This window comes from Corvus hawaiiensis, chromosome 3, assembly GCF_020740725.1.
Source record: "Corvus hawaiiensis isolate bCorHaw1 chromosome 3, bCorHaw1.pri.cur, whole genome shotgun sequence".
Classification (NCBI taxonomy): domain Eukaryota; kingdom Metazoa; phylum Chordata; class Aves; order Passeriformes; family Corvidae; genus Corvus; species Corvus hawaiiensis.
In genome coordinates this window covers 104,789,916-104,922,413 of record NC_063215.1, presented here as the reverse complement: position 1 = coordinate 104,922,413, position 132,498 = coordinate 104,789,916, and the positions used below count along the sequence as shown (strand labels likewise).

The 132,498-nt window shown below is 43.6% G+C and overlaps 3 protein-coding genes across 3 annotated transcripts; 1 reads left to right on the top strand and 2 right to left on the bottom strand.

The window, feature by feature from the left end:
* The first annotated feature begins 15,798 nt into the window (after positions 1-15,798).
* MIXL1 (Mix paired-like homeobox) lies at positions 15,799-16,986 on the top strand. Its single transcript, XM_048298709.1, has 2 exons — positions 15,799-16,086; positions 16,163-16,986. Exons 1-2 carry the CDS (start codon positions 15,799-15,801, stop codon positions 16,574-16,576), a joined length of 702 nt encoding a protein of 233 aa, XP_048154666.1. The 3' UTR covers positions 16,577-16,986.
* A 2,156-nt stretch (positions 16,987-19,142) lies between these two features.
* On the bottom strand, positions 19,143-58,187 carry LIN9 (lin-9 DREAM MuvB core complex component). The gene is made up of 15 exons (XM_048299299.1): positions 58,109-58,187; positions 48,384-48,416; positions 47,271-47,365; positions 44,462-44,566; positions 42,494-42,627; positions 38,361-38,486; positions 33,374-33,531; positions 32,136-32,269; positions 31,049-31,168; positions 30,773-30,874; positions 25,912-25,992; positions 22,492-22,617; positions 21,992-22,174; positions 21,775-21,872; positions 19,143-20,497 (listed from the first exon to the last, which is right to left on the bottom strand). The coding sequence occupies exons 1-15, from the start codon at positions 58,185-58,187 to the stop codon at positions 20,392-20,394; spliced, it is 1,680 nt and encodes a 559-aa protein (XP_048155256.1). The 3' UTR covers positions 19,143-20,391.
* Positions 58,188-64,024: 5,837 nt separating this feature from the next.
* PARP1 (poly(ADP-ribose) polymerase 1) lies at positions 64,025-96,806 on the bottom strand. The gene is made up of 23 exons (XM_048297868.1): positions 96,653-96,806; positions 92,679-92,841; positions 92,048-92,166; positions 91,118-91,332; positions 85,768-85,864; positions 84,225-84,341; positions 82,578-82,754; positions 82,012-82,153; positions 80,318-80,458; positions 79,356-79,598; positions 78,362-78,430; positions 77,490-77,622; positions 76,144-76,339; positions 74,725-74,853; positions 71,384-71,467; positions 70,447-70,569; positions 69,808-69,936; positions 69,032-69,130; positions 68,318-68,470; positions 67,901-68,028; positions 67,468-67,529; positions 66,295-66,409; positions 64,025-64,865 (listed from the first exon to the last, which is right to left on the bottom strand). The coding sequence occupies exons 1-23, from the start codon at positions 96,770-96,772 to the stop codon at positions 64,784-64,786; spliced, it is 3,036 nt and encodes a 1,011-aa protein (XP_048153825.1). The 5' UTR covers positions 96,773-96,806; the 3' UTR covers positions 64,025-64,783.
* Positions 96,807-132,498: the final 35,692 nt, after the last annotated feature.

Sequence of the window (132,498 nt, the reverse complement as noted above, 5' to 3'; positions counted from 1 at the left end):
TGCCTCTCTCTCTCTCCTGGCTTTATTTCCAGATCTGCTTCACAGCCCAGCCCCGTAAACTGAGTCAGTACAATTGTCAGAGTGAAAGGCGGCAAGGAGAGGAGCGGGAATGGGGGAGATGGCAAAAGGAATGGCAGGCAGGTTCTGCTTAAGCTGCCAAACCCTTACTTTTCACCAACCCAGACTTCAACACTGTCATGTTTAGTATATCCATAGTCTGGCCCAGCCCCTTCAGCTAAATTTGTCTGTAGTTTATTTACACACCTTCTGGTCCCTATCTTGCTGATGACTGGGAGGAATTGCTGCTGAAGAGGTCCCACGTTTTTCTCTTAAATACAGAGAGACATGAATAGTTTTCCTTTCACATGCTTTGCTGCGAGATAATGAAACCTTTGAATGAGGAGGGGAACAACATATTAACATATAATTTAAAGTAATCATGAAGTCATCCACTGGGGACCTCATCATGTCCCTTGTTAAGTGGGGTCTGGGATGGCTGGCATGTGTGGGAAAAACAGGGCAAGAGTTCTCAAAGGAAAAGCTTAACCAAGGTCAGTACATTTCACCAGCTAGATTCCTGAACAATATTCCCAGGAGAGAAGTATCTGAATGCCTGATTCAGTGCTGATGGGCTCCTCCACACCAGTCCTAAAGCAGCAGAGGTTAACAACACTCAGAATGTCAGCACTGGCCCCCGAGATAAAACGTTATCATGATGAAAGGAGCAATTCTCTGGCGTCCTTCCGCCTGCAGAATCTCTATAAGCCGAGCTGCACTCAAGGAGCCTTAGCAGCGCAATTATGTGAGCTAAGAAGCAGGTCTTTTGCTGATAAAAGCCCTCATTTAGGTGTAGCTATACACACATAGGCAGGAGCAGGGTATCTTTAACCTCACTGAGCTACAGCAAAAAACCATATCTCTAGTAAAGACATGCCCTTAGGATCAAAAGTACGTGACTATCTCATGGTGTTGATTTTGTTACAGATCTCCACAGAGTGCCCATCATTGTAATTCTTGAGTAGCCTTTATACAACAACAAAACAATGGTATTTTCCAGCTAGAGAGCAGGCTCTAATATTTGCAACATCAACTGACATTTCTTTCCAGGTCAAAACCTGGGGAATGAAATTCCTTGCTGGATGGAGTCCCAGGCACCACTGGTAGTGTGCCCATAACCTGTTAGCCATGACAGATAGCTGGTTCTTGCTAAGCCTCTCTATCCAAAAAGAGGGCAGTAGCAATCTTTGAGGGTTGAACCTTATCACTGTAGTGTGAAATGCCACTTGCAGGTCAGTGGCTACTTGTTCCAACCCCCCTCACTACATTTTGGGTACAAAAATGTAATTATCTCACTGTTGATCACTTTAAGAGAACAGTCCAATCCCCTGGCTTAAGTGTTTATGTCAGGAAGGGGCTGGTCCTGATTAGGACTCCCAAATACCACAGAAATAAGTAAGACTATCCAATATGATCCAGCTTGATAAGAATAACACTTACTTAGAGGCAAAATATCTAACAAATATCTAACAAATTTGATCTGTCGTCTAAGAGACAGGAGAAAAATCCTTCAGAAGGGCTGGAAAGTCATGAAGATCCGAAGAAGAAAATTGTTACAACCACATGTGAAAGAAGCAAGATGGTAGCTTTGGGACCACATTCTTTGCAAAGGGGTCCAAATTTTCAGTTAATTACATTTTTTGAAAGAGCTTGTTTTCCTCAACTTGTAAAATATATTAGAGGAAAAAACGTGTTTTGAAAGTCCTTTTTCTTTTCCCCAGTGACACAGCACAAGATGTTCCCTTCTAATGTGTTGCAGGAGTTGGTTTGATGATTCCTCCTGACACCTCAAAGATCTGAGACTACAAAGAAGTAGTGAAAGGATTAAATAAATCACTTGGTCACCGTGGAAAATCATAGCCAGGGAGTCAGAACACTGGGAGCCTAAGGTTTCCATGCTGTTGTACGAGACAAACAGCTTCATCTTGTCACCTGTCTAGGACTGCAGGACTGTTTTTTCTCTTCTTTAATCAAATGGGCCCATGGCCAACAATTTACCAGTCTCCCTTCTAGAAGTGTGGAAGCCACTTGGTTGTCACAAATCCTCAGAGAAAGGTAGAGAAAAGCTTTGCAAAAAGTTTCAGCTGTCCCTACTTAGAATGGAGGCTGCTCAATGTATAAAGAACTGAGCTCTTAGTTGTCAAGGGATATAGTAAAATCTTAAATAATCTGCAGACTGTTAGAGGCACTGTCTGGGAAGTTATTGAATGCACAAGGATTTCCAGTATCCTGTTTCCTAGGTGCCATTAAAAAAACCACAACCTTTAATTCCACAGCAACTTGTCTCCCTCTGTGATACCATTACTTGTACATGGCTGGACATGAAAAATGTGCCAGCTCTTACCTGACAGCATATTGCTACACACTGTAGCATGTAAATTAGTCTCTGTGTGTTGATACAAGTCACCTTTCTTCAGCATCACTTTATTTAAACAAGCATACAGCGTGTGTTTGCATGTGTATCTGTAGGCAGAAGAAACCACCTCCCCAGCCAGCTCCTTTTCCTGCTCACACTGTGACCCCACAGAACAGCAAACAGCCAGGAGCCCTGGCAAGGTGGGGGAGCCTGAGGGGGTTTCCAGAGAGCCGTCAGGGCGTCCGGAAAGGATGGGCACCAGGGCTGCTCCCTGGCTCCCTCCCAAGCTTTCTGTCTGACTGGAGACTGCTTGCTTTTATTTCTGGGTGCCTCTGATTTCCTCATGGATCAAACATCCCAGCACTAGCTGGGTGCAGCCAGTGCTCAGAGACATGCCAAGCCCATCCCATGGTGTGCGTGTTTCCATCCCAGTGGCTTTGGCTGATGCCAAAACATTGCTCACATTGCCTGACTGTCCTGCCACCTCTGGTAACAGCCGTGTTTGGCAGCCAACCACTTCCTGGCAGACTGGTGAGCGCACGGCTGCTCCAAACCCGTGTCACAGAAGTTTGCACATCCCTTGGAACAGGCTGCTGCCCACCCACACTACAAAGGCCTATCTGCACTACAAACCAAACCACCCTGCCTACAACATTGCAGCCACTTTGCACTGTTTAGTCCTGTCAAGGATGCAGAAAGCAGCTGGAGGCTCTGTGAGGCTGGAGGGGACTGTCCCTCAGCCTGGCTGGTCCCCCCTACAGGCCCTGCCAAGCCACGGCTCAGGCCAGCAGGACTTCAAGCAACCACTACAGCAAACTGGGCACTCATGAGATTTTGTCTGAAATTGTCCTTCTTTTTTATGTAGCTGTTGCTTCCTGGACTCATATTATTTGAGCTGTCTCAGTTGGTTTCAGAAAATGGAATTGGATGTGCCACTGGTAATGTCAGCTCACCAGACACAGGCCAGCAACTACAGGGAAGGGGGAAAGCACAGCCAGGCTCACCTTTTTGCTCTGCCACTCACTGACTTTCACATCACTGTGGGCAGGTTGCTCAACCTTCCCATTTTCTAGAAAAGCAGACAAATGCCTGGAAGATGTCTCAAAGTCCTCAACAGAAGCAAGTCCACAGAGTGAAATGTGGGGATCACTCCTGAATGTTTATTGTTCAGATTTTGGAAAAAAAACTGGCTTTACTACGACACCCACCATTTCAGGGCTGTCCTTAACAGAGACCCAGCCAAAACCACCTCTCCAGTACTATGAGGTTGTGCAGTGCTAGCACAATTCCACAGTCATTCACTTCTATCTGTTCACTCTAGATTAATAAATCCCATTTCCTTCAACAGTTTCCTTTCCTGCTTTGATGGGAAATTTTAGCCTGGTCAGTGTTTTTTGAAATATATGGCCAAATCCAGTTAAGGATGAAAATAGGTTTCATATGTTGGGTAACATATTGATGGCCTTACCCCATGCAAAAGTTCAGTTTGTAAGTGTATGTGAACAACACCCAGCAAAGCTGCCCAAAGGAAGGTTTGCTGCTCTGTTATCTCTGTGTAGGGATCGCTGATAGCATATAGTCAGTATGAGGTAAAATTACCTTTCTGTTAACAAACCATGCAAAATTACTCCGTTTGTCTAACCTTGAATTCCTCCTGGTTTCTGGGGAGATTATGTCCCAAATTCCTTGAACTATATAATGATTGCTATTGTATTTTATTTTGGTTGTGTGAACATGAAGTAGGGCGGACTTGTAATACACCAGGGACTGCGCAGAGCAGCAGCTGTTACACTTTCAAAGAGCATTACTGAGCTTTTTATAGTTGGCTGCAGTTGACATCACGGCTAAATAGAGTCTTGCTCTAAAATATATTCCACCCAGCCTATGCAACCTGAAATCTATGCATTGCTGGGAGGAGAGAGGGTCACAGGAAACAATGCAATATCAGCACAGAAGAAAAAGCCAGGGGATGTGTTTGCTTCTTTTTCCTGCATCCTTTAGAAATGCCCTTGAATATTTTTTTTCCAGGAAGAGCAGAAATCTCTGGAGGAGAATGACAGAGTGAAACCTCTCATCTCAGGATCAGCAATCAAATCTGGCCCAGGTCAGCAGTGACCAACAGCTGTAGTACCCCGCTGTAGTGGGTGCACTTAGTGCCTCATGGATGACTGTCCAAACTGAAAGAGGCCAAGTGCTTTTACACTGTTATCACTGGTGCCACCAGGTTGCTGCTGGCACCTGGGAAAAAGCTACTGTGCAATAAAAATCATTGGAGAGGAGCATCACACGCCCAGCCCCCTTTCTGGACTAGACCAGCAGCTTCCAGAGCTTTTGGGAGAGAGCTCTGCACTGTATTCACTATTAAGAAAATAACAAAGCTGAGTTAGTTGAAACAAAACTGAAGCGTATCCAGGACTCAAGTCTAGCCCCCAAAATGTCTAAATCCACTCTGTGCTTGTGTGTGCCTGAGTATCTCTACTACTCTGCAGCTGGCCATACTCCATGGCCTGGGTTTCCTGGGGTACTTTCACAGCTTTACATGCACTGCACCTCCTCTCTGAGTCTGTGACTGAGGACTGTTTGGTTTTTAGATACAGTTTCTTCTGGGATCCTAAATGACCTCATGGGGAAATGTCAATATCTTACTCTTTGCCTGACTTCTGTTTCATCTTACAGGGACCCACTATCCTGGCAAGAAGTCCCTTCAAGGGGCCAAACCAGAGATGCCTAGCCTACCTTCACCAGGAAAGACTGCAAAATGAGAGGAGACGGTACATCACCAGTCTGTGAGCTTTCCCTGGGTGTTGGTTAGATGGCCTGCCAAAAACATCACAGGTGAAACTGACTGGCACAAGCCCTTTCACAATCTGACACTGTTTGCTGTTTGTAGGGTGTGATGGCACAATTCCTCCTTAAAACTGCCCAGACAAAAGCCTCCTCTCAACTGCAAAATACATTATCCTATTAGCCAAGTGAATCAGCACGTACCCAGCGCAGCAGCCAGGACTGACCACCACTGCCTTCCCCTTCCAAAAAGTCAAATGAATTTCTGCTTAAGCATATGACACCAGCAGCCACACAAGTCTCCCAGCCTCAGGGTTGTTGCTGTCCTCTTTATGCTATGCTCCCCTTCCTATTCATATCAACGTTCACTGGTCAGCTCCAAAATGGTTCAAACTTCACCCAGAGGAAAAAAAATGCCATTGTCTAAACCATGGCTATTCTGCAAGTGCTCCAAAGAGCACTTCATCACCCTTTTTTTCACAATTCATGATTTTTACGTGCCTACATGGAGAAAACCAGCAACCTGGACCCACAGATCTGGAGAGGATTTCACAGGAGTGGCTCTCCTTTTGTTGTGAAAAAAAGGTAAGTCTTTACTTTTGTGTGATGTGGTCCATGGTTTCTCCAGCTGCTGGAAACACTGGCCAGAGTTTGAGAAGTGACCCTGGGCAGTGTGGACAGAGAAAGAATTCACTCAGATGTGGAATGAATGACCTGGTCTTTTGCAGCTATTTGTGCCTACACATTTTACATAGTCTCTAAGGAAATTTTCCATCTGAAACCAGCTTTTGCACTTTGGTTAGCCAAAGGAGTCTGGTTGAAGCTGCACTGCTTCAAGATTAGATAAAGAATGGAAAGCAGGAAGCAGGCACCAATCCAACTCTGGAACAGACATCTTCTAGGAACAACCCCGTGTGTCTCTGCCAGCATGCCATACACCTCTCTTCAGCAATGGAGCCACAAGCAAGTTACAGTGGCATTTGACAGGTGTTTTTGGACAGCCCAGACTTGGGTATATGCTGTTAACTTGCTGCTGTGGAAAGCTGAAATGCAAAGACTTGTTTGGAGTAAAGGAGGTCAGGTCAAGTAGGTGAGGACAGAGTGCAACTTGGTTGGGCACCTGTATGGCTCTTAGAAATTATCCTGGTCCCTCAAGCAGGAGACTGCTCCATGCAGCCAGAGGAAAGATCACCACTTGGCTGAAGAGATGCAAAATTGAGCTCTGTGGGCAGGTAGCATCAGTCTGTCAGGATTTTTAGTGGCAGCAGGTTCCCTATTTCTCCTGGACTGCTTTGTACATGCCAGGACTCTTGCTGCCTTGTAGTTGATAAAAATACCAAACACAGAGGAAGGAGAGCTCAACCAAGAGAGATTAATCAAAGGAAACTCCTTATCTTCTCACTTCTGCCCTTATCCTGGCAAAATTTGAGAGAAATACAGCCTTTTTGAAATGCTAGAAAACCATGAACACTGCTATGCTGGCACTGACCAAGACACACACGATGTAAAACACCCAGGTCATGCTGTGATCAATGTGATATCCTGCCCAGCTGTGCAATTTCCAGCCACTGTCATAAAGATTTTGTCTACAGCCATATTTCAGGCATTGACAGTGAGTGACAAAAGAGGCCAGCAGCAGTGGAACTGCAAATAGAAACCTACCCTATGACACTGCTGCACCCTTTTTTGATCACTCACACCTGCAGCAAACTCTCAGCTTTCCTTTAAACCTTCTCTTACCTCAAGTACCTTAGGACAGTCTCCCAGCTGCAAAGATATGACTGCAAAAGAGGAAAAACATGGTCTTGTAAAGATGTGGGGGATGGCTAAGATGGCAGTAGAGAGCTGCTGAGATCACTGCCGCCCAGAGTCACCCTCCATCTTGGATTGCAGTTGTCTCATCTGGAGTAATAAATGTATTTGCTCTTTGGCACGTGTCCACCAGCACAGAGAACCTTCCAGGGGCAGGGAAGAAAAGCTGTCAAGGAGAAAATCTTAGATACCCCAAGTAATGTGTAAAATAAACTTGGTCGTATGCAAAAGAGAGGGGTAAGAATCAAGGAGACTAAAAGATAATGGAGAAAGAGATAAAAGTACCAATAAAAGGAAAGAGAGGAAGACCCTTAGTCAACAAACGAGAGGATTAGAATAAGGAGGTGACAAGGGTGTGCCCTTGGCAAACAGAGCCAAAGTCAAATAGAAAAATAACCCTGCCAGAAATAAAAGCAGAGGAGTTGAGCTTGAATAAAAGGGGAAGAAAAACAGCTGTCATTTAAAATGGGAGTGAGAGAATGAGGCATTTTGAAGGTCTGGGGCAGGAGCTGCCTGAGCAGGGCAGCTCGGGGGGCAGGCTGGAGGCAGGGACATGCCTCAGAGAGTGCCTTTGCCAGAGGAGTGGGCCAACACGCAGGGTGCTATCGGACAACTTATCTGGGATGGCTGAGGCAGGGGGATGGATAGTGGGGGAGGAGAATGGAGATGCTGCTCTATGCAAATGTATGGAGCTTCTGTGTGAGTCAAATACCCAAAAACTGTGCTGTGGGCTTACAAAAGTCAGGATAAGCCACAGAAATAATGCCTACCGAGCGTGCTGTGTGGCAGTTTACTTTAATGTGATTTTAAATAGCAAAGAAATATGAGTCAATTCATGCACAGAAGAGAATGACTTCATCAAATGGCATAGTAACCACTGCACACCCCAGCTATGATCATGTGGAACTGCTGATTTAATGATCAACTGCAAAACCCCAGCTCAGGTGAAACTTCCCACGTTCCATCCACATGTTAAACCTGAAAATCTTCCAAACTGTACAGAAGCTTGAAAACCTGTGAAATTGAAGAGCCCAGAAAAAAATGCAAGAGCAAAACCAAAATGGTTTTGTTGTAAGTGTCATGATACATGAGACTAAAAGTCCCTCATTTCCAAAACTAATTAGAAAAGAGGGTGGGAAATATTTAGAATGAATTATTAGACTGAAGCCAGAGCACTGGCCTTGGCACATGCCTGAGAAGCAGCAGGGATGCACAGGGAAGCCAGATGAAGGATTCTCCAGTCAGTACCACTCAGAGAGGGAAGACTTGGTGGATTTTAATAGCACCAGGGCAGCCAAGGGCAGAGAAAGATAGTGGGTTTGTGTTCATATCCTAACAGGCATCCAAGCATACCAGGAAAGTTCTGGTTTTATGTATTGTCTTCTGATTTTGAACCACTGGAGCAAACCTTGCTTCACATTTGGATCCTTTTCTCAATAACCATGAGACACAAGCTGTAACAAACCAAACAACCAACAAACAAACATTTACATAAAAATTCATTAATTTCAGCAGCTCTCAGATACCAAACACTGCAAGACAGAAACAGAGAATCTTGTGACTCATTTGTTAAGTTGGAGTAGAAGGAAGAGCTTACCACATGCAGAGGATGATGAAAAGGGTTTAAGAGCCTGCCAAGAAAAGGTACAAAACAGTGCCTTAACACTGCTTGCTAAGGCCAAGGAGCCTGAAAAGGGAAGAGAGGGGACTGTGTGGAGTTTTTTTTGCTGTTATCCAGTGCTGTTAGAGGAGGATGTGGCCTCTCTGCTATCCATCACTCTGCTTTCCCCTGCCCTGTGTGTATATTCTGGCTGCACCCTGGCAGGCTGCCTCTCGTAAGTAGGTGCTGAATGAAAAGGAGGAAAACATGGTCCTGTCTTTTCCCTTAGCTCTTCTCTTATCTTTGTCCTTCTTTTTTTTTTTTTTGTTCATCTGCAGATATATTCCCTTGCTTTCACAGTTACTTAATTAAACATTCTTGGGAGTTGGGATAATGCAGTTATTTTGTATACACAACCACCTGCACCAACAGTTCTCAGCAAATCTTCATTAAGGAAAATATCTCTGAGAGTCAGGTATGACCTTGTTCAGAGAGCATGTGAGTAAGCAAAGCAATACAGTGAACTCTATCAAATAGAAACTTTAGGTTCTCTCACAATAACACATGCTGTAAAATCAGAGAGGGAACAGAGAGAAATTGCAACGAGGATTTGTTTAAGCCTAGGGTTTGCTGCCACAGCAAACTTGGTGGGATTGCCCTCTCACTGCAGACGCACCAGGTACATGCACCCTGCCATTCTCAGGGTATTGCAAAACCCAAAGGTAAGCTGAGGTTTAAGTGTATCTAAATTCAACACTAAATATCCCCTGCTCTTTCAACCAGCCCCTCCTGTCTCCAGGTACCTTCCTCCTTATTGCCCTTTCCCTTTTCCCCCACCATTTGCTCTTATCTCCCCCCCAGTCCCAAATCCTTAATCTTCCTCTCCCTCCGATGGTACGGAGCCAGCTGCCAGCCATCAGACATATTCTGCTCTTGCCCTGTTGCTGTGTCTGGGTCCTCTCTGAACTTGGGCATCTTGCTCCAAATCTGTTCCTGTTGGGATTTAGCAAATACAGCCCCTTGATCTTTTCATATGCATTTGCTGGGTTTTTACGCCTCCCCGCCTCCCCCACCGCTTCCTTCAAGGCTCTCTGTGTGTCTGAAGCTCTTATCAACTCCTCGGAGCAGAATACACGAATGGCACCAGCGGGTCTTGAAGTCACGTCTCACACCTCTCAGGAAATGGCTCACCCCACCAAGTCACATCCCCCTCCTAAGCACAGGGCTAAAGTCACAAGATACTATTAGTTCCTCATGGCCAAAAACAAGGAGACACGGCAGCTGAATTTTCAAAGGAGCATAGACCATGCATATATAGAGGTAATCAGGTCTGAGCCAAGCAAGACAGGCGTCTTTCAGAGAGAACATCACCTCTTGTCACATTGCATTTATTTTAACCCTCTGTCTGTGCACAGAGCTGCTGGGCAAGCCTGGCCCTGTACTTGGTGATCTGAAATAACCTGTGCTGGGGATTGATGTCACCAGGCTCTGACATTGCTCTGGTTCTCCAATGCCATGGGCTCCATCACACTGGAGATGTGCCCCATGTACCTTCTGCACCCCTGTCAGGACAAAAGCACTGAAAGGGGTTCAGCCCAGCCCCTTGGTCACAGCTCACACTCAGGACACCGTGACAGCCCCATCTCCCTTTCACTCCCCAGTGCCCAGGCACCCACTGGGACAGCCTGGAGCATGGCCAAGTCACATTTCTGACCTTGAAGACACTGGCTGTATCCACCCCACTGTGTCCCAGGCGGAGGTGAACACGCTCCCTGGGCTGACCAGAAAGGCGAGCCCTCTCTTCTCTGTAGAGGACTCTGGCAAGGAGCAGCTCTCAGGGACACAGTTGAATATCCATAATGGACAGGCAGCTCAGGCCTTTCAAGAATATATTTCAAGGCATCTGCAAACCGAGCCAGAGTGAGGAGTACACACAGCCCACCCTGCTCAAGCTCTTCCTTGTTAAAGCTGTGAGGACTAGAAAAATGACAACTCTAAATTAAAAACATGACATCACTGTAAGATCTCAGAACTCTACCTAAAAGCCTGGATGGGCCTCAATATATAGATCTTGTGTCTGTACATTGGGAAGACCTGATAAACCTCTAAAAGCATTTGGAGGCTGTAAAGAGCTTTGTCACAATGACTAGAAGCAGTCAAAGGGAGATTAAGTATTCATATAAAGATTTCCTCTTAGGCAGAATGAAAAAACCTCAAAACCTAAGCCTAGCATGCATTAACAATTTTTGTTATCATGGCCCTACTAGAGAAGCTGGAAATTATATGGTGTTTTCCTGCCAGCAGAAGCTCTGGAGCAGATGTAGTTATATATGCAACCACAAAAATGTGTCTGGACTACAATTAATTTAATTTGTGAGATAATTATCCAGGGATTGCTTCCTCAGGGACAAGCTATCCAGGGATAGCTTAAACTTAAGCCTTAATAGCAAGAACGTGTTTTTTTTCTTAAACTTCCTCTAAATTAATGAAATCAGGTTTGTGTGACCACTGTCCCTTTTTTTGGTCAGTCTCCTAATATATGGAGAGGGACTTTTTGCAAGGGCATGTAGTGACAGGACAAGGCTAAATGGCTTCAAACTGAGAGTAGGTTTAGATCAGATATTAGGAAGAAATTCTTCACTGTGAGGGTGGTGAGGCACTGGCACAAGTTGCCCAGGGAAGTTGTGGATGCCCATCCCTGGAAGTGTTCAAGGCCAGGCTGGATGGGGCTTTGAGCAACCTGGTCTAGTGGAAGGTATCCTTGCCCATGGCAGGGGGGCTGGAACTAGGTGATCTGTAAGGTCCCTTCCAACCCAAACCTTTCTATGATTCTGTGATAAGATTTGAACTTTTTGGCCAATTTCAATTTAAACTGATGTAGAAATTGAGATCTCCAAGGTACCAAATCTTTGCAAATTTAGTCAGGTTGACAAAAGGCTGCTAAATCTCCACTACTAAAAACCTCAGTCTCGGGTTTAGTGACCAGAGAATTCATGTTGAAGACATGAAAAATAGAAAAAGAAAAATAAAATAAGCCTTGCTGGAATGACAAAATACCGTGTGAGAGCTGTGTCCCTGCAGAGTCCTAGAAGGAACAAGGTGATGTGACATCTGACAAGCCAGAGGAGTTTGAACACAGCCAAGGCTGCACTGCTGGTTACAAATCACTGCATGGCAAAACCCCTGGTGTCCCATTCCCCCCATGGCTGAGCAGCAGAACTGCTCACATGTTAGTTATTTAAAGGGGTGTGTTGGCTGTGTCAGCAAAGTCAGGACTGGGAGTCACACTGTTGCTTCCTCTTGCCATGCATTCTGGGATGCTTCCATAAGGCAGGATCTTAAACTGCACATTAAAAGATGACTTTGTAGCCCCAAGACCCTGAGAGAACCTCACCAGCTTGACATGCAAAAGGTTGAACAGCCAGCTAGCTGGAAAACTTGCCACAGGGCCTATCTCCCCCTGCTCCTCCTCAATCTCTGTGTTTCATAGACTGTCTTACCCTTGCTGGGTGCTCAGAGCTGGCAGCAGTGATGTGAGAGCATGTTCTCCAGCTGAAGCTTAAAACCATTTTACTGCAGAACAGGCACATTTTGTATTGTGAGCCCTCCTGGCACAGGTTCCTCAGTGCTGAGGCACTCCCAGCACTGACAAAAGCACAAGAAGTTTCTCTCTTGACAAATAGAGTCAAGATCAGTGTAAATAAACAGTGTCTGAAGCAGCCTTTAATTTTTGGTATCAACACAAGGCAGTCTGCTTTTCCCTTAGAGATAGCTCTCAGTTTTAGCCATCTTAATTTCAAAAAACAAGCCACTTCTGGATTTTTGTTGTAGCTTTTGCTTCTTGAGGGAAGACACAAACTCCCCCTTTGTGCCTTGGTGGGACACAAATAAAAGCAAGTCTGCAGAACAGGAAGGGACAAAACTGAATGTCTTCTGAATGCTTCCAGCCCTTACCTGGGTATGACTCCATGCAGATGCTGGCACCTACAAGGCATCAGAAACTTCCTTGTCAGACTACGAGGGGCACAGAAGGATGGAAAACTACTTGTCAGGGAAAGGAAGCTCCACTGAATCCAGACACAGCACTTTGTCCTTGCTGCAGGAGGCACACTGCACTACCCCACAGGCACGGCTTTTAGAACATCAGAGGGACGATACTCTGTGGGAGCTGTGGAGAAGTGTGCCAGCATTGGAAGAGGAGAGAGCTGCCAGAAGGAAGCAAGGACTGTCTTTCATGGCATCCTGCTTGCCTGGGAGGAGGCAAAAGCCTCCTATTGTGATCTCCACCTAACAGCACACTCCTTTACAATCAGAGCACTGTCCCCCTTGCTTTTATTCAGCCTTAGATCTGTTTCAAACCAAGCCAATACAGAAGAGTGGCCACGAGGATCCCATGGACAAAATTAGTGTGTGATGTTCTGAGCAACAGGAAAGGGAAAATATGATTCCTGGGCTCTGGTTTTGCTCCAGAATTGCTTTGCTTTTGCAAAAGCACATACCACTGCTAAGCAGAAAAGGACTCATCACCAAGATAGATGAACATGCTGGTAACAGCCAGCCAGCCCAGACAGGGAAACTGAGGCAGACTAGAAGTACACAGAATTCAGCACCTGCAGACAGGCAGCACAGCCTGACCTGCTCACAGCAGCCTCATCCACTCACAGGCATGTCTGCTAGAAAATGCAATTGTCTGCAGCCAGGTAATGAAGAGACTGAGCGTGAATCCTGCACCCTGGGGCCCGTGTGTGTAATCCCGGGCTGCACGAAGGGCACCAAATGTTTTGCTCACAGTTCAGTCACCCGAGCTTCCTACTCCACATGGCAGAGCCACCGGTCACGCTGCACTCATGGGCAGCATCGATTGCAACAAAATGTAGTGTCTGGAAGTTATTTTTCTGCCATTGTAACAATGTAGACTTTTAAAAAGTCTATAATTGTTACACCTGTGTCTCCCAATGAAAGCTTCCAGAAGCTTCGTGGTGGGAAGCCTCACCATTCTTTCCTTCACCAAGGGAAGCATGTCAGCTGCTGTCACAAGACAGCTATTGAAACACCTCAGGAACCATAAAGGGCAAGGGAACCGAGGAGGCTTTTGGCCTGAAGGATGTCACAGCAGCCAGAGATCAAAGAGTCAGCCCATTTCCAGATCTATGAGTTGGGAACAGGTCTATTAGCTCCCAGTACTCACTTTTTCCTGAGTATCTATTCAATATACATTGACAGTTGTCTTAATGGGAAGTCTGACACTGAAAACCATCGTGCTCCTGGGCAGTCTGTCTCAGTTTTGGTCTCTGCTAGCTCAGCATCAGATCCAGGTGGCGGCAGTCCTAGAAGGCAGTCCCTGATGGGATCCCCTCATTTCCCTTCTGCTCCATCTGGCAGCATCCTCTCGCTTGTACAGCCATCCCAGGGCCTGCTGGTAACCAACAGGTAGGAATCCCAGATCTGGATTAAAAAAACCCAACCAACAAACAACAACTGTTGTTACTGTGCAGTTAATTTAACTGGGGTTAATTCCCTCATCACACTGTGTGGACTGACACATGCTCGGCTAAAGGGAAGGCATCAGGACAGAGGTGAACAGTGGGGGGCCTGTGGTGCCAGCAGCTCCTTAAGCCTGGGCTGCTGCTGAAAGAAAAACACATGAATGTGTGTGAAAAAACACATTTCCTCAAAAACCTGCTCTCTCTGTCCGATGGACTTATTCAACCTTAACCAAATCCTAGAAACTGAAGTCAATATTCCTATAATGGCATAATTCCAAGCAGGATTAAATCCTTCAGAAACCTAAAGGATGCCACATCTCTATTCTTCACTGCACAGGAAAGAAACCTCTGCTATGTTTTTCAGGAATTTTATTTGATATAAAATACAATAAAACATTCATCACGTAAATATAATCTGGAATAATTCTCCTTTGCTGCCACCTGTGGCATCTTCTAAATCTGCACAGAATCTGCAGAGTAATTCAACCCTCCACAAGTCTTCCACAGAAAACTTTAAATAATGCTGTCTGTGCTTTCTGGATCACCACTCACCTGTGCCCTTTCTCACCATCGTGCCCTCTTGTTACACTGCTAATTGAGAACACTGTACAAGTTTCATGTTTCTGACTGCTGGCTGCAGACTACAGCCCATGATTTTGGGAACAACCTAGAAACTTCAGTGATGAAAGCATCTGGACTGCTGCACATGTAAAAGGACAAAGGTACAAATGTTTTAGGAACAAAACTTCCAAAACAAGCTTTTAACAATTTTAACACGATTTTCTGTACAAAGTCACTTTTCTTGGGAGACAGTTGTAAAAAGTAAAATGAGGACAAACCATTTTAAGCGCCTTGGTGGTGGTGGGGTGTGCAGGCAATATTTCAGCGCGAGGCCTCTCTGTCTGGAAAACAGTTATGGCAGAAGCACACGGGATGTGCAAATGTGATGTGTAAAGGCATTAGCAAGTTGTGGAAAAGGTGATGACACCAACGTCTGCCTCTGCCCTGTCTGAGCTGCTGTGACTCTCCAGGTGCATTTAACTTGCATCTTAAAAAGAAAGAGATGTTTTTGCAGCAGCAGGCACAGCAGGAAGCCGTACACCGCCCTCACAGCTGGCAGTTGAAGCACTGCAAGTGGAGCAGTTGCGGCCACGGGAAGAGATATAACTTCTGTTTGCTTTATGTCTCACACCATGCACGATCCATTACTTGCCAAAGCAGACAGCTGCTTGAGGACATCTACCTCCACACGAGTAGCTGAAGGGAGTAAACTCCATAACCCTATCGGCCTAGATGTTGTACCAGAAATAACCCAGCCGCCGCACTGGGTCCTTGCTGGGGTGCCAAACTCCCAACACTCAGTTGTTTTGCCCACGGCGAGCGGATGCAAAGCCCGCTCCCCTCTCCCTCCTGCTGTCCATGTTTCGTGCGGGGAGTCGAGGGCTGCCAGCCATCACCCATCCCCGTCGGGCACGCGTAGGGCTGCGGTGCCCGGCCGCCGCTGAGTCCTCTGGGCTGAGCAAGGCAGGGGCCGCCCCAGCCGGGCACCCCACCGGCAGCCTGGGGCGCGGGGCCCGGCGGGGTGCCCGGAGCTCACCTTCCCCGCGGGGCCGCGCCGCCCCCTCGAGCCCCCGCCCCTGCCGAGCCCCCCTCCCCGGCTATAAAGGGCGGTGGGCCGTCCGGGCCCCCTCCTCGCCGCTGCCATGGCCGCGCTGCGCTTCGGGGAGCCCCCGGCGGAGCCGCCCGCCTTCCCCGCAGGCAGGTGGGCGGGGGGCGGCGGGCCCGGCGCGGCCTCGCCCGCCCTCAGGGCGCTTCCCCCGGCGGAGCCGTCGGAGGGGGCGCCGGCGGCCTCGCAGCGTCGGAAGCGGACCAGCTTCACGGCGGCGCAGCTGGAGACGCTGGAGCTGGTTTTCCAGGACACCATGTACCCCGACATCTACCTGCGGGAGAAACTGGCCGACGCCACGCAGATCCCCGAGTCCCGCATCCAGGTGAGGGGCGCCAGCTGTGCCGCGCCCGCCGCGCCGGGGCCGCCCCGCCGCGCTCACCGCCGCCCTCTCTCCCCAGGTCTGGTTCCAGAACCGCCGCGCCAAGTCCCGCCGCCAGCGGGGCCCGCCCCGCCCCGGCCCCGCCGCGCCGCCGGGCTGCCCGCGGCCGCCCCGCTTCGCCGCCCTGCGCGCTCCGGAGCGGCCCCGCTGCGCCCTCTCCGGGGGGGCCCGGACGGAGGACGGCTCGGCTCCCTACCCGTGGCCGCCGGCCGCCGGTTTCCCCCCCGGCCCCGGCTTCGAGGGCTTCCCGCCCGGCCAGCCCGGCGGGGCTGAACCCGCCCCGTTCGCGGGGAGCGCCGCCGGCCCCTTCCCGCCGGCCCGCGCCTTCTGCGAGCAGTATTCGCCCGTGTCGGACGCCGAGGACACCAGCGGCTACTCGGAGTCGGGCTCGGAGTGGGAGGAGAACGCGCTCGGCGCATTCCGCGCCCTCTGAGCGCCGCCGCGGCGGGACGCGGCCGGGCGGGGGACAGGTTAGGGGCGCATTCCCGGCCGCGCTGCGAAGCCCTCCCGCCGGACCCCGTCCCGCTGCTCGGGCGGGGAGCAGTCACACACCGCGCTACCTCACCACTGCTGCTCTGCCACTGTTGCACTTTATCCGGTAGTAACTGATTTTACCTATTTATTTAAGAAAGATACGGGTCGGCTCCATCAGCTGAGGGCATCTTTTTACACTGTATTTAAAGGTTTCTTTTACCATGTTTTGTATATCTATTTAACCTTCTTCAGCCAAAAAGCTAACCCAATCCACTGTGTTTTGGGGGCGGGGGCTAGTCTTAGAAAAGAGTGTGATGGTCTGTTGTGATTTTTTGACCAAGGAAAATAAAAGTTTACATTTTTGCTCTGCTTGTGTGTGTACCTGGTGCAGGGGGCAAGGTTTCTTACCTTGGCTGACAGTGGGGTAGAGAAGTGTTAGATATCCCAGGTGCAGGCTCTCTTCTCAGGTCCTGGAGAGCCACGGCTGCAGTGTAGATGTCAATAAGAGACCTAAGGGGCCTGAAGGACAGGTTACAGAAGCTGCCTTAAACCTCCTCTGTCAGTATTTGTCTTAAATATACCCTAAACAAACACCCCCATCCCTAAATGAAAATGGAAAATTATGGCCTAAGGAATATAAACCCCCAAATCTCAAGTGCTTGGACAAAAGCCTCCAGTCTGCCACTTCAGCCAAGGTTAATGTTAAACTAAGAGAAATGGCAATATTTTGTGGACACTCTAAGGGGTGCTTCAGCTTTAGGTAGGGACTACACAGAAGCTGTTCACATGATTGGTCGTGGGCTGAATGGCTCTGCACTGCAAAATTAGTAATAACAGAAGTCTCTCCTGTAATTCAATTTATTGAGGAAGGATATATTACTCTGTATGTATTTTGAGGATAACGCAAATTCTTCCTGCTTACAAAATAGTACTTTAGAGCCCAGCAGAGCAAGCTGTAAGACATCAGTTATGGAAGAGCACCTGAATGCCACAAGCACAGGAAAAATGACCCATGTACTGGTGGCAGGAATATTCTGTAACAGGAATCACGGCCCACAGAATAAGGTTACCAATGCACAAAATCCCTCAGTGCCACCCCATAACATACCTGTGCTTGTGAGATCTGGGACAGCTGAATGCTGGTTGGACTGCAAGCTTGTAAGGTGAGGTGGCATAGTGGCTGCTGCTTATTCTCCATTAAAAAAACCCCAGAGCTACCCTTGAAAAAAACATGAACCAAAACCCAAGCAATTACCTCAAACACCATCTGTCCCAAGTGGACTTGGGTGCTATGGTGGGGGTCGGGAAAACCGCAAGCACTTGCAGGGAGAGACAGAAAATGAGACCATGGTTTCTTGGGGGCTCAGGGTAAATTCAAGTTTACTGATTATAATCAATCAAAGTAACTTGCTCTGCTCCTGCAGACTTCAGGTACGGTAGTTGCAGTGTGCTCTTGAGACTCCAGCTACGCTTAGGGCACATTCAGCAAAAGCAGTTATATTTGTTACTGTCACCAAAATTCAACATTAGCTCTGACCCAACACATCAGTACCCAAGGAGAAATGCAGCCTCTCAAAGAAAAGAGAAGATGTGTATATTCACATTGCCTACGTGAGTGGGACAAGTGACATGTGAAAGTACATGGTGTGTACCTTCACACACATTGTGAAAGACACTTACCACAAATGACAGATCTTTCTATGATCTATTACCCTGCAGAAATTAAAAAAAACCTACATCAACAGAAAACATGTTGGAGAGCACATTTAAGTATCCACACGTAAAAACCATCACACCTAAGGAATCAGAGTTGAGATTGGAGTGTGGTGGTTATTGCAATGTGTTCTGTGTCCAGTAAGAAATAAGGCAGGCTCCCAAACCCTCTGGTATCTACTAGCATCTACAACTTCTCTCCCCCCTCAGTTTGGGATGTTTGCTATCTACAGGGCCAAACTACCCTCCTGGTGTTTAGTACTGGGAAGTCCTGCCCCTCAAAAGCATTCAGTGCATATGCTGAGCTTGAGTCCCATCAGAGCAGGATGGGATCACAGCAGAGGTGTGCAGAGGGAGCAGCAGCCACATGAGTATAGGGGTGCAAGGAGATGGCTCCTTCTTCTTGAGTTACCTGTAGATCAGATTAGTTCCTGTCTGACTAAACCTATGTACCTTAAATAAGGCTTTGGCACCTTTCTCTGTTTACATGAAAAGGGTGGTGAGAGAGGACTCCTTTCTGTCTTCTGTATCAAACAGATGGTAACACCACAAAATAATGAGTGACACAATTACAAAAGCAATTGCAGGGACCATTATGATGTTCTATTGCATTCTGAGAGGTAAATTTTCCTGGGTAACTCAGCTAAATTACTGTTTATCATTATTTTATAGTATCTCTTGTAAAATTTTTAATACCTTTTGAAACAGCTACTTACCTTGTCCTCATAACATTTCATTTTCAGCAATTAGCTTCTCTTAAAAAAAATGACCTGAGACCATCTGCAAAAAAGTTTGCATTTTTGTGAAATATATCAACTCTCATAGGTCAATTTATTCAGTTACAAATTTCATTGAGAATAAAAGATTTATGCATTTCTCTTAATTAACAGAACAAATTTAGCTAAATATAAACTCTGCACTAAAGTTTTGCAGTGGCACAATACCAACACAGAATACAGAAGCATCTTTAAACTATACAAAATTTTAAAATTGAAAATAATCCTGTTTACATATTCTTTATACATTAACATATAAAAGACCTTATTTAATGAGGCATCTAAAAGAATCAAAAACATCTCTACAGCTATCTCTGAAAATTGATATCTGGAAACAATTCATTACACAGAAGCTTTACAAGACTATTTAAACAAACCAATACACACTTTTTACAAGATTAACATTCCAAAAGGTATAGGCAGGTTATCACTTCTTATTTTTGCAGTTTACCTCACTGGTTATCTTTAATTATAAAAATCTTCATATTTATATATGCTGAGTACTGTTGAATAACCAGTAATCTAATTTAAAACTTGTGCAAAACAAACAAACAAGAATTTGGAAATAAGTTGAACCAGTCACTTATATAAAATACCACCTAAAGCACTTCTTTTGCCCTGTGTGAAAGGAAAAAGCCATAACCAATCTCTTTCTGGAAAGTTACATTTTATATTCCTTCATTAGACTCCTTCTATAAGTTATGATAAATTAAGAGTTCCAACAAGACATTGACTGATTGATAGACCTGCCCAATATCCTCCAGTTTACAGCTTATGTTTGCTGGCTGTACCCTGCTGCTGCTTCCTTAGATCAGGAACACTCGGCTTCCCAAGGGCTGACCTGGCAGCTCTCAAGACCTACACAGAGGTGTAGCTTTACACAACAAAGACCTGCCATGTGGCTACTAACTCGAGCCATTTCCTCTCTGCCACTTCTAACATACCAGGAGATCCAACAGCAAGAGGTGTGCAGAACTAATCTGAACTTTTAAAAATGAAGTTCAAATTATACCAAAGTATGCTTTCAAGTTTACTATAATCAATGCAATTACTAAGAGATTACCAGTCAGCAAAACTACTGCATGTGAATAACAAATGGAGAAATCTAACGTAACGCTGGCCAGTAGTGCTGGTTTCCTTAAGAAGCAGATACAATATATTTAAAAGGGTCCTTTATGAGAGGTTTTCTCTTCCCTTATCTTCTGGCAGTTAGGGTATTTGGTGAAGCCTATAGAAAGGAAGATGATTTTCCAGAACTACTTGCTGTACACTTGAAAGGAAGTTTTCAGTCTCTGTTGGTGTTATTAGCTGCAAAAGCATGTAAATTTCCCATCTGGCTCAGACCACTCTGAATATGTGCAACATGGATCTCAACATTATTCTGAAAACAACTATGGGAAGAAAAGAAGGAAAGAAAGAAGTGTTAAACCCCATATGTAAGAGTTGTGTCTGAATATCTCTACAGTAAAAAAATCAAGAGGTGAACACAGCCAGTACAAAAATTCAGATGAATCTGAGAGCAGAACACACAAATGCAACTTGACAGAGAAATATGGGAAAACAGAACTTGCACAAACAGCTGCATGAAATCAAGAGTTACTGACTTGGGCACTTAAAGTAAGGTTTTAACATGACCAGAGTTAGTGAAATTAAAGTATTATGAAGAGATGCTAAAATGGCCAAAATAAGTACCATGAAATGGAAACATCATCACTTTCTTTGCTGGGTACATCAACCTTGACTTGAATCAATTCCAATATGCAATTTGCAGGGTTGATTATAAAGTAGTTTCACTAACGTTTGAGGTTTGGTTTTGTTTTTCCTAATGAAAAATGCTATAAAACAGCATTTCTCAGTAACTATTTTAAAATCAAAAGGCCATCCTACTACCTTTGGAAAAAAATTTTAAAAATTCATGTGTACAGCCTCCCATTATTATGTAGCAATACAAGTAGTAAGGATATAAAAAAATACTTTGCATTTAGGTTTATTTTCTAAACGACTTAATTTAGCAGCATAAAATGCTGGTCACAAATTGCTGGAGGCTGGAGGGTACTCCAGACAAGTATCACTATGCTCTTGCTACCACATTCTTGCTATTTTTATGATGCCTCCTCAGGCACCTGCTTGTGACAACTGTTGAAAAATGGCCCATCTAGACTAGCTTGGCCTTTGATCCAGCACAACATGGCCACTTTTCTGTTTCTTGGCTTAAAATCTTGCCAATGAAAGCTGCTCAGAACCTCTAATTGTCTCATATGCCACCTTTTGACATTTATAGACAAGAGGTTGAGTATGCCAAAAGAATACTGAAATGGTGCTGTTCTCTGGTGTAAAATACTTGTATTACTAGTGGGATTTCAAAATCTGACAGTGTTCTAAAGTAAGTTTTTAGCTGTCATAAATTACTAAAGAACAAGAAAGTCTACTTATTGCTGCATCAATTTATCACTTTTTAACATGTTATTTCACTGATAGGTTCAAACAGAAAACTGCTCATTTCACATTCCCTATAAGAAGCCCCCCTTTTAGATGGGACCCTTCCTATAAGTAGAAGTTACCAGATTAAACACCTTAATTATAATCAATGTTCACCTCTAAAATACAATAAGAACTGCCTACTATCACAAAGTGTTTAATTAAGAATTAAATATTCAAAAAGTAATACCTGATATTTGAGGAGTCTATTGAATTCTTAATGTCGTTTAATGAATCTGTTAGTGATTTAAATTCAAAAGAATTCAGATCACCTCCTTCTGCTAGACACTGTAGAAGAAGAAAACAAAAATCTCACAGTTGGTATTTCTCACAGTTGAGCACAAAAACTGGCAAAGATTTAATACTGTGTATTGTATGGGAGAAGCTGTTTTGTGCAAACTTTTTACCTTAATTTGCAGTAATATTGCTGTAAGTCTAGAGATAAGATCAGTTAAATTTTCACTCTCAACACAGAGTTGTCCCGTTGATGAGGTATTTGCCTGTCTGACAACCTCCTGAGCTTCCTCTTCACATCTGCGCCTCAGATCCGTGGGCTGGTCAGCAGGCTGGAGGCCCTGGTCAGGAGCAAGCTGCAGAGATATGGTGTGGAGAAATTAAGAGTGAAGAAGTCCTTTGCATCTGGTGGATGTGTGAAATGAGATGATTTCAAAGACAGTTCATGTGTATATAGTACACAGTGTTTGTTCTTTAGATATGTCTACTTAAGAACAGGTATCAGGAAAAGTATCTGTTGCTCAAAGGCAGACACAGAGAAGGAATCCAGTACAGCTACCAACAGCTTCATTTCAGTGTGACCCCCACCTAATGCCCTACTCCCAGGAAATTCTATTTTCTACTTAGGTTGAGCAAAACCTCCAAGTACACAGAGATTCCAGCAAAATCTTACCTCATAGCAATACTGTTGAACTTTATGCAAAACTTTATTCAAGTCTTTGTTTAGTTGTTCTAGATCTAGCACAATAGTTGCATATCTCCTCTGAAACTCAATGCCTATTGGCATGGAATAGGATTTCTGTGGAAAACGCAAAACATATTAAAGTTAATGCAATACTACACAGTTACAGATTTTGAACTCATCAAAAGGAGTTTTTACTTGAAAATTATATTGAGATATTTGAAATCCCAGCGTCAAATAGAAAAACATTAACATACAAAATATTAAAACACAATATTACTACTTATAACTCCAAGGGAAAATGTGTAGGTAACAACCATACTTTTATTCCCTTCTTGAAGTGCTACAATAATCTATGGTGGTAAATGCTACAGAAGATGACTGTGGTCTGACCTGCTTATTTCTCCAGTAGCTGGGCATGGCTTCTCTCTACTGGTTGAGCAGAAAACTATCCTGCCAGCAGAGGAACAGTACAGGACAATATGGCCTCGACCACCTCTGCTGCAGGATGGGAGGCACATTTGGTTAGTAAGTTATTGGTCACCTGAGGATGACTAAGTGCTACATACCTTCTGTTACAGCTAAAAGTTCTGCCAAAAAAGAAAGTTACTAGAGTTTATATTTGGTAACAGTATTTTGTAAGCACAATTTTCCACAAAAAGAATAAATACCAAAATACAGTATCATTTTTCTTACACTCTTTTCAGAATATAGCTTGATGTTGTTTGGGTGATATTTTTGAAATTGAAACAAAACATGTAATATATTACAAAATTTCCTCTACAAGTTGCCTCTTGCAAGAGAAGCTCAATGTAGTCCCAGCCACAAGACTGAGATACAGGTACCTCCTACAATCAAAACTTGTAGCTGTAGTTTTCACACCACAAGATAAAGCAATTGCAAGTCAAGAGAGCCTTCATCAGGAGGATTCCGGTCAAAAACTCAAAAGGTTTCAGTTAGGAGTTCAGTTTAAAGCTCCCCATTAAACTTAATCACTGAAATGATCTCCAGGGACTTACAAATCTGAATACCAACTTAACAGGGCTTTAAACTAACACCATAATTTCAGAATGCACTGGAAAGTAGTATAAATTTGGCATACTTTCTGCAGCTCTGGAACATCCAAAATCGAATCTTTCAGACCTCCTCCAGTGACCAGTTCCCCTAGAGCAGACTGAATTACTCCAGGTTAGCTGTGAAAGCTGCAGACAATTGTGAATTCTGTATTGGAGAGGAAAGGCTAAGGGCATTCCATGCTAGTGATGACAAAAGAAGTATTTCTCAGCACCAGGACTATTTCTGACCTGGGCACAACCCAAGACCTGGAAACACCAATGAACAGCTAAACTGGCAGACAAAAGATGGACAGCTTTCAGTAGATGGAAGCAGGTCACCAAGGATCTAAATGCTTCTCTGAGACAACCAGCATTACCCTTACCTTGTTTTTATTGCAGGTCCTTTTAATTCATATTTGTTTATCCAAATGTTTACTGTTATATGTACACAGTAATTTGTTTATAGCCTGCAACTCAGACTAATATAGAGATGCCAAGAAAAATGAGACAGAAAAAGTGCAGTTGCATATATTAATATCTCCTCTGAAGGCATCTCCTGACTTGTGTAAATTTAAATTTATTATTATTGCCAGATAATAATGGCCTACATTCAGTACCATTTCTGATTGTTGTCAGTTCCATTTATTTCTATATTGAATCAGTCATTAAACAGAAGTCTTCATAAAAGGATTACTTTAAACCAAACAGCAGTGTTACTCTAACAATTATCAAATGACAATTGTATGAATTATTACCAAAGTCTGGCAATTAAAGTACACCTGAGTAAGCTCAAAGGATTCAATTTTATTCATGTTCCGGTATGTTATTGATGTTGAAGTGAACTGGGGCCAGAAAAAGATTCTCATTCAAAGAAAATATATTTTAAAGGAGAAGCATCACATACTCAGTGGCACAAACACAGATGGGATTGCCAAGGGACAAAGAGGATTAGAAGACAGGCTAAGAATATGGCCCAATAGGAAGGTATCACATCCTCTATTTTTATCAGGACAGCCTTCAATAGTAATGGTGCTTTATGATTGCTGGTTTACAAAGGAAATAGAGCAGGGAAGAATTTCAAAGTATCTCAAAGTCCTTATCCAGGTTACAATTGAGCTAACATGTATCAAATTTAGCATCTATTTCTAGATTCCCTTCCCACTGCTTTTTTGCTCTTTCAATTTTCTGGAATAAGAAGAGCAAGAAAAGTAACAATACAGTTTATTTAGGACTTGGGAGCTGAGATAACATCTGGGTTCTTGCTAGAGGAAGGCTACTGTCATTCCTTTGGATCTCCTCATCAATGCAAAAGTACTAATATCTCCAAAAAAATTGTTTAAGAAGAGTTGGTAATTTTTCATTATCAGAGTTACAAGTTGCAATGACATGTTTTAAAGTTACTTCTCTTTGCATCTAGTTTATTACTAACACACAAAATTAAAAGACAAAACATTTGATGTGCAGGAAAAATAATGCAGTAACTGAAATGATCACAAGGTTTGAAGAACAACATCATGGCATAGAAGAAAATTACAGAGAGACAGGGATGGGGCAGTAGGAAGCGGAGTAACAGAATGCACACATGCACACGATCTTTGAAGGCACAGAGAGAAATCTTACCACAATAAATCACATCTTTCAACACTCAACTATTTCACATGGAAAAAAAAAATCAACTGTTTTGTTTCAAGAAATAAAAGAGACCCCTCTTCCTCTCCACAAACCTTCTGGATGCTGCAGAGACAACAGCCTGGATGGATGCTGGCAGAAAGTTGAGACTGAGAGCTTTCTGCTCTCAATTTATAGCCATGGGTGGTAGAAGAGCCACTCTTATAATTTTGATTTACTGACTGCTGATTAGATAAAGTTAGCAAGAAAAACTATTCTGCTGCTGCTGCTAACTATGCAGTAGCTGCTGTGGTACTGTAACTTTAAATGCCAGTCAAGGGCACACAGAGCTTCACACAGAAAATCTCTGAAGTGAGTAACTGCTTTAACCAGAAAGCTGAGATAATAAGCACCTACCATCTGCAAAACAGTATTATCATAAATGTTTTACCATATAAGCTTGTACTCCAAATTCTCAAAGTACATAGTATTTCCTTACTTTATGTGTTAACTGACATGTGCTGTCCCAATGTTAACATTAATCAGTTTCCAAAGCACAATGCTTTCAAAGGAGAATCATATTTGAAGCAACTGACCTCTCTGACTTGTCTTTAAAAACAGTAAGACATTTCATGTCATAGAAAGTATTAAATACAGGTTTTATTTAGACTACACTCCTAATTGTATTTATTTGCATTAGCTGCTAAAGCATATCCTGTTTTAAGAACCAAAAAGAGAACATTCTCACCAGCTTTTCTGCTTCCGTATTCATCTCTCTCAATTGTTTGATGTGTTCCTTCTTGATCATAAGGATTTTCGATAACCTGGTCTAAAACAAAGGAACTATTTTTAGAAAGAATAGGTCCTTAAGCAGTTTTGAAATGCCATAGAACTTCAAGATAAAAAACCATACCTGTTTCTTTCATAATTTAAAAACTTATTTCTCAGCTGTTGATCAAGTTAAGATGCAGAAATAAAAATTAATTAAAATTAAATGATAGACTTTCCAGAGATTTTTAAAGCATTTTCAAGTGCCCTAAATTGATGAGAGCTAAAATCCATCAGCTGAAATTCCCTATAGGAAGACCAGTATAATTTATGGCCAGCTAGAGGCTGAAGAACCTTTTTTTTTTTACAGGCTGAAGGAGAGCAAAGGCTGTTACGGTCATGATACTACAATTAGTATCACTCACCTTACTACATCTTTTTTTCCACACAGTTCTCACCTGTGCCCTCGACTGAGCACCAGCCCTTTGTGTAAACTCCTGCAGTAAAACCCGGTATAGAGATTGGATCTGTTATACAGAACAACTCCAGGCTTTCCATTTCCCTCTTTTGTAATGGGAATACCCTGTGTCTCCTGCCCTGGGGACCTAGCAGGCTGAAGTGGAAATCACTGGGAGCATTCTCAACACACACATCACTCCTAAAACTATTCATACTCTAGGGCCCTGAGAGAAATCCTAGCTTCACTTCAACCAGCAACACTTTTATTACTGGAGTAAACAGAGCAAAATTTTCAGGTCTTATGAATTCCAGAGGGGTTAACTCCATCCTAGTAGTGAAATATGTGACTGGGAGAAATAGGAACTCCTAGTTCAACATACATCTGATTTATATATAATCCCTTTTGTGATTTTTAAGTTCAGTCTTAATTCAGCCAGGTTGCTTGCTCTCAGAAATTCTAATCAGAAAATTGTTCCAGGATCTCTTTCAGCTAATGAGGAATATTCTGGGAATTTCCATGCTAAATGCATTCTTTTTCACTTCATAGCAATTTGTTCCATATTGCCAAACAGCCAAACCTGTTTCTCAGCTAAATATAGTGTTCTCTCCTTGTATTTATCCCTGTTTATTCAGAGACAATAGAAGCATCTCGTCCCCACTGTTTTTCCACTGGACTAACTGCAACTTGAGCCTTTCCAGACTATTTCCATAAAGGGATCTTCATCTCTTAAACTTTTGTGACCCTTTTTGTATCTTTTTTCCATTCACTGGCATCTTTCCTGTGTTTGAGCACAGGAAGCCTGTAACAGTATTCTGAATGACACATCTGTAAACTAAACCTGTAAAATGGCATCAATACTTCTCTCTTTCTACTCCAAATATTCTGCCAGATGCATCTTATGAGCTGATGGTGAGCCATGGTCAGAGGCATGTTGCAGAGGCAACACTGCATGGGTTATCAGCCTCCCAGTTCCAGCTGCTCATTTCTGTCCTTGTGCTGTCCCCCAGTGCCTGTGCTGAGCCAGCACTTGCATTTTTGCCCTTTGCATTTTGCATGAAGAACCCAATCACAGAAGAGATAACGATAAAGAAATAAATTTAGAAGGGACAAGAATGAAAAGGTTTAAAATTGTTACTTGTGAGCTGGATTCTCTCTCTGATCTAGTTTCTAACACACCACACAAGTGTTCATGTTGCCAATAAAACACCTGGGAGGAAGAAAAGCACTGTACACCATCTGCCACTGCTGCCAAAAAGTTACCTGTCAAGCTCTGCTGTCATCACTATCCAGCAGTGGCCTAACACATTCTTCTCCTTCATGAAGTTGATGAGTCCCCAAATCAATGCAGAATATATAATTCGTTCCCTGAATTTTCAAGGCATTTGATTCTTAACTTCTACTTTGGCATGCAGACATATGTGAGGATGCACAGTGCTAGCTCTCCATTTGATGAGCTTGGGTTTTCTATTATATTCTTCCTATTCCAAGATACATTCCAGGGATCAGGATAATCTGATTCTAACAAAACTGTGACTTTCATGGAATCTGTCATGCCCACCAACTTTCTCTCAAGGGTACACTTTTTTACATAGACCTCCATTTTCATTTGCCAGTATCATCAGTGAATGCTGTAATTCAGTCTGGCCCTATTTGTCTCGAGAAATTCTTGCCTAACAGCTCTATTTTCAGCATAACTCATCCTGTTTACTGTTGTAATTTATATTTCTCAATAAACTGGAAACAAGTTTTTAGTACAATGCTTTTTCACATTAAAAGAAATGAAGGAAAAACTCAATGAGAATGTCTAGATTTTCACTTCTGATTTCATTTGTTAGACATAAAATGAGCCTTTCAAAATGAAATGTAGGATAACTTACTATGGAATATTTTCAAAATTTTCATAAGGAGAAAACAGTCAAAAATCGAGTACCCATTTTCAGATTGTTCCTCCTGCATTTAAGTCGGGAAGATGCCTGCTTTCCTCACATGCAGACACCAGGTCAGTGCTGTGCCCGTGCTGCATCACCACACTCCCTCTACCGGGCATGCAGCGACCCTGCCAACATCTGCTTTGTCCTACAGTGCTGCCTTCTAATCGAATTTTTTACCCCAAAACACAGAAGGAAGCAGGGAGGAAGGAAAATAAAAAAGCTGTAGCTCAGTGCTTGAAAAAACACCCTCTAAATTTTAATACCGACTAGAATGTAAGAATGCAATCTATCGATTTTGACCTGCCACATAGCATATGAAATATTTAAGGCTGCATTACATAATGAATTAAGCATGAAAGGTTTTTTTAAATTTATGACTCATTTATTGCTGGCTTTATTCTTAATATCATGTTAATTTTTGAGCCAGTCTTTTTCTAATACCTGTTAGTCCACAGTCTCAGATGTCAAAATGTAACAAGTAGTAATTAATAAAAAGATTTAAAAAAACTAAGTGTAGAACAATGATTAAAATACTTATTACAAGTCCTGATGTTTGCAACTGAAAGTTATAGGTAAAGAGAATAACCCCTAACATTTCCTTGTCATTCTCTGCATGTGGTTTTGGATACACTTCCTCTTCTTCCAAATTAATTTCAGAAAAGGGAAATAAGGGGCTGGGTTGAAACCTTATTCAAGGTGTGTTCTGTATTTTCTGTTTTGTCCAAAATTCTTCCCATAAAATTTTTTCTTTGTGGTCTTATAAATAACTGCCTGGCAATAGTTTTCCAGAAAGTTTTCTTGGAATCAATTGTTTTTTGACCATTTACTTCCTGAATAACCATTAAATCAAAAAAGGGCTTTGATTTTTTTAAGTACCAGTGTATCAGAAAAGCTAGAACATCCTGAGCAGTGACCTTTAACATAGAAATACATCTGTACTGGTGAATACAGCACAATCAATAATCAGCATTCACCACTCTCATGTATTTCACAGCACCAAATTCCAGTACCTCCTCAAACTTCTAATTAAAAAACTGATTCTTAAAAATAATGCTTCAACTCCTTCCATAAATGCTTAAGCCCTGTGATTCTTTGTTGTTGCTCAATAGACAAATGCCAAAAATCTGTGGATTGATTTTGTTCAAAGTATTTTGAAAATCTTCAAGCAAAAATACATATTTATGTGGTATCTTTGTAAAATGCCACCATTTGTAATACAAGCAAGAGGCCTATACTTGCAAAACTTAGATTTCCTTATACTGAGCAGTAATATACAATCAAACATGACTGACAATCACGTTTTCATATTTAAAATACAGAAACAGTATCATAAACAGGTCACTAAGTAGTTGTAAAGCTCAATACACCTTAGTTACCTAGTTTCACTGATCATACTCTGTGACTCATATAGGAGAACAGCAGCAGATACTATTTAGCTGCATGAAGACTGTATCTTTTGTGTATTCAATTTTACCATAATTCATGTTATAGCAACTATGTCTATTTTAAATTTTCTTAGTAAGCTAGATGCCAAGCTACCATTTTCAAAATGAGCTTCATACAAGTTTCCTCTAAAAAAAGCTGAATAGATGATTCTGTCAAATAAAATGCATTATGTTGAATGGCCCAAATGTGAGCGTCATGTGAGCTACAGACACAAATTTATTCTTTTGACCAATTACACAGACTTTAAAATCTGAGCATTCAGTAATATTATTTCTCAGTTCCTAATATTTTAAACATGAATCATTCCAATCTCCTTTGGCATGTTCAAAACTGCTTTCCTTGTTAAAGGCTTCAATCACTGATCTTAAGCTAAGCCAACATGAGCAATTACACTCTTCCATCATTCTGGAAAACGCTTCAGTGTGTTTTAATATTCAGTGAAGCTCAGCTTCCTAACATTACTTGTCTGTGCTCTTCTGAACTGGTGTACAAAAAACACTGAGGAATTATTTCATAAAGGTGAAGACAAAAAAGTGTTTTCTATGTAGTTATGCTATCTATAACATGAAGGTTTGCTTGCATGGAAATGAGAGCTGCTTTTCTTCTCCAAGAGGGTAGGACATTATATAACATAGAAGATGTATAATAATGCATATAGGCAAATGTTCTTTGGACAATGAAAGTATATTTTAAATAAATAAAAAAGTCTTAAGGTTTGCATGTAGAAATAATACTTTTTTAAGACAAAATGGTAGAGCTGGGAAAATAAGACACTTTCGAAGACCTCTGTGGTCTGAAAAGCACAATATTTCAAAGGTTATAAACAAGTGTGAAAATTAAGAAGGGGAGAATAAAAACAAATATTAACATCTCTTCAAAAGTTAATTTGGATATTACCATATCTGTCATAAACTAACAAAAGGCCATTCAACTGCAGAAGAATTGGCAGAATAAACACAAAAGGACAATAAAGAACAAAACTAAGAGCTGCAGTCAACACTTACCACTTGAATGAGGAATTCTACTGGAAAGCCTCCTAGTGTTTCACTATCTGTGCCTGAAATTTTGTTTTTCCATGAAGATTGTCCTAATAAAGGATCACTGTCCTATAAAGGATAAAACATTTCAATTAATAGCTTCTTTTTAGAGGGCTTTGCTAAAATCTTGATCTTGCTAAGTAACCTCGGAAAATTAACCTCAAAAACTGTTTAAGGTAACAGCTTCAACATGTATTAAAAATACTTCAGTGATTAATACCACATGAAAAAACGTAAACTTACTGTGATTGGAGACTGGAGTGAAGGTGTGTATGGCAATCGGGGAGGAGTCATGAAGAAGCGCGAAGGCCGCTGTTTCTGTCCGAAGGCAGCAATTGGCATGGTTTCATGAGGCTCATTACTCTGCCAGACAGGGAAAGGAAGGCTATACTTCAGTGTCTGATGAATTTTTACCCTTTTGGAACACATAATTTATTTCTGGAATCTGGACTAGCCGTGCCCATCCACACCCCAACCCAACAGCATGAAAAGATTAACATTTTGCTTTTGGTTTAGGCAGGAGCTTCAAAATCCTAATGTATTGCTGGAGTTTTCAAAGTGTTCCGGCATTCCAGCAAATAAAACCTGCATGAAGATTTCCAAAAATACTTTTGGCAGACAAACTACTGTACAGGAGTTCAGCAGAGGCTCCAAACTCAGACCATGGCAGAGACTAGAGGAATTACGTAGATCCAACACCACATAAGATACAAAAGAAAGTGAGGTCCTCCAGAAATCTTGCAGTCTAGGCTGGACTGTGTGGCAGGAACAAAGCCTAGGAGCTGGGAAATAATCTCCAGTTGTTTGACCAAAAAAAATATCCTCCCAGGTAGGTTCATTAGCACAAGAAATTTCAAAATCAAGTTCAATCAACTCATAATACTTGTTTGCAACTTCCATAGGCCTTTCCTGGCTTTACCACATTACAAAGGGCCAAGGTCTCTTAAACAATTTCTGCAAATCCTGGCAGAATCCCATTGCAGATTTTTCTTTGGGATCTTATACTACTCATTGTATTTCTTCATATTGAACTCAGGCTATTATAACAGCCTATAATAGTTGGTCTATTATAGGTTGGTCTAAATTATTCCACCCTGAACCATTATGCTTTAATCATAGAGGGTTATCCTGTTCTGTAAAACCATAAGCAGTAAAAGTTCATTATCCTGGAACTTCCCATGCATCAGTTACGCTTGTTTCCACTTTATGACAATACCACCTGGGTGTAATATGTTCTATTTTCTTATTTTTAATTAAAGCATATCATTGTGGAATTTTTTATTTAATTTTCTTATTACAGCTACTTTTAGAATGTGTCATTAATACTTACAAGAACTTCATAATCTGGGACTGTGTGTGTTCCAAGACCTGCCCTGTCAAAAGTCACTCTGTAGGTAGCATTAAGAGTGTCTACAGCATCTATCTGTCCAGTGAACAGACCATCATGGACACCTCGCAAACGTGCTTAAAAAAACAACAAAAGAACCAAGAAACCAAATATTGCAATGCTATGATACAAATAACAAAAACAGATTTATTACATCTTTTGCACGCAATTCTGTATATGTATACTTAAAGCCCACAGATTAAATGGAAAAAAAAAAAAAAGCAAACTCAGAAAAAAAAAGTATGTAATAGAAATATTTCCGAATTTTTACAAAATTTAAGTTTGCAGGTCAAATATTTCCCAAATCTAATCCTTAGCACTACACTTTTGTCTATGTAACTCCCTTTATTTCATACCCAATACCTTCTGACAGACAGATTTTGCAGGCAAAAATCAATTTCCAGATGATTTTGCACAGCATTTCTCTCTGAACACCTCCTCTGATGACTGTGTATTTAGCAAAAGACAGTGTGAAAGGCAGCTCAAGGATACAGGTTTAGAAGAGTGAGGAGAGGCAGTGTGCTGCACACCTGCTCCTCAGCAAGAACTAAGGGCAGTGCTGTTGAACACAAAAAATGCAACAAACAGTAGTGGCCTGAATAGGACATGCTGAAGTGAAAAGCACCTGGACCAAAATCAGACAGTAGGGAGGAATTAAAAATTTCAAAAAACTAGACAAAACCTGTGGAATGTTTTCAACAACATTCCCTCCTCAGTTATGGTTAAGCTTTTTTAGTAAGGCAATGTCATGTTTAGCATACATGTCTAACTACAATGCAATATCAATTGTATATCTGTTTCAAAACAGACAGTTTTATATTTATGGAAGAAGTTCAAGTTTTATATTAGGTCAGATTTTAAACTCAGACAACACTCAATGTTTTGAAAATAAGCATCTCTCTCTCTCTCCAAAATTTGTTAGATATACTAGACGTGTAAAAAACCCTACAATTTGAACAGCAGAAATAATAAGCCATACTAAGTTTGCACCTCAAAACCTTATCACTGTTTTAAAAATACTACCTAACCTTCACAAGCACCTTCTCAATGAACTAACAAAAAACCATACAATTTTTGATGTTTTACATTTATAATAATTATGTGCTTTAAGTGTATTATGACTTACTAAAATCTTTGCAAAACACACTTGGCTGCTTTTTTGTTTATTTTTAAGAAATTACCTGTGACTTTTGTTCCTATTACAAGCGGTAATGGAATATCTTCTGGAAGATCTTTGAACTGTGAAAGATCCGCAACTTTCCGCTGCTGCAAGAGTCTGATTTTCTGCCGTTTCTGTTTTAATGCTGACCTCTCTTCCTCAAAGAATGCAGAGGAACACCTACAATATAATTAGATAAAATTATACTTAAATTCATCACTGAAAACATATATACGTGAAGGCACATCAAATAAATTGGCACAGTTTGAAAAATCAGTGAGAGAAAATGAAAAGGTTTGGGGTGATGTGCTCAAGAGAAAAAAATTCCGTTTAACGCATTTAGACAATCTTACTCCTCAAAATTCCCACTCTTAAGATAAGAGTCTATTTTAAAATAATACTCAGGAACACTAGCTGTTGCATTAGTATATCCAAAGAGTACAACTTTTGAGGACTTTTCTTATGAGGATCCACCTGGTGCCAGAACAAAGCTAAAGCTGGCCCCAGCCTACTCAGGATGCCAGTTCAACGCACGTGAGAGAGAGTCCTGTGAGAGCCCTGGCTGCCAGCACTTACTGATACACAGGAGATCCCTTTCACGTGTGCTTATGAGCTCAATTAAACTAACTTAGTGTGAAAGGGCACCAGACTCAGCACATAAAAGGGCACTTCTCTCTCTAATCTCCTTGCACCTGTGCAGAGCACAGCTCAGCCCCAAAAATCTCCATTATGCAGATGAACTGTTCCGAGAAGTACAGATTTGTTTGATCTTGGGCTACTGTGTAAAATCAGATCATCTGTAGTAGTCCCCCTCCCCATTTTGGGGGGTAGGTCACTCTTAAAATGCAATCTAAAAGATAGAAGGCTCATTCCCAAAGTGCTTACTTTTTATTAATTTTCACTTCTAACCTACTGAATAGGCAAGATTCATGAGGGAGATACTGAAAGCAAAAAGGCTGTAAGGACTCAATCCTCTCTCTCATTCCTTACTAAAAAAAGTTTCTTCATTCTTGTATCAATGAAAGAAGTAATTAAAAAAGGTGCACAAATGCTATTTTAAGTCTGTCTGATTGCAGAAAGTTATTTATCAAATAATTTGCCACCTTTGTTAATTGCTTTACTGCAGTCAAATGCAGATTAAACATTTTCTGTGGAACTCATTCTGTTATATATTGATTACTGATCAATAAGAAGTTCTATTTTATGAAGTTATTTTAGAAGACACTGTCAACTCTGCTGCTGGTTCCCTCTTCTACGCTACAAATTATTTTCTGATTTAAATTCCTTCAAGATGTTCCTCAGTCATCTCTCACTCAGTACTAAGCAGTCAGCTCCTTTTTCCAAGTCTGCGTCTACTACTCTCTTATTATATGCAGAAACAAACATTCTTATGCTTTCTTCTGTATACCCCTCACTGGGAGAGTTCCACCAAGCCCTTTCACTTTTCTCCACAATTTCTCTTCCTGGCATTATGTACAAGAAGGCTGTAAGCACTAAGCTGCCAGGATGCCGAGACCATTTTCTTTCACACTGACCAGCAGTTTCACACTCTATATGCACAGATCATTTGCCTTTTATCTGTGTTTTCTAAGTTTTATGGGGCATAGGCCACCTGTTTTGTCCCGGTGTTAACATAATGAGATCCTCGTCCTAAGCAAGACACGGGAAAAAAACAGAAGCAAGAATGAACTGAAGCTGTGAGGTACTTTTGTCACGTAATGCAGTAATGCACTGCACTGAAGGTTCCCATATGAGGCTTCCAATCACTATCACCACAAAAATCACCACTAGTCTTTGTATAGCCTAGCAATTCTGTTGTAGATTGAGGCTGCAGGTGTGTGTCCCACTCACCAGTTCACCACCGAAGAGCAGAATGTGTTTACCCACAATTATGTATTATTCCAGTGGTCCTCATTAGGAATTTAAAGCATCTGGAAAGGGATATGGCAGAGATAGAGAGGGATGGTGGTTGGGACACTTATGCAGAGCTTCCTTGGATATTGTCATTTATTGATGCTATTGACTTCATATGTACTACTGGGAGGAACAGGTGTGAAATAATGTTTGCAGTGGGCTGTGAATATCAAGTTGCAAAATGCAGGTCAGACCTTTTCAACTCCATTGAGGAGAAGGGTGGCTAACCACAGCAAGACAACAAAATAGGGAAAAAAGAAAAAAGAAACAAAGCAATATAGACTTCATATTAGTCCTTCTAATCCTGTCCAGGGTCTTGCATCAGGAATGGCAAATATCACCTGATGTTTTTTGACTCATGCTCTTAGAAATGCCAATTCAAATGCTGACATACTAATCACTGACCTTCGAAGGTCCCTACAACAGCAACTACTGTTTTACTGACAGCTCGGATGGTCTTAAAAAGTCTCTGTCCCAAATGCTGTAACTATGGATGCAGAAGGTATTTGAAATGTATTTCTGGCTTCTGTTAAAGGAAACCTCCAACCCAACGTTCCCCAAATGCATTTAAAAAGATTATCCCATCTTCATGCCTCCTATGAAAAAATGAAGATTAAAACTATGGTACAGATCAAAATTGCAATCTCATTAGTTTTCTGTAGAGACTTCTTAAGATGCTGAACATTCTTCTCAGTTTCTACGTTGCTCATGAGAATTTGAATCACAGAGGAATCACCACCATCATGTAGTGGCAGGACAAGCATATCTAAGCTTAATTCATATCCACTGCTATTCCACAAGCCCAATTAAGTTCACACAGAGTACACAAACTATTACCTCTTCCTTTTCTTGGAGCATATCTTTCCCCACAGTCTACTGGAATCTTACAAGCTTTGCAGGCTCTCATGAAGAATACTGCTGTGCCAATCAAACACACTGTTGATGTGTGATAGGACATTTAAGGTAGCAGCAGACATAAGAGAATACTACAATATATTTAAACAAAAAAAAAGATGACAACCACGTGCAGAACTATCGCTCAGAGACATTATTATCCTCTGTCATCAACACTGCGGGTGCAAAATGTCTTAATTATTTTTTTTAATCTCTCATGGGGAGATATCAGTGTTGATATGGTATTATAGCTTATCTCCATACGATGAGGACAGACAGAAGAAATTTCCAACACAATGGCAAAATAAAAATAATCTTTGCTCTAGAAGTAGATTAAAATTGTCTTGAAAAAGCATTTAAATTATTTAGAATACTTCAAAGTCTTTTAAAACTAAAGCCAAAGACCACTTCTGACATCTTGAAGAAGACTACCAGCGATTTTAAAAAAAAATTAATTAAGAAATAAAAAGCAAACAGGAATGCTTATTTTATTTTGCTATAAAGCAGTAACTCAAAGTTTTCGTTAACAAACAATCAGACTCTTTATGAAGTCAAACGTTTCTACTTCAAAATTCAGATAAAACAATTTCCTGCCCATTTAGACCTTTGGCTCCTTTGGCATGAATGTCTTTTTTAAAAAAAGAACTCTATGATAGCTGAACAAAAACCCCCAAATCAAACCCCAAACCACTCTCCCCATGGCAAAAAAAAAAAAAAAAAAAGCAAAAAACCAACCCAAAGAATCCCTGAAAACTGAAAGGAAGTTTGCAACCCACCAGGTTGGATGGGGTTTTGCAATCTGATCTAGACAAGGTTCCCTGCCCAGTGCATCCCCTGACCCCAACTCCCATTGGAACCAGACAATCCTTAAGGTCTCTTCCAACCCAAACCATTCTAAGACTCTGAAGTTTTATCAATGGTCCACCAGACTGCTGAATGAGGCAAGCTGATCTTTTAGAGAGGTAACCACTTTTGGCAAAAGTCAAACGAGAAACTGATGACTTAACCTCCAAATACACCATTTCTCTCTCAGTGGGAAGCATGACAACAAAGGAATGAAAAGCTATCTAAGTTAAGCTCAAATTACATGAACATCTTCCTAAGAGGAGCTGTTTTCAAGCTGGCTCTGCTGCCTTCCCTTGACTGACGGTTTTTACTTATGTTGTTTGCAGGTACAGAAGGTGAAATGGTCTCCATCATGCAAAATATAATCTGACTCAGCAATCTATGAAGAAATGGATTCAGTGCTTTAGTATTTGCATTTACAGAAATAAAAGGCTGATTTATTTATGAAACACTACTTACACAATGACAGGGTGGTTGAGTTTGGAAGGACCTCTGAAGGTTATCTCCTCCAACCCCTCCAGCAGAATCACCTCCAGGAGGCTTCCCAGGACCATGTCCAGAGAACCTTTGAATACATCTAAGGATGGAGATTCTACCACCTCACTTGTGCCCATTCCCTCTTTTCCTGTCTCCAGATAATGCTGGAAAAAAACCTGGCCCTATCTTCTCTCTGTCTTCCCTTCAAATAGTTATGCAAAAAAATGAGATCCTCCCTTAGCCTTCTCTAGGCTGAATTGTGTAGGTTTTGTGAAAAGGCTGAGCTGAATCAGAGGGTTTAAGACTTAAAAATTCTAAATTAGAAAAAAACCCTATGTCCTTCATTAAATTCTGGCTACTTCTCTAAGATGGACAATATTTTATGGGTGACTCTATCTTTTCTCTGTTTTGATAGCTAATCTAGGAAAAACTGAAGATCTAGAAAATGATTTAAAAACAATAATAAAATAAATGAGGTGAAAATGTGCACTTGTTTTCCCCATGAAGAGCTAGTTATAGACTTAAAAAAAACCCCCATAGTGAAAAATTGGCCAGTTCTCCCAGGCCAGGAAGCACTGCAGTATAGAAGATACAATAACACCTTCAACACATCCTAGCTTGGACACCCAGTTATCAGGAGTGGGAAGAGAACATTTCAAGCATAGACTCATGAGAACTACATGGACACATGCATTTAAGGAATAGGGAGTGTGGGGGAAGAGAGGTGCTCAGAGAACACCTAATAAAATGAGTTTTACTACTCTTAAGATATTGTTTTGTTCTACTATTTGAATGCAAAATTATTTTAAAATAAACAATTCCAGTAACATCAAAATTACATGTAGGTATTAGCTGAAAGAAAAGAAAGATAAAATTACCTCCGTGGTTTTCCCATTAATCGCCTGATTTTCCCCCATTCTACTCTTGTCAACTTTCTGGTTTTCAAAGTTGGAAAAGATTCTTTCAGGCATATACAGAAGTCATTATCTCCTTCAAATAGTGGCCTGTTGAAACATAATTAGTCCTATGTTAACCACACTTGGTAAACTTTTGTCACGAGATTTCAAAAAACATCCGTCATAAGAAGTACACTGAAAAAATAGTATAAATTAGTCACATAAATGAGACACTCCTATTCAAAGAACAATTTTAACCTGAAATAAATTCAGGCAAAAACAAAATCAGGAAGTTTCCAGGACTATTGTTCTTTGAACCTTACTATCACTGACATTTAAAAATGTTCCTCTCTCTAGTCACTACAGAGAAACACATGTAATTCATCCTGCTCTGTAATGTATATAAAGGCACCAAATGGAACTTCAGCAGAGCCAGCTCAGTGTCAGGGGGATACTGCAACACACTGAAGGAAACCAGAGAGTGAAATACTGAGAATAAAGGGAAGGACAATGTGGTACTGAGAAACAGACAGACAGTACCTTTTTTCATCAATTCATTCAATTGTAACTCAGATTCTCAACAGAGGGTTCCAAAATACAGGAAATTGAACCAACTCATCATTCTCTACAGCTGTACAGGTGAGACTTCTATTGTATGACCCCATGGTGAAGCAGAGGATCAGTATGAGAGAAGTGACAGTTCAGAGAACAGACCTACACAACTCAGGAATTTCTCTCTGATGCTGTGACCCATCTCTATCTCTGTTCTATGACTGCCTTTTTCTTTGTAGTACCACATCCTTCTTAGGCTCAGGAGACAAGGGAGCAGCAACAGATATGCCATCTAACAGAAGGTTAATCATTAAAGACTACGTGCAACTGAAAAGATCCCTCCTGGCGAGAACAAAAGGATAACTGCATCCTGGATAAAGCTGCTTCTTTCCACCCTCTGCAGGGCACTGGGGTTTGGAGAAGAATATACCCAAGCACAGAACAAAGAGGGTCTTGGAAGCAACACTGCTTTCAACTGAGTGTCTGGGGTGGCAGGAGAGGGGAAAGGTGCACAGATATGAGGAGACTCGGGCAAGAATGGAAGAGAACAGTTTTGCAGCCGGAGGATCTGCAACTGTGGCATGAAGTGAAAGGAAAACACAAAGAATGATCAATGAGGCTCAGGAAACAGACAAGGAAGAGCATACGAGAGGTTCATTTTATCCATATTTACTATTGCTAACATAAGATATCTGTATAAAGAACAACTATTTTGCTTGGGTTTTTTGGGGTTTTTTTTGAGAAAGATAACCTGTATTGGATTGTTCTTACTAACACCTGTCCTTAAGGAGGCAAACTCTAAACCCACAGCATCCACAAGCTTAGAAGCTCTGGAAAATGATGTAAGCAAGTTACAGCTGCACCTGCTCAGGACCTGTGATCACTGTAGTAGTAAGTAGCACTTCAGAAGTCTCTGCATGTCCAAAATCAATGGGACTTCACAAAAAACAGTCTTCTGCAGCAGTGTACAGAGAATCCAAATGAAACAGCTTCAGTAATCTAATAACTGCAGATGACAGTTGTAGAAATAAAAATATTTCAAAAACTTACAGCAGACACGGCATTTTATTTGACTATTTCAATTTTGGATGCAATAACTTAACTAAAATATTCAGAGACTTGTACAGTGAGCCATATTTTGTTGACAACTCTACAATTTAAACTTTTTTAAGCTTCTCATTAAGTCTGAATTGTATCACTCCAAACAAGAGAGATCAAAGTTTTTCTTCCAAAGATATACAGTCTCTTAGTAAACCATATTATAATATCTTAACGTGGTCATATCTTATGAGCATTACAAGCTGTTTTTAATTTGCAAGGCAAGGTTTTGGCAGAGGAGGGCTGCAGGGGTGGCTTCTTCGAGAAGCTGCTGGAAGCAGCTGGAAGCTTCTCCTATATCCAGCAGAACCAACTGTGGACCCACCCTTGGCCAAGGCTGAACCACTCGGCGATGGTGGTCGAGCCTCTGCAATAACATAGTTAGGAAGGGGAAAAAAGCCCTGTGCAATTGCAGCAGGACAGAGAAGTAAGAGCAGCTGAGAGAAACAGCTCTGCAGACACCAAACCAAGGTCGGGGAAGGAGTGCTCCAGGCACCAGAGCAGAGACTCCTCATGGAGCCATGGTGAAGCAGCTGTGCCCCTGCAGCCCATGGAGGGCCCCATGCTGGAGCAGGTGGGTGCCCAAAGGAGGCTGTGAACCCATGGGAAGCCCACACTGGGGCAGGCTCCTGGCAGGACCTGTGGACCCATGGAGAAGAGCCCATACTGGAGCAGGTTTTCTGGCAGGACTTGTAACTCCGTGGGGGACCCACACTGAAGCAGTCTATTCCTGAAGGTGTTCATCTCCTGGAAGGGCCCCACACTGGAGCAGTTTCTGAAGAACTGCAGCCCATGGGAAGGACTCACGTTGGAGAAATTTGTAAAGGACTGGCTCCCATGGGAGTGTGAGGATTCCTCCCCCAGAGGAGGAGGGAGCAGCAGAGACTGTGTGTGATGAATTTACCAGAACCCCCATTCCCTGTCTCCCTGTGCTTATGGGGTGTAGGATGTAGAGAACAGAGAACTGGGAATAAAGCTTGAGAAGAAGGGAGGTGTGGAGGGAAGGTGTTTTTAAGATTTGGTTTTATTTCTCATTACCCTACTCTGATTTCATTGGTAATAAATTAAACTAATTTCCCAAAATCAAGTCTGTGTTGCCCATGAGAGTAACTGGTGTGGTCTCTCCCTGTGCTTATCTCAGCCTTTGACCCTCTTGTTATGTTTCCTGTCCCATGTCCAGATGAGAGTGGCTTTGATGAGCACCTGGTGTCTGGCCAAGGTCAACCCACCACAACTGCATACACTGATAACTATCAAAGAGGTTTTCAGAATTACCTGCTAAACTCAAATTCTAGTCTACTGACAGACCTAAAGTTTCACAGACAATTCTTTAAGAATAAACTAAACATTCTTGGACTGTTGTAAAAATCATCATTAAAAATGTACCACAATAAAATTACTCCTAGAAATAAGTAGGGTTTGGGCTTTTTGTTTTGTTCATTTTTTCTTTCAAGTAAGGGGGGGGAAAAGGCATGAAAAGACTACTTCTTTCAAAGGAATTAAATCCTAGAGATGATGAATTGAAAACTAACTAAAATGGACATCTAATTTTTCCACTTCTGATGAATATATGCCAAAATGTTTTTCTATTGCTATGACTGCCTTCCTAGTTAAGGAAAAAAGCTACAGCAATTGTGATTAAAATAGGAAGGAAAAACAGTAATTATTTTGTTTGTGCATTCTGCAAAATAATGCTTGTTAATTCTGAAGCCATTCTTTAGAATATTAAATAGTCGTGTTTCATCTGTTAGTCAACCAGAGTAGATTTTAAGACTCCATTCATCAATAATGTTTTTTACATTTAAGAAATTAAATTGGTTCTTTTAAACAATTCACACCACTGTGCTAGTGGCATTAAGAGAACAAGTGCCAAAAACTCCAAGGCACAAACTGCAGAAACAGTCTAGGAAATACATTAGGAGATCCAAGAAAGATGCTGATATCTGGACAACAGCAGAACAGACACAGCCTGAAGCCCTGCTAGTGATCACAATAAAAACAGGATGATGGGGAAAAAATATTTCATACCAACATTTACACTTTTTAGAAAAGCAGCACTTTATGAAGAAGCAGTGTCCTTCCTATCTCCTCTGTATAACACTGATCCAAGGGTTCAGAAAAGTCTAAGTGTTCTGATTACTTCCTGCTTCAGATGCTAAGAGCATTATGAATAAAATCTGGTATCTGGTAGAGGCAGAGGTGATAAAAAGAAAATTATATACATGAAGGAAAGCTTTCCATAGAAGACTTTCTAAAGTTGCTATTTGCAAACAACAAAGAGCACATATGTTGCTCAGTGGAAAGAAGAAAAAAACCTACCACCAATAAATAAAATAGTTTTCAGTTACTAATAATTTAAGAATGAACTTTGGAGTACCTAACTAATGTATGGAACTACACAGCTCAATTTCAGAAAATTACTTGTTTCTATACTAATAAGAGGCAATTGTACAAAGCAAACATACTTATCTATATTTGAATAGAACCATTCGTATATGCACCACTTGTGAGCTTTGGGCAGTTTGAGCAGGTTACGAAGCCGTAAACCAATCTTCTGTGATACTTTCTTTTCTGGTGTGGACATTGTTGTACTAAACTTCTATGTAGTAAAAAAAAGAAACAGTTAAACACAGTCTAGTATTTGTCAGTATTCAAATAAAATAGATTTTTCTGATTAAATTCTGCACATATTGTTTCATGACAATTTTTTTCTTACAGATCTATAACAGCCCTTACTGCATTATATCAGCAACGCAATCAAACAGAACAGACCGCAAATTTCAACAGGATCAATACAATTATCTCCATACAAAGCTCTTTTAACAGAAATATTTTCCAGCACTGAAAATCACATTATTGGTAACAACAGCATGGCACTAAAATACATACACACTTCAAAACTCTGAGGCCCCACTGACTGTCTCAGGTGAGCATAATTTGTGCTGCAGCTCAGATGCCAGCAACAGCACCTGCCTCATTTGCACTAGAGCTTCTACTCTTGCTTACTCTTCTTAAGCTGAGGATGAAGCCAGCAGAGGAATGTAACAACCGAAGCTTTGAGCAGTGTCTCTGCTTAGAAAACTGCAAGAGAAACTAGCATGGACAGAAGCAATTAAGTTTTAACTACATTTGACAGCTATTTGATAAATCAGAGAAAAGACACTGTCTTAAACTGCTTGCATAATACAGAGACCCATGTTTAAACAAGACTATAAATAAAAAAATAATTCTGTAATTTTGTTCCAAGGATGGCTGTCTTAATAGACAGAAAGAAAAACGTTTCTACAAAAAATAACAGCTTTTTCAGACTATTAAACTGGGTCCCCATACCATCATCAACGGTTATCCTTCCCCAACCATTCAAAGTATTTTGGACTTTAGTAGCAGCAATAACAGGATAAAGCATAAGGTAGGCACCTTGCTGGCTCCTGCTGCGCTAGATACAAGTCCCCTTTCTGCCACGGGAACTCCAGGAAACAAAGCCTAGCGGGACAGCAAGATCTGTGAACTGCAACAGCTGCAGTCCCTCACAAATATTTATCTATCAATCATTGGACCTCCTGAATCAGACATTTAAGCACAAAACAACTGGGCTTAGAACATTACCAAGTGTTTGTACTCTTAAGAAATCATGGTAATGAAGAGAAATGTCATGGTTCTCAGCTCTGGCAAAACGGACCCAGCTAAATGGTGAGTGCCAAGCTTTTCACATCAGACACTGCACAGCACAGCTCAAGAAGGCAAATCAGACCAGTATTCAAATAGTACTTTTTCAATGAAGTAAATTCAGGCTCATATGGTGATGGCACAGAGAAGTGATGCGGATGACAAAGGTACTACAGAGCCAATTCACTAAGAGATGTTGCCCTTTCTATCATAGCAAATAAAGGCTGACAAATTACAGCTGCTCTTTCGTGCTGTATCAAGGAGTTGACAATCAAGGGGAGGATACAAACAAACTCTTTGAACTGAGGACTTCAGCATTACAGAATCAAGAAGGTAAAGCTGGCCATGAACACAGGCTACAAATCTAGAGCAAGTGCCTAACTTGTTGGGATACATTAAATTCTATAGCAGCCTTCTCCATTATGTAATCAGTGCAGGAAACTTAGGCAATTTTAAACTGAAGCTGAATAAATTTATGCTGTCTACAGGAGATGATTGTTTGCAGGAGCATGATGGGAAATTAGCCTGGAATTCTTTCTAGCTCTGGGTGTTCATGACCAGGATCACAAAGGACAGGTACTCCCACAAACAAACTGAGGAAACCAGCTGTAAGGATTGAATTGTGGCTTACTTCTAGCAACAGTTTTCCTCAGAAGATTCAAACCAAAAATGCAACTTGGAAAGCAAATATATTCCAATTTTCAACTAAAACAGATAGGCTTGTTCCCCTTTTTGGTAAAAATATCTCCATACATGTATGTAGGTACCTGTGGAACAATTGCAACCTTCTGATTTCTTTTGGGTGACCTTGTGTTTATTTGTCTGTCATCTTCTTCACTGAAGAGTCGACTTCGCTTTGAATTTCTGAAGGGCTGTAAGAAACAAAATTAGGAATGAATTACAAGAAAAAAACCCCGATTTCTCTGATCATGCAGAGAATACACAGTGAGAGGAATGAAATGCCTCTTCTCTTGCCACCTGTTGGTTTTCAGGCACACAGTCCACAATCAGCAGTGCCTCCTAGCACTTAGAGATCTAAGGACAGAGAAGAAGGAGTTCAAGATTCCAGGCTTTTCCAATTCTAACTATAACCATTACTATAGTGCTGGCCCAGTTTTACAGAAGTATTTAGAGCCTAACTCCCACTTGTTTCCATTAGAGTTAGGTGTCTAAACATTCGTGTATCCTAGCTTGCCTTGTTATAAGTAGTACATCTGTTAAACAATTTGTTTTGAATTTTGGATCAAAAAAAGGTTTATTCAAACACTGTATTTGTTTTGTATGTTCTCAGCTGCACAGAATTTTAGCAAGAATTTTCTAATAAAGTGATGTGTGTTGGTTTTTTAACTCACTGGAAGTATCTACATAGCAAAATGCTAAGCTTGAGTCTGAAGAAACTAAATCTTGAATAAGTTATGTGACAATCTCAAAAAAAAGAATTTAGAATTTATGCTAAGTGAAATTTACTTGTGTACTGCTATAGCTCAGAAAGAATTAGAAGGATGACTAAAACCAAGAAATGATATTGCAAATGTGTCATGAAAAAAATTCATTTAGTTATTCCTCAACATCTGACCTTATGACAAAAGACTCCTGCTTTCAGTGAGGACGAAAGAGCAACCTGTGACTGGCTGCCAGTGCTGAGGGGAAGCAGCTTTTCCTTTTCCTTCCATGAAGGTTCTGTGGCCCAGCACAGGAGCCAGCCATGACTGAAATGGGGCTCTTTTACAGAACCCCAAGACCACACCCCTCATACTTCTTACAAAGGTGATGAGCAAAGGCAGAATAAATGCAGATTTGACTTCTTTCAGTGCAATGATGAAAATGCTACGAATTGATACAGGTATGAGATCTGTAACACTCACAACATGAAGAATACCAATGACAAATATGAGCCCTTCATAGGAGTCAGAGACAAAATAAACCAACACTGTTAAATAAAATTAACAAGCATTTACACTTAAGAAAGATATTTAATACATTTGTGACTGGTTAACTGCTTGAAAAGAGATTTTCTATTAAATTAATCAGTGGTAGCTAAAGATCTGTCTGCCTCATGCCATCTGAACACGGGGCTTTCCCAGGAAATGTGCCCCTCTTACTCCAAAGTATATCTATTTTATAAAAAGAACTACACAAGTGTATTTAAGTAACAGAAGTGCTCTGTATGTGATAGACATCTAAGCATATGCAGCACACAGAAGAAAACACTCATTCCTGGTAGATGTTACAAACTGGGAAAGACACACACTGGACAGAGGAACTGTATATTGACAAGGTAACCAAATCATCATGATCCAGACCAAGCAAACTGTTTTACAACCCTCAACAGAAACTGCCAAATTCTGCTCCAAAAAACTATCCAAAATGAGGCTATGCCTCACACCAGAGCAAAATAACAAGTGTTGCAAAGAGGCATCATCCACGGTAGCTAAACAGGTCAGGCATTTTTGGAAAGGTTTTTTCAACCATGTGTACAACATGTCATCAAAACTTTCAGCATTCAGTAAACTCAAACTACTCCATCACATCTCAGCAACATGGGTCACTGCCAAGATGTCAGACTATGCTCTGATCTTTCCCCCAGCTTTCTACAGAATACTGAGCTACATTCGGAGTTTGACAGTGTATTTTTACATCCTACAGCCACCATACCTAAAGATTGACTAAGCTTTTATAGAGATGTTACAGCCAGTCACTTTGGGTCTTTAGCACATGTGATCTTCTAAGTTAGCAGTAAAGCTTGCTTCTGTGAGATGATGGGCATTCCTGGGGATCAGCTGTAAACTGTGACATGAACTGCAGGAACTAAGGTCTTCACAAAGTTCTGGTCTCTGTCTAGAACTGCATTTAGTAGACCTTATGTTCTCCAGCATAAACACACAGCAACATGTGTGTATATGTGCATCTGTATGAATCCTACCATAATAAATACCAAGGAGAAGATCACAGAACAAGAAACAAACAGTTAAGCAAAACCAAACGACAAGAGTGAAATGGTCAACCCCAACACCAGACATCCCATTGGAAGCTGCAGGCTCATTTCATCTCCCCATCCCAAGGTTGTTCTTTAATGCAAGGCCTCCTATGAAAGTTCTCAGAATACACAAATTTCACTGAGAGTCCCTTACTTTTATTAAAATCTGCCCCCCAGAAGGCACAATGATGGAAGTGCATTATGGCATTTTCCCTTCCTTTCCTCTGTGCATCAGTTCTCAGCCATAATTAGAAGTGAGATATTTCATGACATACAAAAATAGTTGACCAAAACTGGTGATTCCTAAGCTCAAGGTGGCAGATACAGTACAAATACTTCACACAGCACTTACTTTACAAAAAAACAGAGAGGAAATTATTCTGACCTATCTTGAACGAGGTCAGCAATTTAATTTGTTTGATTATTCATTTATAAAATGTGTTTTCATCTCATATGCAAACTGTGCAAAGTGCCTGTGAAGGACATAGTTTCACATTTGGACATTACAAAACTATAAATCTCAGCCTTTTTTTCTGATCCTTGCATTTGTTTCACTGTATGATACTTTACTAATCCTGAAGCTTTTTATTGCTTCTTACCATTTCCACTGCAGAACCAGCATTCTTGCTTTTCCAAATGTGTGTTTTCTGCAGAGAATTATATTTTTCATTCCACGAACTGGATAAACTTCCCTCTGTTGTGAAGAAAATACATCATTAATATACATATATGTATGCATATGTTTTAACATAACTACTGTCTAAAAGCAAATATAACATCATTGACTACTAAAATATTTTTTACTTGCAACATCTTTGAATTCAGTAACAAAGAGATTTTAGATTTCAGTATTTTTATTAAATTGTTCTTAACACTAATTAAAAAAAAACTGAAGGAGGTTTTCAGTACAAGGAGAAACATAAACATATTTTTCACTTGTGACAATGTCTATGTTTCTTGAAACCTCCTTTGCTGGAATCAGTTACCTCCACTGTCAGACTGACACACATCAACAGTGGTACTACGGCTGTAACTGAAACCTGAACAAAACAAAGCCCTACAGGACACAGACACCTTCTAGTTCTAGACAATTATTAAGTGGGTGTACACTAAGTAAATAAAACTTTATGGCAACAAATCTGCATTAGTTACAACATATTCAACAGACCATGCCTTCTTCCTTGTGTAACAAAAGCCTTGTAATACATAAAGAAGCTTTAATTACTGGGCAAATTAGAAGTATTGAAAATTTGTATGAATGTTCATGAAGACAATTTCAAAGAAAAAACATTAGCAGCAGGTTTTTTATTTAGCCCACAACTTGCTGACAGAGAATACAATGAAATTGTGAAATGCCTTCCTAATGTAAATTTTGTCATGTACAGTTCTCACTAAGAATCTCTCCCGTATCTCATCCCCAAGAGATGAAAGATTACCCCCTATCTTCTCATCAAACTTGATGCCTAGGCAGTACTTTTGAAGAAAAAACACATTTCAGGAATTTCACCCAGAAGAGCAATGTCTAAATACACCACAATATATGTAGTTTCAACTGCCAAGGATTATTATTCTACAGAATTACAAACACCTACAATAAACCCAATCATATTTCAACAAAAAACCCTGTGATTTTCTTGAACTTTCTGAAGCCAGAAACTAAGTACACCTGAAAGTCAGATGGAGTACAAGTAAATAACATATTAATTTCTTACCTTTTAAGCTCACAAGTGCTTTTGCTGAAGAACCTGCAATAGATCAAAAAGTCCACATAAATCACAAGCTATTTCAAACCATACAACCTATGCAGAGTCTACTCATTCTTAATTAATTCTCAGGCAGAAAGTGGAATTTACTATTAAAATCTTTCACAGCTGAATGAGTGAACCCAGCACACCCTTCATAGCACTAAGCATAGCATTATATGCTTATTACCAATAAATCTTGAAAGCATATTCACATTTTGTTTTTTTCCTTTAGGTTCACACCTACAAAACAACTTCAGATGTTAAATGTTTATGTTTAACACCGCAAATTCTGAACAAGCTTTATGTCCAAACTACATTCTCCCATGTGGCTGCTTGTTTGATGCAGTTGCAAATGTATTTTACAACTGACAAGAAAACTAATGAACACCTTTTTTTTCTTTTTTTTAATGACTTCTACCAGTCAAAATCCTTCATTGCCCAGGATTTCCAGGAAAGGAGTAGCTTATGCTCAAAAGGAAGACGATGGATAGCCAGTTGCCCCCTGGTGGTACCTCTTTATTCAGAAAGGCAGCAGATTCAGATCTCATAAATGCAGACAGGATTGTTACTTGGCTCAAACTGTTCAAACAGCGTAATCAACACATGAAAATTTCACTGCTCCCCTGCCACTGCATCTGTAGAACCTCTGCAATGCTCCTGGGCCAGGAAAAACAAAACTGGGCCTGACTACACTGGGCCTTCATCTTCGGGAATTTTCAAATGTGTTTCTAAGAATGAGCTGTTTGAAGCAACTGTATTAGCATAGAGGAAGATATTTCTGCATGACAGTGCCTCCCCAGATTCATGACTTTCTCTCAAATCAACTTTATCTTTCCAGTTATGTTCCTGGGTGACAACCACTTTTCCCTCTCACTTTCTCCGCTCTCAGCTTCATCTTCTCTTTGAAACTGCTGCTCCAAGAACTTTCTGACTCCAGAGGTCCTGAAACTCATTGAGGCTGCCTTTTACCTAGCTCCTTATCCCACTAACTTCACATTGCCAGAGGTACTTGCCTCTAAGAGAATACATTCCAGAGAGTATCACAGAGTCAAAAGAATTACTGTCCCTTTCTGGGGTACTGAGCATTTTGGATCAGGCTGGGCCACTGAAGAGAATACAGGTGCAGCAACAGCAATAAAACCCCTAATCTCTTACGTTTTCACCATAGTATTTTGTTTGCTGCCATCTGTTAAAAAACCAAATTTCAATTAAAATAAAAAAGGAAAAGGCAACAAAGTTTCTTTTTCCCTAAAAGATTAAAAAAAGAGTTTAAGATATGAAACAGAACTAGCTTTGACTCACTGGGGTTTAGAGAGCCTCCACCGCAGTATCTCCCAAGATGTTCAAACCTACAACAGCTACTACATTTGGGATTACATGTCAAAACCACGGTGACACACCTGGGCTATACTGTCACCCCTCCTGAACGTTTCTTTTCTGATGTATCACCTTTGTTGGGTTGGAGACCTGTCAGTGACTGGTACAGGAACACGATTCTACGATGATCTGTTTCACAGGGAACTCAGCTCCTGAAACTAAGCTGTATACTAAAGGTACCACAATTTTTTTTAACATTTTATACTAAAAATCCAATACCATATACTGCTTGCATAAATACATGGGTAGCCTGCTATCAGCCAAGAATGAACAGCTCTGAATGATAACATTAAGAACAGTGAAGAACTACTGTGTCCCTCAAAGTTACATAAGGGATGGTGGGAAATGTGTGCAGGGGTAAGTACACGCAGTTTAAGAACACGTCACTGGGGATGGAGAGGCAGGAGCAGGGCCATCAGGACTGTCAAATGGAGGAGACGCTGCCTTTCCAGAAGGGATCACTATTCTGAAAGATCTCAGGAACTTCATCTGAACATACAATAATTTTCCTCTTTTTCCCACTATCTTTGATGAGAACCAAGTTCAATCAACCCAGTCCAGGGTGAGCATTAACACTGTTAACAACAACAGAAGAGAAACATTCAGGAAGGGGCAGCAAAGCTTTATCTGGGTGGTGTCAATCTCACAGCTGAAGGGCCTGAGATGCTTTGCTAATCTCTAAGGGTTTTGCTTCACCCCTGAGGGTGATGATGGGCCAGCAGAAGGTTACTGAGCTACTTCCTAGCTTTACAAGATTAGCACTCCAAAACAGAATTAGTTGCCAAGGAGTTTTCCACATGGGATAGTTAATCTTCCATAAATGCACGTTAGAATAGGGCTGCTCATTTGTTTTCACTTGACCTGTAATTAATATATCCAGGGCATCCTTATTTAGGAATGCAAGTGTCCAAATAAAATATTCCTGATCTATGGAAGTTCAAAAGTTAAACAAAGTGCAGAAAATTGACACCAACACTTCTGTAGCTTAAAGCTTTAGAATACATGTAGGATACCAAAATGACAATGGACATGTCCATAAGCTTCATTTTACCTCAGAGGTAAACAATATGACACAATATGGCTTTTCTTATCAAGTTCTTCTATATTGATTTTAGGGGCTACCTGCAACAACACCAAACTCCAAGGAATATGGTAAATTTCCCTACTTTTTTCCATTTAGTTGGGCAATACTACCAGGGCCACAAAACCAGAAACTAGGATGATGATCTAAGCAAAAATGTGTTACAATAAAAAACAACCAACATTTAATACAGATAGAAGCATTTCAAAAACTACAAAAACTGCAAAGTGATGCAGGCTAGGTTAAGTTTATTAAAACCATACAAAACTTTACTTAAAATAATGATTAGACTTATACCATCCTCACACTAAATGCCAGTAATCTTGTATACTCCCGTTCTGAGTAACAAATATATAATCACAGACAGTCTTTTTAACCTGTGTTTTAATTATAAACAGAGATTAAAGTAGAATACACACACACACATGAATGTAAATACCTATTAAGACGATGACACAGATTCCATTTCCAGAAACACTTAAAAAACAAACAAGCAGAAAGGAAGAAATAAGGCCTATGAATCATACAGGTTATTACAACCAAAATCTACTTCCAGCTCCTCCAGGTTCAGAGGATTTTGGAGGTGACTTTCTTCATACTGAGAGTAAAAAAACCCTTAACCTAGGGAGGAAGCACAGGCAGCTCAGCACAGCAGTGGCTCAGGAATTAGGAGGCCTGCTTTCAGGAGGCTACACTGGCACACTGTTCCAGTGCAAACTGTAAACTACCTCAGCCATGTCCTAGTATCCTACTGAGTACTGATCTGCATATGTTGTTAGTAAATTAATTACCTGAACACAGTGTTCACACTTGACTAAGTCTGTGAAATTAGGAAAAGATTCAGCAGAGATCTAGGAGATAAATTTCAAGATCTAAAGATGTGCCTTACTGTGAGAAAGTTAAGACACTCCAAACTTGTTCTTCCCAAAGAAGGTCAAGATCTGCACTGATCAAAGTATCTACAAAGGAAGATAATTCAGATGGGTAAATAGCTCTGCAGCCCTTTTTTTTTTTTTTTTTTTTTTTTCAGGAAAGGCATAACTAGACTTATTTTGTGAAAGATTACATTGGATAATTCAGGTTAGCAATGAATGCACAGTTTAACAGATTTTATGTAACTATACCAAGAAAAGGCATGTTGAGCTCCCTGTAACTCAAAATCTTAAACCAAGTTCAATATATTTTTAAAGAGAAAACTGTAGCTAAAAAGGAACCTTGAAACTGATGCACAGAAATTCCAAACACAAGTATACCAGCATGCTTAATGAAGAATCTAAGATGATTATAATGGCCTTTCCTGGCTCTGAAAAAAACCAAACCCCAATGAGTCTGTAAAATACGTGCACCACAGATGTGCAATAAAAATAAACGCGTTCTAGATTATGAGGTATTAAATAGTATCGTAACAGGAAGCTCATCAGTAACTAAGAGTCAGCAATAAGTGTATCTATGTGTTTTGTAACACTTGCAAGAAATGATTTTCAGGAAGGCCAGATAAAACCAAATTGATAAAAAGCCACCAAGGTTAAAATCACCCCAGGTCTGCCAAGCCTGGCATGACAATGGCCCTGATGTTTTCACACCTGGCTGGCTGCAGCAGCGGCCGGCATGGGTCCCTGTGCATGGACAGCTCTGCCAGTCCTGAACTGCTGCTCCCTCTGAGCACACAGTCACCCCGAATCCTTCCTGTAGCCCCAGCCTCCTGCTCCCACCTCATGGGAGGACATACAGAGCACTGCAATAAAGAGAACTTTTAAAACTTCCTCCATCTGCTCTAGAAGCCATATGAACCCTCCAAAAAGTATTGAAGTATTTCTGATGTGGAGATAGGCTTTGAGGCGTGGGAGAAAAGCGCAAAAGCTTTTACCCTTTTCGAAAACAAAAGACAGGTTTAAGTTTAAAACCAAGCACCTACTGCCTCTCCTCATTTGGAAACACTGTAACTGAACAAAAGAAGAGTTTGACCACAATTCAATATGGGCAGCTGTGAATGACCTGAAGAACATTCTCAGTATTAAGATGAAGTAAAGCAGTTTAAATGCAGCTTCTCAACTGCTGATTTGAAAATCTAAACAGGAATGCACACAAGTATATTATGTTTGTGAAAGTGTCTTCAGTTTTTTTAACAATGAATTTATAACAGCTGATAATCTTGAAAATAAATGTTACAAGGAACCACAGGGATGTTCTATAGCTACTGATTTCACTATTGTGTGGGCATAAAGGGGCATATCTAAACCAATATAGAAAATTCTAGGATCCAGATCAGCAATTACATGATGTAAAGCCTTTCCTCTCCAGATCGTTATGCTATTTTGTCTAAATTTGCACAGGTGAGCAGTTATTTTAACATTGGTTGCATGACTACCTCAAAAACCTATGTAATTAATCTACATTGCTGGCACTAAAAATGATGTCACAGAAGAAACTCATGGAGAAGAAGGGAGAAACATGAGCCTTTATTATAGACTGAGTGATTAATCCTCCAAGAGATCATTCATCTAAACAAGCACAACACAAGTTGTTTCAGCAGAGGAAGCATCTCAAACAATTGGCCACTGCAAGGAAACCTTATTCAGGAAAATTCTGAAAGTAAAAAACACACATCAGAAGGAAAAGTGGCTTTGGGGAGTTTTTAAAGCTTCCCCCAAATTTTGGGCTCATTGAAGAGGCAAGCAAACAAATAAATAAACACTAACTTTTCACTTCAAGCATGAGTCAGTATTTCCCTCATGTTAAGAGCCCACTAATAACCTGGCATACGTGTATTTCCAAATCCTAATTTAACTACTGAATGGAAGTAGGTTTTCCAGCCATGTGAACCCTTCTACAGGACTTTTGTAGACAATAACCACAATAACAAAGCCCTCTTTTTGAAACTGTGCTCTCATAATGGACAATACGCTGATATCATGGTAACATAAAATTTGAAAGGTAGGCAGTACAAATAATCCCAAAAATTATTAGTTGTCAGTACTGCATAGCAGCCACAAAACTAACCCTGAGCCTTCTCCCAAATACTGCAATCTCACACAGTTCTGCTGGGGTGTTTTGCCTCAAACATCCAGGCCACAGCAGTACTGGGCTCACGGCCCCTTGGGGCTGGAAAATGGAGGTGCCAGAGGTGTGCCACGTCCCCCTGCAGCTGTCTAGGAAAGTAGCAGAGGACCCACGAACCACAGCAAAAGGTTGTGCTGAGTGACACTTTCTGCTTGAAGTGCTGCCCTTATGCTGCAGCCTCCCCCCATGTGATAAAAACCCTGCAGAAAGATCCTTATCCACTTTCCCTTCTGCCTGCCCTAAAACAAAAGCCCCTATGAACAGTACCAACCATGTCTACCAATACATGGTATTTGGCAAAACACTGATTTCAGAATTTGTATTGTAAAAGTTGAACGCTGACACCCATCACCCCTACAGTCCGCCTTCCTTCTCGATTCACCTGCCACTTGTTGGAGTTTGCCTACACAGAGCAACACCGCACTCCAGCGCTTGGCTGCTGGCAGCGGCCCTGTGCCCATGATCCCTGAGTTACCAAAGCACCCGCCTGTCAGAAATGGCATCTCCATGGCAGGTTCCAGCATCCTCCTCCCTCAGACCGGCTTGTGCCAAAGGATGCACCAAGATGTGGCTTTGCCGGTGCTGTTCTCTGCAGAGCTCTGCCTCCAGCAGGACCAGGACAATCTTTAGTCACACCTGCATGTGCTGCCTGTTTTAGCAGAGCCTCAGCAGAAAGTTCATTTCACATCAGAGCCTCCCCTCAGCTTCACTGCACAAGCTTTAGAACCACACAGCCCACAAATCACATTGCTATTACCAGTAGCAGGAGACAGGGCAGCATTATGTATGCTCCAATACAATCCACTGTTTCCCTCTTCTGAGACAGAGAGAAAAAGCCATCTGGTCTGCAGCAGTAAGGCTGCCCACCACTTACCTCCACTGCAAAGTTACCAGGAGATAAGAAGAGGGAAAAAAAGGCACTGACTAAAATTAGTCACTCATTGGGCACCAAACCAACAGTCTGCAGAAACAAATTTTTTGTCTTCAAAATACAAATCAAACTATTAGTATTTGAAGCACTTCTGCAATTGGGACCTTTAATATTCTGGACTTTTTCAGCAAAAGGATTTGCCATAGATTTGTTCTTTTTTTCACCTGCATCCCAAATTAATATATGTCTCTTCCTGGCAGCACAGGAAAGGCCTCAAACTACAAGAAATGCACATAAACGTATGCACCATTTCAGGCTGTCAGTGTGAACCCTCTTACTGTTTTATATGGATGGAATTCCAGCTTTAGAGAGGAACAGCATAGTAACTTTATCAGATAAAACAAGCACATATCACAAGAGAGAACCATGTGCATTACATTCACCTCACTCCTGGGTTAAGGAACAGTCACTGCCCAGCTGCATTACAGAACCTGCCAGAGGGCAAGTAGGTGCTATTAGAATACTCTGGGACAAATTCCACTTCATCAGACATCCAATCTGAAAGTAAAACTGTGTAGTTCTTACCATACAGCAAAATGTCAGTTTTCTTGTCACCCAGCTATGGTGTGTTTACCTATAATTCTTTTTATGTGAAAACTCAGTTATGGTCTACTACTTTACTATAAACTAAGTTGGAGAAAATTCACAGGGGTGATACATAAATCACGAAGTCTCTTAATCATGAACTATTGCAACTTTTTTAGGAACTTATTTTTATACCATAAGGAATATTCCAAAACCAATTTTGCAATGCTTACTGTTATTATCCTTTATATATTAAGCTGCAGACTGAGAGCTGCATGAAGTCAGTGTTAAATTAGTCAGGACTAAGTTTACATCTTCATTTTAAGTATAGGACTGGAAATGAAAGAACTATGTGTGGCAGTAATTAGCATAATTTGAAAACATCCAGATCACCAAAACTGGATAGGAGAGGAATGGAACCACAAGGCAAACACTCATTGAAACATTCACAGTTCTAGCAGCTCAGCAATGCTACAGAAAACATGAAGCTCCCTATCTGATGGAAAACACCCCCAACCTGCACCAAACTTAGGTAAATACAAACCTTAAGGTCAAGATCAGCACAGCAGAAGCTTACTACCTTCACAACCAACCACACTGTCTGCTTCACATGCCAAACAGAGACTGTAACACTGGCACTGCTGGCAAGGGTCTCCACCATAGCCCAATCCTAAGGGAAACTGAGTCACACACTCTACTATGGTATCTGCTACCATGAAGTGCCAGACCTGTCAAACCTTCCTGATGTCACCGCAGGCAATATAAAGGAGACAGAGAAGAAAAAGTTATTTTTCATACTTCACATTAACTTCTTGAAACACACAGTACTTTCTCTGGAAAATGGGCAAGGCGAATGGAGGAACAGTAACTTAAACATCATCCATTCTAGTGAACAGGGAAAGTTCCATTTAATAAGCAATAAACCGCTGCTAATTATTAATTACAGTCGTGTCAATTGGTCCATGACTTGTATTAATCAGTCTCTAAATGCAGCACAGCGTCCACTGTGCGACTGAGCTGCACCAAGTCGGGAGAGTCAGTTTTATCCATAATTTATGACGATCCTCCATAAATCTGTTCAGTTAACACAATGACACTGGCCATGTGGGCACATTAACCAATTTTTCTCCTGACAGTTGTTGGAGCTGTAACAAAGAGCCACACTGAGTAGCCAGAGAGTCTTTGGATACAGAAAGAGTTGGTATCTTGATGAACTTGCCCGGTGCTGGACAAAACAGTGTCACCAAAAGATGTCTACCCCATGCTGTGCACATCTATTGAAACTAGTAAATGCCCTAGTTTTAGCTTGGCAGGAGTTGACAGTTTGTAAGAGGACATATCAAGATGGAATCTAGACACATTTTACATTGAATAATGTAAATGTTACAATGAATGTAACATTCAAGTACTTTGTGCATGAATCCACATATACAGCAACACATGTTTGGTTTTTATCTACACTAAGTTTTTATCTAATCCTTGTGCTCATTGAAAACAACACCCACACAAGCCCTATGGAGATCACAGAATCACCGAGGTTAAAAAAGACCCGAGACCATCGAGTCCAACCTTTAACAAAACACCATCACATCAACTAGACCATGGCACTGAGTGCCACATCCAGTCTTTCCTTAAACACCTCCATGGACAGTGACTCCACCACCTCCCTGGGCAGTCCATTCCAATGCCCAATCACCCCTCCAGTGAAGAAATTCCTCCTAACATTCAATCTAAACTTCCCCTGATGAATCTTGAGATTATGCCCTCTCATTTGTTGCCTGGGAGAAGAGGCCAATCCCGACCTGGCTACACTCTCCTTTCAGGAAGCTGTAGAGTGTGATAAGGTCACTCCTGAGCCTCCCCTTCTCCAGGCTAACCACCTGCAGCCCCCTGAGCTGCTCTTCAAAAGACTCATGCTCCAGTCCCTTCCCCAGCTCTATTGCCTTTTTCTGGACATGCTCCAGCACCTCCATGTCCTCCTAGCAGTGAGGGGCCCAGAACTGGACACAGCACTCGAGGTGCAGATATACAGATCTGTATGCATGAGAACACATGTTTACATACTGTCTTCCTGTACAGCCAGGTTTCTGCTGCCGACACACAACACAGGGTCTCTGAGCTCTTCCCTGCGCATTTATCAGTGCCCCCTAGGTACCGTGTGTGCACGCCCTGACCCCCAGCCCTGCGGAGCTGCTCACACCGTGCACAGTACGGGATACGAATACACGAGCCCTCCTTGCCCCCACGGGCGACAGCCGGGTCCGGAGCGCCGGGCAGCTCACCCCTTCCCCAGGACAGGACGCTCCTACCCCCGCACTGCCCCGACCTCCGCGGGCAAGGGCGGGCTGTCACTGCGCCCCGCCCGGCTCCCGCTTCCCGCCCCGCCCGCCCGGCAGGTGCCGCCCGGGCGGGGCGGGGGGCCCAGCCCCGGCACCCCCGAGGGCAGCGGGGGTCGCACCCTCGGGCCGGAGCTCCCCGCCCGCCGCTCGGGCCGGGGCCTCGCCGGGGAGGGGCGGCGGCAGCGGCGGCGGCGGCGGGGGGGTGGGGGGGGCCGGGCCGGCCCGGTTGCCAGGGAAGAGGCGCGGGCTCCGGCCCCGCACAGCGCCCGCGGCGGGAGGGAGGGAGCGAATAAGGGAGGCGGGCGGACGGCGGGGCGCGGCGCGGGTGTCACGACGGGACGACGGGGCGGCGGGAGCGGGGGCACCGGTCCCTACTCACTCTCGTCAGGCAGCTGATCCAGCTCCGCCATCTTGAACGAGCCGCGCCGCTTTTTCAAAGGCTGCCTGGCGCGGGGCATTCTGGGGGAGGAGACGGGCGCGGGCGCGCGCGCGGGGCGGGGTCTCCTCCCGCGCGCCGTGAGGGGCCGGGCGGCGGGGCTGGCGCGGCGCTGCCGGGGGCAGGAGCGGGAACAGCGCCGTCACGGGAACCGAGCGGGACCGCACAGCCACAGTTAAAGAGCTGGAGTGGACATTATACTCGTTCCAGTCTCGTTCCAATCCCCTGCCACTGGCCGGGCACCTTCCACTAGCCCGGGTTGCTCAGAGCCCCCCTCCAAACTGGCTTTGAACACCTCCAGGGCTGGGCTAGCCACAGCTGCTCTGGGCAACCCGTCCCAGTGTCTCACCACCCTCCCAGTAAAGACTTTGTTCCTAATATCTAATCTATTTCCCCCTCTTTCAGTTTGTACCCATTACTCCTTGTCCTATCACTACTACAGTTCCTGACCGAGTCCCTCTCCAGCTTCCTTAGAGCTCCCCTTCAGGTACTGGAAGGTTGCTATGAGGTCTCCAGGCCTGAAGAGCCCCAACCTTCTCAGCCTGTCATCGTAGGGTAGGTGCTCCAGTCCTCTTATCACTGCCATGGTCCTCCTCTGGACTTGCTCCAACAGCTCCCTGTCCTTATGATGTGGGATGAGGGGGAATGGGTGACTGGCAATTCAGGGTGGGGGGGAAGGGGTGGAAGTGCTGGCTGTTACAAAGGGTCACCCCAAAGTAGCTGTGCTAGCTTTAAGTCTTTAAACAATCCCATTATATTATATCCATCCTCCTTCATTAAATAACAGCCTTTTGCTAAACTGTGCCTATTTTCCCTGTCGTCGCTTTTGATAAACAACTGCAAAGGTGAGGCTTCAGGAGGAGTAAGGGATCACAACAATCCCACCACAGCCAGTCCTGGCCCCGCTGTTACCGTCCATGGCACTCCTCCCAGGAGGCAGCTGAAATGCTCACCGAGCCCAAGGCCTGAAGGTCAAGGTCTCGCTTGTTCTCACCCAGTGCCAGGGAAAGCCAACAAACCCCTGACAGTGGGTGGTTGTTCCCTAACAAACTCCTTGTCTTGTCCTACCCTCCACCATCTGACCCCTGAAAGCTTTCTTCAAGCAGCAGCAGTGGGTTTTTTGGTGTAGTCTTCTTAGATCTCTGGACCACAGTGAATTTTAAAGCTTCTGCATCAAGAAATGTAAGTAAGCATGGAGATACTATCATGAACCACAAGCACATTAATTGCTCATGGACCAGACTCTTTACATAGGTTTGGCTTTGATAACGGTATCTACTACTACTTATACCAAACAAAATTCCCTTTTTATATATATAAATAAATATGAAATTGCACATTGAGCTTCAAAATAAATAAACAGTGTATCTTAGTCAAGGCTAAGTTTGTGTCACATCTTAAACATATTGCCAAGAGCACAGTGCACAGTAATGCAAAATGCTATGCCTGGTTGTATGCAACTCTTTGAAAGCACCTAGGTGAAACCAAAGATTCTACAAAATACAGAATATGCATATCTTGGGACATGGAATAGAGTTTAATTTGTGTTTTTAATTTGCTAATGAACTCAGATGACTAGGCACTCTAGCAGGTTGAGAGGGGCAGGATATAGGTCATGTTATTAAACAATTTTAAATACACAAATAAATAAAATCAATGCTGCCCTTGTGCTCAAGGGGAAAAAAGCCAGTTTCTAAGTGAAGAAACAAACTGAGTGAAATGCTTTAGAAATTCTCCTCAGGGCTTTCTATGTATTGTAGCAGAGCTAAAAAAAGAGAAAAAAATAAAAAAAAAAAAAAGAAAAAAGAAAATACAAAGCCTAGCTTGCACTTCCAGCCCCCTTTTCAGGTCATTTTGAAAGGCTGTTTAAACAGCCTTCCCTCCCCATAGCCCCCAAAGGGCCTAAGACACTTCAGTCAGAGCTTTCCATACTGCACAGCTCCAAAGAAAGCTGCTACGGTAGACAGATATAAAGCACTGTAGGCACAACTAAAGAAACTAATAACAAAACACAACTAAGCAGTAATCTGTGCTATTTCAAACACCAACTTCTCCCCCCCCCAAAACATTAAACCCTGCACAGTTTTCCCCTTTTATTAAAACATCTCCACCACGCAAAAGGCCTGACATGGACCAGGCCTTCCAGGCCCAGTTAAACAACGTGTTAATGACACTAATATTTCTCTGTATTTCAGCTACACTGCCCTTGTTCCAAGGGCTGTATGTTAATGCTCAGCTAAGACTGGCGACACTGAGACTTCCACAGTTGACAGAAGACACTGATCACCAGCGAGGTTTTTGCTGCTGTGCTTTGTAAACCTTGTCATCAGCTCTGGCTGCACTGAAAGCAGTGCTGCCCAGAGCCACTCTGATGCTACAGCTTTCCCTGAGCAAGGGCTTTGCAGGGGAGGGATGAGAAGTTTTCTACAACACGATCACATTTTGCAACAGTCCTCAAGAGTGCATTTCTACAAGGGAAAGAGGAAAAAGGAATCAAAGAAACTCAATGCCTTTCAGGGAGTCTTTGTAAACTGTGATAAAACTGGATAAAACTAGATGAAAAAGGTAAGAGAGATTTGCCCCCTCCCAAATGTCTGTTGCCAATCATCTCACAAATTAACAGGTGTAAAGGAAGAATTCAGCTCCCAACAGCATGATGATGATTATTCCTTCATTTCATTCCAACAGCTGCATTTGAAAAATATTTAACAGAAGCCAGTAGCACTCACCATGTTGAAAGGGTAACAATCAACACTTATTACGATTCCTGGATAAAGGACCTTTTACATCTTGGCCTTCAATGAATGCTGCAGTATCTCTGTGTTCTGGTTTTTCGTTTGTCCTGTGCTCGCTGTTTCCAAGTCACACAAACATGACCCCATTGGACAAACCCCAGCCAGGGCCATTTGTCAGTGTGCACACAAATACACAACATTTTCAGTGCATCCCTTTACCATTCTGGCAAATTTGCATTTTGCACTTGGGCAACATGGAAATGACACAACTCTTCTGACAGACAGGCAGGGTGACTAAAAACATCCGTGCTCGCTGCCAACAACGTGCCCTAGATGCTGCTGACTCACCTGCCTGACACGGCGGGAGGGAGGTCTCTAAACTGGCTGCACTGCTGCCATTTGCTCTCACCAGGGTCACGTTAGGCAACTGCTCCTAATGGTGTGTGCCAAAATGCTGCAGAGAGCACTTCACACTCCCATTGCTGCTCAGTTGCTGCAGATGATATTAAGAAATGGGCTACACCACCTACTGACCAATGCATTCAGAGTCCTGTCAGCATGGAGCAGGTAGTGCTGCGTCCAGGGGGCGGGAGACAGCTACGCTGTCATTTTCTCTTCTCCCCTAACCAGGCCCTGGCAGTAGGAAGAAAAGCACAGACAGCTGGCAGAAGAGTGTGCTCTTTAGCCACTGAAGCACCCTCTTGTGAAGTCTGAGTCCTGCTGCATTAATCACATTATGAAATTAGACTTTGTAACGAGGGGGCAAGGGAAGCAGTAGTTTCCCCTTTGAGCTGTTGGGAAGTCATTCTTTCTTCTCACCCTGCCTGTCCCTGTGTATCTCACTTCTGTGGAAGTGACCTGCAAGGCCCACAGGCCCACATGCTACCTTCACACCAGAGCAAATGAAAATCATCACAGCAACGTGGCTGGGACCTACATCTGCATTTCTTCTCACAGGTGCCACTTCATCTCCAAAATGACAATTTCTGGAGAAGGAGCCTGGCATTAACTTGAAAGTCAAAGCACACACAAGCACACATCTTGTTCAGATACATGTACTCCACAACAGCGGAAACTATTTTTATGGGCATAACAGGAGCCTAAGTATAATGGACTAAGTTAGGGGGCTCAACACATACATAAAAGCAATTCAGGCAAAACACTAAGTGGGATATAAATTGGCTACAGTAACATTTCAGCAATTATGTCATTATATTCCCAAAATTCACAGTGAGGTCTGTAACAGTCTTCCAGAAAGCAAGCTGAAGCAGAGACCTCAGTAGTTACAAACACTACAGGCCTCATTTAAGAACAGGAGTACAATTATTTATGGTATTGAGAAACTTTGTGTGTCCAGAGGTCTTTTTTGTATAGAAATTATTTGTTTGGGGGTTCCCCCCTCCCCGCCTTTCCTCTGATTAGAAACTGAAGGGGGACAGGGGCAGAATGTCATCATTTTATGGCCTAAATACTAGGTTGGTTGTGCTCTAATTTTTTTTCTCAGCCACTTCTTTCCTGCATGAATTCAGGCAAGTCACTAAGAATTTACACTGACTGCCAACCAGTAAGCCTAGGCTGGCTTCCTTCAGTTAACTGCATGGACTGTCTTAATGTTTGTGAGCTGTTGTACAACAGGGCCTGCAGCCATGCTAAATAAAGATAAAATGGTTAAATATTTATAAAATGCTGCTTTTGGTAGTTTAACATTTAGATCAGAAGCCATTCCTCAACATGCCCCCCCTGAAAAAAGCAGAGGATGTCATGGGACCTAATGTCTTGACAACTCACTCCTTTCAAGTGCTTTTGACAGAAATGGGGCTACCTATTCATCCAGCTCTGCTGTGTGCTCATATTCCCAAAGCAGTGCCTTCAGTGGTTGTCACCGTGCTGCTCTTCCCAGCCTGGCCCCAGGGAGAGGCTGTCCATCCACTGGGTCTGGTGGCACCAGTGCCCGCTTCCAGGAGAGTGGATCTGCTCCACGGTCAGACAAGCTGGCAGCAGAAGCAGTGCCTGAATTCACATCAGATTTCACAGCAGGACGGTCATGGGGCTCTCCTACAGCCCCCAAAGGGCACCTGCTGCCTCTTCAGAAAGGCCTGTATCTTTTCCTGCCATATTTGCGAGGTTAGGGACAGCTTGGGATGTACGTGCTTGTGCTGCAATTATAACTGAGCACTACATACACAGCACAAAGCACTCCTACTGCTGCTTGGGTTGGAGCAACAGGGAACTTTCAGCCACCTCTAGTACAGGCGACAGAGGGAGCATCAAAATCAGCTGCCTTCTACTCCTGGTCCCAAACGGAACTGTTAACTGCTTCTTTTGAGGGGGAAAAATAATTATCTATCTCATAACTAAATGGAACATGTTCTCACGTTCTCTTTCAGAGACTGACAAGATCATACTTAAGAGCCTGACCAAAAGGGTTTTTTGGAAGCAAAACAATGATTAGCCACCGGTTAAGCTACTTAAGAGGCAGAAGACAGGCCACTCTCCTTACTTCCTCTTAAAATCCATTATCACCAACCTCAATCAGTTTTTTCTGTTGAGCTGTCCTCAAGCCATACAACTTACCCAGTGCTTCCACATTTCCTTCTCTCCCTGACAGCAGCTTTGTTTTCCATCTATCACTCTTCATCCTCCTCTCCTTCAAGGGCCCTGGAAAGACCTGCACCATTGGCAACCACTTTGGCTTCAAACTCCTTTTACAACAGGCCCTGGGACACAACAACATTTTAGGAAATGGGTCTGCTGTTTCCACACAGGCTGCTAGAGAGTGAAGTCAGAACCATCAGAATGGGCTTGAACTGTCCCTTTCTTGGGAATTAGCCATCACTTTCCCTAAAGCCTCAGGGAAATCAGTAATTTTTGAAGAGAACAATCCGATGTTGTTCTATGGTTAAGTGCTCCCATACTGCTCAATGACTGATGGAAAGTGAGAAGTAACAAGCATCATGAAACATTGAAATTATCAGTTTGTATTGCTGTTTTGAGACAGGGATTTCAAGACCACCGACAGTGTAGCAACAGACCTCACCCCAGGTCTTGATGAACGAAGCTTGAGCCCAAACTCAACTTAGAGCTTTGTTAGGATGTGAGTCTACAACAACCAACTTACATCATGTTGAAGATAGGTATTTAAAGGAGGTTTATTTGGGCTAATACTAAATTCAAACAGCCACAAGCTCATTTTCCATGTTTACCACAGCAACTGTTGACAGATGAAGTCTCAGTGGAAAGTCCAAATTTTAATTTCACCATAACTTCCTGAAACACGACTACAGATTTCAATATTTGGCATTTGATCTTCAAGAGAGATACCATGTCTAAGAATACTCTACCAAATACATTTAAATTATGACTCAAAACCAAAACAATTTGGAAGTTTTGAAACATAAAGCTGTTAGTATGAAATTAGCTTTTATTCTTTTTTACCTCAAAATAAATGCACATTTATTGTTTATTCAAGTGAAAACTGAAAAAGAGTTTCTTAAACAAGGGGGGACCTTAACAGAGCAAGTATCACAAACATGCTCAAGTTTCTTCTCCTGCTCTTGCCCAGCTCTGTTTGGCTAAGAACACCAGATTAATTTCTTTTTTTCTTTCTTGTCAGTTTGGTCAATTAAAAGAAACACTTAAAGCACCAGAATTAGAAGCGGTATAAAACAAAACCAGGTACTCGTTCTCATCAGAATTCAGGTCCATGTATTGCCACACTTTTATATAAAAACTTTCACTAAGTGTTGTACTAAATAGGATTTAGTAATCTCTTCTGCAGTTTAGCTCTTGATATCTTGGTAAGAGAAGTCAATGCATAAGCATGTCAGAAGTCAAAGCTATAGTGTAACTACAGTATAACTCTAACAGGGCTTCTAAATACTGTTCACCAGAGTGATGTCTTATAGTTGAATTTCAGTTTCAACAGGTACTTCAGATTTACCTGAGCAACATCATACACAATATATCTGGGAAGAATGTCAAGGAATAATTACAGTAGTTGATATTAATAACACAGAAAAACCTCAAAACACAGCGAAACTTTACCTTTGAACTTATGTTACCATACAGATGCCTGTGTGATTAACCAGTTCTCAAACAACAAAACTTTAAATCTGACTTTTCCTTGAATCTGAAAATGTTTTATACAATAGTTAGGAACAAGCAATTAAGTCATTTAGAGAATGTGCAGCAGGAATCCTGAGTGACAGGCAGGTGAACCAACTTAAGTAAGGGGCTGTGCCTCCTGAAAATTATTTTTTGTCAGAGCAACATACATCTCTCTTTCTATCTAAGCAGAGAAGCCATGTAGCCTAGATGAGAGCTGCAGTTTCAGACCCAGCACTTACAGTTATAATTGCAGTTCTGTTGCTACTTTCCAGCACAAAGTCATTAATGCCCTCTTAATTTCCCCCTAGAAAACCCAAACTGGAATCACAGAGAAGAGCTCTATAACGGTTGGCAGTGTTTGCACATTCTTATTTTTCCAGAGACAGTCCCAGCTCACCTATTTGTTTTGGAATGCGTTAGGCCACAAAACTTACCTCTAACCCTGAAGTGTAAAACAAAATAAATACACATCATGTTACCTCAACCAGCTAATATCAACTATACTGTAGTTCATCATCTGACAGATGCTGTATTTAAGAAAACTCAAGATAAAACCAGTATTGCCATGAGTTGTGTTGCCAATACTGCTTGTAGGAGGAAAACAGCTCACCAAGGCCAAAGGCAGTTTCTACAAACCCACAGATTTAATTACTGGGTTACCTGCTTCACTGGCAGTGAAGAGAGTGAGCTGGGACTTTAGACATCACTTATTTGTATTCTTATGACCTCTTGTGGATTTAAAGCACTAATTGATTTGGAAGCACTTCTGCCTAGAAAGAGACTTACTGGCTGTATCTCTGATGGGCATTTGGGGCTTACCTCAACACTTGCAGAGGTTTGGGAAATACAAAAGATGTGTTGAGAGAGCGCAAGACCACAGAGCTGGCTGCCCCATCTCCTGCTGGCCAAGCTGGCCTGCCACAGCGCCATGAAGAAGAAACCAGACTGGAGTGATGTGAAACCACAGGCTGCATTCCCCTCCCCTGTCCCTGGGCAAGACACTACAGGGCAGTGTTGCCTGGCCACTCCAATAGCTTTGGTATGGAGTCCTGTTGGGGAACAGCTATTGGTACATGCATTGTTTCCTTTTTTTGCAGAATGACAATTTAAGTGCAACAACTGTAAAATCATCCCCCTTGCAGAAGAGATTGTCTGCAAATACTCCCCAAAGCAGATCTAAAACAAACAAAACACAGTGAGGCAAAACTCCCAACTGGCCTTAGTGAGGTCCTGCAAACGTAGCAACATTCAAACACCGTGTGCAGCCAACGTAACAGCAAAGGATACTCATTATACAGAAGACAGGTATCATTAATTCCTGTGGAGATCCCATTCCCTAAGGGAACCTCTACACCACCAAGGGTGGTAGTGGCTGTGGGATCAGGCGCCGTTTTGCCCAAGCCTAGAAAGGGAAAACAACATTAGTTGCAAATCTAGAAGGCAAACACAGACTTTGCACAAATAGAAAATGACCCAGCCAGCCAAATACTACATCACATATACTGAAGTATCTTCAAAATAACACAAAGAATACAGTCTGTTTATTCAATTCAGCATCACCATCTTTATGGCAGTTGTACTCTGCTACATTAAAAATGAGAATTTTACTTACAGATTAGACAATTAACAGCTGAATGATCAAAGGTAAACCAGAAGAGATTTGTAGCTCTCATATCCTACCTCCATTAATGAAAACATGCACATCACAGGATTTTCAGACAAGTACAACAAACCAAGTCTTATTCTCATTAACATTTTCAATATAAATCTGATTTGACATCCAGAAGCACGTAAGTAGTATGTATTGAAACAGGTGCTAAATCATATTTTATTCTATTTTAGGCAACTGATTTTTTAAGCCTCTCAAAATGAATAGTTTAAGAAAAGCCACTCATTACTGAAGATACTGTTCTTCACTCTCCCATCTTGGTAGAGAAGACAGTCACAATTACCATTTCTTTTGCTTGAATTAGACATCTAAGTCTTTTCTCTTATCTTCTTTTTCAATATATGACACTTTTTGCAGATAGAAGTGTAACGAGAGCACTTGTTCCATCTGAACTTTTATTCTTAGCTTCTCCCTTCTGTCCAAGCTTCTAAGCCACTTTGAAAGCTAAACAATTCTTCTTCTGGTATATTCATCTTTCTTCTAAAATACACAGTATTGTTACAATGAAAGCAAGTAAGAAGCTGGAGAATGCACTTTGTATTTTCTCCAGTGTAACATCAAACGAAAGTTTCCTCCTGAACTTCAGGCACCATCAGTCTTAACACTCAGAGTGTATTAACTTCAATCTTAGAACACCACATACACATCCTGATGCAACTAAAGGGCAACATTATGCAACTTCATAAAGGAAGTACAGCTAAGAAGTGACTATAGTTTTCTTCGCTAAGCAGAGAGCTACAACCCCATCTGCCATCAATTACAGATTACCAACGAGAACTACTAATGCTTACCTTTGACACTGTGTTTTCCCTTGGGCAATTTTGTGATGTGGGAGGCATTCTTTAGCTCATACCTGGACAGCACAAAGAACACACAATAGCACTTTACATTCATCTTAAACTATTCTGTTGAAAAAAAAAAAATCACAAATTTTTCAGGCTTCAGTTTATGATGAGTTAAAGTAAAGTTAATCTAAATTCTAGTCTTCTGGAACTCAACAGCCCTTATTTGTCTTGGTTACTAACTTTAATGATGTTGGCATTTTGTACAAGATTCAGCTAGACCTGCAACAATGGCTCTTATTTTAAGAAAAAACAAATCTTGTTTCTGAAGAAAAAACACATGCTTTTTCTTCACACTGAAGAGAAGGCTTGCAATCTTAGCATCACCCTCTATGAGGATGTATTAAGCACATTTGGCAAATACTCTTCCTAAGTTACTTACATATTTCCAAGGGCAACTTCTCCCAGTAGTACTAAACCGATGGGATCAGCTTGAGATGTGTGACAGTAGTTAGCACTCTTGGATACCATGTCTGCAAAATAGATGCCCTTCCCGAACATGTAGCCGGTCTGCAAGCAGGAATTAAATAAATAAATAAATAAATAAATAAATAAAATGGGGGCAATAACACAAAGGCAGCATTGAATTCACCTGGCTGGGCTCCCAGGAGAGCAAAGCTGCAACTCAAGCTCTCGTGGACACCAGTGTGCAACCCACTTGGGGGACACAATGTTGTCTGAATGCTGGCAGGTAACACAGGGCCCTCCCCACACAGAAGTTCCCTTATTTAAGTTGTCCCTGCCTGTGGCCATCTCTGGGCACAGGGGTGTTGGCAGCCAGAGAATCTGTTTCACCTACCACAGGAGCTTCAGGCGGAGCTATCCGCAGACCCTGCGAGAGGATGCCGGCGAAGTTGGTGGTGCGGGAGCCGTGCCACAGCAGCTGGCGGTTGTGGAGCTGCTTGAAGGGCTTGTAACGCTGGCTCTCTCCCTCACGCTCAATCCTGAAGATCTTCAGTTCAGAAGGGGACAGGAGGAAAAGAATAACTAAGCAAATAAACCGTTACCTTCATGCAACTCATCAGAGGGGAGAAAAAAAAATATCATCCGATCCGCAATGTACATTGATCTGCTAGGGAAATTGATCAGGATGGGTTTTAGTATTTGCAATTTGCTGTGCCATGCTAGCAAAAAAGAGGTAGCGGCAATCACACAAGTACTTCGTATTGATTACTTCTCCACCTTTTCTTCTGCATTTTCATGAGGCTCTATTTTTCTGAAAAAATCAATCAATGAACTAAGGCTCAATTTCAGATGATTATTCCTCCACCTTCCTTTTGAAGCAAATTAAATTAAAATAAATATACACGAAAGCAAAAACACCTCATTAAGCTTAGATTCATCTCTGCTTAGACTTTTGCTATTCTAATTAAAAGGAAATGTTGTATCAAATCATCCCCCAACAGAGGAAACTGGGTAAGCTACTCAAAAAATATAAGGCAATTGCAAACAAGCAAGTCAACTTAGGATAGTCCATCCTGCCAAAGATAAAGCCCAGTACTGCCCAGCTTACATCCACAACTTTGAGGTCGTATGCGTTGTGCGTAGCAGCATGAGTGTTCTTCACATATTGTTTGATAATCTTGGCTTCTTCTGAATCTTTGTCAACAACCTGCAAAGAGGCAAATGAGAAGTTTCCTCAGCACACAAAGTAGCAGCCATCTTACAACATGACAACATCCACCCTATGCTTTCAACTGCCCCCTTTAAACCTCCTCCACCATTTAGGTGGAAATATAGTCCTAGCTAGAATGTCTGAGAAAATGCTTGAAACTGAGATGATTTTCGATTCCACTATTCAAAGAAGGGTCAGCCAAGGACTGAGTCCAGTCAAGCTTTCAACACCTCCAAGAATAGAGCCTCTGTGGCCTCTCTGGGCAACCTCTTCCAGTGTTTGACCACTGCTAGAGTAAACAAATTAAAAAACCCAAAACAAACAACACCACCAACAAAAGCTTTCTCTTTTGTTTAAACACAAATGCCTATATTTCAATTTGTGCCCATTGCCTCTTGTCACTGAAGCCACTGAGGAAAGTTTGCCTCTGTCTTCTTTCCTTCCTTCTCCCATCAGGTATCCTAGATATTGATACAATATCCCTTGAGCTTTCTTTTCTCCAGGTCAAAACAGCTCAGCTCTTTCTGCATCTCCTTGAACACATGCTCCAGTTCCTTAACCCATCTCGGTGCCAATACATCTGTCCAGTTACAGCTGAGGTGATTTGTTTTGCTCCAAACTAACAGGACATCAGCTTATATTCACAGCCACTCTTTGCCTTTTATTTCATTTACCTTAATATCTGTTTTAAGCTTTTCATAGTTGATGTCAATTGGGTCTTTATCTCCATCTTCATTTCCCCCTCTGAGAAGGCTGTAAGCAACCTCAATATCAAGTAAGTTGTCCAACATCTGCACTTTAGCCTGAAGGATTTAAATAGGTTATGTTATATTACTTAGGCCTTTGACATGTTCAGAGTAAGTCTGGGATACCCCAAATTTAAAAAGTTTATGACAATCACAGGCCACATGGTGCCATCTAATAACACAACAGCACTGTCTTTAAATACATATATGATGCCTGAAGACCTAAGGCATCATATATACACCCCAAAATATATTAAAATATACACACAGATATAGACACGTAACATCTCTATCTTCTAATACCTTATGCATATAATTATTTACCCAGATATATGCACATAAACAAACAAAAAGAATCTGAAGAAAAATGAAGTTTAACCTCATGAAAGCATGAGGTTAAACTTGTTTTTCTTCAGAATATCTTTTTGTTTGTAAGGTTTGAACAGTTACTTTAACCTTGTGCTTTTATGAAGTTAAATAAGTGTTAAAACCTCACATATTCTCTATGCTAGATGTCTGACATCAAGACCTGTTGCCTGCCAACAACACACAGTTTCCAGTCAATACCTGAATGTATTCCAAGTTATTTAGGAGAGGTGGCTTCTTCATCCCAAAGTCATGAGGAATCAGAGTATAGAAGCGGTTGGAGAGGTCCAAAATCTGGGATTCTGAACCACTGTCAGAAACTGCCTAGACAAGACAACAAGCACCAAAGAAAATTACTAAGACTAAGTCTCCATAGCAATAAAAACACACAAGATACTTAAGGACTAACACAGGAGCAGCAATACAGTGCTCGTGCTGAAACTCTCACAGGACTAAAAAGAGCAATTCTGTTCAAGTGTCTTGCATGCAGCAACCCACAGCATTTGCACAGAAATACACAGAATTGTGTATGAGAAAAATTCAATTGGGATTATGTTTCTGGAGCGCAAAATAAAGTCTTCAGGATCTGTAAGTGGTGCATATCCCTGTCAAGGTTCTGGTCTACTCTAACAACTGAAGAACCTCCTGTATCTATGTTTTGCCAGGGAGCCCTTGGCGAAAACAATGGGTTATGCTGGTACATTTTTGCAATCTGTACAGGTAATACTATGTAGTGATTCTGGAATGGTTCAGATCGCAATGTGTAAATACAGCAACGTTATCAAACCAGACCCTTTCCTGTGTCAACCTTTATTCTCATCCTCTGACAGACTTCTCTGGGCTGGAAACACCAGCTCACTACTAGATGAAGGCACCAGCTTCATTTGCTCAACTGCCACTTATGTTTGGTGCAGCCTAAAGGTTGAGCTATAAAAACATGAAAGACCCAAGTACTGCCCACACTGGTACAACAGTGAAGAGAACTAACTGGTTACCCATGGAAGCCACATCCTCTTCTCCAGAGAGAAAGCACAGATCTTTATATGCACAGCTCAGCATTCACCCCACTCTGAGCCCAGATCAATTCCCTGAATTGTTCTGAATTCCCTTTTTGCTCTAACATCTCTTTCATGCTCACCTGCTGAACCTCATTCAGGATGGAGTATGCACTCTGGATCTGTCGCTTGCTCAGTTTTCCCAGTGGCATCTTCTGCAAGTCAATCTGATAAAGATATAAGTATTAAACCCAAATTTCGCTACATTTAAACCACTGCAGCATTCCCTCTCTGGTTTCTAGAGAACTAGTTTTTCCATGCTAATAGGACTGACCACACAAAGAATGGAAACATTTTAGACTCTGTGGATTGAGGAATTACATCAGAAGGACACACCATTGAGAAGACATCCTATAACCAAAGGAATACTGCAATAGGAAGCCAAGCACACATGCTAGGGCAACACAAAAATAGGACATTAAGTGTCTGGCATGAAGTTTAATATTAACCTCATGTCAGATGCATTCCTTGAACACATAAGTAACCATAGACTTAAGGCTGGCAAAGAAGCAAACTGAATGAAGTAATTCTTGTTCATAAGATCACCTGTGTCTCTAGGTACAATCCAGACACCCTCTCCCAACTTTACCCTACAATTATCAATGGTCAAATGCAAAGAGGCTGTGAGGTGCTTCATATTCATTTATGAAAAATGAGCCAAAACCCCTCAACTAAGTTAAAGCAATGGTCTTGGTTGCCCGCATTTATCCACTGATTTAATTTAGATGTTGGTTTTCTTTGTGTATTGATGGATCTTGGGAGAGTGCTAGAAATCCCTACATTGTTAAAGGACCATCTGAATGCAAAAACGTTAAATAAAAATCAAGCCCAGTGGAGTATTTTAGAAAGATTATACTTACACCCTCTAGACTCTTGACAGTACTCACCACACACTCTTGCAGGTCAAACTAGTTTTTACTGAAGTTGATGGATTTAAGATTTAGCTCATGGACAGAAGATCCTATGAAACCATGACTGTCACACACTGTCTGGCTAAGTCCCACATTATTTATCCACTATGGATCTAGGAAACCCAGCTGTATGCAAATCTTCTCTGCAAGATGAACTCAGAAGGCTCTTCTAAGCCACAGACACTGGAATGAAAGACCTGAAGTGATTTTGCATGGAGATTTCCATCTTGTACTGGGCTTAGGAACTTTCACCTTCAGTGACAGCTAAGCATACCTAAAGCCAGATACCAAGAAAAGCCAAGATAGGCTGCAAGAGGGAAGACAGGCTTCAAAACTGATCTTGACTTGGGGACATGAGAGGCACAAAGCCAAGATTAATACTCTAATGAAAACCAATCTGCAATAGATTTATAGCTCCCAAACTTTCGGGGCCAATACTCTCTTGCTGAGTACCACCTGTACCAATCTGTATTATGTCATTATTAGCTGAAAAATCATGCAGGACACATAAAAGTAAAATGAGCCACTTAACTTGGATGTGCAGAATAACCTATAATAATTGTAATACCTATAATAATTTTAAGTTATATAAACTTGTAAACTAACACATATAATAACTAACACACAAACACTAACACTTAAAAAATAAAACATCCCCCAGTCACGTGATTTAGGAGCACAATTCCGACAGAGCCCACAAACAGCCAAAGGCTGGAATCTCCTATGACTCACGGGAGGTAGACAGAGTCCTCCAGAGCTAAGCTCTGGTTTAAAGCTAAACTGCACCCAAAGCTTTATCATTATATGTGCCAAAGGAGCACAGCAGCCAAAGGGCTGGGCCTAAAACAACAGCACTGAAATTACTGCTAGGTGCACTGAGGGCAATGGGAAGAATTAGCTCTGCATCACAGATGTGTGCACCAGGATCATCACAAGAGGCAAGGGAGATGTTTGCCTTCCACCCAGGCAAGGGAGGGCACAGCACTAGAGTAGACTCAGTCCTCTAACAAGCCATTTCATCTAAAACAATGACATAGGTAATTGTAATAAACTCCTGTATGCTTGGTGAGGTGAAATTCTTGAAAGCTAAGTTAGAAGCAGGAAGATAAATACATCAGATAAATCCATTGTCATGCAATGGAAAGACTAAGAATTTGCTACAGTTCTGGCAAAGCAAGAGGTGCCTGGATGGAACAAAATACTTATGATCAGGCTGATTAAAGGAACTAAACAGTCATTTCTGGAGGACACATAGAAATCACTAATCAGAAAAAATATTATTTCCTCTAACAGAAAACAGCTGTTCAGCAGCATCAGTACAGGAAGATAAATCTAATAGGAGGACTGGCCCATCTGGAGTCTCAGTTCTGCTATAGATCTGCAGATGGTGTGAATTAACATAGTTTCAAGAGGGTTCTACAAAACCAAATGACATGAGATGATGATCAGTTCAGAGTCTTTAGCCAGTTACAAAAAATTATTCATATTTTACAAGACTTTGATTTAAAACACCACTGAAGATATAGGAGAACATAATTAACCCAAGGTACTATAAAATGCTGGGCAAGCCATGAAAGCTTTCAGGTAAACTGCAGAAAATGGTGCAAAGCTGTTCCGAGAGGTAGATACACCAAATAATGATACAGAGAGCAAAGAGCAGCAACTTAAATATGAAGTCTTTGGGCAGGAGAACTAAGCTGGCTGAAAAAACCTGAAATTTGTTATTTAGAATTAGTTTGAATGGCTGCCTTAAAACAAACAGCAGGATCTCTGCTGTTTGTTTGTACTGTTTACAAACCAGTAAAACAGTGCGAGAGACAGATCATGCTACCAAACCACTTTCTGAAGGCTTGATAGAAGGATTGATCAAGAAGTACGGAGGAAAGAAGAATGGATGAAAATAGAGTTTTATTAGAACAAATGAGAAACACAACTGAAACAATCTCAAGTCCACCCTGTGCAGAAGAGGATCTGGACTTTGATGAAACACTTCCATTAGTGCATGTATCAACTGGCAGCATTTCTCTAGTCTGAATTGCATCTCATTTGCTACCTAAATCCATGGTATTTGTGCACTTCCCAGCCCCGAAATGTGGCTCCCTGCTTAGAAAAAAGGAGTGTCACCACACTGGTTATCTGTATTAATACTTTAGGAGCATTCAGCAAACAGCAGTCACTATGCACGTGTGACTGGAGAAAAACACAAACAAACAAAACCACAGAATGATTACTGATCCCAGGACTGGCACACAATTTCTCTCATAGGCTTGTTAAATTGAAGACATTGATAGACAAAGAATGCACCTGTGTTTTAAGAACTGCATGTGCCATTACTAAGTTACTACTTCCAGGGCTTGGTATATTCCAGACAGGCTCTTGCCTTTTTTTTAAGACAGATCTAAAACTCACACTTGACTTTTGGGAAGTATGAAGCACCCTGGATTACAAAGAACTTGCTTCTGTTTGTGCATGATGGAAGGTTAGAAGGGAGAAACGTGAATGTGTGTAGTCACCTCAAATTCCACCATTGCTTTCTTCATGCTCTCCACATCAAAGATCATCTTAATAAGATCTTGGATTGGCTTAGCAAGTTTTGATTTTGTCCCAGCACCTACTGTCAGTTTCCTGACAGCTTCTTCATCCTGAAAGGTAAAAATAGTATCAGAATTAGCAAAATCACAAAGGATAAAAGTAACAGGCTGGCTGCCATGGCAACAACTCAAAACCAATTTAGTGTGTGCATACTATGACTAGCCTGAAGTTCATGGGGAGCGTGGGACACTGCTCTGACATTCTGGAACAAAGTGGGCTTAAAAAAACTACCTATTCAGTAATTTGGCAGATGTTATTTCAAGAGATGGCACTGTAAAAAGCAAGCAGAAGGAAGAATGAAGGGAATAGGAACTCTCTTTGCATCTCTGCTTCACCTCAAGCAAGTATTAATTACTTTTTCTGCAAGCTTTCTGCTGCATAGAGACTTTCATATGAAAAAATGACTGTTTACTTTGCTGCTTTTATGACAAAATAGATGTAATAACTAGTTTCACCAAGTTTTTGTAATAAAAACTGTTGTAGATGTGTACGGGAATCATCAATTAGCCATAATACCATCCCAATGCCTTCATGGAGAGAGCCTTACATGAATAAATCAGCCAGGTGCTTTGAGTAACACTGTATATTACACTGAAACAGACACTTTGCCACTGCAATATTCAAATTTCCAGAATTTAAGCCAAGCTTCGAGTGCTTTGCACTGGAAGATGACATCCATTAATCTGGCCACAGGAAAACACAATGTCTTGAAAATATGTTCTCTAGCAACCTTATAGCTATTAACAGCATTCAACTATTTAGTCTGAAAATAGTTCAGGTTACAGGTATGCCTTTAAATAAACACACAAACCCCCACTGGAAAGAAGGAAGAGGATTCTTATTTAGCTTAGCTGTCTAAATAGCCAAATCTTACTGGCAATGAATAATTTCTCTTTCTCAGCCTGCTCAATATGTGCATTAAGTGAAATGCTGCATAGGAGTTGCTTCAGCATTTGGGAGGATTTTGGAGGCAGTAGACAGATGAGTAGAATCTATTTTAAATTTAAAAAAAAATACATTTTCAGACAGAATGTATGTGAACTGACTGCTGAATTAAATTCAGATTAATATCCTTAAAATTACAGAGTAAACAGGAACAAGCATTGAAGGAACATCAGATCTGATAACAGAAAAATCCTTAGTTTCCCAGCAGGTCTATTTTAATGGATGGTACTCCTTGATCTACAGCTCTCTCCTGTAGCAGAGAAAAGATGCAACAGCTGCACTTCATTCCCCTGGTTTGTTAAGTGCAAGCGATCCAAGAATAAGCACAGAACAGAACAGCAACAGCGAGGAATCTCAACAATGCTCCACCTGGGAGTGGGGCATTTCAGGGTTACCTGTCCGTAATCTATTTCTAGTGGGTAGAATTTTTTGGGATATTTAGTGAAGTTCTTCGAATGCCAAGAATTGCCAGTTTTCTCTTCATACAAATTCAGGAACTGTTCGATGGCATCTTCTTTTGATGGCATCTGCTCCAGCTTGTTACTGCCGATTACAGTGCCCACACGGCCCCAGGATCTGAACACCCAGTATCTGGAGAAATGGAATGGGAGAAAAGAACAGGCATCAGCTACTCCAGTGCTATCAGCCATTGGCATACCATTAATTTTATGGAACACACTCACTTATCTGTGATTGTGGGAAATCAACAGAGGAGTCACCATATGTCCTAGAACTGGCATAAAAATGCCTAGTGTTAACACACCAGAACTACATCCCTGAGGATAAATGGGTGCCCAGCAGGAAAAAAGAGGCTAACATCTCTTCAATCTTAATGTTTTGCAAATACAAATCTTCAGACTATTCGGGTCATATATTTGAAAAACAAAGACAACGCATCTTTAAGCCTCGGGCCCCAGAGTTCAGCATTTTAGAGAAACCAGAAGTAAATCAAGTATTTGTTTGTACTACTGACACCGCCTTGGGTGAGCTTCTGCAGTATTTATGAGGATACAATCAATCAACCTTTCCAATATGCCACATATGAAATGCAGGCACTGAAATCCCTCCACGTACTGAATCCCACACTTGATACAACCTCATACACGAGGCAGCAACAAAAGCTTATTACAAACATGGTAAAGTGCAATAAATCTGGAGCTGAACCACGGTCCTTGTTACCCTGGATTTCTGTGTCATTTATGTGCTTGGCAGGGGCAGTTTCATTTTAAAGAACCCTCTCAATCTCTTCATCTAATTAGCAATGCAACCACTGGACAGCTCTGCCATGCACCCAATGAGACTGGAAAGCTAAACACACGATCAGCTCCTGACTATTTCATGCATTTTGTTATGCTTCAGGGCACACAATTCAGGATTACACTGTGGTAGAACAGCCAGAATCTGGTTTTGTTTCCCAAGGTTACAGCTCTGCAATTAGAAGACAAGATTAACTTAGAGAATATGGGGGAAAAAACCCCACCTTAGGTTTTGTCAACACGACAAAGAAGTCTCCATGCAGATCAGATTTCTCCATGGGTGGCTTGTTTGGTAGGTTTGGAGAAGTTCTTTCAGTTTTTTGGGGTTTTTTGTTTGTGTTGTAGTGGGGTTTTTTTCAAGTAACTATACCAATCTGTTATCTCCCCAAAGACATTTTACTCATACTTGGCTTTTGGAGTGTCAAAAATCCAGTATTTATTAGAAAAAAGTGAACAAAAGTATTTTGAGGGAAAACTAAACTCACCTGTTCTCTCTGTCATCCTCTAGCAGCTGCAGTTTATAATAGGAATTTGTTCCTTTCACAATATCTACTAGTCCCAGGGTTGCACTGAAAATTTTCCCACCTTTTTCAAAGACATGAGCAGAATCCTCCAAACCTGCAGAGGAGAAACAAATTAGAACACAGAGGAGGAGGTTACTGTTTTAGCTCTCCTTCCTGCATTTGCACTCATCCAAGTGTTTCACGCAGCAGTGTGATTTAACAAAAATACTGCAAAAACAGTGACCACACAGCTCATTCAAAACTACTTGGAGCATGTTTTCCTTTTAATGAATTGTGAGCACACACCTTTAGATAAACTGGAGTGAACATCAACCCGAACTAGAGGGCAAAAAATTGTAGCCTTTGATAGAGGATGATATAAAATCTAAGATCAAACACGGTGTGACCAGCAGAAGGAATCCTCAGGAGAGATGCAGCTCTGCAGGTGTCCCATTAGCAAATGGACCGAAAACCAAAGGCTGGCCTTGGATGCAGTACAAATTGTCAGAACATCCATGCACCACAGGTTTGGAGAGCAGCATCAGTAGATGCTCATGCCAAACCTGTGTCCTCTGCTGGCTGGGCCTTTATTCACTCCACTGACAGGAGATCCTAAAGCTGAACAAGGTGCATGCCTTAGTTTAAGTGGTCCTTCTGAAAGCTGCGCTAGAAAATCCTGGAATATCCAGCATCAGATGCCAATCAATATGCTTCCTTTGACAGCAATGAAGAAGGTTTAAAAATTCATGCTCCTTTATGGAACCCTCATCCTTTCACAGAAAAAAACATTTTGCAAACCATCACGCATCCTGAAGACTGTGGGTGGTGCAGGCAGAGGCACTGTTATCACTCACCAGAATCAGGGTCTACTGCTGCTCCACCCTTCACTGTTAACTTCATTTTCTTTTCAGACTTGCTAGGTCCTGCAGTGAAAGACAGTTAATTTTTTTCTTAGGTGAGCAACACAGTCTGACTTGAATCAACCTTTAAAATTCTCAATTTGCATAATTATCACCCTAAGGTGAATCAGATTCCTGGTATATGAGCACACGGACTTCAACGGCTTTTTTTTACCTAGTTCTAGCAGCCAAATCACAGCCCCCACCCCAGCAAGTAAGTGAGAAATTAGATTTCCCCAGATTCTCTCTATTTCTTTTCTCCTGGCCCCAAGGGGTGGACTGTATAATTTTTTCACCTGCACTGCAGATAAACGCAACCACAAATGTGAAATTGGGATTTAAAAACCTCACAGGAGTGTTTGGATTCCCTGGGGATGCTACTGTGGTGAGACAGCCTGGCAATAACACACCTAACTGTATGACAGAAACCTCCACTTGGAGGACACAGAGAAGAGGTTCTGAAGGGAAGTGAGCAAATGTGATGGTTTTGTTCACCATCCAGGGTTAATAATGCAAGCTATCAATGGCACTGGTGAGCAATGCCACCAGTATTTTTCCTCCTGTTAAAAAGACTTGACGTGCTGGACCTCAGTATTTTCTCACTTTCCAACACCTCCTGGGTAGAGTCTGTCATTTTTGGTGTCCCAGTAGCTCCCTGGAGCTGCAACACTGAGCCAGACTGGCGGAGAAGCTGATGTGTTACGAGGAAGAGAGTGGACTGATGGCAGGGAGCCTGGGCAGACTGAAGTGGGGGAAACAAGAGCCAGCTCAGGAGACAGTTTCATGTTTACTTAAAGCTAGTCTTGCCCTGATGTCCATTATATAACCTTACCGTGAGAAAAAGTGCAGAAAATTCAATAAAAGAGTAAGGACAGACTATACCCAGGTTTGCTTTGTGCATGCACAGTTCTGAACAGGTCTGTGGAGAAACAACTGCTTTGTTCCTCACCTTGTTCTTCTTTGACCTTCCCAGTGCTCTTTGTACTCGGGGGCTTGCTGCTCTTCCCATCCACAGCCATTTCCTCGTGCTCCATTTTCACCTCTGCACCCCAAGGTGAAAGCGCATGGAGAGACACAAGCTCCTGGAAGGCCTTGCTGGAAGATTTCACATCCTGAAGAAACGCCTCTGAGACCACACGGACTTTGGCCTCCTTCACTTCTTCCATCTTCTTGCTCATTTTCTCCACATCCTCTGCAGAGGCAGGATAGGAAAAGGAGAAAAAAATGCATCAGTGAGGTTTTAGACCTCAGCCTCTCCCTCTGGCCATGATTCAGGGCTCTGTAACACTTTGTGAAAGCACAGTTCCACTACATTTCGTATTCACCATGTTCTTTGGAGAGCCAAGTCCCTCCTTGGTTCAAAGCTGCAGCTTGGGCTAGAGCAGGAACACACCTGTTTTACCTGGCTGGTCCAGCTCTCCCGTTCCCAGAGCTTGGCTGGAGCTGGACTTTCTGATGGATGGGAGCAGATCTCCCACCTCAGCGGTCAGTGTGCACAACTCCAACACAGAACAAGAGCAGGCTCTAAGCTGCCAGCAGAGCAAACAAGTTGCCCTCAGGCACCCACAGTCAGCTCTGGGGTTTCTCCAAGGCAAGCATGGACACAGCCCCCAGCACCCCTCATCCCAACAAAGGTGGCTTGCACACCACCATGGTCTGCACACAAACTCCAGCTGCCACTGACCCAAGAGAGCCTTAAGGCACAGTCTGCCGGGTTAACTCGCTGGGTAAGCAAAACTCAAACAGCACACATCTGTCTTTACTTTTCCAAGCATACTCAGGCCATGTGTGCACATAAAACTCTCCCCCTAATCCAAACACTGATCCCCAGACAGCTCTGAGGACAAGTGTCCTCTGTAATCTGCTCAGCTCTGAAGCAGAGCCACCAGTAACCGAGGCACGGCTGCTCACTCTGTGTGCTGATGCACAGGGTGGCCTTGTTAGCTGTTGTCGTCATCTTTCCTCCCAGGTCCTCCACAATGCTCTTCACCTCCTCCTTGTTCTTTGACAGCTTCCCAACAACCAGGATCTTCATGTTGGTCAGCGGTTTGTCTAAAGGTTTGGAAATGACACGTTAGCAACAGGCACAGAGTCCCCTGGACAAACAGCAAGCACAGAGGGACGGCATCCTCCCCTCTCTGTACAATTGGCTCAGCTGGCAGGGAGATGAGGGGCCAAGCGGGTCTGACCTGTGCTAAGCAAGCAGGAGGGTGTTCCCCTTCCCAGAGGAAAGGCAACGAAGCTCTGCAGCTGCCAACAAACAGAAGGGATATAAGACAGGGAAATGGTATGTAGGCATATTTGCCCTTTTCTTGGTTTGTTAAGTAAAAAGAAAAAGAATCAGTCTGTTTTCAGCACTATGCTACTAGGGACTGTGCTCTGCTTTCCTTTTCTTTTGATGCCTGGATAGCATGGGAGAAACTCACTGCCACATGAAAGCTCCTGCCTTTTCAAAAGGAAATCTTTTTTTGAGAGGCTGCAGAGAGAATCATCTCTCAAGCAACACTGTCCCAGTCTTGATCTTATGGACAATACAAGGTTCTATCATGCAAACCCCATAACAAGTCAGAAGCAAACTAGTAACCATCTGAGGCTCCATCATATTGTGTTAACATTGCAATTCAGGTTGGTTCAGGACATGGCAAGTGTCCAAGAGTATATATGCACTGCTAAAAGATAAATGCTATCAACTCTGATTGACCAGCCAAGGGTTGTGCTTCCTCTTCTCCCCTCAACTCAGATTAGTTGGGTTGTTAGCAAACAAAGCAACCTGGCTTTAAATCTAGTCAGCCTTTTGAGGTTACTTTCAGAGGACTCGGGCTGGAATCAATTTGCTAATCAGCAACAAGACCTGGGTTACTTTGTCTTCATCGCTAAAATAATACGATCTGGCTAAAGTTAACTGCAGAATTAGTCCCACCTTTTTAACCAAGTAACAAATAATGCTCTGCACCTGAAACTATGGCCAGAACTAGAAAGGCTGAATAAGAAAGAAGCCAGCATAGTTCTTAGCAGACAGACTTTATCACCAAAGCATGCAACTCATTCCAGCAACCTACAGGGAGTTTCTTAAGTCCAACTTTTTGCCAGTTTGTGTGCTGGCATATTTCCCATAAAGGCAGTCAGTGATTGGTAAAGCTAAATCTCAGTAATAATTTAGAAACAAAACAAACCCCTGAATAACCCTCTTGCCCTTAAAACCTAAAAATATGTGGAGTATCTGGCATTATGGACATCCCTGGATGGTCCCCAAGAAACCAAGCAAGGCAGCATTTTGAAGCAGGTCTCCCCTGAGATACAATTTGCAACATCAGCCATTACCTTTCTGATTCTGCATACACATCATTTCCTCACCATCAAGAAACACCCAAAATGATCTGTGAGCAAACAACAGGACCTCAAGCCCATGACCACACGCAACCCAGCATACCAGGGCCTGCCTGTGCTAGGAAGATGAAGCACACGAGACACTTTTTTACCAGGAGAGCTCTGCTTGCTTGAGGGCAGGAGAACAGTGGGACTGTTCAGGGTGGCACGTCTGGCTGGGAATGGCAGCCTGAACATCATCCTGAACTCCACCAATTCATGCCCAGCCAGACACCTACCTCTGGGTGCAGACACGGTCTCTGACAAAGGAGCAGATGCAGAGGGAGGAGGTGCCGAGCTCACGGTCACAGCATCTGGAGGGAAGATCCTGTCCTGCTTCTTACATTTAAATTTCTTCAGGTAAGGAATCTCCCGAAACTCCTGTGGGATGGAAGCACAACCAGAGTTTAAAACCAATAAATATTATTATAAAATTTAAAGGATGAATCGAGCACTAGCCAGATGTTGGTATTTACTGCACATCTTGGAAATGATTTTTGAGATATTCACACTAAGCTGGACAAAACCTCACTTTACTGAGAAAACAAAGCTGGAAGAGGGTAAATGATGAGTTTCGAATGAAATCAGCAACATCTCTTTCAATTTAGTGCTGCTGGAAAAAATATGGTTTATTTATGCATTAGCTGCCTGCTCCTGGAGGCATGTGGCTGTGACAGGACTTGCCGCTGTCACAGCTGCTCAGCAGTGCAGCACACTCTGCTCTCTGGCATCCAGCACTGACTGCTGCTTGTTCAATCAGCTCAGAAATGTGCTTCAGAACATCAAATATGCAGTGAACACCCACCTTTGGGATTACCCAGTCTTTCCTGTTGGGAGTCTGCGTTTTAGCAACGCACTTGGTCCAGGCAGTGATATCTCCTGAACAGTAATAAGCATCACTCTTGAACACAAACTGCCCCTTGCACTCCTCGCAGGGCAGCAGAGCTCCAAACGCCATCCCATCTGCTACTCGGTCCAAGATCTAAAGCAACAAAGAACACAGAGCAGGTCATGGCAGGAGGAGGCTGGAAGCACACGCACTGTGCTACCCTGGGCTGCACGAGAACACAGCTGCCAGGCTGCTGGCACACAGACAGACATTTCCAGCACATCACGCACACTCTGAGCATAAACCAAGCCTTCACCCGCACTGATGGATATATGATGCCTCAGAGGCATGGCACAAGGTTTCTCCTGCTCACACCCCTGGCTCAGTCTCTCCTCTCGAGGAGGAGGGAGGTGATTCTCCCCCTCTGCTCCGCTTTCATGAGACCCCACCTGGAAAACTACGTCCAGATCTGGGGCTCCCACCAGAACAAGGACATGGACCCGCAGATGTAAGGCCAGAGGAGGGCCACAAAAATGACCAGAGGGTTTGAGCATCTCTCCTGTGAAGACAAGCTGAGAGATTGTGCAGCCTGGAGAAAAGAAGGACCTTTCAGAACCTAAACAGGGTCTACAAGAGAGCAGTGAGGTTACTTTTTACAAGGCCATGTAGTGACAGGACAATGGCTTTAAACTGAAAGAAGGTACGTTTAGATTGGATATTAGGAATAAATTCATCATTCTGAGAGTGGTGAGGCACTGGAACAGGTTGCCCAGAGGATTCTCCATCCTTAGAAGTGTTCAAGACTGGGTTGGATGGCGCTTTGAGCAACCTGATCTAGGGGGTAGTATCCCTGCCCAATCCCTGGCAGGGGGACTGGAAAGAGATGATCTTTGGAGTCCTTTCCAATCTAACCCATTCTATAATCCTGTGGTTCAGAACATACCTACCACACAGCACCTGACCAGGCTGCCATGCCAGAACAGCCAGGGAGAAGACCAGCTACTGCATCTGAGCACATGAGTAGGTAGGTGGGAATGTAGGCTCAGACAAGTCCAGGTTTTCTGGCCTAAGAGTATTCCATGATGATTTTGAGTCTAGACACTTCCCACACCCCAGCCCACACTCCTTTAAAGAGTCTTGATAAATACAAATACTTAAAGCAGTATGTGGCTCTGAAACAGAGCAGAGTTTCACAAGTTACATAGACCGAAACGGACTCTTTTTAGAAAAGAAACTGGGAAAGAATTTGTACAGTTTTTGCTTCATTTTGCATAATTTAACAGCTGAGGGAGGGAATGTGCAGTGCCTTAACTAACCTGCTCATGAAGAGCCAGCACCAAAAAAATATATGGACCACTTTGAGAATAGCAGAATAAAAGCACTACACCACGACTACGGTGCTGAATTCAGCATCACTCACCACCACACCACCCTTCACAAGCAAGTGTAACAGCAGTACCAGAGTCCTGGGAGAGAAGGACTGGGCTTTGCACCAAATCTCTTTCTTAAGTGTTATGTTAGGAACATTCTTCAGACTCATGGACCTTGCAGCACTATTGGGTCAGGTCAGCTTCACCGATTCCAAGACCCTGCACACACGCAGAGCAACTACAACCAACTCACGGCATTCTCCCCGGAGGGGACCTCCTGCTTGTTGGCGATCAGCAGCTCTTTCAGGTCATTAGTGGAGCAGACCTTCCTCAGCTCATCCTTGATGCCCCAGATCAGCTCTGTCTGCTCCTGTTGACATAACCCAGCAGCTTAGAAAGCAATTGATTGCAAGTAGCTAAGAACATTCCTAAAACTACAGTATGTACACAAGGTTTTAGCAAATCCATGTTATCTTAAACACAGATTGCGAGATTAAGAGCTCCAACAAGCAGTAACTTTACCAAAAGGGAGAGTCACACACTTTACCAAACACCTAAAACAGATCCTTAAAATCACATCCTTCAAATATCACTGCCCTTACTTAGAAAGCTCTCAACATTCTTTGCAAATTTCACCTACCCAGCTGACACTGAGAACAGTGGGGATGTAGCTGCATTTGAGCCTTGCATCAAAAACAAAAATCAGAAATGCTGATTGCCACTGTACTTTTAAGATAACTAAGCATTAGAGGAATTTCTACCAGAACAGACACCTGCAGCAGTGCACAGGAGCATGCACATTCTTTTGGGCCTTTCTACAAAACTTGAAAGGGTTAGGAAGCAAAGAAGCATCCTAAAATATCTCAGATGGTTTCTGAATATTATCCGCTGCCTACAGTTAAAATGTAGTCTACCCTGGAAGAGGTGGTTGATGAGTTAAATGGTCTAATTTTCAGTGATAATGACCATGCTTGATGAAATGCTGTTAAAAAAGTGAACCCAAAGCTAACCATGATCCACAAAATGCCTCGATCTGTCCTAAACATCTCCCCTGCAGCAGCAAAACCTTAAAAACATCTCAGCTGGGATTTTTGAAAATTAAGGTGCTGCAAACGCAACAAAAGAGAAAACTTTTGTTCAAAGCCAGACATGCTGTTTCTCTACAGCTCCATTAAGATTTCAACTGCAGCAAAAGCAGCTTGTTAGTTTTTTTTCTTGGGAACTTTCAATAAATTCAAAATTCCTGAAGCTCTACTGGGAATTCTTCCCACAATATTCTAGAAAGTGAAAGGTAGAAAGCTGTGATCTATCACAATTTGTACCCGAGAACTGAACACATCTCCCCAGAGGGTAAAAAAGATTTGATTTTTCAGTAATCTAGTTTTACACTTTATCTGTTTAATTTTTACAATGAACTATTTATTGTTTTCCAAGCTTTTCTGCAACAGTGCTCGGGCTCCAAGCTCCAGCCACCACAGCCACATGACATAGGAAGGAGCACAGAACCAGCCTCTCAGAAGAAAGGCATTTAACCTAATCTATTTAAATCCAATAAGCACAAGTCCTAGAGAACACCCTTCCTGTCTTTTGAGAGAAAGGGGCAGGGTGAACTGCCTTCAGCAAAGCCTCAGTGACACGGCACCTCCTGTGCCAGGACACAAGGAGCGTCTGTGCTGCAACTGCTCTCTCTGGGTACAAGGTACTGCCTTCTCTAGAGGCTACAGCTCTTCAGTGAGTGCCTGACACTGCACTCTTCCAACAAAGCAGTTCTTAGGTTGTGAGCAGCTAAAACTCACCTTCAGCTGTTTTTCCTGCTTTGATTCTTTCTCTTTTTCTTTTTTCTGCTTCTTTTTCGCAGTCACGTTTCCATCCACCTCTTCCCCTTTCCTCTTTCTAATAGAGAAAAACAAAACAAAACCACACACACATGAAAGGAAGTTATTGCAATGGCTGTCCAGCAGTTACCAGAGCTCAGATTACTGACTGCTGCTATCTGCAGAGACTTGAATATCCTCAGTGTTGGCAGGCAAACCCATTTTTCAAATTCCTCAGTGCTAGATTATAGACATGCACTTGGCTCTGCAATGTGAGCTGCCTCAATCAGGTCAGTTACACTTAAGAGGTTTTCCACGGGGTAACCATACGGTGTGGGAGAAGAGCACGTGAAAGACTGCAACATTCTCAGGCATATTCATCTACACCTGTATTAGTTACACCAAAGGCATACCTAAGGATCCCTGAACAGCTCTCCAAACGTGGGGAGGTGTAGCAATGCAGGTTAAAAGACCACAGTGCCTTTCAGCTGAATCAACAGCTTGACCAGCTTAGACAGCCCATACCGAATTAAAGGACAGCAAACACGGTAACTTTAAGGAGCTAACACACTGGGAAACTAGGTATTTCCCATCTAGTTTCTCTTCAGCCTGGAATTAAGTCAGGCCTCTGAAATCAAACAGGTGCAAGTTTCTGCTTGGAAAATGCTTCCAGGCTCACAATGGTTTTGTGATGTACTGTTGGGAGTTGCGTGTGTGTAAATTTATTGCTATTTGCTAGGCCTTAGAGCTGAAGGGAGAAGTTACAGAAAACACTACTCAAGAAAGACTGGAAAAAGAAAGCCAAATGAAAACTGGGGGATTTTGGCAGACTTCAATATGACAAGGGACCTCTGAAAAAGATAATTTACATTTCCAGAGGCATGTCATCCCCTTTGTCTGCCTGGAGTGTGTGTTCTCCTTGTGAGGACACCAAGGGAAATTTTGCCCCAGCTGAGGTAGGACAGGCCTGCAACTCGAGGCAGAGCATGAACACAGCTTGGATCTCACACTCCATTTTGATAGAGCTGCTTTCAGTTACAAAACATCAGCCAGGTTTCTTTTTAAGAAAGCCTCTCTCAGCTTTGTAAGCTGTGGCTGATGGTTAAGTCATGAAGTTGGCATGCTCGATTGCTCTCCTACTTGCAATTTTAAACAGTTCACTTTCTAGGATTTTGCTCCCATTAAGACTAACTCTGTATGACAGCTATAAAGATGCTGCAGGAGGATGTCAAGAGGCACTCTCCTCCCAGAGACTCCTGCATGAGACCTGTAAGTTCTAGTAACTCTCCTGGCCCTAAAATTGGGCTTACTGCTCATTTTATTTGCAGTGGCCACAACAGCCCATCATTAGCACCTCTGACCAAACTATAGTTCAGAGCACTTTGAGGGGCTGGTTTTGCAGAAGAGCTCATCTTCCAGCTGTGCCCCTGCCAGGTGCCATCAGTGAGCAGGGGCTATGCTGTACATCTCCCTGCCCCGTGGAAACAGACACACTGTGCTGCCAGCAGCAGCTTGAGAAAAACTCCATCCTGTGTTCTAAATCATGCAAGTGGCAACCAAGGTGGCAGGACTGACTCCAGCACGCACAGAGCAGTGCCTCCAAAAGTCCTTAGGCTAAACACGTCCTCTCTCCTCCTTGGCTGCAGTCCCTGCAGGGAGCAAGACCAGAGCATCCACTGAGCCCCACCAAGAAGGCAGTGATCTCCTCAAGTTTTAACAGAGCCAGGGGTACACAACAGAATCTGTAAAACACTGATCAGCCTGAGTACAAAGCATTCTGCTTCACCTTCCCGAACCAGGGGTTTAATGAGGCAAGTGCTTAGGAAGGGTGCCCAGCCCCGCATATCTGCAGAGTCGGCTGACAGTCAGGCTGCCTCCAGCAAGCCAGCACTCACTCCCACAATGTAACTTGTCTCCTGGTCTCCAAAAGGAGAAAATCCAGCCCAGCAGCCGCTGGAAGGTGATCACTCTGCTGAGAGGCCCTGTGGCCCAGGGAAAGCGTCCAAATTCCAGCAGCGACTCACACTTTTGGCAGCTTCTCCTCCCAGTCAAGGGGACAGCAGTTGCTCTGGAAGACAGAGTGATTACTGTACCTGCTCCAGCAACTGGAACAAACCACGGAGTGGGAGGGATCATCCCAGCTGCAGGGAGGCATAAAGCTGTTGGTCACCACCTTCTCTTTTGTGCCTGGCTATGCCCAAGGCTAAAGCAAACACTAATCATCTTATGTCTCCTGGAGAACGGAATGGCAAAGCTGAATTCATCCTGCATCTTCCCAGAACAGCACATTTTAGAACAATCAGTAAAATACACCCTGACTGACACATATCAAGAAGACACACACAAGGGTCTTCCATCCTTGAGCCCCAACCCTGTGTGCTGCTCACAGCCGTGGGGTGCTACTGTGCACACCCTTTCTCCTGCTGGGGAAGGGACAGTCTTACACCTCTGACAGGCACAGCTCAATAGCTTGCCTGGAAGGACTGGTACTTCCCTGGCAATGCAAACCACTTCTCACCTTCATGGAGAACACACAAGATTTATTCCAACTTCAGAGAAGATGAAGAGGGAAGTGAACTGTCCCAACTCTAGCGTGGCCCTTCCTGACCATCTACTCTATTTTTCATGTTCCCCTCTTCCCCTCCCTACAATGAAAAGGTGGAAAGGACAGTCACAGCAACCCTGGATAAAGCAAGCAGCCCACGAAGGGAGGAACAAGAACTCCCCTTTTCACCTCCCTGTAAAGCACTGCCAGACCTGAGCACTTAGCATTTGCCTCAGGCAACCTCTGCAGCTAATCCAGTGCTGCATAACATCTCCAGAGTGACACTTTGCTCCTGTCCTGGGCAGCAATTCCATCTAAACAAGTGAGGCAGAAAATACAGGAAGTATTACAGCTCAGAGCAGGAGGGCAAAACACACACTACCAAAGAAATACTGTCAAAAAGAGCTCACAAGCTGCTACTGCATTTCCTACACCAGCATACAGGCACTCACTCCACAGAGAAGCCACAGGCAAGGACACAAGAGCCTCTTTTCCCAGGTCTGCAGAGTGCTGCAGACAGGACAGCCCATAGCCCAAGGGAGGGCTGCATGTCTCACCCAGAACTGGCTGAGGAAAGGAGCCACAACCCTTGCAGTAAACCTTCCCATATTTGGCCTTCACAAGGATTTTCCAACTTATTCTTGGTAGCCCTGCTCGGCACCTCACCTCTCCCATCTGGAAAAGGCACGTCACAATGCCACTCTTACACAAAGGCCTCACAGAGCAGTCCCAAAGTCTGAGATTCTCCTCGGAGTATGGGCTGGACATGCAGTAGCAGCACCTGAATTTGGATGTGTCACATCTGAGTTGCACAGACTTCTGAGTCAAAATATAATTTGAACACAGCACAATTAGAAATATCTTTAAAGATCATTTTGAGAATCTCACTTGCAACAGACACTAACATAATTTCTGCAAGTGGCTGTAAGTTCTGTTGTTAATTTCTGTTATCTCATCGAATGCACAAGGTGAATTATCTGAGGTAACTGCATCTCATTCAAGTTTCTGGAGTGCTCTTTTGGCTTCTCCATAACTCCTGTGCTTTCTTGGCAGCCAAATCACCAGATAGTTAGCACACCACACCTCTCCACTCATGCTGTTACTTACACTCTCGCTCATGCAGTTTGTTTGACAGACAGCTATTTTTCCAATTGACCCTTACCACCCTTGGCTCAAGCACACAGCCCAAACAGCACAAGGTAGTGGAGCATAAGAGCCAGGCAGCAACTTCACAGTTGAGGGGCTTGTTCAGGCAGTGCTCAGAAAGCAGGAAAGATGAGACATCCTGCTGCTTTTCTGGTGTGAGATCCTGGTTCACATTACTCTACATCACCAGCGTAAGCTTTTTTTCCACTGCAATTCTAGGCTTTTATTTACACAGTGACTTGGCAAACTACTTTGTGGCCTTCCTTTACAAAGCCTTCATATTTTGCATCCCAGAAATGGGCCAGAAAAGCAGAGTCAGGACAGACAAGAGAAGCACTTACACAGTCAAATCTCTAGAGCTTTGCTGAGGACATGGGAGAAAACTACAAATAACCCTATTAAACTCACTGTTCTAGGACAAAGCAGAACTCGCATCTCAGCACAAAAAGCAAAGGACTACTTGAAAAGCTCTAAGTGCATTAAAATACTGCACTTCTGCTTACACCAAGCAATGCACACAGAGGTAAAATCCCTGCATGGAAAGACAGCAGGCTGCCCAACAGATGCACACAGATCCTCTTGGTCTCTGCCAGTTCAGCTGAGTGAGATGAACAGAATAGAACCTGGCAGGGCTCTGGCCAAAGCCCCCATCCTGTGGCACTGCAGGACCCTCCCCACATCACTGCCAAATGCTTCTGGAGCAGTGGCTTGCCAAGCAACTGCACACCATACACATCAGCTGCACATCTGAAGGACCAATACTGACAAGAGACTGCACAGATTTGACATGGCCACACATTTGACACGGCTTCTCGGAACAAACATCAGCCTCACTGGACATTTTCACGGTGACTCCTTGCAAAAGCAAAGCTGAATTCAGTCTAAAATGTACACAGAGAAGCCCAATGTTTTCCAATTACACGATCTTTCTTATTTGTAGGATCCAGATATACCCTATGTTCCTTCCTCCCCAGGGACAATGCAACACTGGTTTGTGTTACGAAGGTTTGCGTTTGACTCTAGGCAAAGTCATTTCAAGAACAAGTAACAAAAGCCTTCATTAACAAAGAAAGATTCACAAAGCTAACAAGTCACCTGGAAACACTTCTCTGTCAGTAAATCTCAATGCAAGGCAATGAAATTTCAGACACACTATAACAGATTCAGCAAACGAAAGCATCCAAGTGTAAGCACTACATGGCCAATAAACACCATTATCAGATTCAGTGCCTGTCACAGATCAGCAGCTCATAGACAAGAAATGTCAAATCAATTCTCTAACAATTCTCTTGAGCAGAGAAACCATTGCTGATAACAGTATCACACAAGGAGATGCAGAGCCCAGTACCCAGTTGTACTACACAGACATTATTTTATGGTTGAAAGCCCTACATCAGCCCTCCAAGTCACAGCTGCAGGTCTCTGCATTTCCTCAAGGCAGTCACGGGGGGCAACTGGACTGCATGTTCCCAGGGACAGGGAACATCTGTTGTCATCTGCCTGAGGCCACAGGAAGAACCAAACCCTCCTACGACCAATATTCTTTTAACAGAGACAACAACGTCGCTAAACATTTATCATGGATGTATTTAAAGGCAATGGCTCCTCCAGACAACACAATTTCTCACACTAACCACCTACCCTTCACTCTTGGTAGCTGGAAGCTGCTTCTTCAGAGTTTCTTTATCTTCAGCTTTCAAGATGCTGAAACCCAGCAGCTGGGTGGCCCCGTAGGCCGGGAGGAAGCCCAGCTCTGCTCGGCGGCTCACAAAGCAGTCCGGGTGGTACCAGTTATCTATCATTCCCAGCTGGGGCTTTTCGGGATGCACCATCTTCTTGGAAATCCGGATCTGGCCCTGAGGTAGATTAAAGTGACACAAGAGCAATTGTTAGGCCATTCTGGAAGGAGCAGGATGTTAACAAGTTACCTAAACATCTGTAAAACAGTAACAGTTCCTCTATCAAAGTCTGCAACTTTTGTTCAAGCCCTCTCACTACAGTTCCTCTGCTTTCTTCAGTACTCTTGCTAGGTTGAAAAAGTTACCTTTTTAGGTAGTTTTCTGTTCAAAATCCACTCAAACTGGGTAATCCTGTTGTCTTTATTCCAGCTTCCAGTAAGCTTTACCAAGTGAAACTCTCATGAACAAGCCTCATAAAAGCAAATCTAAAAATTAACTTTATGTCCCTACCACCCAAACATCAATGCTAATATGATTTTACCCTGTCTTCTGCAAATTACTTTTCAGATGTCCAACAAGTAGCTGGTTTGCAGTCCAGCAACAAGCAGGAAAAGCTGCAGTTAGTGGTGTTTGTCTTGCCACAGAAATGCTGGTGAGCAGCGTTCCCAGCCTGCTCTAAGACCCAAGTGAAAGGAGGGATCACCAGGCTTGAAGCCCAGGCTACCATGCCTGAGGGATGCCTTTACTGTCAGCTGTCCAGGACACAGCTGCTCCTCAGAGAAATGCAGCTCTGCAAGTGCTTTCCATATGTAGGACAGACAGGAAGCAATTATAAAAGCCACTGTTTGAATTGAAACTGGTGAGAGAAAAGATGACATGGAGAACTTTTTACCTTTTCTATCTTCTGCTCACAGCCTTTGCAAGTACTTCTGTTAGACTTGGCATATTCTGCAGCAAAGTCATTTAGGCTCTTCTCAGACTTACCACCTCCTTCCTGTTCCCCTCCTTTTCCTGGAGAACAAAGCAAATACAGAGTTCAGCTTTAATATGCATTCCCTTACTCTCTTATTCTCTGCCCCAGATTGTTAGCAGTCTGCATTAATAAATCTCTGGTGTTCCAGCCACTCATTTGTCCAGAACTTGAATACAGAGCAAGACAAGCAGTCCATGCTCAAAAGCATCCAAAAGCCACCCTAACCATGCACTGCACTGAAGGTACCATAAAAACAACACACTACAACAGCATCTGCTAACATTAAAGAACTGAAAACTAAATACACCAATCATGATAACAAGAAATATTTTTCAATATATCTGCCAACTGACTTGCCTTTTTCCCCTCACTGATTTAACATTCTGGATGATACTGTCAGCATCCTAGCCCTGGAGTGAGGAGACACCTCAACAATTCTTCTGACATCACTTGCTGAAGGGACATGGACATCAAATCACCATAATAACAGCCCAACAGAAGAGAGCACAGTTCCAGCTGAACTCCAAACATCATGAGTAATTCCACCTACCTCCTCCAGGCCCTCCAGTTTCAATGGCTTTCTTGATTTTCTCCTGATCTTCCCACCGAAGCTCAGGGAAGCCATCAATGTCCGTGTGGGACACGATTCGAGCCCGCTTCCAGAAGCAGCTGTAATGGTGCCAGTGAGGGACTTTGCCATCAAACATGGGCGACTAGGAAAAAAGCACATTAGGCCAAGATGAAATAATTCAAGCAGAACCAAGGGGAAAAAACAAAACAAAAAACAAAGCCCAAGATAAAAAGGAGTATCTGGGTAAACACATGTGATTTCTTTTTCATTTTTCTTTAGATCAAGAGATGGATACTATTTAGGACAAAGTCTAAGAAGAAAATCTAATAAGACAGACAAGCTGCTGGAGACATATCCCACAAGGGACAGACATGGAAGGAGCATTTAGCTAGCTTAACCAGTTCATCGCCCTGATGCTCAGACCATCTGTTTTACTGGAAAAAAAAAAGGTCAGCCTCACACAGCCCTTGTGAGGCTGTGCAGCACAAGAGGCTGCTGGCCTCACTCCACAGTCCCTTTGAGAGCCACTTCTCAAGCAAACTGTCCATATCCTGGAGAATCTATGTCAGACACAAGATGAAAAGGGCAGCTCCAAGGATTGTAGCCTGAAGAAATTCCTGAGTGGCCTGTAGGATGTAGAGACAAAATTCAAGGGAAACACCAGAGCCCAAATAAAGTCAGAGGTCGAGAGCAGGCCACAAAGATGATCAGAGGGTTGGAGAACCTCTTCTGTGAAGACAGGCTGAGAGATTTTGAGATGTTCAGCATGGAGAAGAGAAGGCTCCAGGGATACCTTATAAGACTTTCCAGTACCTGAAGTGGGCCTACAAGAAAGCTGAAGAGGGGAGTTTTCACAAGTGCTTGTAGTGATAGGGTGATGAGGGTGGTGAGGCCCTGGGAAAGGCTGCCCAGAGCCCCATCCCTGGAAGTGTTCAAGGCCAGGTTGGACGGGGCTCTGAACAACCAGGTCTAGTGGGGGGCATCCCTGCCCACAGCACGGGGTTGGAATGAGATGATCCTCAGGGTCCGTTCCAAACCAAACTATTCCATGATTCTGTGATCAGGACAGAAGCATCTCCCTAGTCCTCCTTAAAGTGCAGCTCCAGAGTGCCCTGCCGCACACCAAGCACTTGTTTTCCGAGTGCTCTTCTTGTTTAAAACTCAGACACAACAGGTACCATCCTGGCATCGCTCCAATTACCCACCAGGCAAAATAACCTTTCAGTGGTTTGGCTCCAAATAACACGCACAAACAGCTGCTGTACTAATAATACTCGGTGCAGTACAATTATTATTACTGATGATACAGAACTAACGACGTAGGAAAACCTTCCATGTGTCACTCACTAACAGGAGGGAGCCAAAAAACAACCGCAGAGTTCCGTGCATGAGCAGGAAGGAAAGGGCTTCGAAGACCACAGCATGGAACCAGGAGAGCTGGGAGCTCTAACTACAACCAACCATCTACCCAAACTGTAAGAGGACATTTTTACTTCCAGATGGACTCTTCCCACAAGCCAGGACTTGGATTACCCAGTTACCCTCACAGAACCACAGCAGCCACCCTGCGGTTGCTCTCAATGTGTCTGTAAGTCACATGCAATTTTGGCACTGAAAGTTGGACCCATTTGGGCTTTTACCTAGAGTTTTCCTGGAGGACTCCTCAGGGCTGTTCCTAACACAAAAGCTTTTGGGGCTCAAGGCACTGGGGTGTACAAAAGAGAGCAGAGCTGGCTCAGTCTTTAAGACAACCATAGAAGCAGTGAGTAATCTCCTCTACACAGAGTTTTAGACTCTTTTCTCTGTGTGGAAAATGAAACCTCCAGGCAGGCTGGGCCTTGTTTACACAACTTCTCTCTGCTCACCTATCTCTAGACCATAGTTTCCTAAACAAACTAAGAAAAAAAGAGACCGATTGGCTTTCATATTGCACATTCAGATAACAGAAACCGCTCGGTTCCAGCTGGAAGCAAAAGGCAAAGCTGGTGCTGGTCCTGCAGGGCCTGGGTGCCTGCTCTGTGCCAAGCACCCAGAATCCCACTGTCATTCAGAGCTCTTCACTTGAGGAACCAAAACAAAAAGGGGGAGGGGGGGGGTACAGCAAACACAGCCAAGGACTTGGTCTGGGCCTCCCTTTAATTTCTCCAGCACAATTTGCAGAAATGCTCGATGCACTGATGCTAGCACAGAGGCTGCTCTGCAGGGGATTTCCCCAGTAAAAAGCAAGGGGCCCGCGTGCTCTGGTGAAATTCATGCATTTACAGTGTGATGCTCAGCAGCAGGGTGTGCTCTGCTGGTACAAAAACTGGCAGTGGGCAGAGGAAAAAGCAAGCAAATTCAAGAGGTTGTGGGGGAAATAAATAAAACCACAAGTGTTTGGTGTAAGACCGGCAGTTTTCGGGAGATGTCTGGCAATGAAAAGCACTGGCTCTGTGAGGAATGTCATGGTCCCCAGGAGATCGCTCCATAAAACAAATCCTAGAGAACCAGAACACAACCCCTGGCCCCCGTGCTGAGGAAGCCTCGCATCAGCCTCAACTGCTGGGCAAGACAGGAAGGGATAACAAACGTGAGGAAGCCGAGGAGCAGCAGCCGGAGCAGGGGAGGAGGAGCAGCTCCAGCGAGCGGCTGAGGGCAGCCGGGGAGACAAAAGGAGAGGCACAGGAACACGTGCGAGCAAACGCTGCAGCTTGGCACCGCACGGTCCCACATCTTTCCCAGGGGAAGGAGGCTCTGGGGAACAAAGGCAAAGGCAGGTATTTCCCCTCCGGGGCAGCAGCTTTGCCTCCAACCCCGGCAGACCTGCCAGCCCCGCCCGGCAGCCAGCAGGCCCCCGCAGCCCGGGCGAGGGGGGACCGGGCCCTTCCTCCCCCCCCGCCCCGTACAAGCGGTGCTTCTCCCGGGGGCACAAGCGAGGTACGTCCCCGGCTGCTCGGGCGGCCGGGGGCCACAGCACCCCTTCATCCGCAGGGCTTTGCGCTGGCGTTCGCACGCCACGTCCTTGCTCGCCTTCCGCAGATACACGCATATGCCTTTGCTTACCTTCCACAGCAACACCCCCAAACTCAGCCCGCCCCCAGCACGCTGCAGGTGCCCCCTCCCATCTGCCCTGCAGCAGCCACGGGGGATAAAGTACCCCCCTCCCAGGAGAGCGGCGATTCCCTCCGCATCCTCCCGCAGCAGGGCGGGATGCCGGGGCCGTGCACAGCTCCCAGCCCCCCAATACAGGACGGCGCTCTTCCCTTCCTTCCAAAGGAAAGCCGAGCAGTCTCTTCCCCAAAAGGCAAATAACAGCGTGAGGGCAGCGGAGAGCAAACCGTGCCCTCGCAGCCCGCTCGCCCATCGCGGTTCAGCTGTTTCACGCCTGCCATGCGGCAGCCAGCTCTGCGAGACCACCCGGGCTCGGCTCACCCTGGGGCTGCCCCAGGCCTCCCACACCTTCCGGGCCGCAGTTCCTCTGTCTCGTGTGCAAAGCGCCCACCGAGCCAGGATTCCTGGCCCCGACACCGAGCGCTGCGAGTGGCAGGCGCTTCCCGGGGCACGGAAAAGCCGAGCCGCGGAGCTCGCCTCGCCCTCCGGACGGCAACAAAGCGCTTCTGTGCGCGCCCCCGGCCCCACCATGTCACCGTACGGTGAACTTTGCACCGCTTCGCCTCCAGCCGCCCCTGCAGCCCGGGGGTGCGGGGGAAGCGGCTCCCCCCGCCCCGGGGAGCGCTGCGAGCGGGGCTGCCCCGGGCACCGGCGCTGCTGCGGACACGACAGCGAGCGAAGGCGTCTCTGCTAAAAATAGGCTGCGCTCGCCCCCGCGGCAGCGAAAGGTGCGGCCGAGCGGCTCCGGAGCACCGCGGCGGGCGGAGGGAGCGGAGCCCCAGGCTGGCCCCGCCGCCGGCGGTACCGAGCGGAGCGGCCAGCTCAGCCCGCCCCCCGCCCGCAGCGGCCCCGGCACGCGGTACCTGCACCATGAGCGCCAGGCGCAGCGAGTCCTTGGCGATGCTCTCGCCGCACTTCTTGCAGGAGGCGCGGCCGCTCTTGGCATACTCGGCCCGGTACAGCTTCTCCGCCGGCTCCGCCATCGCCGCCGCTCCCGCCGCCGCGCCCCCGCCCCGCGCCGCGCGCCCGCCGCGCCCCCGCCCGCGGCAGCGCCAGCCGAGCGCCGAGCGCGCACCCCCGCCTTGCCGGCCGGGCAGCTCTACCGCTCGGGCATCGATTAAGCGCGCCTGGAGGTTCCTCCTGTGTATCAATGGGAGGCGGGCGCGGCGGCGCGTCTCGTGGTGCGGGGCCGCGCTGCCCCGTGCGGAACGCGGGTTCGAGTCCCGCCGCCACCCTGCCCGTCCCCCTGCATCCCTGTCCCGCACCCCGCACAGAGCAGGCTCCCGCGTCCTGGGAGAACCTGAGCTCAGCAGCTCTCCCGCAGATAAATATTAGCTGCGTGATGCCGTTCCCAGATAGGCGTTTCGGTAGTGCCCAGCGACAGGACGAGGAGCGATGGCCATAAACTAAAACACAAGAAGTTCCACCCCAACATGAGGAAGAATTTCTCTACATGAGGGTGGCAGAGCACTGGCACAGGCTGCCCAGGGAAGTCGTGGAGTCCTCTTCTGGAGAAAGTCAAACCCCACCTGGACTCGTTCTTGTGTCACCTGCTCCCCCTTGGCAGGGGGGTTGGACTGGGTGATCGCCAGGGGTCCCTTCCAACCTTGACAGTTCTGTGATTCTGTTTCCTCCAGCCCCTAGAAATAACAGTGGGGCTGCTGACAAAAACAAAGAAGAGCACTTCGATAAAAAATCTGGGATTTTTTTCTACCTCACAGTAGATAATTATCCTCTACTATCAGCAGAGGGCATTGGCTCTGCAGCTTCCCTGGAGAAAGGACGAGGAGAGCACTGAAGCTACTCCAAACCCTTGCCAAATATTTGTCATTAATTTTATAGAGATTCTGAAACCAGGGTTCAACGAAGGCAGGATGTGCAGGTGTCACTCGGAGGTGCACACCAGCATCTCAGCAAACCTGAGATGTTGACACACCTTTTATCCCGTGCTGCCCATCTCCAGGCTGTCAAACGAACGCAGAGTTTGCCTTCACAGCGAGCCCCCCAACAGCCTGCGGACTCCGCGTGGGAAGGATGGGTCCTGGGTACATCACCGGGGATTTGGGGAAGGAGGACAACAAATCTCTGCGAAGCACTAGATGGTGCTGCGAACACACAGTCAGACATCCAAGTGCTCCACACAGCGGAATCTTTGCTCTTGCAAATTACTTCCAGGAGGTCTTGGCCCAGACGCCAGTGGTTCAGAGGCAGATCAGTGCATTTGGTCCCACCCTGGGGAAAAAATGAGGAGAAAACCCAGGAGAGTTCATCTGGATGACGTGATGGGTTGCCCCTCACACTGCCTGGCATGTTTGCCATGGGGTTTGCCCTGTTTGAATGTGACCAGCAGAGAAGCGTGGACCGGCATTCACCCAGTTCAACAAAACTGCTGCCACCCTGCTCCATCCAAGGGCATCCAAGAGGAAAGCAAATAACAAACAATTAAGGATTGACTCAGAAGAGTTGTCCTAAGTCAAGTCAATGGCCTGTTTCACCCTGATCCTGCCTCTGCCAAGACCTGACCTAAGAAAGGCCAAACAAGCACTACTTGATCTCCCAAATATTTCCCAGCCTCACGAGATTTGTGGCTCAGGGATTTCCTGTGCGCCATCATCCTGGGGGGAATTTTTCTTCTAAGGATTTGTCCAGTTTCTCTGAAAAAAACTATTTTGTTTCTATATTATTTATTTATAGTGTTTGAGCAAAAGAGAAATGGCTTCTTGTTGATGTTTCCTCTGGCTGGGACTACTTTCACTCCTAAGAAAGGCAGCCCTGTCCAAACACCAAAATACTCCTCCACAGCTTGCAGCCTAGACACTTGCAGAGGATCTGTAAGATGTCATTGAAGACCCATACACAGACATTCACAGGCATGCAAGCATGAAAACAAGCAAAGAAAGTGACTGTAACAAATGGCTGTTCAAAGCTTAACCTTTCTCTCTTTTTGGGTTATGAATGAATACTATATTAATACTATTCAAAATGGGGTTTAGTGGATTTTCTTTTATGAAAGGCGTAGGTGGTTCTTCTGTACAAATGAGCTCAAACACTGCTTGAAAGGATCAGGCTCAAAGCTCTGGGCACTTTACCTTTTCAGCCTTATTTTGAGAATTCCACAGGAGTTTGTCTGGCTACAACCAGTGCCTTGCTTTGAAACAGGAATGCCTGCACAGCAGGAATTACATTGTTACGGTCCTTATTGCAGTGTAATTTCCTCTGTAGGCAAAATGTCCTGATTTTTGGTGTCAGGAGTTGCCAAATCATGTTAGTCCTTTTCATAAATGTGTTGATCTCAACAGAGCTGCCTCACTCTGTGTCTTCCCAAGTGTGACATGTGGATCACAGCACATCCCTTCCCTCTCCTAGGGCAGTGGGGGACCAGTGAGTCAGTGCTAACACAAACAGCTCCGAGGATACCAAGTGTTGTTACAAAACAGGGAATGCTTTGGCAGCAGCTAGGAGAAGTGGCCACTTTTCTGGGGAATCATCCCTTTAGGTTAATCCAGTTTTTCCAGAGCTCTCATATTTAGCTGCTGGGTTTTACCAGAGCCTGCATGCAGCAGGAGCAAGGGCAGTTAAAGAGGGAAATATTTTTATGATCCCTCACAGGCTGTCTACATCCCTTTCTAACAATATTCCCATCTCAGTGGACCGATGACTTTTGAGATCCTGTTGGATGACAAGTGCTGCACCAACACGAGACCAATGGTTTGTGTTTCCTCTCAGTTACCAGAGTAGAGCTCGTGGTTATTCTCAGAGGTGTTTTTCTTATCTCCGTATACTGACACTGAGATGCCAAACTGGCTGCTGGTGCTTTCAGAGCAGCACTTCCCAGGAAAACCAACCCATATCACCCACGTGCCCATGGGCTCCCATAGCTCACTGTGCTGCAGACAGGAGCCGAGGTGAGGAAGGGGGTATAATCAAAGGGTTGGATTTGCAGGCTTCATCATAAATGTCAGGGTATTTGGAATTTTCTTAAAGCCTCTGTTTCTGGAATCTCACCTCTAGGATGCCCCCAGCAACTTCTGTTCACCAGAGGCAAACCCTACAAACAGAGTAAAGAAGAAAACAATGGCCCAAGAAAGCCCGGCTCTGGCAGTTTTGAGTGTCTCAGACTGTGAAATTCAGTGCCAAGCATTCAGGTGCCTGGCTTGTGGCTTCAGGGCACCACAAAGAATTATATTTTCTTTTCTGGGCCATTTTGCATCAGATTCCCCTGAAAGGCAGAGGGAAGTATGTCAAACTCCTGGTACCAGGAAGACATAAGTTATCTCTTCAGTGTCACAGGACCAAATGCTTCCCCTCGGATTGTTCTGACAGAACCCTGAGCACGAAATCTTCCAGACCGTGTTGCTTTGGGCTCCACTTCTGACACATGCTTGAGATGTCTCCCTGCAAGATTTCCACCCTGCTAAGCATCTCACAAAGGGTGAGAAAATGTGGGACATATATAGGGAACACGATCGCTCACAGCCTGTAGGGGAGTCAGAGCTCAAGCCTGGATTTATTGCTGCAGGAGACTTTATAGTATTTGGCCTCTGGTATCAGACAGCTCGAGAGTTTTGTAACAAAAACCCTTTCAGTGCTAGGTTGTCCTGTCTGTATTGATGACCCACTTTTTTCATGCCACTGTATATAATCAAGTGTGGCTGGGAGGACCCTGTTTGCATCCAGGCAAGAGGCTACAGGCAACCCCTGCTGTGGCTCAGCTGTGCCTTCTTGCTTATGCAAGTGATCATCCCATTGACATCCCTGAGACTACACCAGTGGGAAAGGGATGTGAGGCTGTGCACCCCCCATAACTGAGCATCTTATTGTCTTTTCTTTCCATGAAATAAATCAGAGGGCTTGTTGTCCTGTCTGGGGGTTCTAAAATATGTTTTGAATAGCTTAATAACTTCCCATGGCTCCTCTCTCCTGGATGATCATTAGCATATGCAATCTCTTTAGCTGAATTTAGAGTGTTCCTGCAGGGCAGAGGTGAAGTTTTGGCGCCCAGAGCTGGCCTCCTTCTCAGCCCTCCTGAGCAATTTTGCATTACAGTCCAGCACAGAACTCTGTGTGAAGCTGCCCTGAAGGTCCCTCCATTCTTTAGAAAGCTGCCTTAAGTAAACCTGGTTTTTTAGCTTTCCAGATGCCCAGGAAAATAGATGTAGGAAAAGGCAAGGAAGGAGGTGTGACTTAATTCAGTGGTGTGGCTTACATATCCTGAATCTGAGGAAGATAATATTCCAAAGCCAGTGGCAGAGCCGAGTGCAGCCACAGAACTTGCCACAGTTAGTACCTGGGTGCTTGCCAGGCTTTGAGGTTATTCACTCTGACATTATCCCCATATAGGAAAGACTGTGCCATTATCCCTGGTTTACTGTCCCCTCGTGGCAACCAAGACACAAATCACTATGTGATGAAATTAGAGAGTGGGAAATTAAAAAAGAGTAGAAGGAAATTTGTTCTCGTGGCAGGTTAATTAAACCAGAGCCTACAGCCAAAGGCAGATGTTGTGGCAAAGTAATGCTGAAAGGAGTTGTTTAGAGCTCTCCTAACTGCAAATGTTAAAAGGGACATAGAAGAGCGAGCTTTGGAGATAAAGTCCATACCTAATTTATGATGACCATGAGGAGACATAACATGCGGAAGAGATGGTCTTCAGAATCTGTGTGTGATTCTGTATGGGGAAGAGATGATCTTCAGTCTCACCATGGGTCCTACCTTGGAAATGCTCAGCCCAGTGAGCTGGAGACAGAGGAGCACTTGCTGAATGGGCAGCTGTGGTCCATTCTTGATTTCTGCTACCTGCCAGCAAGAATAAGAAATTACATCCAAGGAAAAAGCAGTCTCCCCAATCCTGGGCTAATCCCACAGCCATTCCATCAGCCTTGGTCAGAGTTCATGAAAAAGGATGGCAAACTCCCTCATGCGCTACCTTGCTACCTTTTTTTGTGTGGATGCTGCCTACCTGAGTTCTCCCACCTGAGTTCCCAAGCACCACCTTTCCCCTTTGTAGTGCAGTGGGGCTGTTAGGAATCCTGCCTGTGTGGATGCCACTTGTAAAAAGCTCTGCTGCCAAAGGAAGGAAGCACCAGCTGCAGCACTGAAAATGTTCAAGAGCAGAAACAAGGAGAGAAATTTGCAAAGTTTGTGCTCAGAGATCTGTGTGTGCCAATCCCAAGCTACAGCCTTATGGAGGAGTTTAATTAAGGACGGCAGCTTCCCCATCTGAAGCTCTAATCCCAAATACATGTTGTCTCCACATAGGCTCAAAGCCAAGCCGTGACTCCTGACTAGAGCACCCCAGGGCAGATGGCCACATCCCTGGGGTGGCAGATACCTGCCCTACCTGTGCCAGCAGTCTGGGTATCCTCTGGTCCAGAACAGCTGCCAAAATACATACTGGGCAGCACAAGATATCAGGTGGAGAGTCTGCATATGGTTCCCAGTTTGGATCCTTGAAAATGAATAAAGAAAAGCAAACCAGTAGAGCCAGAGGGCTAAAAGGGACAGAGGAGCCAATGAAACTCTCAGTAGCATTGTGCTAATTTGGTATAGAAGAAAATGACATTTCTGCAGTCCAGCAGGTGCTCTGTGCTAGATGGAGGCTGCACAGGCCCTTTGCACAGGCACCACCAGCCTCTAAAACAAATCCACCTTTGAAATGGGGATTTCTTACAGCATTCTGTTAAAGAGCAGTGAAACTGCACAGGGAATTGAAACATGTCCAGTTAGTGACCCAGCTAGTCTCCATAACTTACCCAAAATTTAAATCCCATCTGATTTTGATAGACACAGACAGCTGAGACCTTGCTTTCCCAGTCCAGCTAAAGACAGACTTTGCTTTGCTTGTACCCACACTGGCTCCTTTTGGCAGGCAAAGGCCTGAGGCATTTGTTTGGGTGCTCTGCAGCTCTGCCCAGGTGAGCAGCAGGATGTTTTTTCTGGTCTTTGAGCATCCATTATGTGACTGATTCCAGTAATTCATTAAGTGCAACAAATGAGTGGTGACAGTGGAGGCTACACTACCCCATAATTCATCTCCCTTGCCTCTTGATGAGAAGGTTTCCTGTTACACTGGGCAGACCTGTCCTCATCACTCTCCTTACATCTCTCTCATTCTCAGTTACCTTCAGACAGAAATGTGTCCAGTCCCAGAAACTGTGAATGTCCTTCTTCCTCAGTTGTAAAAAATCTGCGAGGTGCTTCTTGCCTATAGAGCCCTGGGTTTAGCTAAGAGCTCAGCAATGGTTACACTATTTGGAAGAGCTAAATACTTCTGCCTGAGTCATAACTTGCTAAAAACAAGTCAATCTAGCTCCTCTGTAATCCATTGCTTTCAGAAAACTCTGAACTGCTGGTAAATGCCTTAACGAGAAGCACTGACCATTTATTTAATAAAATTTCTGAAGCATTTCTCAGCTCTATTACAATCACACATTTTATCTTGGCAGTCTTCTTTTGAATTGTATACTCGTTAGGGAATCTTAGTCTTCTTTTGTGACCAGTAACTGTTAGAGGATATCCTGATTAAAGGATAATTGATTTCTTTGTCCTAATAAAAATACACTTTTTAAGGGCATCTGATGCACTCACAAATATGCAAAGTATTCAGTCCCTAACCCAGGCAGTTTGTATTTATTCAGGTTTCTAATTCTAAAGATCCCGTTTACACAATGGATGGCACAGAGAGGGATGGCCCAGAGAGGGAAGGCTGGCAGCAGAACGCAGGAGTCCTGGTGTCTGCTCTCCTCATCCTGGAGAACAATGTCAACACTGAGGACCCACACTCCAGTGTTGCTCTAATTAGAGCAAACCAGCTACAATCAGATTAACTTTGTTTGCACTGTTTGCAGACAAACGATGCACAAAACACAGCACAGAGCTAAAGCACACAGCGCACTGGTAATAGATGGCATAAAATAAAGCAAGCAATGATGAAAGTGACTGCTTGATAAACACATCAGCCCGGCCAAAGGCAACACATATCAGAGGAAGATGTTTGTTTTCACTAAAGCTGCAGCAATCTCTCCAGCTACCAAGTGAACTTTACAGAGGATTAGCGGTGCTGGAAACTGGAGTCCTCTTTTCAGCCAGACAAAAACTGCACAAGGGCAGTACAAGGCCAGTATTGCCACTCATGCATCTTATTTCTGGGCACACTGACCTCTTGGTGGGTGTAGGAGGGCATGCTCCTCTTTGCTGAGGTTGCAGGCAGCCAGAGCTGCTGTGCCATGGGTGCTGAGAGGTGGAACATCCCTCCTGTGAGAGAGCTGAGATCGGGTACCCACTTGGGGACGGCTTAGCACACGTTCAGCTGCTGGCAGCTAATTTTAGATACAATCAACTTTTAGTTACCTACAGGGAGCTTAAATGTCCCTGACTTCCCTCAGTACTGCTGGCTATGGTCCAGTGCTGTGGAGGGTGATGCAGAGGACAAGCAACTCTTGCCCTCGTTGACGTCCTAGCTGCTGCTGCAGAGAAACCACCTTTGACATTTCCCTAAGCAGAAGGCCCCAAATTTGCTCACCAGGTCTTGTTTACAGGTACTTTGTCTCATCCCTGCTTTAGCTCTCTCTGAGTAAGGGAGTTATTCCTACCTGCCCCAGGGTCAGCTTCGGCAGAGGCCTCGTTGCTATTCTCAGCCTCCTCTGGTCACATCTCCTCCGCTGATCCCACGGTCTACAGTTACATCTCACAAACTGCTTTTGGAAAGAGCCATCCTCCTTTACAGTGTCAGCTAACTGCAGGGACCTAAAGGACCCACAAATCAATGGCCTCTGGGAGAGATCCTGGAGTCCTGTGGTCTTCCTTCTATCAAGGCTGCACGTGTAGCTGCTAATTTGTTGTCCTGTGCATGCCTATCTCTGTGGCTGCTCATTAAGTGAGACCCATTATCGTTACTGCTGACGGCAAGGAATGCTCGGACCCCCCATTGAACTGAGAGTCTCTAGGAATAAATGGGATATGATAACTTTCATTATCTCCTTTTCAAACATCAAGAATTCAGTGACCAAAACCAGCAGGGAGTGTGTAGCAAGGAACTTGCATTTCCTAGCCAAGGGAAAGCATATCAAAATCAATTATCTAGGTCATGAAATAGTTGTGGCTCTCCCAAAGGAAAATACTGTTTAGCTTAATCGTTCTGCAACTAGTCTTAATTAGTTATTATGAGTCATATTTCTATTCACATCCCCAGGGATCAAAATAGGCCAGAGTATGACACTGTATGCTTCTCAGGACAAAGAAGGAAAAAAAAAAAAGAAAATAAATGTATAGCAGCACTTTGGTTTCCACCAGCTTTTGTATGGTGTAGCTTCCCTAGTGCATCTCTAGTTTTGGCCTCCTGACACCTCAGAGGTCAGAGCTTCCTGGCCCTGCTGCTGGAACAAGCCCACCCTAGTCCTGATGCAGCAATGTTTCTGAGCTCACTCAAGTGCACGAGTCTTCTATGCCTGTCTAGAGTCAAACACACACTTACAAGCCCGTTGGATCCTTAAACCTGACACATATTTCCTTCCTAACTTTGCATTACATGCTGTCTATCAAGGTGGCTCTAGCACCCAAAAGTGTGAGCTTCAGCAGAAGAGACTGACTACAGCTCTTCAGATACTTGAGAGTACAGTTCCCAAGAGACCTCTTACTCACAGTTCCTTAAGGTTTCCTGTTTCACAGACATCACTCCCATGATACCACATTGCTGCCATTGCCATCAGGTGACCAATGCAGAAAGCCAAATCCAGAGCTGCCCTTGAAGTCTGGGAACAGTCACAGAATTGCAGCCTTTTACTCTAGTTTGGCTTCACACCTGCCAGTTTTAAAGGGAATCTGCATTCCTGAGGGGATCAGCACTTAACATCACATATCAAATCCACCTGGAAGGACAAAGGGACATCTCAGACATGACCACCACAAAGTGTTGGGGCACTTACAGGGTTTTTCAAAAGAAATTTGGACAATTGATTTGGAAACTTCTCTGGAGAGGTTTCCTTTCGGCTCCTCTTAGTGACAAATCTGGTCCGAATTCCTTAATCTGTGCGAAGCTGTGAGCGATGTTTGACTCTCAGATCAAACATGATTTTTGTACATTTTTTGATCCTCAGTGAACCAATCATCTGAGCCAGTAGCTCAGACTAACTCTGCTAGAGTCATAATATCTGAAATCTCAGTCTGGGTATGCACTCTGCAACTCTGCCCGTCTTTTTTTTTATGTGACACAAACTCTGTTAATTGGGAGTGTTTAGAGAAGGTGGAGCCAGACCCTTTGGAGAGGTGTACAACAGAGGGATAAAAGGCAATAGATTTGAAACAAAAAAGAGCTTGTGGTTTTGATAGAAGGAGAGAAGGATTATCCTGAGTGTGATGAAGCAATTCAACAGAGAGGCTGTGGGATCCCCATCAATAATAATATTGATAATAAAGATAATTCAAAATTCAGCTGAATGAAGCCCTGAGCATCCTGCTGTTGCTGGACTAGATTTGAGCAGAGGCCAGCAGTGGTCCCTTTCCATTCACCCCAGCCTGTGACTCTGTTATGAAGCCTGTTAGCAGCACATTGGAAAAAAGTAATTATTTCCACTTTTTTTTTTTTTTTAATGGAGCAGTAATTCTTGTGTTCCTGGTGAAGAACTGATGAATTAATATGGGATTGGATATGCCACTAAGGAGGAAGAGATATAAACCACATATAAGCCTAGAGACCAAATCCTATCAGTAGCTGAGCACATGCATTGAGCTTAATGGAATTTGAGGCTGTCCGTCATTTTGTAATACCAGTTTTTAAGAGAGAAAATCAGTATGAGATCCTCTTCACACTAATGTGCATGGCACAATGTCCAGCAGGTTCAGTGAATGCAAGCAGGGATGGATGCCTCAATTTTCAAGCTCAGCATACACGTTGTGGTGGAGTCTGACAAAGGTGTGTGCAAAGTGCACACCCCATCCCTTTTTATAGCTAAAACCAGAAAGCCCTCACAGAAAGGTGACATCGTGGCTTTCTGAAGGGAGGCTGAAATTGCAACCATTTCCCTTCACTTCCCTCCCTGGTGGCCTCAGCTGCTCTGGATGGCTTTCTGATTTCCAGTGACTTTCACAGCAAAACCAATTTTCACACCGGGCTTCAAAACCCACTCAAGCTTTTCTTCTTCATGGGGAAAGACACAAACACCAGATTGTCTCTTTTCTATCAAGGAACATGCAGTGCCAGAGGATGAAGCATCAGATTTTTTATTCTTGATTGAAGCTAATTAGTGTAGTTAGAAAAGGAAATCCACTGGCTATTTGAAACAGAAATTGCCTGAACTCAGAACCAGAGCAGCATTGCCTGAAGGAGCTGGACTGCCTGATACAAATGCTTGTTTGGACATCTCATTCTTGAGTGAGGAGGAAAGCTCATTGAAGGCAGCTTCTTCAGCTTGCTTTACAAGCAACAGAACTCTAATCTTTTAAGAAGATACAAAAAATCCCCACACTTGGAGAAAGTATGGTTCTGCCCTTTTGAGCCTGACCCCTGTCCTAATGAATTACCTATGGATGCTGTGCTCTGTGTGTAATCAAAGCACCACTGGTTGCACCAAAACAAGAGCTCCTACTTCTCCACCCAGTGAATCTTGTCCACAAAATGGAGTTCTAATACAACATTCCTCCTACATTAGATGCAATGCTTTTTGGAGTAAGAAATGATCACCTCTGACTTTTAGAAATGGGGGTTTTAGTGTCAGCAATGTGAAACAGTGAAAGAGCAAGATGCTACAGAGAAACGTATCAGCAGATAAGGAAGAGGATAACTGGGAGGAGGGTGAAAAGGAACAGAATAGAAACACAGAAAAAAGAGAAGGAGAACCACGAAGGACAATGTAAGATCCAGAGCTGGGCTGCAGAGTAGCACTTTCCCCACATCTCAGAGATAAATATGAGTCTGGGGCTCAGGCTCTAATACCTCCTTGAGTTCTGAGATCTCCTCAGGATCTGAGACCTACATTTATGGCTGGTGGGTGGTTTTACAGTAGGTCAAGACAAGCTCCACCTCTCACTGCAACTTGACCATGGAGAAGGGTGCCTGGGAGCCCAGACAGAAAGCTTGTGGCCCGGACACAACTCTTCTCATGTACTCCCAGAGATTCTTTTTCTGTGGCATGAAGCTAAATTCCATTGCTTAGTGGTAAAGATCAAATGGATTTGTACTGAACAGACGGCAGAGGTATTGCATAAGGACTTGTTCCTGTGTTCTTTGATTAGCCTGCCTATTAGCCTTTATCTCAGACTCTTGGAAACACCAGCTTTCTATCAAAAGGAAATGTCACTACTCTAACTAATATACTTTTAATTTCCTTTGCAAGAAGCTCTAATTAACTTTTTTTTTCAGTTCAGTACAGCTTTAAAAAGAATATTTAATGTCAGGCATTAAAGTTTCCATATTGGCTTGCAAAGGAAATCTTGACTCACAGAAACTCTCACCATGAGAAATAAAAGGCAGACTATGCCTCCCTTCTCTACCATGCAGAAGAAAGAACTTGTCTCGGTGTAGCTCTGCTAATCTATTGCATAGGTGATTTTATGACTGAAAGGAGCTTTTTCCATCCAGTCCTTCCTGAAGGGCTCTGAGTGATGGGAGAGCTGCCTCCAGCACCCACTACCTGCAGCATTCTCATGCTCCAATCAAAGAAACACTGAATCTGGCAGGCCTCTGGCTCTCCCCTGTCCAGAAGTCAGGGAAAGCTGCTGATTGCATGCAACCAATGTTTTGCATTTTTCCCCAGCTGAATAACTCCCCAGCTTTACAGATCATGCAAGAGGCATTAAAATTGCATTGCAATACTGAATGCCAGGCCCTCTGAAACAAATAGAGGACTTAAAATTATAACAAATCTGTTGAACACTTGTTTAATTTTGTGTCTCTGCTTAAACTCCTCGACTGCAGACTCCAAGTGTAAGCATATGCTTTGCGAAAAAGCAATTCCAGTATTTGCAGAATCAGGGCCATCTGAGGCACAGTTCTTATTCTGTAACAGTGCATGTAATCTCCAGATCCCAGCCATCTCCTGCCACCCCATGGCAGCCTGATGGCTGATGCAAGACCTGTTTAAGAAACGTTATTCTTAACCATTATTATGGTTAATAATAACAACACAATATAGTTTATAGGAAGGCACAGACTGCCACATACCAGGAAACTCAAATGGATTTTATCGAGGACTACATTCAACAGCATAAGTTTGCCAGATGGGAATAGATCCCACTCACCTACTGATTATCTTGTCCACCTCCATGTTATTGAGGGAGAGGTCTGAGACTGTGAGCTGAAAGAAGCTATAGTAATGCAGAGCACTATCAGGAACCAGCCAACGTAGATGAATAGTCAAGTTTTCCTCAGAATGGGGGCACACAAATGTTAACAGGAAGCCCCAAGGTTATATCCCTTTCCCAACCCTGCCCCAGGGTGAATTGATACTGTGAAGTGCGAAGATTCCCATCTGAGTTGACATTTTTTAACAGACCAAACACTGCTTTTATCTAGGGGAATGTCTGATCCTTTCTGGTAATCTACTAAACCATTTACTGCCTGTGCAGATCGTGGAAGGAACACTTGAATACAGCTAATTGCTAAAAATAGCCCCATTTTCAGCAGCAGAGGAGCTGGCAGTTCTTTCAAGCCACGTTAAAAATACTGCTTGAGTATGACTTCAGCAGACATGCTGCTGCCTGTGCGTGCTGCCAGAGTGAGTGGGACTGCCTCGTCCCCGCTCGGGATTTCCTCCAACACGTGACACGACTCGTGGGTCCCACAGCTCAGAAGCAGGTGAGCTATGAGGTCTAAAAATGTCACTGAAGTGGCAACCACGTACCTCGTGCCTGTGGCTTCCACTTTGCAGCGCTGCATGTTTTCCAATTTCAGGACATATCTCTCACTGTTGGGCCAGGTTGGAGGGAGCGCTGAGCAACCCTGGTGTAGTGGGAGGTGTCCCTGCCCATGGCAGAGGGGTTGGAACTACATGATCTTCAAGGTCCCTTCCAGCCCAAACCATTCCGTGGTTCTAACACTAGGTTGCAGTGACCAAATGTTACTTATTAGGTGGGAACCTTCTGGTTCCTTTGGTGTGCAAGCCTGGGGATCTGAAGCCAGAAGAATGACAGGCTGAGGGCTTGCTGACATCTGCTAATGAGGAAGAGCAGCAAATCACATATGCTGAGAAGTCCAGGCAGACAGTGATCTCTCTGGGTTGGGTGTTCTCCACGGATAAGGGAAAAAGGCTGTGGTAAACCAACGACTGACATTTTTGTGGGGGACATTTTGGTTATAATAAAGTTTAATAAAGATGTGGAAGGTCTTATGATTTTAGAGGGTAGAGTGTTAATTTTCTAAACAATACCCTGTTTCTAATCTAAAATCAAAAGGTCACTGTATTTTTTGGGTAGAAAGAAGTGTTAGGAGCATGCAATTTTCAACCAACATTAGCAGGAAGCCTTTGCAAAAAGCTGGTTTCTGCTACTCAGGATGATGGAACTCGTGCAAAAAGTGGAAGTGCTGTGTTTTTAAATCCAAACCTGTTAAGTAGCTGTGTTTCAGTTCTGAATCCTGTTTCTGAAGTTACTCCTAAGTCATCCTTGGCTGCTCCAATTTGCCAGCCCAAGAGACACAGCATGTACCAGGTCCCAGAGGCTGTTAATTAGATTTGATTTTGTTTTGCTGCCTCTGAGAAGTACAGGATAGTAGGCAGCAAGGTGTAACTGACTCTGGGCTCTCCGTGTGAAGCATGGGCTGGGAGTTGTTTCCCCCAGCTTGTGCTATTTCCCGAAGGTGCATGGAAAGTGCTTGGTGGGACCCAGCAAAGAGCAAAAGCCCCAGACAGGCCAATAAAACTCAGTGACCCAAAGGAATAGTGTGGCCTTCAAAACTGAACTATAATTCTTTTTTCTTTTTAATCCTTTTTTTCTTTTTTATTTTTTTCGTTCTACATTTTTAGTTTTATCCCCCAATCTGGTGTTTTCTTGTTTTCGCTGTTTCTGCCAGGTGTATCTGTGAATTTGGTACCACCACAACCCAGCATCTAACTAGAGAGTAAAGCCTCAGGAGAAAAAAGTAAGCAATTTACAAAGCATCTAGGCTACATTAACCAAGAAAGGAATTCCTTATCTTCTATTCAGTACAAGTTCCAGCTGAGCATTCATGTTTTATGGGACCAAAAAAAAAGCCATTGTAAGAGATACTTTCTTATAAAAAAAGACCAGCTCCAAGGTTTGGATGGAGGGAAAGGAATAAAAAAGGCTGCTGTTGATGAACCTAAAGCCAGAAAAAAACCAGACTCACTAAAGCTCAGACTGGATGTGATGATGTGACACACTGCTGCACAGCCACTGGCTGGAATTGCGTGTCGGAACTTTTTGAGTTAGAGGATGTGCTCCCAATGCTGGGACTGGGGCCAGCTGCAGCTGCTCCTGCTGCCCTCCCAGACATCCCACAGCGAGGACCATGTGCAGTGCATGCCTTGTGTGCAGGATTGGAGGAGGGATGGCTCTGACAAAGCAGGGAGCCTTCCTGGGGAGGAATTTCTGCTAAAAAGCTGGCTAGAGTTATAGAGACACCCTGTTTCTAATGGCAATGGGCTAAACTTCAGAGGGCAGTCAAACAGCAGGTATTTCAAAGTCAGAAACCCTAATAATTCAAGAGGGAAGTCAGCAAGCTCACAAGGGAGTTTGCTGAGCAGTAGTAAAAGGGGTTTGGGAGCCAGGGACCAAGGGCATCCCTCTGACCCTGCACAGAGGCTGAGCTCCAGTGTTGTAGGTTCCACATTGTGAGGATGAGCCTGGCCTAGAAGCAGTATCTGCTTATTGTAAGGATTCTTGAAATATTCCTATTCCTTGCGTTGTTCCCAGAAAATCCAATACAGTCTGCCTGGTAAACTTTCTCACGTGAGCTGAAACGACATATTGATCACTAATTAAACCTAATGATACTTGTTGCTGCTAGCTGAGTACAGCAGCCACCCAACCTGGAGGCTGCAAGAACACAAACAATCCCTGCTCCTGCCTCAAGAACTGCTTCTCCTGATTTAATATGCAAAAATACCAAGATTTAAATATTAACGCTCAGGAGATGAATTGAGTGGTGTTACACTAAAACTGTATAGCTGGCAAAAATTAACTCTGCCTCCCCATTGTTGCAGAGTGACTGCTCACTCTCTCTCCCTCCCCTACTGCCCCTTCCACACTCTGGCAGGGTAGCAGCCTTTCCTTTTCTGGTCATATCCCAGACACATGGCAGTGGTGCCAGGAATTTAATACTCCCATTGCTGCTACATAGATGCAAAACCTTTTATAAACGTGTTTGGGCTGACCAGTTCCCCTAGGCGCCCCCCCCCCCCCCGCCCCGAGCCAAGAGTACAGGCATATCTGTGGTGTTTGGGGCTGAATAAACCTCTCCCAATTCAGATGGGGGCTGACAGAGCTCAAGAGCACTGTCCCAGCACTGTCATGTGCTTTAGGGGACAGGCAGATGAGCTTTCTCCTAAAATAACACACATGCATCATGCACGTACACATTAAGCATCTCTCAGTGTTTCCCCTCGGCTGAGATTCATTTTGTCCATATTGCCTAATCCCTTCTCCCTAAAAATACCCACCCTTTCCAAGCCCATCCCACGTGCTGCAGGCTACTGAGCCCCAGTGCAGCCGGGCAGTGTGCAGCAGCAGCAGAGCTCTTGTCCTGCCACCCTTTAGGACTCCAGCATTGCCTCTCTCCGCACGGCTGGGGGAGCTCTCTGAGGATCAGGGGGTTTGTTTTGCTTGCTGAACAGCACACTACGCCCTCACAAAGGACTTTCGTTAGTTAATTGAAAGAAATGCGATGATTAAAGAAGGTTCCATTAATAAATTAACACATTCCATCAAAGGATCTCAAAACATTTCTGTCAACATGTACTTCATCTCACATCAGCTGAGCAGGGAAAAATCTATAGGATCTCCTTTGCAGAGAGGAAAACCGAAGCCAGGAGCCCACTGACAAAAGTCAGGACCCCCCAGGTCTCTGTCCCTTGCTCCAACTTCTGGCTGAGCTTCCTCCCGGTGACAAATCAGTTGCATATGTGCTATAGGAGATGACAGCGTTATATAAGTACGAAGTAGTAGGATTATGGGTGTGGGGGAGAAAGATCTCCTGGGGAGAGGGGACATTTTGCATCAATCACTCCCTCCCCCACAGCCACCCACCAGCTGCAGGGATTTTTCAAAGCACTAAAGATGATACGGTTTGGTACATTTTAATCAGCTTCTTACCCCATGGAACTATGGTAGAAACGTTGCTTTAAAAAAAGGTAGACTCACAGCAATTAGGGGCTGTGTAACCTGCAAAGGAGCTGCACTTATGTGACAGCATGTCCACTCCAAACACCACAGCTACTGCCTGATACCTCATCTCACCCCACTGGACAAGAGCTGAGTCAAGTACTAGGACTGCAATTAAAAAGTGACAGCAGCTTGAGTGCAAAGTAAAGCAGAAAAGCCTGGAAAAGAGCTGTGGCAGGGGGAGAAAGATGCTGAGATACACATTTTGTCAAGGGAAGTGACAAAAACCAGACCCGGCCCAAGAAGGAGGAAAGTGTGCTGGAAATGGGCTATAGGAATGATGATCTGATCCCAGTTTGACACACCAGAAAAATCCTTGGTGCTAGAGGTCGAAGTTGCAAGCCATTGTCTTCTTTGAAAGAACAGTGAAGATCTCTGTCCCTGTCCTTATTTTCCTCTTAAACCTTCAAATATTTGTTTTCCTGTCCTGGGCTGCAGACATGGAGAGAAGGGAAGGTGCTGAGGCAGATCCCTGGGCCAGAATGGAACAGCACCCAGGGTCTACTGTTGTCACAGTGGCCATGGCCAAGTCTGCACAAAACAGTAGCCTCTGGGCTACTGCTCCTCTTTGTTTATGTCAGAGTTGTGCCTTGAAGCCCTGTCCCTAGAGGGGAGAACACCAAGAGAGTAGCAGAGGACTAGAAAAGCTGAAATCAGAGAGGGAAGTCTGGCCTGCTGCGTGCTGTAGCAATCCCTTCTGGGCCATAAATCTATCATCTCTAATTTTAACAAACTGCCTGAATCTGACAGGCTTGGAACATAATACCATCTAGACTAGCTGTGGGACCACAAAAATATATTTCGTTTCTCTCGTTGATTGGACAACCAGAAGAATAAAAGAAATACCCTAAAACCCCTAAAACAAACTAGAAATACCCTAACAAGCATCCAGACCCTCCACCCTGTCTCAGATCACCTGAGCATGGACACTTTGCTGCAGCCTACTCAACTCCCTGCTTGGTCCATCAGGATGCATAGCTGTTGTTTAGGGGTGCTACAGGTTGTAAATCTGTCTGGAGATGTGCACATTATTTCTCTATGAAATTCATCCCCTGCAAGCCTCCTGAAGTGCACCTTAGCCATAGTACTGTGCAATTTGGTGCTCATTTTACCCCCCGTCTCCATGCTGGCCCACTGGAATGGTACAGTGCCCAGGGAGGGCTTCTACAAGCTGGAGGACACACTCCTTAAACAGCAGCCAGAGTGGATGCTGCAGGGCCAGATAAATGTTGTGAGCAGGGATGCTGTGGGGCAGGGCAAACCCAGCACTTGCAGGGTGCTCGAGGACCCACCATGGAAAACACTGCTGGGGAAAGGTGCTTTGGAGAACACGTGCTTGGTGCAAGGTTCTCCATGTGGATTCATCCCATCCAAGACATCCAACTGAAGTATTTCAGGTGAAGACTAATACCACTAGGGTCCTCCTCAGCTTACCCCTAAGAGCAATTTCGCCCATGTGGGACCATCTCAGTGTGCCTCAGAATTCTGCTTGCTCACCTGAGCTGCTGTAGCATGGCTGGTTTATGCCTATAACCCCTGTGGGCAGTGGTGTGAGTGAAAAAAGGAGGGATCTCACCCCAACAAGCACATCCCCAGGAGCCAGAAGGAGATTTATGTAAGTCTGCACACTCTCATGCTGTGCCTCAGTGTGATCCATGGGGCTGAGCCCACTCTGCAAACTCGGCTGTGGACCTGCACCAAGCACCAGCCTTATGCCCCAACAGAAGTCCAGCAAGAGACCAAGCTTCCAGCATCTCCTCCCCTTTGCCAAATATGCTTCAAGGGGAGGAAGCAGACTCAGCAACAGGCTCAGCCCATCTGCTCCTCGTGCCACAAAATTAGGAAAACATCTTCTCAGCCCCTGCCAACAGCACAGAGCAAAGGGGAGGTAGCGAGGGATGGAACATATGGGTGCCAGCCCTGCTAACCACAGAGGGGAGGCTTCCTGACCCATGGAAGAGAAAAGGAGTCAGTCTGGAGTGGCATCCAGAGTGCATGCATGCACTCTGGCATCAGAAAGTCTTCCCAGATTCCACTGACAACACAAACAGCAGAGCAAGAGCGAAGCACAGACCTCATGACTCTGTGACAGGACTTGAGAGTGGCAGCTGACTGAAGGGAGTGGGAGCTGCAAGGCAGGGGCTGGTCCCAGCACATGCCTGTTGTGCCAGGACACAGGGATACAGAGGAGCTTCTCTCCGTGCCATTCCCAGACACATCTGTGCTGTTAATAAGTCAGGAAACCTCTCCCAATGACCACTCAGCAGCAACATGTACCTCTGCTCTTGGCACAGGTACCTATCGATCCCCCCAGCCAGCTGTGGTGAGAGAAGCAAAGGTCCAAGTGCCCTGTTTCTCTGAGAGGCAGCAAAGTGAACACAGAAACGATGCAGACAAACCTCACAGCCCATGCTAAGATGGAGTGAGAAGCCAGGGAAACAAGGAGGCAGCAGTCCTGGGCAAGAGAGTGGCTCCTGGGGCAGGTCCCTGCTGTCATCCTTAGGGCTGGACACACGTCACAGGTCCTGATTCCATGGTGAAGCACAGAAATGCATGCAACAAAACACTGTGCCTCTCCAGTGCCTGCTCAGTGCTTTGTGCCACATATTGGTGCTGTGGTTTTGCCAGTCTGGAAGCTGGACTGCTCTGCCTTCTCAGCCATCACAGTGCAGCACAGCACTCCTTCCAGCAGCTCAGCCCTTCTGGCTTTACCCCCACATCTCATCTGCTCCCCCACCCTGCCAGTGACTGAGCTGTTATTAATGGACTTGAAAATCCGCCAAGAAAATCTCCTGGCCCAGATTTTGCCTGCCCTTTGCCCTTCTGCTGATTAACTCCAAAAAGCCTTCTGAGAAAACTGCAGCTGTTGAACTGCACATCTTGCACAGCAAGACAAAATCTGTCTTTTTTTTTTTAGCAAATGCTTCCTTTTAGTAAATGGAAGAGTAATCTAGAAAATGCTTGACTGCTAGGCACACTCTTCCTTAGCATATCAGTTTACACTTCACAGAAAGCTGTTATTAACTGATAATAATTCAGTTAATATCAAGTGCTTGAGATTTCGCAGTACAGTTGCCAGCAAATGGGCAAAAGCCCATCCATCTGTTGTAGGGAGCATAAAAGGGAAAGTTGCCTTTACTACAAGACAGGGGAGGCTGCAAGTCAGACACGTAGAAAATATCCTGACACTTCTGTCCAGCTGGAGAGACCTTTTGTGTTTGGGCTGGTAGGCAAATGGCCAAAGGAACACGTAACTTGGAGAAGGGTGCTTAAAGGTCAAATAAAACTTGAGTGAGACCAGGCACAGCCTAAAAAATGTTGACCCTTAAATCAGATTCTGATTAGAACTGGCTGAAAGTTGAGATGAAGTTCTAACGTGGGGATTCTCAAATGCCCATGGCTCACCACTACTCCTCCAGTAATCAATCTCTTTGATAAGAGGCCAAGGCTAGGGCACTGGACATTATGTATTCTGTTCCAAACTATCCACTGGATCAGAAGTAAGGCCTGGAGTACCTTCAGTTGCACTGCCTGTGCTCAGTTCTATCGGCAGGCCTCACTTCCCTGCTGGGTCTGCACTTGGATTTTATTTTCTTTCCCCTTCCAGGCTTGTGGGACCACAGGGTTTATAATAACAGAGCTGTTCTGCTCCTGGCCAAAACCAGCAGCATGGAAAACAGCTGTAGACTGCTCTGTGTTTAGGCTGTATTGATTAGGCTACAATCTCTGCAGGAAGGGGAAAACTTTTGTTTGGTGAATGCACCTGAAGCCCTCCTGGAAGGCTCTGATGGGATTGGGGTTCATGCACAGCAGGGAAAAGCTTGAACAGTGCTACCCTTCACTCCGTACAGGGGGGCAGTGACATTTCAGCTTGGTGCCCAGGTGATGAGCCCTCCCACCTCAGGAGGCTGGTGGTATAAAACAGTTGGGTACGGGGTGAGGCAGTGGGAAGGACAGACAGACGGCAGCAGACAGCTCTCTTAATCCTAGTCCTCCTGCTGTGAAGGTGCTCTTACAAGACAATTTTTTTGCTTTTACTGCCTCTCTATGCCTCACTCATTTTTTCTTCCAGTTTCCAGCAGTCCTGACTGTTGTTCTACTCCAGAATGCCTCCCTTCACCCCCACCAGTGAACAAATTTAGTGCATATTTCTTAAAACAGGAGACCTCCACCGAGGGCTGTCTGCTCAGCCCTGGCTGTCCTGGCCTCATTCCCATCCCTCAGGTACCTCCAGTGCTTGTTCCCCAGCAGCTGGGGTACCTCCTCAAAGCCATCACAGCCACTTGCCATGGTCCAAGTGCCAGTCCATTGCCTCAGATCCACCCAGATACCCATCTAAATCTTATAAGGATTTTTATCAGAGATTTTGTAATTAAATAATGCCATAAAACAATCAACAATGGACAAACTCAAACAAACCAACCAAACCAGCAAAAAACCAAAACCCTCAACCTCCCTTTCTTTTTTTTCTGGGGTCCCTTACAGTGCAGCCTGAGGATGAAGCTTTGTCACTGTGGCTATTTCCCTTCACTAGCTGACAAAATGCCCCAAACTTCCCTGTACCTGGAAAGACCTGCCCTCGTAAGTTATTTTCCACCACTTGTCAGTTGACAGTGACAAATCTTCCTTCCCCACAGGGCTTCTCTCACAGCTGCCAGCTGCTCTTTTTCCTGAATGGACACCAAACTTACCCATTCAGCTATTGCTGTTCACAGGCGTGACAGGAGTTTATCAAGTCCCATCAGGGCTGAAGCAACCTCAGGGAATGCAGCTCCTGGACTCACCTCTTCCCTCTCTCTCATCCCTGTTGAGACCAGCTTCCTTGGGCAGTGGCATGGAGAACATAACATTAAATCTGAGCCCAAGGGGGTGAGGTGAGCAAGAGGAGAATGGGGGCCAGAACTGCCTTTGCTGGGGCCTGAGGCTCAAAGGTGGCAGCACTGGAAGAGTTAGAGAACTGCTAATTGGAGGGTTTCTGAACACAGGGGTTTGAACTAATGCTGTAATAAAGGTGAGCATTTCCTAATCTATGACAAGGGAAAGGAAAAGCCCTTTGAGGCTTCAGTTTCTGTCCCCTCCACCCTTGTGCTCCCCAGGAGAATCAGTATTTGTGGTTTTTTAGCTCCTTGCACTGGCCCTGACTTCTTTTTCAGTGAGCTGGGAAGGTTTTCCTAGCTCCTTGCACGTGGGGATGGTCATTTGTGGTGGGTGAAGAGATGTTTACTGTCTTTGATGGATTACTCCCCCACAGACAGCAGTAACAGCACTCTCCTAATTGTTAGAGCAGCCATCCATACCAGCTAGCTTTCCCAGGCACAAACCAGCCACGCAGCTCTGCTCCCCACACCCCCTGCAAATGACTGAGCAAATAAAACAGTTTCATGTGGTTGGTCCCCAGAGAGTGACAAATCTGCTCCTTTGTGCCATCACACAGCAGGAGGGAGTTGGAAGCTACAAACATGTAGGTGGCTTCCACCCATGCCAAAAGAGAAGGGGAAATGCCAGTCTGCCCCTGGAGTGATTAATCCTGCAAATGAACTAGCATTTGCTTCATCCTGAACAAGGATGAGTTTTCTTTAATTAACATTGATTTCCATTAAAGCTGATGGCTCAGATTAAACCTGAGAGCTCATTCACCGACTCCCTTGTCTCTGTGGAAGGAACTGGGTGGCACATTTGTGCCACTCTGGAGGACTGAAGAGGCCTCAAAGATCTACAAAGGGCTAGCACATCCCTCCCTTAAGAGGCTGGCACATGGACTAAGGGCTGCATAGAGAGTTTCTGCACTGAATTTTAGGTGCTTACCTGACTAAAGTCTTCCTGTGAACCTCACAGCAACTACTAAAGCCTTCCCAGGCAGCTGAGCTTTGAGAATCACAAAACTGTCAGGTCTTTCAGTCTGGATCCAGCTTAGTGTTTTTATAGTGCCCTCTCACATCACTGATGCAGATGTGACAGGACACATCTGCATCAGGGGAAGTGCTTTCATCCAGCCTTCTTTGGTCCCAAATCCTGCTCTTGAATCCCAAGGGCTACACCAGGAGCAGCCATAAACCAGAGAAATGACTCAGAAGTGAATAGAGCTGCAGAGAAATTGAGGGGATGGAAGGTGGTGCGTACGCGTGGAAAAAAAAAGCAGAAGGAATTGCAATAGGTAAAGAAAGACCCACATTTGATTAGCAGGCACACTCCCAGGGAAGCAATTGGGAATGAATCTGGGCCATTGCATACCTTCACCTATGATCTTGCTAAAGAGAAGGAGAATGAAGTTTGAATTGAAAGAAAAAAAAGCTGCCACAAAAAACCCTACACCACCATTTGGTCACACTTTGGACACTTGATGAAAATATTTCCTTCTGAATTATCAAAACAAGAGCACGGAGAAGCAAGAAATAATCACAGAATGAAATGAGACTGAAGATTAAATCTGTGTGTCTGAGAGGCAATGCTATCACCTGGCCAAGTCACAGCACCCCAGCTCACAGTGACAGAGCTTAGCCAAATGCTGCAAGTGAAAGGCTTGTCAGGGCAGAACATCTTGTTTTATTAGAAACAGGGTCTTTACAAAGTATGAGGAAAAGAAAGCACAAGATTTGAGGTGGAGTTTTAGCTGTCTCATCTTTCAAAATACTGGGCATGCAGAAGCTTCTGCTGCACAGCGACAGGCTCCATCTTTGCTTTAGCATGTGCTCATGGGGATGAATATCTTTAGGGCAGAAAATTAACCTGATATCTTTCTGGATGTCTGTTTAACTGAAGCATGTCTAAAAAACTAATATTTGAGTGGAAGAGCAGTGGATTCAACATAGAAGGAAATCATCAGGAATAAATGTGAGAAAGTCTTTGTATTTCTTGCTAAATAACACACACACACACAAAAAAGGATCAAACTTTCCTTCAGCAGCCTGTTGCTGTGGTGGCTTTTCTGTCACTTTCTACTGACAAATGCTATAAATTATATTCCAGTGTAATACACAGAATAATAAAGTTCTTTCAAATGCTTCATGTAACTAGGAGAGATGAGAGAAAAGGAAGCTATATTTTGATATCTGTCTCAGGCAACTCACCCATTAACTTAGCCCCTTCATGACCTAATTCCCTTATCCTCATGACTTCTCAGTGAGGGCAGACTGTGCTGCGCTCCATTCCAAGGGCCCCCAAGGAACCATGGCATAGAGAGACCAGGGGCTCTTCGCATTTTGCTTTCTGATTCCCACCAGGTTAAACACATGGCAAAGTAGTACTCAGAACTGCATTAAAAAAAAAAAAAAAAAAAAAAAAAATTCTCCTCATCACTGTAAGGAAAGAAAACAGCAGGATCCAGTCTGCATTCTACTGTAACAGCTCAGTGTTGAACTCCCCTGCTCTCCAAGTCAGTGACTTTATGCTGGCTTGCTTAACCAAGACAGGTGCAATGTGAATCCAAATACAGAATTTCAGGCCTGCTTTGGTTTATTTGAACTGGCTGATCTGTTCCAGTGCTTTAGAAGGAGCTGGTCCCCTCAGTTCCTGTAGGAAAGGAAATGGCTTCCAAAGGTTTCCTCCCTTTATGTAAATAAGCTGCGGCTGCAGCGGCTGATGGAAGCAGCATGATTGCAACTCTATTTAATTTCAGTACATGTAACACATGTCCCTGTTGGTTATTCAGAGTATATACAGTGCTCTATGCACCTAGCAGAGTACCAGCAGCATCTATGTTAATTAGTCCCCAGATATATGCTTAGTTTAGTCATTTGCTCAATTATACTGCCTGGGTATTTGCTTGAATGCAGAATTGAATGACTTTGGCTTTGCTAATTCATTCTTCATTCATTTCTCAGCGTTCAAGAAAATGAAATTCTTGGTGTATATACTTGCACAGGCACAATGGGGTTTAAATTAACTCACTCAAGTGAACCAGACCCACGGCAAACACGTGAATTCCATGATCAACATAAATGGAACAGAATTACCCATATATTCAGCACTGGTGAGGCCATACCTGGAATACCGGGCTCAGTTTTGGAGCATGTCCAGAGAAGGGCAACAAAGCTGGTAAAGGAGAACAAGTCTTAAGAGGAGTGTCTGAGGGAGCTGGGGTTATTTAGCCTGGAGAAAACGAGGCTCAGGGGACCCCTTATCACTGCCTGAAAGGAGGGTGTAACCAGGTGGGGTCGGTGTCTTCTCCCAGCTAACAAGTGACAGGATGAGTGCACATGGCCTCAAATTGTGCCAGGGGAGGTTTAGATTGGATATTAAGAAAAAATTCTTCACAGAAAGCATTGAAACAGGCTACCTAGAGAAGAGGTGGAGTTACCATCCTTGGAAGAGTTCCAAAAATGTGTGGCTATGGCACTGGATAAAATGGTTTGGTGGTGGTGAATGTGATGGTGGTGCTGGGTTAACAGTTGAACTTGATGGTCCTAGAGGTCTTTTCCAACCTTTACAATTCTATGATTCTATCTCTGGACCACCATGTCCTATCAACTCTGGCCCCTCTGAAATTCAGAGCTGACAAACCACCTGGTGATCAAGAATCATACTAGGAGAATATTCACACACATAATATACACAAATATTAAAGAAATGAATAAAATCAATCAGTCACAGGCAGGAGGAAAAAGCTAGCTTATGTAGAAGGTGAGATTTGCCTTAATAAGAAACCAACTGTATAATTACACCAAACTACATAATGAAATCTTTCCTGATTTGCACAGCTTTTACCTATACTTTCCAGAAGTTAATAACTCTTTCCAGAAATGTGTTACCATTGCATTCAAGTGCAGTTTGCATTATTTATTTTAATTATATATCCATTTCAAAAAAATTAATGAATGCCTCATTTCACTTGCCCACAGAGCACCTATGAAGAGGGTGAACATTTCCATATTTTTGTCTCCATTTTCTTTTCCCAGCTTGTCATTTTGCTGACTGAGGAGGCTCAGACTCAATTTGCCAAAGCCAACCCTTAGATCTCAGAGGATAAAGGGTTGCAGTGACTGCTGCTCCCAGCTGGCAGTCTGTCAGCAAGAGAACTCGAGTCCCATTCCCAGTCACAAATAACAGTTATTTAATTAGGTTCTCCCCTTCCCCCAAGAATTGTCCAGCTCATCCAGAAAAGGCCATTTTGCTTGTGATAACCTCTTGCAAATAATCTTAGCTTCCATAGCATCATTTCTCCCTCACTCCTGGGAAAAGGTTTGGGTAGGAAATATAACAGGAAAACTGTTCCCAGCACATTCCCACCGCTGGGTCACTGAGCTCCACAGTCCATGCTAACTGACTTCTCCTGTGATGAGCAATTGCTTGGAGGTGTCACTGCAAAAGTGATCTACACTTAAGGCATGGCTTGCTGCAGACATAATTTATTTTTTCAGAATCACCTTGTTATTATTGCAATTAAATTGTTCCTTCCCTACAAACACAGTGGTAGTTGAAGATTTTCTGCAAGCATTTCTGTAGGCAATCCTAGCATAACAAAAGGACATTCATTCAAGAGCTGCATGTTTCCATCAGACTTTAATCTCCTGAAAATGAATTTTCGAGGCCTGTTTCCAGCACGACTCTCTTTAACCAGAGAGTTGCTAGGGGAAGTAAAAGGCCTTTGCAGGTAAGTCAGTAGTTATTCACAGGAGCTGACATTCACTTCTTTTAAAGCAAAATGTTTGATGATTTGAGTCACATAAAATATTTTTGATTAGGAAAAGAAATTAGGGAAAAAAAAACCTCCAAAAGCAAAATAAAGTAAAATCCAAAGAGAATCCTGAGGGGACCTGAAATCACAGTCTGTCTCACAACTGGTCTCAGCTCAGAGCTGTCCTTGCTCTGTTCCTTTTCCCAGCCTGTTGCCACTGTGAATCAGTGAAAATCTGTTCCTCCTCTTCTGTGGAGCTGGAGTCTCTGCCAGCTTTGCTAGCTGAATATAATTTCTCTGTGGCCAAATAAATGCCAGAGCTGGTAAAAGGAAAGCCACGGGACCACGCAGGTGTTGAGGGAAGAACATGCCCTTCCCTACCTGGCAGGTGTTAGACCATTGGTGGGAAACTGCACTCCAAAGTGCCCTCCACATGTTCCTACCCTTCTCTCTCTCCAGAGCCCTACTCAACTACCTTAGCCAGGAATTGGGCTCAGCTGACTCCAAGCACCTTCCCAGCTGAAAAAACCAGTTACCTGTACAGGTCTTTAATGATGCTCTTCCAAGTCCACCTCCCTATGTTCCTTACGTTCTCAGCCCTAATCATGAATTTATGCCCTTGTACCTGATGACCTGGAGGTTATTTTTGGTAAGGTTAAAAGGCTACTTGTTCATAGACATTCCCTAACATGATGATGGCCATGTTCTAGTGTCTGAAAGAAATCATGCAGTGTCTCCACAGCACATTCTTCAGGAGGAGCAGCCACCCTATCCCAGCTGCCTGCCAGGCTCCTCATCCAGCCACCAGGCACCCATCCCTTTTGTCAGGGACACCTTCACAGGCAGGGAGCAACCACAGCCTGCCAGGGGGTTACACTGCAAGGTGACACTGTGATGGGCACGTGGCTGGAGTCTTCAGCAACATGAAAACAGGAGCCCAGAACTGCCTGGCTCCTCCTTTTCTTGGAAAAGGGGAATTTCCCAGCACTCTGTTCATTCTCTGTGGTGGTTATGGGATGTAGCTGCAGTAAGAACCACACTTGTTGCAGAGCTGCTCTGACAGAGACCTTTCTATCTGTTTTCCCTACTTGAGTAAATCGAGTAACAAAGGAGTCCTAACCTTTTCCAGATGGACAAAGGTCACCAAGGCTCCAGGGTCACAGCCAGGCCTTTGCTGCTTTCTGAATATATGATCTCTTCCTTGGAAGTCTGACACAGCTTTATAAAACAGAGGAATAGGTGCTATACATTTATAGCACAAGGGTTTAATTAAAACTAATGTTTATGAGGTTCTTTGAGAATAAATGTGATATATGTGTAAATTTGATTATTTTAATAGACCTTCACATAGTACTAACATTGCTATTTACTGCCATTATTTTTCCTAGACTATTTTCAGCAGCATTTTCCATACGTAACTTGACTTTATTTTCTCTTCGCCTTTTAAAATTATTCCTCCAGAAAAGGCTGAGGGCTTAATAAGAAGTTTGAGTGGTACCTGTGTATTTTATCTCAGGTGGCAGATCTGACACCTCTGAGTTAGTGCAGTGCTCTGTATTACAGTCTGCTAGCAAGGGCTGTGAGGTCTTGTCAGATCTCATAAACCAAACAAGGTCGATCCTTGGATGGAAACCTTAGAAGAACACCCACATGCCACATGAAGTAGTATTTCACCTTCTGAATCGTCACTCTTGCCCCTGAGTCATTTCTACAGCAGGAGTTCAACTAGGTGGCTGGGGTTCTTTGCTGAGTTATTATAGCTACTACAATTCAAAATATGTTCAGAGGGAGCCCTTGCCATCTATGGTCATTAAAGAGCTCAGAATTATTACCCCACCAAGAACTAAAGTATGTATATAGGTATTTTTACAGGTAGCAGGCTGTACTTCATGTTAGAAAACCCTGCCAGCAATTTCACTTGGATTCAGTAATTTTGTCCCTTTGTCTGCCTGCAACAATACCAAACCTACAGGTTTTGTTTCTCCCAGGCACTTGGGAATAGCTGCTGTTATGGAAGAATCAAATGCTGACCCATCCAGCAGCCTCCTGGAGTTTCTAGAGAATGCAGAAGGGAGCTGCAGGTGCTCAATATATTTCTGAATCTGGCCCCAAAGGAGTGTGAGCTCTGGAGGCAGCTGAGCTCTGCAGAACACTCCAAGCTCCTTCTCCCCGTCCGAGAGCAATTAAGACCAGGAGAATGTGCCTTCAGAAATCCACACTTGCACATCTGAGGGGGTGCTGATGCATCCAGTGCTTGGGCTCTCTGCATGCACTCCTGGCATTCCCAGGGTTTGAAGAGGTGATGCATTCTGAAAACAGGCTAAGTCCTTAGGGGCCCTGCTCTTAGCACAGAGGTGTGCTTGAGCTGCCAAACTAGAACGTGCAATTTCATGTCTGGATCTCCAAAGCACCCATGCAACACCCTTTTGCACCTGGCCTCTGGGTGTAGGAATCATCTTTATTTTTCCACAATATTAGCTTAAAGAGTCCTAGTTGCCTTTGTTGCTTTGCAAAGATTAATGCCGAATTCAGCCACAAACATTAATTTTTATTGCCTTAGAACAACAAATGGCAGCCTTCTCTAGGTGTTTCTAGTGTTTCTATAAGCCCTAAGAGACACGTTCTCCACAGGCCATTCAATGCTTTGATGAGAATAATTACATTTTCCTGTACAGAGCCATTTGTAATTTATTTTTAATTTGTGTGTGCGGTACAGTTTTGTCTGGGGAGCCTGCTACTGCAGCTCATGCAATTTAATATTTCAGGAAGATTAGGATAAAAAATGGCTTGTAGAAACTCTATGACAGCTTCATTACTTAGTTCTCTTTCTAACCATGAGAGTTAACCCAGGCTTCTGGCTTCCCTCCGTAGATACAATGGCTCTTTTGTTTTGTTTTGTTTCTAGATCCATATGAGATCTTCCCTTATTGACTTGCAACTTCCCTCAGTGACAGCTACGTGACCTTTCTCAGGTGTGAGAGCATATCAACGTAGATGTAAAACATAAGATATTTCTTCAGTAAAAATTGGTGATCAAAACCATGCTTGCAATAGTGACTGCTTATTTATCATACTTTCCCTGAAGAGCCTCAAAGTGTTATCAGTGAAAAGCCTGAGAAAGCTGTGTTGTCAAAAACCTGTGAGACTGAGAAAACATAATTGCTTTGTTATGTAAGAACAGTTTGTTGTAGCTTCTGTTGCCTTGCTGTCTAACAGAGACAATGCTGGTGGGTTTTAGCTTCTCAGCTCAGCTTTGGCACCATAAATTGTTCATCAAGATCTTTTTATTTACTTTTCTACCCATCTGACTTGAATGGTGTCATCAGGTGAATGCTTGATATCACACTAAAGGGGTTTAAAAGTTAGCCTGAGCCAGAGATCCTCACTGCACTGCACCAAACAGTAACCAGCTGCATGCACACACATCCTCTGTTCCAACACGACAGAAAATGACTACAGGTAAGGCACTTTCAGCAGGTCACTACAAAAATCAGGAGTGTATCATGAATGGCTATTGCCAGAGGAAGCTGGGAGCAGGGATAGTAACTTTTCATCCACCTGATAACACCCAAACAATGCCCTTTGTAGCAAAATGTGGGCTTGGGATTGGGACAAAGGAAATTTAGGTATGTCTTGCAGATTTATGCCAAAATTTGATCAATACTGACTTAAACTGTTTGGGCATTCTTACTAGCCCCTGTCTATGTACTTAGAATGAGGCACCCAAATCTTAACAATTCCCTAGAAATTAATGGGATAATAATAATGTTTTGACTTCTAAAGGTCTGTTGGTCCCAAGCTGAGAAAAAAAAATTGCCAGCTCACATCTCTCCATGAATCTGGAACAAAAAATAACAAGGATGATGGCTCACCATCTGTTCAGCAATTGCTATGGAAAGGTTGGAGGATCTCAGTCCAGTTCTTAGCAGATGTCTATTGACAGCATCCATGGCCACTGAGGATGTGCTCACCCGTGTTCACTCAGCTGTGTGGAGAAGGCAAGACAACACCAGCACTACCTACACATTGCTCTTGCACATGTACATCCAAGTCCCTCCTTGGAGGGGCAAATTCACTTTTAAACTGCCTGAATGCCCATGTCCTGCTGACACAAGGAAGAGCATTACAGTAATTTGGATCAAACATGAGCCACACAGCAGATTGCTCCAGGCCCCCACTGATGTGTGTTACACCCCTTTAATTACGCCCATGACAAGGCACTTACAGGGAAAGCTCTCTAATATATTATTCCCATTCTAACATCCTATTAACACCACAGATGAGAATTTTTCTGCTGGATGCATTCTCTCACTCCAGTTACATGTTCCTTTGCTGCATCTGTAAGCTGTATCAACTTTTGAAACGTTTCAATTTCACTTTAGAAAGACAGTGCACCTGCAAATCTTAGATCATGCAGGGGTCTGCATTCAGAGCTTCACCAGTCTGCTGTCTACAGCAAACTGAAAAAAAGGCCGTTAATTTAAAACTACACCACAGGATATGCCTTCTAGATGAGTTACTTCATATTTGATTGAACGTTTGCTTTTCTCACCTACAAGGTTTTGATTGCCACTAATCTTGCTGGATGTAGTGTCCTGGAACAAGCTGGCTCAGACCTCAGCACAGACTTTATGCAGTCAAAGGCTTTACAGGAAAACTCTGTGCTGAGAGCTGTGCTCACAAACACAGATACTTTTCCCTGGACTAATTTCACAGGCAGATGAAGCTCCCAGCTTCAGTCTTGCAGCCTTGGGGAGAGCAGCAGGCCTGTGCAGAGGTCCCTGGACCCGGCCTTGTCGGAAATACTGTGAGGGGAGCTGGCTTTATCCTCCCTTGGCACATATTCCAGCCAACCTAGAGGTGTGTGCAGTGGGGAAACGGCTCATCTTTGCCTGATGAGAGAAAACAGAAGGGAGCCAAGGGATGGTGAGGGAAGAATAAGAAAAACTGGCAATGTATCCTCTTTCTGAACAGAGTCAGCTCGTATATGACCAGGAAGATATAAGTCATAAACTGTGGAAAAAGATAAGAAGGAGAATGAATGGGAACCACTGCTGTCACTGTACCCTCTCCTCCAGGAGCTGCAGCTGCTGTCCTCGAGTTACACAGACTGGCTGAGGAGCACAAGCAGCTCCTCTCCTTTGAGCACCCCATGGGCATCACTGAAAACAGACATCTCAGGATCTACAAATTCTACCCTTTTTTTCCCCCCTCACATACAAAGCAGGATGCTTTTACTCTTGGAAGATGCTCTGAGACAGAAAGACTGGAAGTTCACGAGTCACTGGCAGCTTATGGCTGGAGATGCATCCTGAAGAATTGCTATTGATTTTCTGTGTTCTCATACTCACCCCTAGGCATAATTTCTTGGCCACTACCCAGGGACAGGATGCTGAGCCAGATGGACCTTTACTCTGAGCAAATGTGGCCTTTCTGATGTTCCCTTGTAAAGTATGACAAACTGGCACTTACAAAAAGCAGTAAAATTTTTAATTTATTGCTGACAAAAGCTTTAGTTTAATATCCATTATCTCCATCCTTAAAAGTCCCAGTACATGCTTCTTGTTTTGTAATGAAAACAATACTCAATAAAAGCAAAAGTACTCAGAGACATGCTATTTACTAGCTCCTTCATCAACTATTGCTTCTAAATTTTCTGATTCTCTTCTAATTTTTGAGATTAAAACCACAAGAAAACGTAAACTGATATTGCAATAAAGAGCCACCAGAAGAACAATTCCTGTCAACCTCTGTGAAAAGTTTGGAGAACAGCCTGGTCAGCTGCTTTCCTTGGCTCATACAATCTTATTGGGAACATGGATAGTTTGTTTTCCTCTGAGAACTCCATGAGGGTATCAAACCATAGAGAAGCATGTCGGCAATGGTCGAACATTACTGGTAAACTTTTTTCCCTAGAACAGCCCTGTACAGTTAAAAGCTGCCACTTGAACACTAGTATCTTTATGACATCTTTTGCAAGATTTTGGTGGATTTTTTAAGTTACATTTTTGAGGAAAAGCATCCAAAGTTACATCCTCGTTATTGCTTTGAAAGAAAATAACTAATGGATGACAGGTACCTCACAAGGACAGCTACCCAAGTTCAGAACAGACTAAGAATTACCTGCTTGGGAATGTGGTGGGTCACAGAATAACACAAGGCCGACAGCAGACTGTCTGCTTTAAGGAATAGTAAAAATATGTCCTCCCTCTCATCTCTGGGTTCATTAATTCATAAGCAGGTGGGACAACATTAAATTACAGCTTCAGTACAGACACTTGACAGAAGTGAACACAAAGGCCATGGGTCACTGAGCTCCCAGTGGCGGCTGTGACACCCAATGGATCATCTGTGTTGACACTGACAACAAGCAGGGAAGGAAGTTTGCTTTGAAAGTCACAGCAGTGACTGGGTGTCAGAACCTTGGGGCTGGCACTCAGCTCCATGCAGATACAAATGCATCACTGAATCACGTTTCTTGCAGTGAATGATTTGACAGCTGCTGGTCCCTTGGCCTTAGATCAACTTGTGAGAAATCCATGCTGGAGCTTACTGGGTGAGCTGTTGGAGCTGTGTGCTGGGATTACTCAGAGAACACCTTATCTGAGGGATAAATGACAAATTTGTTTGTGTTTGTGGATATAGAACCCTTAAGCAGAACTGGTTGCATGACCTACGGTTGGTTGAAATGACTCCTGACATCTGATGTCTTGCAACTTGGACACGTTTCAGTGACCATGTTGGCCAAGTTTGGATTAATTTTGAAGGTTCATCCAAAATGAAAAGTTACTAAAATATATATACATATATATATTTAGTCCAAGTTACTGCCTCTGAAAAGTTCCTGCACATGTCTGTCACCTCTTAAAAAGAATACTGGATTTACTGTCGTAAGAGCAAAACCATCATTAGCTCCACAGAGAGTAACATTTCATTGTCCAGGTAAAATGCATTGTTTTATAATACTGCAGTTTTGTTGTCCTTAACAGAGATGCAGGTACTAAATTATTGAATTCACTTCTGCTCTTTTCACCTAAACACAGATACTCCTCAAGTATTTTTCTCAGGACTGTCCAGCAGAGTTCGTTGCTTTCTAGGTGAAAAAATGTAAAGCTTTTAACAGGGTTGTGGTTTGGAGGAGGCTTTTGTAAAGGGGCTTTTAGAATAGCATTTGATTTTCTAACTCCAAAATATAAGCTACTAATGACCATTTTTAAAATGAAAACCCAGCTGATGATGTTAAAAATGAACCATTGTCACACTTAAAAAAAAAAAATCTTAATAATATGAAAATGTCACAAGGCAGTTTTAATTTTGAAGCTGTTCAATTTCTTCTTTGCTTGAAAAAGACCGACCACTTTTCAAGTTTTATTTGGCTTCTGTGTAAGGTCCTCCCCACAGAAAGCCACATCATTTCCCAAGTTTGCCCAGATGAAGATTTGAGCAGAGTGTTTTTTCCCTTCCATTAGGAGAGCAAACCTGATCCTGCAAAAGCAAGCATAACCCTCTCTGCATTAATACTAACTGCACTTTAGAGTACTTGTAAAAACACATTCTCCTAGCCAGGCAGTCTCACATTAGGAACAGCTGTGGGTCATGCCAAGTACTGCTAGAGAGAGAAATTAATCTTCTCTTGTAAAATCTCTGAGAGGACAATCACAACCCCCAATTAAAAAAAAAAAAAATTATTAGCACTTTTGGTTTTGGGGACTGAGCCAATTAATATTTAAAAAGCAGATGGGTCTCAGATTGGTCCTTTTAATATAACTTGGATGTACTCTGTTGATCAAATGCCTAATAACTTCGTGGGTGTTTACTTAGAAATGGCATTTAGTTTAAACACAGCAACAGTATCTGTACTTTAAAGGGTCAAGTGGAGTTGCTGAATTTGAAAGAGAAGGAAATTCAAATGCTTCAGTTGGTCATTTAGAAAAGGTGGGACTTAAAGAAGAGTAAGAGTAGAGCAGTAAATAAAACTCAGGAATGTGGCAGAGACTGCATAGCTTGAGCAGTGATGTAAAAAACTTGATGTGCAAAGGACTGCTCACATATTTAAGTCATATTAGAATGAGACCTGTTGGCTCCTGAGTTATCTATTAGGCCAAGGTGAAGAGCCTTCCACAGAAACAATTAGGTTTGAAAAACCTCCCAGATGGAGTGCAGCCTATGACCAAACACCACCTTGTCACCTAGACCATGGCCCTGAGTCCTTTTCTTAAAAGCCTGCAGGGACATGACTCCACCACCTGTGCTGTTGAAGAAGTACTCTCTTGAACTGTTACCCTGTGAAGTTCACTTTGTGTCATCAGAATAATTAATCCGCCCTAGAGGACTTTCCTGGATGGAGAGTTCACACTTGGATTCAGCTTCTAGGTGCACATAGTCATGATCCAGAGTTCCAATTCAATCTCAAACATGTTTAGCCTGACAGTGGGCAAAAGCCTCCGATTGTTTCAGAGCATCCAAGGGAGAAAACCGAACCCCTGACTGAGCCCTGATGCAGCGTTGCTCAGTCAGAAGTGGGTCAATACACAGAGGCCTTGCAGCAGAGACCTTTGTGTTCCTTACAGTGAACCTCCTTCTCACTGTCCAGGAATTCCTGGCTGAGAACAGATTTCAGAACGGGACTTTATACATGTTGAAAAGAAATGAGAAGATACTTTCCATCTTGATACAAATATCAGGTGCAAGTCAGTTTTCACCCTCCCTTAGATCAACCTCACTGAGAGGTTCGGTTATGATGCTGCAGTTCCGCTTTGCTCATGACAACCCTGTGGAAAACACGGCCTCACCTTCTCCACACCGCCTGAGCAATACAATAAACATGGAATGTTTTGACAGCATCTCCTCTGAACTCTGGAAACAGAGTTTGCTGGAAACACTTTAAAAAGCAAGTCAGAATTCTGAGTTTACAGAAGGGATTCTTACTCAGTTTATCTGTTCTACGTGCTTTTGTAAATCTTATCTTTACTAATGAAGCAGCGAGCACAGAGGAATGAGCTGGGTTGTGTCCTGTCGCTGGCACCAGCAGCAGAACTGTCAGTTCAGCACTCTGTAGATTTTCTGTTGCTTGGCTGATGTGAGAGACAGAACACGTTTCTCAGGCAGAGGATGGGTCTGTGGGTCAGATTCTCTGCTGCCATACAGGCTCGGGGATTTCAAAGTGAATGTTATGGCACAGTCATGCTTCAAAAGTAATGGTGAGCTTCTATACTCCTTCTACTCAATGCTTTTCAGAGTAAGCCCTCAATTTTTCAAGCTTAAAAGACAAATGCCAGGGCTATGGAGCCAAATTTCTCACTACTGTGGTTTGAAGCAGCATCAATTTATATATACTACAGGACATCAATCTCTTTTTAAAGAGACTTGATGATTTTTATCTATTATTTTCTTTTAGGCTCCTTACAGAATTATTTTTAGTTAGCATTTAAAGAGATTTTCCTGCTCTCTGGAGGAAACCCCAGCCTAGCACCTTTCAGTATGGGGATCAAGCTGGCTGCTTTTTGGAAGTAGTTGCTGATTTTATTAAGGAAGCTTATGGAGCCTTAGGTAGGCCTGCCAGTTGACTACATGTTTTCAGAAGTTTTTGACAAATACAGTTTGGTTTTTAGTTCCTTTACCAGGGTTTTCCAGCATCTCCTTTGACACATCAGGTTCTTACCACACACACACCACTACTGAAGACAGATTCAGAGCATTTCTTTTGAAGGTTCACACACATACATCCCTTCTTTCCAGTACATTCATTTTTGCTAAATTCTCCCT

What these genes read in the sequence shown, in the direction of transcription:
- MIXL1 (XM_048298709.1), top strand. Translation starts at nt 15,799, where the DNA reads ATGGCCGCGCTGCGCTTCGGGGAGCCCCCGGCGGAGCCGCCCGCCTTC. An exon ending in TCCCCGAGTCCCGCATCCAG is followed by an intron (nt 16,087 to 16,162) that starts GTGAGGGGCGCC and finishes CTCTCTCCCCAG; the next exon opens with GTCTGGTTCCAGAACCGCCG.
- PARP1 (XM_048297868.1), bottom strand. Translation starts at nt 96,772, where the DNA reads ATGGCGGAGCCGGCGGAGAAGCTGTACCGGGCCGAGTATGCCAAGAGC. An exon ending in TCCTGAATGAGGTTCAGCAG is followed by an intron (nt 70,570 to 71,383) that starts GTGAGCATGAAA and finishes TGTCTTGTCTAG; the next exon opens with GCAGTTTCTGACAGTGGTTC. An exon ending in AGCTTAAAACAGATATTAAG is followed by an intron (nt 69,131 to 69,807) that starts GTAAATGAAATA and finishes GCCTCTTTGCAG; the next exon opens with GTTGTTGACAAAGATTCAGA.
- LIN9 (XM_048299299.1), bottom strand. Translation starts at nt 58,187, where the DNA reads ATGCCCCGCGCCAGGCAGCCTTTGAAAAAGCGGCGCGGCTCGTTCAAG. An exon ending in AGCACTTGTGAGCTTAAAAG is followed by an intron (nt 47,366 to 48,383) that starts GTAAGAAATTAA and finishes TCTTCACAACAG; the next exon opens with AGGGAAGTTTATCCAGTTCG. An exon ending in TAGAATTCCTCATTCAAGTG is followed by an intron (nt 25,993 to 30,772) that starts GTAAGTGTTGAC and finishes CCTTTGTTTTAG; the next exon opens with ACCAGGTTATCGAAAATCCT.